General features: G+C 42.5%; 1 protein-coding gene across 1 annotated transcript; it reads right to left on the minus strand.

The window, feature by feature from the left end:
* Window positions 1–1,070: 1,070 nt before the first annotated feature.
* Window positions 1,071–60,386, minus strand: LOC143010992 (netrin receptor UNC5D-like). Its single transcript, XM_076163635.1, has 18 exons — window positions 60,335–60,386; window positions 59,481–59,687; window positions 44,210–44,353; window positions 43,869–43,972; window positions 35,416–35,590; window positions 32,842–33,009; window positions 31,459–31,623; window positions 31,148–31,180; window positions 29,337–29,519; window positions 24,650–24,799; window positions 23,751–23,969; window positions 22,832–22,916; window positions 17,835–18,006; window positions 14,985–15,215; window positions 10,903–11,052; window positions 8,898–9,062; window positions 8,407–8,585; window positions 1,071–6,166 (listed from the first exon to the last, which is right to left on the minus strand). The coding sequence occupies exons 1-18, from the start codon at window positions 60,384–60,386 to the stop codon at window positions 5,968–5,970; spliced, it is 2,781 nt and encodes a 926-aa protein (XP_076019750.1). The 3' UTR covers window positions 1,071–5,967.
* Window positions 60,387–144,179: the final 83,793 nt, after the last annotated feature.

A 144,179-nucleotide genomic window follows, 5' to 3' on the forward strand; every position in this document is an offset into this window, starting at 1 on the left:
GCATGTTGACATTGTTTTTAATGTCTAATACAGGTCGTGAACAGATAAATGCTTACCTTAAATGTTATTGATCCTTAGATTAGGGTTTATATGTTGGGTGTAAGCTGGAAAATGATCTTTGACATATAACATGATTGATATTGTGTATTAAGGCTGCTGCCATTATGCTCACATGAGTCGTGCTTGGAGTTGTCAACATGTGCTTGGCTGATGGAAATGTTAAAGTGCGGGTAAAAGGGACACTTGAAATGCCTCATTAGATCAAATGGCAGCTGGTGAACACTTTTGTTACAATAACCCAAGTGCATATTGGGCTCCGGTGGGAAAAATACCCCGCCGCCCCCACACACACACTTCAGTCCCAACTCCCGTCGACACACACACAGGCCCGACGGTTCTACTCGTTCCCTCTTTTTGTTCAGTTAATGTCTGCTTTTGTTATTTTTGCACTTTCAGACACCCTTGTGAATCCATTAGAATAACTTAATTATGATAAACAATTGTTGTGTTTTACTTTGTCTAGTTTTGCACTATAGATGGAGTCTAAAGCCCTGTGGACCTCCAGCTCATGAAAAATAGAAAACGCTGCTCTCTTTCTCCTCGTTTCTGTGTCCCTCCCTTGCGTTGATGAAGTTCCTCACACATTTAAAGGGGCCATATTACACACACTCATTTCACAGAAGTCTATTTTGAAATCTTTGCACTGATTTTGGTGCGTTCAGTACATTTACATGCATATGAACACTTTGAACCAGGTCTGATGGAGGCAATAAGTTGAGTATTTCAAAGGCAAATGTATTTGTCCTTACTGCGATCAAACCGTAGCGCATGCACAGAGTCAGTATGATTACTGTGTTCTCTGGGTATGTATGATGTGTTTCCGAATCAGAGAATGATATGAATTTGAAATGAGGGGATGCAAATGTAATAACTTACTTGAGAACAGAGCCTGGCTCCACTCATCATGCTGCAATGATTGGCTACTTATAACGGCCAAAACGACTCAGAAAACACAGGAAATTTGAAGCTTTCACTGTATATTTATTTCAACACAATATAGCATATAGAATTTCAAAAATTTGCAAATCATTTGAAATAAAGGAGAGACAATAATGGCTTAAGGAAACATGAACAGGAATGAGAAACGTGGCTGTCTCACTATGTCACCTGCTGAACAGAAACATTCATATAGCACTTAATTCAAAAGCAGAGTACAGAGAATGTGTTGAAATGCTGTGAAAACGTAGAAGAATCAGTCTAGAATTAAAGAATTAGTAGAATTGAACACTTTCACGACTCAAGCCATATGTGAGTTACAATTTTTAAAAGGCGAATTACCAAAAAGAAAAAGCACAACTGTAGAAAAAGAATAAATTAAAATATCACATGAACACATATGTCACATGTTTGCCAAACTGATACACTTTTGTTGTGGTTTTCTACTTTCGAAAAAGCAATGCATATCTTAAGATAACTGGCATTACGTCACACATGAGCTGACATAGTAGCACTAGGCTGGATTTTCAAAGGACACAGAAAACGGCTTTAAAAGTTGGACACAACCTCGCGCGCACACTTAACACACTCACACTCACTGAGTTATTGAGCTTTTGAAAAGGACACAGAGACGGACACAGTGAGCATCCTTAAGTTTACAGACGGTCAGATCTTTTTTTTTTTAAGTCCGTTTCATTAAGTAAGTTTTCCTGGCATCAGAGACAACAGGTTTAAATGCTTCAGTATTCTTAGGAAACACCTCTGTGAAGTATAGAGCAGGTTCTACACTGGGCACCGGGCAGGGGAATGAACCATCACAGCTTGCATATACAGTAGCTTACACTTTCTTATGTATGGAACTTTGTGCACTTAAAAAGTTACTTTAAGCATTCTGGTCAGGTTCTCAGGTGACACCAAAACTACTTGGAGAGGCACAATTTCTTCATGAATATAGCTAGAAAATTGTGTCTGTGTGTGTGTGTGTGAGAGAGAGAGAGAGAGAGAATGAGAAAGAGAGAGAGAGAGAGCCTGGGGGACATAATTCTCATCTTGGAAAATTGTAAGTACATATTTCTGAAATTCAACAAAAATGAGTTTTGATTAAAGGCGCAAAGCTTAATTTATTTCCATTCTTCGCGAGGTTATAAGTGGACACCTTGGAAAACAGAAAATATATTTGGGATTAGATTTGGCAGCATAAGCCCTCCCTGTCCAAATCATGCGCCAACAAAGTCGATTTCAAGTCAAGCCTCAGGGCCCCAGTGCCCCAAAAAAAACAGGTTTCCAAAAACAAAATCTTATCCAAAGTAACCTTCACTCCAACCTGTCCGCTAAACCTCCAAAATCTGGATTTTGTCGCTGTCCCATCAGATCTGCATAGCAAAATATGACTCCTTCCTCTGGTCCCTGCACCTTAAAATGAGCCGAATTTGACATTAAGGAATGCAGTGTGATGTCGATGGTATTTCCCTTTGCGGTGCAGATTCTTTAAGAGTAATATCTTCATCAATTATCTCCTCCTGTGGTGTGAAAAGTTGGCAAATGTCCTTAGCGTCACTGTGGAGTTCTTCACCTGCAAGCGATAATGAGGCCGTTAATCAAGCCACCAGCCTTCCATCCACTTAGCAGATTTGGATTCTTTGCTTCTATAAAAAGTCATTTCAGGTCATGTGCGGTCATACGCAGATAAACCTCCAGATTGGTTGAGAAAACATTCCATGTGCCGTCTTGTCCTCCTCATTGGATCCTCTTGGCTGTTCTCTCTGTTATTCCACGTGTTGTTTTCTAAAAGGTCTGCGAGGAATGGAGTGTTCTATCCCATCTCTTATGATCCAAACTCATCTGTCTGCTTCTATCCCCAAGGTGAGACGACTCTTGTTGATACAATACAAAAGTTCTCAAGAGATGTGTCACAACAGAGCTTTGCGAAGGATGCGGGTCACATCCTGAAGAGGGGGTTGGCCGTGTCGTGGAGTTCAGGTCAAGAGGTCGCCTTGAAACGCTCATACATGAAATGAAAATTTTTCTTTTGTACTTCTAGCCAGACGGTGGTAATAGCAGACGAAATGACACAATTCAGCTTTTAATGCCTAATATACAGCACATGGTCGTTGTCCATGGCCTGTCCTTTCACCGTCTTTCACAGTGAGGTATATTGGGGCATAAGATCTCTGACCCATGATCGTTATTGGGCACCGTGTTCCTCCCACTCCCTGTCCGGCCTGACGGAAAAATCCAGGATGTAATGAGGCGTGATTGTGCTTCGGAATTCCGTGTCTTTACTTTGAGAGAATCAGGATAAAACTTCCACGTTATTTTGTCGAATTATAGTTCAGGAAAGATCTTGTTCCTCTTCTTTGATAGCAGATGAGGGAATCTGATTCTAGCACGAAGGAACAGATTAGTCAGATTATTTGGTATGGGGTTGCCTATCGAGCATTTGAACCCTAAACTGTCACTTTTCATACTTAATTTGACCGTAGGAGTAGAATAAAGGGGTTCATCTTAGCGCTTCTCCTCCTGCAGTTGAGATAATAATCTCAGATGAGCTATCTTGAGGTTGTCTCTCCCTCAACATCGACTTGGTAACCAACGAGTGCTTGCATAGTCACAAAAATTGTATCTCTTAATCCTAAATGACTTATATTTAAGTATCCAATCCATGCCCGGTCCTCTGTAAGTGCATCTGACTCAGCCTCCTCTGGATTCTGGAGTTGTCTCTATGGGTTCCTCCACATCAATTGCATTCCCTTTACAGTCATCTCACAGCAGAGGTCAGGTGTTGTCCCTTTTGATCTACACAGAAAGATGAAGGCTTATTGACAGCTCAGAGCTCTCCATCATGTGACATTAACGGCAATGGGAATTTCAGCTCGACTCTCAACTCATGAATGAAATGGAACCATCACTTTTGGCTGGACATCTACACGAATTACATACCAAACTTGCATATGTGCCCCTTTAAAGGACTCTTGATCACTTAAATAGCAGAGGACAGCAGTGTGTTGTGGCGGCTCCGAGATGAGTAAACACTTTCACCACAAGTAAGCCCAAACAGAGACATTTCACTGTTCCAAAACGTCCCAGCACGGATTAGACAGACTGCACGGGATATCCAGAGATTTCCTTTTCGTGTGTGAACTTCTAAAATGTTAATTCCTTGACACTTAAGTCACAAAATCTCTATGACCACGATGGAGTAATTACACACTCATCTCTAGGTTCTGTTTTGGTGCCCTGCGACACAATTCAGCACCCACTGACCTGCTGGATGTGGATCTGACCTGCTGCCATGTCTGGGTCTCTGTTTCATCTCTTTGCTAAAATACAACGTATAGAAGATTCATTGAAGCCGAATTCTCCGTCACACACGCGCGAGACGTTTGGCACTTCCGATTTCAAATTAAGTAGATGAAATGAGAGAGCCAACACAGGGTTGAACACAGAGTCACTTTATTCAGTTTAGGAGCAACTTAATGCAGAGCTCTTGCTGATCACGACAAATCTGCAGGGGAGGTGGAATTGTGGTGGGGTGGGGGGGGGAGAAAGAATAGATAAAGACGGAGCGTATCAACGTATCCGCTCCGACTCCTCGTGATGCAAAATAGTCAGCTCCAATCAGGCTCCGGCTCCTCTGCAGGAAAAATAACACAACTATATTCAAAAATCCACTTAACTCCAGTCCCACAGGGTCCAGGAAATCCACACCACTAAGACCAGTGCCAACAATTTCACAATGTATGGAATGTTCCCCGCTGTCTGGCATGAAGCTGCTTATTGCACAGAAAACGACGACTGCAGTATGGATATGTTGAGAGCGCGCGCATGCTGCGAGACTGCAACTCTTACATCTCCCCAAAGAAGAAGACGAAGAAGAAGAAGAAGAAGAAGAAGTCAATCGATAAGAGTTTAGTGTTTGAGGCTCACCTCTGGCTGCATTTCCCTCATCCAGCACAGATAATTCCCCTAAATGATCATCCTCTGCAGCCGGTGCTCTCAATATAGGTTTCACCTTGTGAGGGGTAGGTGGGGGTGGAAATGTTGCTCGAGCCCAACCGGTGCCTTAGGGGTGCCACAAAGTGCATTTGTGAGTCTGCATACGTGTGTTATCACTTTTCCCGGGTAACCCTGTAAAAGCTTTGAGAGAGTTGTATCACTTAGACAATCTTTTCCTTTAATTAGCTCCCGAAGTTTCTTTTTTCTCTAAGCACTTCAGCGTCGGCAAATTAAATTTAGTGCTAATCAGTGTTGAGAATCGCTGTCAGTGTCTCTGATCTGATTAGTATGGACGCGCTGACTCTTACGACAAATAGGAATATTCCTCGTGTTTCTTTTCGTGTCTGACACAGCGCTAACTTTAAGAGACGGCAAAGGAAGAAAAAAAAGAAAGAAGAAGAAGCAGCATAGGGGGATAAATAGAAAATGAATGACAACATGGTGACATTACACGAAGCAATTTGACAGCCCGGAGGATTGTTGGGGGGAGGAGGAGAGGGAGGGCTAGTATCTGCCATACTCTATCCTGGGAAGGTCACAAGATTCACCTGTTTGCAGTTTGAATGAAACACATCGCATCCTTTCATATCCAAAACCCCTCAGCTGTCTTACAGGTTACGGACTTGCTCTTTTGGTAAAATGTCAAGAGTTGATATTTCTCAATCAAAGATGAGTTCCCAAGATGTTTTGGTGGTGCCACTCTGCTCAACGTGACCAAACAACAACATGAATAGAGGTTTGTAGTCCATCTCGTCTTTCCTCTCCTCTCTCTTCAACGTCTTTCCCTCGTTCCCTTCTGTCTGTATGTGCCGTTCGGTTTCTCTGAGGTGTCCCCTTTTTTTTAAGTAATAGTCCAAACACTGATCCTCCCTGCTGTCGTCTTTGAGTCGCCGCCTCCTTACCTGATCATTAGTGTTCATGCAATAAAGGTTCATTATGATTTGATTCCCGTGTTCGATCTTCCTCAGACGTACCCTACCCAAGTCTAGTGAATTCCGAGTCCTGTTCATCTTTGCTGCATCCGAGAGTGGCCGTTTTGGAGGACTGAACCTTGCCGATCTCCTCTAGGGCGCTAGCCAGAGAATCCAGGTCCCCCGAATCCTGGTGCTGGGCCTCCCACAGACTCAGGATCACCGATGATGGACTCTCCTGACCCGCGAAGTAGCACAGGTTCCTACAGGGGTAACGAAAACAGATGATACTTTTAGAGGAGAGTGAGATGGCAAGAGGTAAAATGAGCGCGCAAGAGACTCCTCATAGAGAGAACAGATTGCTTTGCACTAATTATATTAGCAAGGGAAAGATGGCATAGATCCACTCTGGGAAGTAATTATATCAAGTGGGTTGTAGTGGAATATATAATTACACCATAGAAAATGTGGCAGCTCTTCTAAAATTAAAGTGAGAATGTTTTGCAATACAAAAACAAATATTACTGCGAGCAATTTTTGTTGTTTCGATGTCAGAATGCTGGAATCTGTCCGTACAGCAGTGACCCGTTTCCTCCTCATCTGCTGCTACAGTCCCTGTCCAACAGAGTGCACTGTTTGATTAAGATGAAACCCTGCGGTTGCCGCTACATTTACCCCCCCATCTCTCCCTTCCCCTCTTTCCCAACTTGACGTGACGGCCTTCCCACACATCCAGAGTCATAATTGCGAAAATTCTCTTAACAAGGTAGAAACATTCTCATTACATGCCCCTTGGTGGGCTCGGGGGGGAGGCATAAGAAATCTCTGAAACACCCCTTACTTCCTCCCAGTATCAGAAATTCTATTTGCACCTTCTGGAAAATGACTCATTGATGTAGAATTCCTCCAACACACAATTTCTATCAGAATGTCTTGGATAACTCCTGCCTTCTCTTTGTTTTTCAGACTAACTTGCAAAAAAAAACAAAAAGGAGAAGAGATATTCACTTTCTCTCCCTTCGCTCTCCCTCAGGGGCTTCACAAAGCCAACAGCATAGATCTAAGAACCTTCGTGGCTCTAAGCACTTGATTATTGACTTGCTTTGCAGCACAAACAGAGATCACCCATCACCAAACAAGTAAAATCTCCCCGGCAGCCTGAGCAAATAATGACCGGTAGGACCTCTGAAGAGTTCTAGCAGGAGAGTTGGGGAATGAAGCTCATGTGGAGATGCTGTTAATGAGCGCTGCTAACATGAACCGCCTTCTGCATGCCAGAGGGTGGGCCGTCAGGGGTGTGAGACCTTCCTTCGTATTCCTGCAGAACGAGGACGCCTTTTTCTCCGGTTAGTCTGAATATGCTAAAGCTGGCTCGTGCCCCTCTCTCTCTCTCTCTCTCTCTCTCTCTCTCTCTCTCTCCCTCTCTCTGTTGGTCTGCGCGTGTGTTTGTAGATCTATAATGGAATCAGCACTGTGGTGTGTTACTGAGGGCTGGCTGCTGATGGAAGATAAGGCCTGACACAGTGCCTAAATCCCAGATTAAATATACTATTCAAAGAGGGAACAGCATTTACGTAGTGGCCAGACCAGGATATACGTTTCAAAAAAACAACATTTTCACTGCCTATGTGTTGTTCCATGAATCCTTTACTGAACAAAACACAACAGGGGAAACACAACACCTGCAGACTTACATAAGTAAAGCTGACATTCCTTAAATGTTATATTATCTGAATGGCAGATGACAACCTGCAAACTGCAAGTGCATTTTTATAATTTACCCTTGTGGGAGACGTATTTTAGACACCCAGCACTCCCCATCTGATTGCAAGTCTAACATTGGGTGCGCCCCATTTGGCTGTGTATACAAAGCGACAAGGGCATAGCAAAATGTATAAATAGGCTTCTTAAAGGAACACACTTTCATTGAATCTCAGTTTGATTTACTACCCTAAAATGCTGCACCATAAAAATCCTCCACTAGATAGGTTTGACAGATCTTGGCTTGTAAACAATCTTGACGCTTTTGCCAAGTCTGTAAAAAGCAAACAAGGCCTCAGCAAAGGTGAAGGGTTTTAAGGCAGTTTTTCAGTGTCTGCTTGCAGAGCTTAGGGCTGGGTCAGGAACTCATCATGTGTGGGCCTGTAAAGCCCTTCCAGACATTGTATGAGATACTGCGCTATTCTAATAGACTCCACTGGACTGGTATGTGAAGGAATCAATCACAACAACACACACGACAACCTGTCCAAAACATTTAGAGTGGAATATCCTTTAATTTGTCTTTTTCCCCTGGAACTACTTTCATCTTTTTCGGATAGTTTCAGCTCAGGAATCGAGAAGGTCACATATTTTCATTCGACTCACAAAAGAAATTCAATTTGAAGTGTGGCAGAAGTACGCAGTATTCAAAGTGATTTTCAGGGTTAACAGCAGCAGCGGCAGATGAAAGAATGACAGAACCATTGTCCGGCCGTTTGTGATGAAGCGCGTTAGCTCCTACCTGTCTATGTGGAGCTTTTGAGCCAAAAGCTGCCAGTCCTTCCCCTTGGCGTTCGCCGTGTCAAAGGTGGCGCTGATCCTCTGACGTATGGACAGGGGGATTTTAAAGGCCCTTGACCCTGTCTGAGAGGTGATGGTACAGTCTGATTGGGTGAAAAAGGGAACCACTCCCTTTTCATTCTGGCAGGGAGAGAGAGAGGGAGAGAGAGAGAGAGACATGGAGTTTGGTGTGATCATGAAACTCAAAAATCTTTTGTTACAGCACCTCAGTCTGAAAACAAGGTCACGATGACAAGTTTGTCTTTCAAGCGTCTTCACTTTGACTCATCAAGACACTTTGCCGTCTATATATTTGAAACTCCGTGAGAGGCTCATTAAGCAAGCCCTTAAATCAAATCAGGAGTTATTCGGTGTCATAAAAGAACCTATTAACAAGCTGGAGACGTGCCCGCCCACACACACACACACACACTCTCATAATTCTTCTCCCACCTCCACCACAGACGTGTAGACCTGGAGAATCTGCTCCTCGCCTTTGACCTGGCGTACGCTGATCTTGCAGGAGAGCTGAGACGTGGAGTGGCTGTACCGCTCCAGGGAGAAGGCACACTGCAGGGGATGCTGGTTACTGGCCCACACCTGAGAAAAGGCGAACTCCTGCGGCGCAACGGAGGGACAGAGCGGTCAGAGGGGAAGGATGAAAGGAAAAGAGGGGAGAGAGACAGACAAACTCATCACATCCTGGTTGGAGGCACCTTCCCTTTCCACCCACTTTGCTGTTTACGTGATAAATCAAAACTGAATGAGTAGCTTCTTTAGCCAATCAATGACGGCACCTAATTAAATAGTTTAGGCATCGGAAAGAAAACCAGCAGTGGGACTTGAATGCACCGTATTCCCTTTACTAGTTGAAAACACCGGAAGAAGTATTAAATTACACATTATAAGTTACCTCCTGATTTCGCAACCGACGACAATTATGCAAAGCTTCCTTGAGTTCAGTCGGGTCAATACATGCTGTGTTATAGACCTAAGCTCACATTACAATGAAAGGTAGGACTGTAACTAATGATTCTTCTCTTTTTATGAATAATGTATTCATACTTTGATTAATAGTGCAGTGTATAAAATGTCACCATGAATCAAAGTTCATAGATGTTCTTATATTACTCATTTGGCCTGAGATGTATTGAAAAAACAAAGATTTTCCATTTACAGAGGTAGGAAAGAAGGACAAACTACTCCAATTCTCCAGTTTGAAAGGCTGGAATGATCAAATTATGGACATTTTTGCGTAATAAATGACTACAGCATTGCTCATTAAAAAGCTGTTAATTTGTTTGTCAACTAATCAATCATTTGTCGCCAATATGGAAACTCAAAAGTTGAGATGAAGAAGTACAACTTTTAGGTGTCACAAGCCAATTAAATCCTTGTTGTGAGATCTCCGGTGTGAGAAACATAATGCATTTGAAACGCCGCATTCCTCCTAAGATTGCATATCGCATCACGTCTTACATGTTGAAATCAATCCAGGCAGTTCGGGACCTCTGGGTTTGAATTACTGTTCACAATTCTTCCAGCGTCAACCTCACATTTCTGGCACTTTAACAATGCTCCGACTCAAACTCCCTCTCTCTGTTAGATAACTGCAATTAGAACAACTGGAACGGCAACACCATCATTTACTCCTTTCAATCCAAAACTTTGAGCTTAAAAAAACAAACCAAACCCAACAGTAAAAGTGCTTTTGAGTGAATAGAATTTGAAAGGTCCCATTTTGAATTCCATGGCTAACTACTGTGTGACCCAGACAGTGGGAGTCATGGCAGTGAGAACAGGTATAACACACTGTTTTATGGATGAATCATGCACTCTTCAGATCCATCAGACAGGAGGGTGGCTACTTGTAAAAGCCTCCTTCAGACCAGAGTGGTGCCTGAATGAGCGCCCACAGTCATCTTCCCTGTAGAACCTCCAGATGGGGAATCTGTCCAAGAAAACCTTGGTATGCTGGCTGTAGGACGGGAGGCTAATTGTGCTAATAGGATGTCACTGGACAGGATAAACATCACAGGACAGAACAGAGCATGCACCATGTAGACCCCTGGGTAGATAACTACAATGTGTGTGTGTGTGTGTGTGTGTGTGTGTGTGTGTGTGTGTGTGTGTGTGTTTGGGTGTGCCTGGCGGTCATAATTAATTTTGAAAGGTCGTGTGTGTGTGTGGGTGTGGGTGTAAGAGATAGACAGCTTTGTTGAGCTCCCGCTGCGCCCTCGCTGCTGTCCTTCAGCTTTGATGTGACCATGTAAGAAAGGGGGAAACGGGCAGAGGAGAGCGCTTTAATGGAACAGAGGAAGCTGAGAAGATGAAGAAGCATGGCTTCTCTCTGATAACACACAGCCTGGTTCAAATCGGAACCGTGCAGCACATTTAAACCGGCTTTCTGCTTTACATTTCTTTATAGTAAGTGATACACAGACACACTGACGCTTACCTGGCAGGTGGTGAAAGGCTTGATGCTCCAGAGTAACTGAGGGACATCCTGGATGGACACCTGGAGGCTTAGAGAGTTCCCCCTGAACAGCATCATCTTCGGCTCCTCCAGAAGTTGACCCCTCCTGCTGCGCTCGCTCACTGCCACTTCCTGATAAGGGAAGGGACAGTGGGATAGGTTGGGTGTTGGGTAAAGTAGAAAGAAGCCGTAGATATCAGATACAGTCGGTAAAGTCTCTGCATGCTGAGCCAGTGCCAAAGTTTTTACGACAGTGTACAGGCTTTAATGTTGGCTGGAATGTCGCTGCTCATTGATAATCTACTGTAAATGTTTCCTCAATACTCAGCCAGAGAACACACACACAGAGGAGAATCAAAGGCGTGCTATGATACGATAAACAAGAACAGAACCAGCCTCACACCAACAAATATTCCCTCTGACCTGGAAAAAACTTTCATGGAATACTCCACAGATTTGTCTTAAACTTTGACTTCTGAATGAAAAATCTAAGCAAAAAATAAATAGGACCTAAAGCAGCTTTGTATAAGCAACTTTCCGGCAAAGTCGTGTCATTGTGCTGAGCGCAGTGAAACTTGAGGCTAAATCACAATCCAGCCCCTCCTCCTCCTCCTCCTCCTCCTCCGCCCTCGGCCCTGAGCCTGTTGCCTCCTTTTTGCACGTCTGCATCGAGGGTTCGCTTTGTTAATGCCAGACCAGCGAGGGAAGAGTGGAAGTGGACATCGAAGGCTCATTATGATAACAAGCCTCTAACTGGCAGCACAAATACAAAAAAAACCTTCTGCACTTCTTCTTAAATCCACTTTACTTTTACTTGTTACCAGTAAAGGCACATATGAATTACAATACATTACAATGCTTGTATAGTCTATGTCATATACTAATTAGGTTTGGAGTTTGAGATTGGAGATGGCTGCTTCCTTCATCATCAAATTAGCCTTCTTGATGCAACTTAATGTACTTGACGCTGCATAGTAAAGTGGTAGCGTATAGAGAATAAAAGCAGTGATGTCGTCACTGAATCAGTCAATAGCAGGCCTCCGAACGCAATGCACCACAGATGGATCACAGCATTCATCAGGGTTGATTAATGCCTCCGAAAGTGACTCATCCCTCCGCGGCTGTTTCTGCACAATACTGACTTGCGGTGTAAACATGCATGCGGTTTAAACGAATAAAATGACAATCATAGAGTGCAGCCTCTCAAAATCTGTGAGTTAAAGGGTATTTCCACTGAGTAAATGTTGCAGTAAGACATCCCTGAATAATAAATGTGGACAAAATTTCCTATATCAATGTTTAATTCCACTTATGGTAAAAGTCGTGTTTCCTTCAAGTGGGTATTTACTTCAAGGAGACCATCTTTGCTGACACTTTGCCAATAAACTTGATTTTATGGAGCTTTAACTCCAGTGTGCGGGTACATCTCTTTTTTTATATCATACTTTTCCCAAAAATGTGTTTTCTTAGTTGGAAAGTGGATTATCTCCGCCTCCGTCAGCACAACGCGGCCATCTGTCAACCAGGATATGACTCCGTAAAAGTCTCGTAAATAATTTAGGAGCTGAGACCAGGTCTTAACATTTAGGAATGCATATAAGTTTATATTTACGCCGTTTATTAGTTAGTAAAAGTGAGCAAAACCTAACGATTCTCAGAATGTTGATGCACTTTAGTTCAGATCTGAAATTAAGATGGATTTTTTCACATATTGGCTCTGTTAAGATGTCATTACAAACCCCTGAAAAACAAAATATATACACAAATAAACTCCAAAGTGACACCGTGGAGCAATTTTAACAAGCAATACTAAAAAGGTGATCACACTTTGAGAGAACTGATGTTTTGTACCTGCTATTATGTTTTAAGCACTGTGCCTGCCTCCACTGCCCCACCCGAAGCCTCCTTTCTATATCTGTGCTGTGAGGTCTTTAAACTCAAAACAGAAAAATCATCAAACTCACAGCTCCTTTTTTTTTGCTGCATGTTAATATGATTGCAAAGGGAAATGGAGGAAAATAGGTGCAAACAAGGAAAGTTAAGGTTGTTGGTGGTTTTATTTTGTTTTGCTTTGTTTGCTTCACCAAACAGAAAATATCCTGAGGGCTCATACCTCCACCAAGACCCCACAGTCTCATTTACCATCTTTACAGTGGTATTGTGGACTTCGTGTTCTTCTGGAGCTATATCCATAACTATCAGATATCAGATAATATCAAGAACAATATCTGGATCTGAGCTACATTGCACCTGTTGAAAGTCCATCATAGGATACACACACCTGATTTATATTACAATTTCTTTGGGGTGTTGGCAGACTGGTGCACTTTGCCCTCCAGACTCCAAATCACCTCCAATGTCTTGACCCTTAAAATGCTTAACAAGCAACTCTGGGGTCACTGCTGCTAACGAGGGCTGTCACAATGAACTGATTGGAATCGATTGGACAATATATCCAATCGATTGGGCGATTCAGCAATATGGCAAAAGGGTAAAAACACTATGGATGAACACCAGGGGCAGGATTTTGGATCAGAACCGAAAGAGGGTAGAATCTTATTGTTTTAACCGGCTCACAGAGACCCTAATCCTAAAAATGAGGCTGCAGATCAGCTCAACTGTTTGTCAAACTCACCGGCTCCACACAGACAAATCATAAACGGGGAGACATCCACACACATTACGGTCAATTTTGGAGGATCCGTGGAGAAGGACAATGTATTCGTGTGTGTATTAGATTAGTTGTATACATATGCGTGTTTGTTTGTGTGTGAGGCCTGTGTACACGGTGCTTTCCCTCTCAGTCACACAGCACACAGCGAGGGGAAATGCAAAGCATACAGGCTGTCTTGAAGCAGATCGATTCCTGGTTTGAGCTCACAGGGGAAATTAATTGTCGTATGAAGCACAAACAAAAGCCACCAAAAAAAGGACAAATGAACAAATAACCGCGTCTGACTGATGGAGAGGTGGACTGAATTGGCTTTTGGCACCAAATGCAATTTCTCTCCATTCACATGCAATTCTAGCCCCTTGAATGAAGCCTGTAGAGAAGTCAGTCCAGTGGGGACGGGGGGGGGGGGGGGGGGGGGGGGGCGCCACTACCAGCATGTCCTCATCAGAAGAGCTCTGCGTATCCTGGCTATTTTGTATTTTTGATTTACGATAGACAAAAAAATGCATTTTGAGCTGCAGAAGCCACAAAGCCACCGCCATAAGCAGAAGGTCAAACATACTGCAGGTCACTAAAAAAGCATCCCATTTCAGAAGGTCTCTCATTCGGATGTTTTCAAATAATCGCATGCAAAGCAAAGCCGGAGCATGTTTAATTAACAGAAAGCAAATTTAATTGACGAAAAAAGAGTAGGGACGCAACCTTGGAGCATCAGTGTCTTTGTAATTAAAAGTCCTGCTTTGTCTGCTCGTCATCAAACATCTCCCTGAGGCAATGCTACTGAACAGGCACATCTTGAGTGGAGCACAACAACGGGAACGTTTCCCAGCGAGCGACACAAACCGAAGAGCTGCAATCTAAATTTAGTCAATATTTATACATTATTTTAAAATTGAATTCAACTGATAATAAGCTCTTTGCTTAAAGAACACGTTGCACATTGACTGATCCCCGGCAATCGGAAGCATTTGGTTGCTGTTGTCGCTGCAAAAGGTGGCACAACTTGTTCACACAGGCGTAGTTGGTATGACATCATTAAAAAAACTTGTTGTCTTTGATCTCACACAGTTTACTAGGGGACACACACATACAAATTGAAGCAATCAGGATATTTTCACATCACTGCAGAAGGACAAAACAAGTAATTTGGAAAAACCTTTTTAAATGTCTGTTGTCAGATTTATGACCCAAACTAAACTGGCCAGTTGTTTTTTCAGACTTTTACAGAGATTTGTCACTTATCAGTAGCTATAAGATACGGTATTAAATAACACAAATGCAGTGTATGGTGGAGGTGAAGATTATGAGCTGCAGATGAAAACCTTGTAAGTTTCTTTATGCCATCAACCTGAATGAAAGAATCACCATCTTTCCTCCGCCTCCTACGTACCTGAAATGCGTGGGGTGTGTCGTCCACACAGTAGACCCTGAGGGTGAAGCCCAGAGAGTTGCTGGTGTCTGGACTCCCAAACACCGCCAGCCTCAGCCTCTTGGCAGCCTCTTGGCTCGCCGGCTCCCCCACCAGGGCGTAGCGGCCGGGATGCTCCAACAGAACGTGGCACCTCTGGGCCTCCAGCAGACAGTAGCAGGTTGTGCTCTCCTCGTCCACCGACATCACCTCCTTTAAATGGGGCAGAATGTTGGCAGAGGACAGATTTCGTTAGGGTGATTTTAGTGAATATTTTCTGTGTTTTGCATGTTGTTCGAGTGAATCACACAACCTTTTCAGCAAAGAGGCTTTTACTCGACGAGTGGTACTCACGCTTTGAGTCAAGTACCACCACAGAGAAAGCCAAACCAAAGCTCACAGACAACATGCATGTGCTTGTTTCCCAGAGGTTTCCATTGTTTCGAGTCTCTGCAGGTATTTCCTGAACAACCACCAGGGGGGGCTTCAAGTACAAATGGTGGTGCATGTGCCACAGCTTGAAAACCTCTGCACTATGTCAACAACTATCAGATGAAAAGCTGGCAATCCTGTGCTCCTACTGGATGCCGAGGGAACTGTCACTGTGATAATCATTATTTCAAACAGGATTGGGTATTTATGTTTCCATGTAGTTGCTCACCATGTTAAAATCCAGCATTTAAACTTTACAACTGTGACTGAGGTAGTAAAACACTTCACAGACTACGTGTATCGTTCTGCGATCGTTCTCTTAAACAAAGCTTCCGATACAATCTGGAAGAGCTTTAAGTTGAATGAGAGCCAGATTGCAATAACGTGACATCTCACCAAACAGATGGGAATACAGTAACAATGACAAAGGGATTGGTCGAGGGCAAGTTGTATCCAATTGCCCCTGATCTTGAGCTCACTTCTTCATAAATCACCCTTTGAAACATAACTGTGACCCCCACGGCCGTTTTTGCATACGGCCTAGGTAAGGCATAGAAAGCAATGTGGTAATTTAGTGGCCCACAGCTTCCTACAGCTGGCCCATTAGCACTGCAGCAGACATGAAGGATCTCTATTACATAGCTCATCCCCGCCAGGCAGCCGGGGAGAAATGATGGAGTCAAACTTCAGCGGGAGAAAAGTGCAGACTTTAATGGGAAGGGAGCAGAGAATGAGGTAGACAGAAAAAGGGAGAGAGACCCCCACTTTCTATTATATCACTAATTCCAGAGATTAGGATTTGAGTAAGCATTCTGTCTGAGATAAAGGACTCATTATTTCACACTGACAGAGACGGGTCATAGCGTTTTTTCCTCCAGGAAAGTCTCCCTCTCTCTCTCCCTCTCTCTCCCTCTTTGCTCCCTTCTGCGTCATTCATGTCTGTCCTCTCCTTCTCTGCCGAGCCTGTCTCCCATTCTCTCCTTTCAGATGGCATAAAGTCACATCAGTGATGGCTCGTTTGATAGCTTCCTTTTGTGCAACACGTCTGCTAGCAAATTACATCTGTGTAAATGTCACACAGAGTGAAAGGCCCGGGCAGGAAGAACCAGAGCGCCACAGGCTGCCCTGGTCACAAATACTCCATGGCTCTAAGGGTCACTCTGCCTCGATGGGTCCTCCAAAGCTTTTTGATGAGGTTACTTAAACAATAAGAGGGGACCTTAGATATGCCCACGCTGCTGGGAAGGCACAAGATAATGGATGGAGGGTGTTGGGATTGAAGTCAGATGTCTGAACAAATCTCCCAGAGAGTGTGAAGTCGCTCTAAAGGGCAGAGCTGTGCGACTTCTCAGATGCGTTATTTGATTGAAAGGACAAAATGTGACAAAGACTTTCAGCAGAAATCACAGCCAAAGCACTGTGCTGTATTTGCAGCAATAAAATCTTCAGCGTGTTTTAAAGATAAACCACTAATTCTGAACCAAGTTTGAAAAAAAATCTCTATCTTTTCTCACATTGACGTGTGACACTGCATTTGCCTAATTTATCTTCTTGTCTGTCCCTTCAGTGTTGTCTTGACATATTATGCAAAAAAGCGTCTGTCTGGGCTCCAGGACCACCAGGGGGTCCAGCGCTCCATTCAGTGCAGTTACAGAAATGTCGATGGTGTTCAAAAGAAAAATGAAATATTTACTTGAGACTCCTTAATATCTATTTCTGTATTTCTAATTCTGCTCCTCTGTATTTATTTATGAAAACTCAATTCACCAGTAGAATCTCTGACATTGGTATTAAAATACAGTGTTACAAAATCGGGTAGTATTAGTAATAGTCTCTTTTCAAACTTCAAACTTCCAAGTTGGGCCAACCCCTGCAACCCATCTACAGGCACATCACACAAAATGACCACAGAGGCTGAATCAAAACCTCTCTGACAACAAAAACCAAACATAATGGTCACAAACAAAATACATCTACTAAGCCTGTTGTGTTGGATTGTGTTAGATTGTATGGGCAGGCATATTAAGTGGTAACCAAATGTATATTTTATGAACAGCTGCAATGCAGACATATGATTGTAAAGCTTGTAAAGCACCCTTATCATTAAAGTGCAGTGACAAAATGACAGTTTCAGTGACTAATAGCTGTCATTTGCATTTGCGCTGACATTTCTTTTGGATGTATGACAGCATGAGGTAGAGCTGGAGCGCCAAAATTTTATGCAGAATGACAAATTAGATCTGGCAAGCCTGAAATCGACTACATGCTTGGCTACAGTGCAGGATGGAGAGTTTGATCAAAGTTACTTTGAGCTGTTTATTACATTGCATCAATATTCTCAGTGCTGTTGTGTTTGAACATTCAATCCTGGTTTTAAAGTAGAGAGTAGAAATTGCTCACCTCCCACTTGTTGTCCTGCAGCTGTCTCTTTAGTCGGATGGTCCAATTATCAGCGGCGACCTCGGCACAGTGGGCGATGGTCACGGCTATGGGGCAGGACAGGTCGAGGCCTGGTGGGCCATATGTGACGGCGGGGCTCAAAAAGATCTCTGGCCCATCATCTGCCACAGCGCTGCACGTACAGGGATGAAGTGCACATGAACACAAATGCAGGACAAGAAATGATTTAGTTCTGCACTGTGATGCAGCACAAATGACTGACTTGTATTACTGTATGAAAATGAAAAAGAAGAATATAATCATTATGTCTCCACAAACAAAACCTGATAGCAGAGTGTGAACCTTGCCTATGAATTAGTAAACTCAAATACTTGGACGCTAATATTTAATCAATCCCTGCCTGGCTGACACACAGACACAGATAGAGGAAGATTAAAGCACCAAGACAAATGGACAGTGGGGCTGGGGAGGACAGGCTTTAGCACACAGAGTGTAAGCTCGGTGGGTCGATGGAGCTTATGAAGCCTGCTTTGGCCAGCCTGGTGACAGATTAGCTGGGCCAAGCTGCTCTTGGCTAGAGGCCCAATCTTGGCTGGAAGCCCTGAGACTGGGAGCGATCGATGGGACCACCATCAGTCATGCAGCTGGCCTGGCTGGACACCTCACATACAGAGGACACGATATTTGTCCCGCTGTCACTGGACCAGCATGGATAATTCTCAGCATCATTAATACAACTGCAATGGAAACAAACCCTGACAAGTTGGCAGGGACGCATCAAGCGCACCCCCCCCCCCCCCCCCCCCCACACACACACACACACACACACAAATAAAGGAAACGTGCACAGTGTAGATGAGTAAGGCCTCAGATGAATGATTTATATATAATGAGTCACATTTCTCACAACGACACATCTGAAAATTGCACTAATCAGGCTCTCTTTGCAGCAATTGTAGAGTTTATGCTTCAGGTAATTGTCTTTACCTTTATTTGGAGGAAGGGTGCAGGAGTCAATAATATCTATTTTATTGTGACTGCAGATTAGACAGGCAGTGTGTTTAAGTGCACATTCAGAAGTATGATTTTGGTCTGTCCTCTATTTATATTGTAGGAAACACAAACACAGAATGTTTCCGTGGACCAGTGGAGCATTTACAGGTCTGTTACTTGGTGTTTCTTTGCTGTAATTAACACTCTGACTGATCCAGTTATCTCAGTTCAAGTCTCAGTGGGACCTCCAACACATCCTTTTGACACTTAGTCATATATTCTCTGCATATATAATGAGGATAAAGTTGAATTTACTGGCATTTTATGCAGTTTTATGGAGATTTGCCTCTGGTATTGTTTCCCCATCACATTTGATAAATATGATCATTACATGCTGACTGATACAGCGTTTGCGTGTACAGCACAGAGGTGGCAGTGGCATGTGTAGTTTACAGCAGCGAAAAAGGCACTGGAATAAAAATAAAGGATAGAAAAAAAACAAGAGGAATGCGATTGGAACAGATGATTAAATTGAATTTGCTCGGTTGAAACAACGCATTGCAGGTAAATTCAGGACTGGAACAACAAAGAATAAGTATTCACTTATTCCTGTCCTTTTTTCAACATCAGTTATTTTGCTTCCCCTTTCAAAAGATGTCTACCCAAGTTGTGTTTTGGCAATATGGAGTCGCTTACAATTCTGCTTTAACAACACCATCCAGAGGATATTTCATTTGGATTTGCATTAAGCCCCTTTTCCTCCATAAGGAAATCTGTGATAGAATGTTTCTATCAAGAGAAGACTACGACCGTTATTGAGACTTGCAGCAAAGATGAGTTGATGTTGTGTAATGGTATTAAAACGGCTTCAGCCAAGATGCCATGTCTCTTTTTATAGAGACATAAGTCATAGTTAAAGAAAGCAGTCTTCCAGGAGATACTTTCGCAGTTTTACTTGAACAACTTTCAGCGCAAGCAGGGAATATTGAGACCCTAAGCCAATCATCTGTATAAGGCATTAAAGCAGCAGTCTGTGAGATGGAGGAGGAGGCGGCTTTACAAAGAGAGTCAAATCAACTCCCTCCTCCCCCTCATCACCTGCTGCCACCCGGTCCTGCCTCCACAACTCCTGCTACCCGACAACACCAGATGTGATTGACGATTGAGGTAGCGAGTCCCCTTGTGGTAAACTGTGGTACTTCTAAGGGTTCAAAGGTTTCAGCTCATCGCCAACTCACTTAGAATTATAGCAAAACACCACTTTTGGCATCAAATGATAAACCCTTTCATGATTACTTTACGTGTGTGTGTGTGTGTGTGAGTGAGTGTTGATATGGAAGAATAAAAAGCAATAAGTATTCAACATTCTACTGTGTGCATTGCAATAATACCAGAAACATCATGCACTTGTGGTAAGGAAGATAAATGTATATACATTCATCGGTAATGCAAATATGAGTTAGAATTAAAAAGAAATGTGTGTGTGTCAGTCACCATCTGCTGTGATAGCAAGCCACAGGATGGAACAACCAAAAACCCTTTCAGACATATAGAAATGACCCGAAATAAGGGTGATGTTCATCCTCCATCACTGCAGACCGGCTTCATTATGTGAAGGGAAATGAGAGGCGGCTAGGGCAGGCGTGGGCCAAACTGTTGTTGGGTTTGGTTGACTCGGTGATGCCTTTAAGGGAATAATAGGGAGGTGAGAAGGTGAGCCGTCCCAATTTGTGTTTGCGTGTGCTCTGAATAAAACCAACTTCTGTTGTGTTATAGGTGAAACTGGGGTTTTCATGCTGTTAATAATCACCGAGAAATATATTAAAAGTTGTTCCATCTAAAAATTAAATCACACATTCAGACAGCACTGCCGGCCTAAAGCTGCACGTATGTGCTCAACCGCCCCTGGCTTCAGAGGAGAGCAAGGTTACCTGCTGCTGACTCTATGCTAATTAGCCGACACGCCTGTAAGCAAAATGTGAAAGTGATAATTTAGCATTTCTGATTGCGGTTTGGAGCGCTGCAACGGCAAGAATGCTGATATCATTAATTGCTGATGCCTCGAATGAATTTTAGAACACAAATGGCATTAAAACACAATCACACAGTCACACAGTCACAGGTTCAGAATAGCTTTTTCAATTAAATCAGTATTAAACTCACGCTCATGGGCTTACATCAGCAGGTGATTTTAGGTGCCAAATAAAGCCTCACATAAAGTACATCTAGCCTGAAGCCAAGATTTATTTGAAGTTAACGACAGGAAGAACTGTTTTTTGGTTTCCTTGTCAAGTGCAACCTCGAGATCTCGCCCCCTTTGTGTGCGTGCGCCCCGACTGACCAGTAGGAGTCACTGGTGCAACCAGAAGGCCTAGAACAATCAAAAAGAGGGACAGCTGACCCTCCTAGGTAGGTCTCAGTAGGTAAAATAGTTGAAAGCTGTGTGTTGGCAGTTAAAACACTTGCCCCGATACCACAATTCCACATGTTGAATATGAGGAATTTCCATCTTGCTTGACTGAAAATGATTCTCAAAGGAAGCAGGACAGCACTGTTTACTCAAACACAATCACTTCACTTATGCAGTCAAACATGGCTTGCGGTATCTTTGTGATGACAGGAAAAAACAATTCTGTCCTTGGCTTCCCTGCAGTTCCCTGCTGATCTGGAGACGATCACACAAAAACACAACATAGGAAAAAATGCAGACAACTGACGGAGGCTCATATGAGCGCCTTAGACGAAAACAGGCAAAGACCTGATCGATTCCCTTTCTTTGCTGATGGAAGCATCATCTTCAGTGAACGGCCAAAGTATGAATAGGAGGAAAGAATGTAATTTCTCCCCTGGTCTCTGCGGCTGTCAGACGATAGGCTTTGACTGACAGCTCAGTGGTGCGCGGCTCCTGCAGCCCCTCAAACGACAGCCAGAGAAGTAAACAGCGGCGGGCTTATCAGAGCAGAGCAGGAACCTGGCGGGCAGGAGCGGCGTAGAATTGGGGAGAATCTACACAGAGCAGCAGCGCAACAAGTGAACGAATTGAGCTCTGAGGTATGAACTGCCTGTGACCTTTGATCTCTATCTTCACCCAGACACCCCCCGGGTAATTAACGTGGGGGGGGGGGGGGGCGAGGAGACATTGACAGTTGAATTCCAGACAGCTTTAAATGTCGCTTTTTTCGCTCTGCCTCAGATGTCCAAATCAAATTGTGTCAAGTTGCGTTGATGGGTTAGCAACAGTGTGTTGTTAGGGGCCGATAAGTTGCTGGCAGCGTTTCAAACAGACAAGGTGAAACATTGATACTGTCTGTTGTAAGCCCAGTTCATGTCCAAAAACTGTCTTTGAGCGTTGCGATAGCTTTTGAGAAGAAGTCAAGGGTATTAGACTCCCTTCACATAGCTTTTATCTATCACGCCATTTACTTCGGAGTAATGGGTTTGTGAGGTTCTTGACAGCAGAGTTACAGAAACAGGCTCTCACTGGCAGCATAACACTGTAGTATATAATTTTCCACCTGAGTGAAAACCAAATCGATACTGCCTATCATCATGATTTCACAAAATTAACAATATTCACTAGCTAAACCAGTCATGATGGCAGGAGATACTGTCAAAGCAAACAGAATACAGGCTTCCAGAGCAGTGGAGCGTGTCTGTCTCAGCCAAGACAGTAGCTTAAGGCAACAATGCAATCTGCAGGGCTCTGTCTGTAGCTGCCAGTGTGTGTGTGTGTGTATGTGTGTGTGTGTGTGACACTTCATGTCCTCCAGTGTCTGCAAGATGAGCGAGGACCCCATGCTGGGTGTAATCTGTTTGCATGAGAGTGTGTGCACGTACGCGTAAGCATTGATGAGACGGTCGTAGCCTCTAAAACATCTGTACAGGGGGGGGGGGGAGGTGTGTGTGAGCATACAGTACATGGGTCTATGATTTTGCGTGTGTTAGGCAAACACAAGAGAGCGGCGTAAGAAGCAGACTGCGGCGTGTCACTGTGATTCCCTCACCTGCTGTCTTCCTGGTTGATGATCATATACATTTCCCAGCTTGTGTCCTCTGCGATCCCCCCGTGCGGCACCAACAGACTGATGCCTAGAGACGGAAAAATAAAGCACACAACTGATCAACACACACACACACACACACACACACACACACACATACCTGCTCTGCTGTCAGATGTCTTTACTGAAGGTGACAGCTAGAGAGGTGATAGGTGAGAGAAAGAGGTGACGTCCCAAAGGCTTTGTGAAGCAACAGTATCTTGTGTGTCACAAACACACACAAACTGTCTCGTATTTGGACTCACACATGCACACAACATGAAACTATTACTGCCAGTTCAGGCTATAGAATGTCATTTTGCCATCAGGTTGATATTACTCTCACACTGCAGTTTCTTTGAGTGTAAGGTCACACTTTCCATGGTTAATGTGACGTTCAGGCACATGTACATGGAAGCGATTCTGATACGGATCGCACAAAACGCGGCTCACAAAATCCGTCAATAGAAATGTGTAAAGGCACAGATCAATAGCCCAGCGCAGAAGGCCGGGGGAGGAGGACGTGGTAAAATGTTGGGGATGTATGGAAATAAATCCATAAATCTGATCATTATAGCACCAGCCAAAGCTTTAACAAGTGCCCCAAACTCTCTTCTCCAAGTTTACTATAAGTTTAGATATAAGTTCTAGCAGAAAAAGAAAGCAGTAGAACCTGTATTTCTTTATTTATCATTTGTATCCAGTGCAGCATTTTGTTCAAACTCTACTTATGTAAACACAGGTATCAGATATGAACACATAGGATGAGCAAAATGCAGAGAGCAATTTTGTTGTTCCTGTGATGAAAATAAAGTCAATCTTAATCTTAAATGAATGAACAAATTGAATTCTACATCAAGACCTCAGGCCACAGTGGACTCACCTGTGTTGGGCACCACCAGTTTGCCTCCTGCGTGACCGAACACGGCCGTGGCTTTGTGCGGCGGCCTGCTGGGGGTCAGAGAGACTTGAGGAGTGAAAAGATTCTTCCCTCTTCTGCCCAGGGTGGTGCCCACTGCAACCCCCCTGTAGTCTGGAGCCATGCCCCTGGGAAAGGTCTGAGTGTGGGACATGACGTGGTACTCTGCCCTCTCCGCCACCCCTAAAGATGACACAGGGGGGGAGAAGTTTGGTTCTTTACAAGTTCATTTCTTCAGTTGGCACACATGCAGAGAGAGACGCAGAGAGACACAGGCACACACACACACACACGCACGCACACACACACACACACACACACACACACACACACACAATTGTGGTACTTGAGGTGCAGCGTACTTCCAAAGCAATCTTCATCATATTCATTACATGTGCTAAACATGAAAACATGATCATTTTCCTTATTATTTTAGTGCTTTTACTTTGGTCATGATACCATTCCAAAAAGCAATAAAAAGAAGTAATAGTTTTCTGTGTGTGTGTGTCACAACACAGCAGCTTCAAATGAAAAGCATTTCTCATTTGGGTTGGTTAATAACAACGCTGGCTTTCACAAAATAAGCATTTCTGCGCTTTCAGCTCGCACCATGAATGTGAACTTGCGATGCAGTAACACTAAAGTGTGTTTTGACTTTATGAACCTTCTGAATTTATGTTATACTATATACTATTATATATACATATACTGCATTAAGTTGATTTTAAGGCAAGACATTCAAATTCAAAGCAGGGAGCAGTTAAGACTCTACATTGGGTGCTACAGAGCAAACTTCAGACCTGAGACTTCTTCTCTGAGCACCAAAATATCCCCATGAATGTGGACTTCTGTCATTTTCTGACCTTTGCCCTTGAGGTCAGGCAGCGGATCAAGGAGCGAGCGGTCAGCCATCAGCTCCTTGTCGATGGAGTCCTGGAAACACATGGGGCTGGTGTACGTGCGCGACACTGTCAGGTCAGGCTGCATGGACGAGTTGATGAGCAGGGGGTTTCCTGTAAACGCACACGGGGAACAAGCAGGTTACCACCAACAATCGCACATCTTCATCAGCAATTACATTTCTTCAAAGTGACACAAGCCTGTTAACTGCCCAGATGTATAAATATTAAACTAAAGGGTATGTCACAACAAATAAACACCAATGACTTGTTGTGATATTCTCACAATGGAAACAATAATGTCACACACCTCACAAACAGCAACAATTTAGATGCAATAACATTCATTTGATGTCACACTGGTTGAATGAAATTAGGGTTGACAATGACTCGAAACAATTCATTGAATTATTGTACGATTGGCTTTGTCATTAAGATTATCAGATTATGTACATAGTGTCATCATTTCTACATTATAATGAAACTGAATAAGACAAGTGAGCAGCATTTCCACACAACATGCACAGATTGAAGAAGTGTCCACGCACATCAACAATTCTATGACTATTAACCACAAATGGAAAAATGTTACACAAGTAGGACATGTGCACAGAATCCAAAAATTGAAGAAATCCAAATTGCGAGTTTTATACAGGTGAATCTCAATAAATTAGAATCTGGTCGTCTTCCTCATGATTGTGTCGCCGACTGAACCAGACTGAGAGACAATTAAAGGCTCAGGAAACCTCATCAGGTGATTTGAGTTAATGAGCTGGTTGGAGTGAGACACTGTGAGGCTACAATATTGAACTTTGTCACAATATTCAAAGTTTCTGAGAAACTGAGTTTGGGGTTTTCATGAGCTGTAAGCCAAAATTATCTATGTTAAAACAAATCAAGGCTTGAAATATTTCACTTTGTGTGTGAAGAACCTATAATATATGAGAGTTTCACTTCTTGAATTTGTGAAATAAATGTACTTTTCCACCATATTCTAATTTATTCGAGCTGCACCTGTATATGAAGTTATTTGGAATCAGAGCTGCTGTAAATGTGCAGATGTTTCTGTAATGCAAACGGCGAGAACCAGAGGAAAAAAAGGTTATTCATTACTTTAAAGAAACTCACGAAACAAGGAGGGAACACTGGTTTTAAAAGCTGCTCAGTCATGTATCCATCTGAATGCGTTATTGACAGCAGCGCCTTATGAGTCACTGAGGCAAAGCTGTACACAGTGAGACATGAATGAGAGTGAGGAGAACTCGTGGAACACATCCCCATAACAACAGCAGGGTTTCTCTTAATATGTAAATTACATTTTTGGAAATTAAGTGAGCAGCAGCGATTCGTGTCCGTCTTGGTAAAAAGTGCTGATACTATCACTAAGCAGCAGCCTCCTGTAGCACGCCACACACACACACAATCACAATCACACACACACACACACACACAGAGGAGGAGAGGACATGTGTGTTTTCACTCAGGTGTGCATGTTTAAGGGGAACAGATTAAAGCTTTCCCGCCTCCTGCTGCGTTACCAAAATTAAATTGATCATGTCGTGCTGGGAGCTGTTACTGTGGTGACCCATAATGCTGTTCTCATAACACCATTTGAAGGCGCAGGACCACAGAGGCTCGTTCCCCTTTTAAAAAATTCCAAACTCCAATAAATACACATTTCTTGTTTCCAGTCATGCATATTTTATAAAGGCTTTCGGTGTATGTGTTAAATCACACAATGTGCTTATTCCTCGTGTGTAACTACACTGTATATGTCAGTGAAAGTTTAATGCTTTTGTGTACACTGGCTGTTGTTATTACGTTGCACGTGTAATGTTTCTGCGACTGGAGTACACAGAAAACAAGAATTTCCACAAGGCCCCAGACAACAAACTGAAAAATTAAATGCAGTCAATAAGCCCCCTAAAGCATATTAATAATGCATAAAGTTGGAAACAGACATGAATAAATCATAGATGTATACACGTAAATACATATCCAATACAACACTGCATTGCTTTCTTACATGCTGTGTAAGGCTGATTCATGTACAATGTATATGACTTTATTACATCAATGCATTTACAGCATATAGATGGAAATTAATGCCCGACTCCATTCATCATCCTCTATACAGGTGGAGCAGTATTGGTATTGCGGCGTGTGTGTGTGTATGCGTGCACACCTGTATGTTTTATGTCCAGCTGCGGAGACAGGATGCAATATTAGACATGCGTCCGCTCTTGCTTCTACACTGCTGCGCAGCTCTCATGTTGAGACGGGAGAGACACTTCATTTATATTATAATGTCAACGCCGTCTCCCGGTGTACTGCAGCGACGCCGTTCGCTTTATTTGATTTTCTAGAGTCAAACCCAAATGGAAAAAGCAAGGAACTCGATATATTTCCAATTGCGTAACGCACGCAGCTCAGTTGCACATGGCGAGTTTCAAATGGGTTTGTACGTGCCAAGCAGCTGAGTATGTGTGTGTGTGTGTGTGTGTGTGTGTGTGTGTGTGTGTGTGTGTGTGTGTGTGTGTGTGTGAGAGAGAGAATAGAGAGAGATGGAAAGAGATAATTACGTTTCCATCACTTTTCAATGAAATTAAGAGAATGATGGATTTCTTATACTAGTGATACATACACAGGTGCAGAATACGCCAACTTAGATACATCATGAAATAAATAAACAGCATAAACAGTTCCAGAGAGGCTATATGAGGTCACATTCTCTTCCAGGTGCGTGACTGGCAGGATTGGCACTGCAGTCACTAAATATTTTTTGTGTGCGCGCCTGGTTATTTCATGGTTCCACACTAACCCGCTTGTGCCAAAGTGGGTGGGTTGGCGCAACCAAACTGTGATTATGCAGATCAGGCGGCACAGTGTGATTGTGATACTCATTTCAGACAACCTCTTTCCGCAAAGCCGAGGGCTAATTATAATTTTCTGTGTTTTTTCAAAGATTTTTTATCCAGTACTCATTAAGTCGTAGCCAAAACTTACTTAAGAGCGAGAGGGCGAAGGCACAATCTGTACATTAGAATGATGGGTGATTAACACTAATATATATAATTTGTTCTGTCACCCATTGGGGAACAGGTATGCACGAAGGTTACAAGTATAAATATAGAGTCTTTATAATTGCCTTCCTTTCATCTGGTTGGAATATAAATTTTCAATAAATTAGATGTTGTTCAATGAGTCCCATGAGTGCAAATTATGTCAAGTGAAAGAAAGCGTTCTACCAAGCAACAAGGTTGAACATGAAAAAAAGGACCAAAAAAATCACTGTTGGTCACAAATTGAAAAAAAGTTGATACCAAAGCAACAAAACGAACAGATATTGAATCCCTTCATAGTGGATCAACAGGTGGTTCATCCTGTTGCAGCTTTGATCCTTTTATCTTCAATGCTGGCTTGAGTTTGAACTAATAGAAGACTGAAACTGTGTGTGGATTCTGCTGGACTCCCAGTTTGCTCATCTCACCTTAGTTCACCTTTACGAACAATTACAGCTGAGGTAAATATACTTTGAGTCAAGGACAAAAAAGTATATCGACACTTGGAGTTGAGCTTTAATTTGAAGGAAAGGATCTGAAGGAGAGAAGACGTTGATGGACGGTGCACTTTTATTGCGTTTTCATTTATTTATCTGTTGCTGTCCTTTTATGTCATTCATATTTCCTTAAGTTGATGGAGCGCACGTGTTCTCTTCAGAGACGTGCAGGATCTCTACAAAGACGAAAATGGACAACCATGACACGACGGCAGGGGACCGAGCAGACCAAAGTATTGGACGTGTTGGGAGCGGGAATCTTCACGAGGCTTCACTCGCTCATCACTTCTGCAAATTGTCTTCCCCCCTTTGCACAACAGCCAAACACCTGGCTCTCCATGCACATCGCCTGCTGATCAGCCCTTAGTACTTGATTTCCCTGCCAAAGGCTTCGTCCAGGCAATCATCGGCAACTGACAGTTCCAGCAGCACGGCTTGTTTGGTGGATTGGGACCAGACAACAATATTCAAAAGTCTTAAAAAGCAGGAATTGATGTGCTGGGCAAACTTGAACTGCATCTCCCTCGTCTGCCGGCATCTGCCAGGCCCGTTGCAGAAGACAGAGCTCCCGCTGTTCTCTTCCAGCAGCTGTTGGCTGATTTTCTTGTGGATTTACACTGAAAGCTGAACAGCTGATGTGAAAGTGTTGTTGCACTTGCGCTGACTGCTTCTGATTTATCAAATGATTAATTTGGCTACTTGACCGTCAAACGCATCACCTAATAAATCACACAGCGGATCTTTAAGTTAAATATTTTTCTGTTGGTATTCCGTGGTGGTATAATCATATATAATCAGATATCACATCTCGTGCAATGATGGATGATTTCAGAAACGCCTTAATTTATCGTCACACATTTATCATAGTAACTGCAGTGTATTAAAGCCTTTTCCTTGAAATCTTAAAACCAGCATACGCAGTGATTTTAACCACTACAGCAATCACCGACCATCCACTTCCTCTGTTATTTACTCCTTTAAAACATGGTGAGAAAATGAGGTTCACACAGTGTGAGAGCGGCGAATGTTGTTGGCAGAAGTGTCTGACTGCCTGTGCGCCGTGTGTGATTTGTGTACGCGTCTCCGTCTCACCTTGGCGCGACTTGAAGCTGAAAGACTGGAAGCCTCCCGTGAGGGCGGAGGAGTCGATGACATCAACGCCGTATTCGCTCTGGCTCTTTCGGTACAGCGTGACGGCTACGATCAGCAGCACCACCGTCACCACCCCCGCCGCGAGGCCGGAATACAGCGCCACGTCACTGCTGCTCTCCACGCCTGCACAGGATCAGCCAGTCAGATTAAGACAAACTGACATCGAAACTGGTGCAAACTTGATTCTATGATTATAAATCCATTACTGTCTCACACTGGGCCTAAGCATTCTACACCACAGATTATGAATTCTATCCCAGTATGCGTCTGGCTCCGCATTACTTTAAACCAAAGGCACAAATGGTAGCGAGACACCGACTTTCTGAGCGACAGAAAAGAGATAAAGTTTGGGAATCCTTCTGTGTGAATTTTGTCTCCTGAGTTGATTGCCCTTAATTAAACACTGAGAAAGATTTTCCAACTGAGATGAAGTGGAGATGTGCTGTACGTTTCAGAAGAGTCGGCCGAGTTTAATTTATAAACAGTTTCTTCGGAAGCAAGTCTAGCAGCTTTTTTGTTGTCTATTCCTCGTCTGCCCTGCCTTCTGCTGCACTGTCTCATTGCTCCATCCTGAAGTGTTAAAGCCACTAATGAGGAACCTCCGAAGGAAGGCGATTATAATCATCTCAGCACCTGACTGTCATTTCAAACACTGCCTGGCTCTTTTATTGAAGGTATTGCGCGTTCCACCGGGATAATGTGACAAAACCAATTCATTAAATTAGCACATCGGCAATGATTATGCTCTATCTGGTCCCACCAGTACGGCAGAGTCCAACTCCACAAAGACAACGAGCGAGTGGGAAATGAAGGGCTGCTAGCTTGTTCTTGAAAGATAATGAGATCGTCGATGCAACGAGACTTGCTGAGAAAGCCTGCTAAGTCGCCTGAAGCTTAAAATTGAGGGAAATTGACAAAATATGCAAAGCAGCATTAAGAGCTACAGTAGCAGGTTAATTGAGGGCTTGGGAAGTTTGGGCTGCATGGTCATATCCTTTTTTTTCATGACAAACACAAATACACGTGTTAGAGGACAAATAAGAAGACCATGCACCAGTGGACGAATGGGGATCAGGTTTGCTTTTCCAAGCCGCATTTCTGATTAACAAGCATTTCTCAGGACACAGTCGGCTGTTTGGTATCTCAAGTGTGAATAAAAGTTTTGCTTTTTTGGCAGTAATGTAGAAATCACAGTATTTATTGATACAAAAGTGAATATGATATAATATGGGGATAACTGTGATCATTTGTGTTACAGCTACTGAACAAAGATAATATAATGACATGATAATGAGGTTTGTGTACGCTGAGATGATGCGGATTCAGCAGTTTTTTTGATATGTTTTCTATAGTTGCAGTTATAGATCCGGAGGAAGACAGTGAAAACAGTGCTGAAAAAAATTGCATGATGAAGGTTTGGATGTAATTTGGCCAAATCAGTGAAATAAGAGGACTGTGAGGCCTTGGTGGAGGTATGGTCTGTATGTAAACTTTGTGTTGACAGTGTTATAAATTAACGTTGCTTTACTAAACAGGGAAAGCAGCAGTGACTAATACTGGAATTTAGCTTGACATGAGCTGTGCAGTCATCAATATGGATAATAACTGACAGCCTTTGGCCAATCAGAATCAGAAATCAGAAAAGAGTATTGCCAGAGGAAAATGTCTAACAAGCAATTCTAACACAACTTTTGAGAAATCAGAAAGCAGCTTTATTTCCGGCTGAGATAAATTGATTTAGAGAAACTCACCCTGTGGTTTCGCATCATGGAGCAACTTTCTATCTGCAAAGACAAAAACACAGGAGAGGTTTTGAATATTTCTACTGTTTATTTTGTTGCATGCCTGAGTGCAGCATATGTGTGTATCTGTGCGCATGTGTGTGCGCACAGTGGATGAATAATGAAGATGGATGAGGATGACGGTAATGAGGATGTTTATAATGATGATCATGATTATGAAAAGTCAATCTATAATGACAGTGTCCCTGAATGCATCACGCAGACGCTAATGATGCTGTAGTGTGTGTTTTCTTTCAGAGAGAGGTGCTGATGTTGCTCACTCTGCGTGCACAGGCCGCCGGTGCAGTTCTCCGTGGCCAGCGCCGCCCCGTCACACAGCCGCCCGCCGTGTTTGGGCTCCGGGGCCGTACACTCTCTGCCGCGCTGCCTCTCACAATCTTCGCTACACACGGTCCATTCACTCCACTGGCCCCAGCTGCCATCCACTAAGATTAGATACAAACACAAAGGAACCATGGAAATAATGTGTGATTGGAGTACAGTGCTGCGACAAAGCTCCATTCACTTACAAGACACACACACACACACACACACACACACACACACACACACACACACACACACACACACACACACACACACACACACACACAAATCTTCATCTTTAAGCAGTCAAAAATGGAGAACTCTGCACTATTTCACTGACTTGGAGCACAAAGCTGCTGTGCCTGTGTCATGTTCTATCACCTCTAAAAGTTTCCCTCTTCCTAATCTCAAACCATAGGCTCTGTGTTTACGTTCAGTCTCAGATGAAGTGGAAAAGACGCTGTAGGCAAAAGGGAGATAATGTTTGTAGGAGTGCACTGCTTTCCCCTGATAACTTTTTTTCTTGAATCCATTTCCCTTTCAAAACATAAATTTGGACTTGTCTACAAAAACATGTGGACAGAACAGATTGCGTGACAATTTCGATAACTGCCACTGGTTGTTTTGCTCTTCCTCTCATACCCTCAGATTCTGCCGCTTGTTTCTTTCTCTGGTTCTTTTCATTTCCCCATACATTTCCTCAAGTTGCAGTGCATTAGATTTCAGATATAAACCACTGTCACTGTGAGCAGCAGGGTTGGGTATTGCATTTATGACAAACCAGTGGAGAAGAGAGTAACTTTAAATCCAATTTGTCTTCCAAATCTTCCAATAAGCTTAAAGATTAATTGCAGACCTTTCAGAGAGTCGATACTTTCTGTTCATTTCAAGAATTAAAATAAACATGCAGCGACTTTAAACTTAAACTTAAAATACAATTCCAAAAACCTCCCAAAATATTGTAAAACGGGTTAATTTCAATGCAGTAAACATCAGAATGCTGGTGTGGTTCCTTGAAGGAGGTATTGTGAAGACTTCCACATTATTATTTAAGGAAGTAATAAGTAAGTGACATTATTAAAAGTATTGCTTGCCAAACGTTTGGTCACTTGTACTGTGTGTGTGTGTGTATGTGTGTGTGTGTGTGTGTGTGTGTCTCACCAGCTGTGCAGGCAGGTTTACTAACATATGTTACATCATCATCATCGACATTATGACCTCCATATGTCCTGATCTGTGTGGGTCTGTTTTACTGGATGTACTTCTGTAGGCATCAACCTCATGGGAGGGAGAGTTCAAACAAAAGAACAGTATAAACAGTATAGTGTTGTTCTTACCTGGACACAGTGTGTTGCAGGTACTCTTCTGCACCGACATGCCCTCGCAGAACGCCCCTCCGTTGAGAGGAGCCGGGTTTGTGCACGTGCGCGAGCGTTTCTGCACACCCCGGCCGCAGAGGACGTTACAGGCGGACCAGTCTGTCCACGATGACCAGCCTCCATTCACTGTGTGTGGCGAAGACGAAGACAAAAGCAACAACAGAGGCTGAGCGTGAACAGTATCCAATATGATGTAGTTAACAATATATTTTCTGTCAGTGAAAAAGACACCGAGGTTCCATCAGAGCTGACAATAAAAACCTGACAAGAAAAAGCAGAGGTGTCTTTCTTTCATCTTCCCACCTTTCCTCTGCGTCTTTCTTAGAAGAAATAATGCTGAATGATTGACTAATCATCTTATTTGTGATGATAAGAAAGCAAGAAATACTATTATCACAATGTTCACATCCATCTGAGGCTATTGGGAGTATGGAGCCTGTCAGGAGACTTCATTAGCATTGTGGAAATGGATGATTGATGGGCCTCAACATTAGGATGTCAGAAAGAGTCTAATGAATTCCTACAGCAGCTAAACTCTGTCTCTGAAAAACAAATTAGGAATGAGAGGTCAATGAAAGTGAAAGTGAAAAGAGGCGGTGTTGGTATGCCTACGGTCCTTTCACTTCCCATGCTTGGTCTCTACAGGGCTGCAAAAAATGCTGCGAACACTATCCACTGGCCTGCAGCGATACAAATCGTTCCACAAAAGGTGCTTAGTGCAGGCGCACGGAAGCCGCCCGGTTGTGACAGGCCACGTCACCGCCTTTCCATCATTAATAATTGAGTTCTTGTAAATATTGTGCCTGTCTCTTCATGTTTTTACACAAGGGATCACTTGTCCATTACCTGCTTATTAGGCTCCAACGTGGAAGGAAAAAAACACACTGTGGTTCAACGGTGCTTTTTATATTAATGACTTAGGGGAATTTGGTTGGGGGATTGAGTTGATGCTGTACTTGTGTAGCGAAAATTAGAAACGGAGATTGAGATACAAGCAAAGTGGTCTTGTTGGACATTTTCATCTTTGCTTTTTTAAACCAAAATACCAAAGAAGGCTTAATTAACTGACCAGATATCATTTATAGACCAGAAATCATCTTTATCTGCACTTTATTATGAAGCAGAGGACTGGATGCAGAGTCTTTGCACCTTCTGTTTATTGGATTTCTAATTTTGAAACAAAAATTGTAAAATATTAAACAAAAAGACAGAATATCATGTTTTTAAATTAAAACTCAAATGCAACAATCCAGTATCCATCGGTGCAAAATAAACCCTATGTTTAAATGTCTTTTCAAAAAGAGAACTGGGGTGTGAGTGTGTGTGTCTGCACTACAGAGCACAAGTCTGAATGCAGGACGCACAGGACAAAGCTGGTCTACAAAGGCCTTTCTTTAACCCTACTGTGCAACGTTTAGGGTTAGCTTCAATTAGGGAAGTGGTGGCAAAAAAAGAAAATCTAGACACAGCTGGACAAAAAAGCGTTTGCTCGGAAGATAAGTGTCGGCAAAGTGTGTTTGCTAGCCTTTCTTTCCCTGCTTTGTTTCCCGATCACTCAAACAAAAGTGTGAAATGGAAAACTGCAAATAGAAATAAAGAAATTTTAGTCAGATTACAAACCACTTTGCTTTAATATTCTTTTTCTCTCTGAGCAGGCAGCAAAATTATGTTCAAGAACAGGTTGTGAAAATTATTTTCCAATCTTTGTTTCAGATTCAGAAATCCAAAAAAGAGAAATTACACGGCTCAGGGAGAAAATACGACACACTGCTGCTTTCACTTAGTTTGCAGCATTCAACTACAAGCTGTATCCAAAAAAATGTCCTGCAAGATGTAAATGTGTGCAGAAAACCACATAGCAACTAGCCAAAAAAAACATAGCAACCACAACAGCAACAACCGGGAACACCATAGCCAACTGGCAACCCTACTCAACTACCCATAGAAATAGAGCAACGGTCAAAAACACCAAAGCAACCTCGCAGAACATGGAGTGCAATCTCACCTGCTGGACCACATACGGATGTGCATTGTGATCGGAACTCAGTACCAATTTTCCAGGAAAATGTCAAATCTAAACAGCTTAGATGCAGCAACCTAACAAACCTACTTTGAGTCAGGAGCATGCGGACATTGACAGCCCCTGCAAAATGTATTAGTTCTGTCTGCTTAATGCATGTAGCTCATCTGTGCATTAAAGAGAACATAGGCTATAATTCCATAAGAACCTGCCTGCTGATATCCAATTACAATGCAGACTGCATCCAGATAATGAGAACGGGTCCCAACATTGGATGTCATTCATCCATCTGGATGCAGTGATCACATTTTAATGCAAGGTGTAAATGAGGCCTTTACTCTTGTTTTATGTCATGCCACATGCCATGACAATCAATAACTCTGTGCCACAGCAGAGGGTGGAAGGAAAAAGCGAAAAAATACGTCGCTTTTTTTTGCCAAGAAGAATCCAATCTTAGAGAATGGTGTCGTTTGAAAATATAAAAAAAGTACCTCTGAAATTTAATATCTTACCATAAACTACAACCGTAGCTGTGGCGCTGCGTCTCTTGGCAACAATGTTGCTGGCAACGCAAGTGTAATTTCCAGAGTCAGAGAGCCGGGCCTCTGATATGATGAGATTATGGTCAGCTCTGGTGTAAATGGCGCCATCAGAGCTCAGAGGCTCTTCATTCTTCAGCCACTCCACCTGAAAAAGAGAGGAGAACACGCATGATTACTCCAGCATCAGCAGACCCAATGCATACACGCCTCCTGCCTGCTGCAATAACGTATGTGTGCATTAAAGGTACAGGGGGATTCATGCCTGAAATGGATGCATCTGAAATTACCACATCATTTTCTCACTCTGTCCCATTTCCCTGTGATCTTGCTGCATTTAATGGAGGTAAGACATTTTGATTGCGTGGTTGTGAATTTGCAGGAAAAATAGAATTCACGTGACTGACATCAAGCCAGAGGTACTGAGGCGGTAGGTAGGTCACATCCTCCACTGTTACCCATTCAGTGCAGGCCATGTAGTGTACGAAAGTAATAAGGAATTACAAAGGAAAGGACGCTGTGTTGATGCTCCTCTGTTCGCATGGCTGGCCCTGTAAATTGCTATTAATGTGCCACTGGCTTGAGCTTTTCATTGAGAGAGACTAGCCGGGGCATCAGGGAGTGGAGTTTGATTTATGGCTGTGTATTTGAGGATTAAAAACTCCACCCCACTGGGAGCTTTATGCGTTTGTGCACAGGGTTGTACCCATGTGTGTGTGTGTGCGTGCGTGCGTGGAAAGTGTCCATTTGCCAAGGGAATATAACAACAGCCAACACATTCAGAGATTGCTTTGCTCTTTCGAAGCACCCTGGATGAAAAAATTGAGCTGGGAAATCAATAAATCAGGAGTCATGTTGTCACAAGCGGTTTTTCCCCCCCCTTTTGATGGTCAGAGAAGTCTTTCATCATGTGCCTTTAATTTAACTTCTTTCATCATTGGCACCATGGCTTTCAAGAGCAACCACACCGGTGGGCTGCATCGCTCTTTCTGTCAATCCTTTTTTGTTATTTTTTTGCCTTTCACTATTTCCCCACCTTCAACGTCAGATCAGCCTCTCCCACACTGAATTACAACTCTCCTCTGCTACAAACATCAATCCACTCAATTATAGGAACGGTGTGTCGATGCTCCGCACTGGAAAAATGGTGCAGAAATGTGCTTGAATTATATAACAAGCCCGGCCCGTATCTTTGGGTTTCATCTTATTTCCATTCAGATTTTTTTCTGTTTCATTTGAGAGGCTTATTTCCCCACGCTGCCACGGATCCCTCCCCCTTTTATTCGGCTCAAATTACCACCAACTCTCTCTTTCATTACCTCGCAGTGTCGTTTTTCTGCTGTGCCGCATTGTATTTTTCTGAAAGCGGCGTTTCCAGACACAATTGTTATGACTACAGAATGTTCACTTAACCTGAGCGACTATCTCGGGAAATAGAGATTTAACCCTGATAAGTCGGACGGTTTTGCCTTTTCACCTTCTTGGCAAATGCCGCGGCCTCAAGGAGACATGAGTTTTGTTCTAACCAGGAATACATTATACATGGTTTGTGCGCTGTCTGCAGTATTTTCAAAGATTCAACAACAAAGGCATCTTTAATACCACCTGGAGACTTGGGGCCGGATTCACTAAGGGCTTTTTGTGAGGCTTTACAGACCGTAACGAGACAAATAGCGTTTGTCCATATTTACTAACGTGATGCACTGGGGGGGGGGGGGGGGTTTGCGCTGGTAAAACGAGAGAAAAGCTGCAAGCGTGTATATGTAATACGCGCTGGGCTAATGCATTTGTATTTCAGGCCGTTCTAATGTTGGGCTGCAAACAAATGGGAGGAGAGAACAGCACGATCTATGCATGTGGCTCACTGCTGCTGATTTATCATGGCTGGCAAGCAGTGCGGCAAAGGTAATTGCGTCTATGATTTAATGTCTTTCAATCGATTGATCGATCTGCCGCTGCTTCTTATTTGTAATCTTATGAGTTTGGGATTTGATTGACGTGTTATTTAACCAACAATTACAATTCTAAGAAGGCTACATTTTTGCTTACGATCAATGATTTTATTTTTGTATCTTAATCTGGAATATAAATGAAAACCCGTCTCTCTAGGAGAAGTAAGAGACAGATGATTACTGCTGCTCGTCATGGAGGTGTCAGGGTCTCTCGTTCACGGGTCAGCATGATTTATCCGTCTTATACCAAGCCACAAATATTGTTTATGCTTACAATCTGATGTTTTCACTCTTCTTCTCTCTGTTTGTCAGTAGGGCATCTCAAAATGATTTTGATGATGGCGGGTGGGACTTGGGTTAAGGAGGACTTAATACAATCTTGTGCCAGATCTGAATCCAGATACAAGAACGTTTCCCCCACATTGTAAGATAAGGAGTCTGTCACCATTTTTGGTTTCTTGAAGACATCAATCCCAATGAAAACTTTCATGTGTATCATAAAGTATGATTTGATTACTATCAAAACGTGTCATTTATGATTGATTTTACAGATCTGACAGTTTAAAATAAAAGCTATATGGCGTCACTGGAATAACAACTCAGAGGACTGTTGGGCCTTGGTGGAGGTATATTCTCTGTGAGTGAGCTCTATTTATGTTGTGTGAAAGGATCGCACTTATTGAAAGGCGATGAAGACATTGGTCATCGGGTAAAAGAAGAAAAATTGATGTCCGAGCTCTTTGGTGTAAGATCAGTAAGCGGCAAAGTGTGTAGGAGCCACAGACTCTCTCATATCAATTCTCCTGTAAATTGTGTTATTTCACCTCAGTGCAATGAGTGATAGGATATCAATTTACCTGGGGATTCACTGCTGGTTATTTCCTATAAAAACATTTTCCTTCAGGAAGCGGACACAGTTAAACTGCAGTGTGATGGAGTAATATCAAGTGGAGAATTCACTCAGCTGAAAATTAACCCCCAGTTTCTGTTCACTCCTGGGAGGTATTCAGATGGGATAAGCGCGTATGGGGGGGTTGCTAGATTGAAGCTGACAGGCACCAGGATTCAACCATTATGTTGTGTAAATTTAATATATTTGAACATTTAGTGGATAATGTTTCACCGCAGAGGAAATCTGGTCAAAGTAAAATCCACAGTCTGAAGCAACAAATCAGTGACAGGCTACAATGAATTAAAACACTTTTTTCTCCCCAATGACAAACACGATTGCTATCACAGTGTAGTAAGTAAAGATAATGAACCAGATACGTGGACAAGTATTTTCAATTTTACGGCAATTTCCTATTCATTTACTAAAGCAATGTAACTCATCTGTAATACAGGACGAAGCTGGTGGTGTTAGAGTCGGACAGCTGCATTTCAGCTTAGGTATTGTAGATATAAGGACAAAGCAACAGGAACAGCATGTTTGATGACGCAACAACGCTATGAACTTTCTCTAAAGGGTCAACAAAATGGAAATACTATACAATATAAGACCTTGTTTGTAATATTGGTCTATAGAAATAGAGGTTGACTTGACTTGACTTTAGAAAGTATTCAATTAAATGAATGACTGTTGGTTTGTATAACGTTGAACAATGTTTTGTACAGGATTTGTCCACTTGTTATATACAGTATGTTGGAATTGTTTATGAAGGTTCTGAGTCATCCAGGTCTTCGTATATCAAGTTGTCGTATTTCTAGGCAAGTGGCAATTTGATTTATTTTTGGCCCTGACGGTTGTTGGGAGTGATTAAAGAGACTGGAGACTGAACAGCTGGTCTGCAACTTTTCTTATCACCTTTAAACCTGCATCTGAATGTGTCCCAACAAGTCGAGTGAGAAGGTGTAAGGGTGTAAATGACTGAAATGTCTCATCATCATTAACGGAAATTCAAAGTGGAAAAGTGAGTGCTGATCGGATCTGAATCTTCTCTATAAAGTCTACAAACTTGTAACTCCAACAGTTTAAGATCTGTGGCTTTTATTTTTATTTATAGTCCTGATTTCCATTTATTTCACTTGAGACCACACACACACACACACACACACTCCAGTACAGGTGGTTTTCATGCACATTCTGGGATTATATAAACACCGATAAGAACAAAATTGATTTTTTAAATTTTTTAAAACACCCTAGGCCGTGACATTGGCATGAAATGGATCAAATCTTCGGTCAGCAGCTTAGAGCTCTGTATTTTTTGCATTTGTTTCAATAAACCGAAACGTTAATCTATCTTTAAATAAATGTACGAAGCCAATATGAACTAGCTGCCTGAATATTATCTCCATTTGTTTTGCGGCGTATATCTACAGAATATTGGAACATCGGGGAAAGTAAAGGCACAAAATTTGATCACTTCACTGCTAAAAGAACAATTTGATGGAAACGAGCTGAAGGCCGCAAAATCCTCAAAAGCTTTATTTCATTTTCCGTTTTCATTTAGTCACATATGTAGATAATGCCGCCCTGATGTCACAATGTGGGTTATGCTCTGGAACCTCGTATGCCTGGAGTCGGTGCTGCAGATGGTTTTTTTGTGAGCGTGACTGCGGCTGTCATCTCCACACTGATCAGAAGTTCCCTGGCTCCACTTTTCCCTTTTTGATGATGTAACCGACACACAGATTTTTGATGCTAGTCGTCATTCAGTACACGTGTTAAAGCTCGACTTTAAAGACTATCAAAGGAGTCTCCTTACTTTACCTGTACAGTTTGGCCCGACGTTTAATTACAGTCTGTTTTTATCTTCCTGCAAAGTGAATACTTGAGATAATTCTCAAATTCTTCTCTTTTCTCTCCTTTTTCTCCCATGTCATGTTTTGCCTTTGATTAATCGCCCCCGCTCTGCCGCTCCTTTACTCTTTCGCCGTGTTCGCTGAGGGAGGTGTATCAAGCCCAGAGTGTGATCTGCATGCTGTGTCAGTCCTGGCGTCCCCCCCTTCAGGGTAAAGCGATAGAGAGAGATGCACATGCTGATGAGAAGGCAGGGACAGGACGGACTCAAATGAGCCTGATAAGCCAGCGCCTGGGGAGGTCGGGGAACGGATTTGCTTAATTGGCAAATTTGTTCCACTTAGATAGCAACAACCAGCGTTGAACTACACACCTAAACCTGCCAACCGGACCTAAAGGCGGCCTGCTGGCGACAGGGATTTGCGGCGCGTAAAGTCTAGGTCACCGCCTTAACATTAAACGACGACAATGTTCGTTATAAGACCCGCAGTGACCAAAAAATGCCAACCGTGAAAGTTTGTCTTCTTTAATAGTGGTGCATTTCCAGCCACAGGACCATGAAGTGAACTTATGATACAGTAGAAGCAGCAGCCAATGGTCAGCAGGATGTACATAAACTGTTCCGCAGAGTTTCATTTTGCTGATGGCTTCATGCTGTTCGAAGATGGTGCGATGAGCGAAGCCAACAAGCCCGGAGCAGCGCGGCCGTATTTTCAGAAAAATAGCTGAACCAAACCAATTCCCTGCGTCTGAACTGCTTCCATCTCAGGCTAATGCTCCGGCCTTTACGCTCATTGAAAAGGGGGAAGTGAAAGCGACGCGGTGACCGACTGACAGAATCAATGCTGCAATCTGCTCACATCTGATTCCACTGCCCTTCACTTCGTCCCATCTCTAGCGTCCTGCTTGGCCTCTGTCATGTTTGGCCATATTCTCAATGGAATGCTGGCTTTCGTGACATCACATTACACAAAACGAGGCGTCCCGATCGGCGACATATTCTAGAAGCAAGAGGGTGGCGGAATCCTTGCCTGGTCCTTGCTTCATCTCCACTCGCAGTCTCTGGAAACGTTATGTTTATCACTGAATAATTACATTTTAAGTACTTCAAATGACTTTGGAGGAGAGACTTCATGAGTAATTGTACTTGGTGAAGAATATTTGGTCCGTTAATGTGGGACTAATTACAGTAGAGCAGTTAAATCTAAAGTTCTTTCTCCCTTCCACCTAAAGTTTTAGTTTCATAAGGCCAAGCAGACACTTTTTGCCTCTCTCATCGGTATCTGGGGAAGCTCTTTAGGCATTTACTCGGGACAGATGTCATTTTAACAATGCACTACAATACATGACTGACAGCTACTCTTACACTCACACATTACCACAAACCGTTCCTGCTCCTAATGGGATGAGCAGACTGCTTGCTTGACTGTCGTCGGCCTTCTGATTTTTCCAAAACTGGAAAAATAGATGGCAGCTGTTCTGGAGCAAACTATCCGCAAACTATCCACTAAAATCATCTTCTCAATTAGTCTGAGGTGGAAAGTGGGTCATGTGGGTGCAGGATCACGGCTCACTATGTCCCACTTGGCTTAATAAATTGTTGTTTACATCATTATCTATACCTACCACGAGTTTTCAGATGAATCTCAGTGGAGGAGCGGCTAAAGCTCCTGACAAACTACGGATTCATCCCCAACAATTACTGAACAGAACTTCTGATTTCAGAGTGAATCTAACTTTTTTTACGATTACTTACTTTCAATATGCACTGTTCATATTTCTATTCAACTAATGCTGAATTTTCACCACCTGGCTGCATCTTGTTTTGCAGTCATTTGTACCGATTGTCAAGTTGTATGGTAAAAACGATACATGTTCTTAAGCGATCTCATGGAAAATGGAGCCAAATGGATAGATTTTCTAACCATCCTGACTCTTTCCTAACAAACCGACCTCGCAGACTTGAAGTACAGACTTGCCTGGTTCTAAATTTGCACAGATGTTGTCAACACATTTTCTCTATATAATAACAAAAAGTTGAAAAACTGAAATGAAAGTTTGCAGACTTTCAATGAAAAGAAGCTGCAACAAAGCGAGAAGGCAACATTAAGGCTATGAAGAGAGCTTGAGGGAGAAAGCTGAAACTCCGACGCAGTTTCATTCCTCGCCACAGCAACTGTCTCATGACGCACGTGTGCCCGAGTCAGAAAGTTACACACCGAGTCGACACAAACCCTCTAACAGGCTTTTTTTCCCCGATTGAAAGCATACTGCGGCCTTGATACGTTTACAGAGACACACACACAGACTTTCAGACAGATTATTGCGTCTTACTCACTGGTGAGCTCTGATTGCCATTAACATCCTACACAGCTGCCCGGAGTAAACTCTAGGGTGGCTTACTTAGCGAGAGCAAGAAGAGGATAACGGTTCCCAATGTTCCCGTCGCCTCTGCGAGCAAAAAACAGAGCGGAGACGTGAAGGGATTTCAGGCCGTGAAGCCGACAGCACAACGCTTGCGGGAGTTAAGTCGGCTCTCATTTTATTTCCATCTGGACTTTAGAGAATTTGCGGTGGAGACGAAAGAATGATCGTGTTTCTTCAGACGCAGTGTGTACTCATATGCAGCAATCACGTCCAGATTGGTATGAAAGTATGAAACCAGATTTGAATAAATGGCATTACCAAAATAAATATGCTTCAGAATACAAACCCCCTTAAATAGATCACAAGTGCATCATGACCCCAATTCTTTAATCTGTGAGCCGTCGCTGCTTTGCGGAGAGGCTCAGACCTCTCAGCCACGCCGCAAGTCAGAAAAAGAAGTAGTACAGCCACATTCCCACCTCCGGATTGGGAGTTTGGTCCCCCGGAGTGGAGTCGCACTAGAGGGAGCGGGATTCGTCCCTGCATAATTAACTATAACCATCCTCTTTGTTTGCTGGAGTCGCATTAATGAATGCATGAGGAGTTGCCTAGTTGATGACCACAATGCATGGAGAGAGACTTGTGGTACAGCAATCCTCCATTTGTGTGAGCTAAATCATTTATCACACGCATGCATGCACACACACACACACACACACACACACACACACACACACACACACACACACACGTGCCTCATGTGTGCAGACGGTCAACTGTTCTAATCTTAAGTAAAGGCAATGCTTCAAGATGCTTGGAAACAAAGACTTTGACATTGGGGTATCAGCCTGCAGAGCTTCCACATAGACACAACACACACAGACACACAAACACACCACTCAACAGCACTGTCTGCAAGAGTCTCATTTTGTATTTATGGTTAAAATTGAAATGACAATGACAGGCTCTCTCTTTCAGACGCACACACGCAAACACACACACACACGCATGGATGATAGTGAGACGGAAATGAATACATCTAAATAAATCATAGCTACGCATCCTTTTGGCAGGGAACATAGCCCTGCACGTAGATAGATATTGCTCCCAGTATATCATCGTTCCCAGTCCAATTTTAACACAGTGAGGCTGCAAAAGAATGTTGTGTGTTGCCGCTCATCAATAGCAGCTCGACTGCAGCTACACAGAAATGCAGATGAGTTTCTGGAGTACCGTAGCTGGAGAGTAACCAAACTTTACATCATGAAAAAAACATGTTTTTAGAAGTAAAACAGTGAGATGACTGCTGCTCTCCAGGCACTGCATGAGAAAATGTGTTTGTTTGAAGTGGAAGAGGCCCTCACCTCAGCCACAGGCACTCCTTCTGGGGGACGACAGTGCAGCACAATCATGCCATTCAGAGACACCTCGGTGCCCTGGGGGTCCTGCTCGAAGTTCTTCCTCAGGTCTGGAGGAAGAGAATACACCGCCTGGATCAAACACACCCACTGTGCACAAAAAAACATCGGCAGGAAAAAGGCACCCAAAGATGAACGTAAACATTGATTTGTATGCGTTTCATGTGCGGCGTTCCCTCCCTCGCAAACACAGGAAATGCCGCTTCCATGCACGGCGGAAGAATAACAGACAAAGTAAGTAAGTATCACTTTGAGAGACTGTTTTAGAGTGACGTGGAGTTGCTTACAGGCAATACGGACAGTTGCCTTCCGGCTCTTGGAGGTGCCCAGATGACTCCAGGCCACACACAGACACCAGTAATCCTCCGGGCCGTGAAAGTCCTCCACCTGCTGACGTGACACATTGATCATCACCTCGCGGATCTTCAACCCTGCGGACAAACACAGCGGGAGAGACGACGGCTTAGATAAGCTGTCCTGATATCACAGAGATCATCAAGTGACGAGAGGGAGATTTGTGCGGGCGGAGCGATGAGGCGGTTATCAGCAGTAAGCAGATCCACTCTCGCCAGGGGGACATGACGAAGAGGACGGTAGTCAATCTAGGTTAATTTGGGGGAATTTGCCTGGAAAGCACTTCATTCCATCATCAACACCTGGGTTGATTACTGTTGTTTTGATAAAGCGTTGTTAATTTTCTCCTGGCGTGAAGGCAAACACAAGGGCAGGAACTCAAAATGTTGTTCGTATTAGATTGTAATTGTCAGTAATCGTGCACATCCTCGTGCAGTAACTGAGGAGCATAATCCATTTTCAACAAAATCTATTGAATTGACACTAATTGCCTTCCAATGGGGGCATTAACTGAGTGGAGGGAAACATCAGCCTTTTATTGTGTTCAGGGAAACCACCAGTATCTGAAGAAACTAAAATCTGAGCCGAGGTAGAAAAGGAAAGTAAAATAACACCATTAAAAAATGTATATAAGCGGTAATCATCAGGTATTTCTCCAGCAGAACGTCAACTTAATGTCTTGCAGATGATTTGCTAATATGTGTACACTGTCTATGAGTCAACCAATAATGAGCAAGGAGTTAGATGTGTTGTTTTTAAGAGACAAGTGATGGGAATTTAAAAGCCTTATATTTATTTCACGCTGAGCAAAAGATGACAGTCTCGGACCATTAATGTATAATAGGAAAGCTCCGCTTGCTTTCTTGGAAATTGCAGCTTACGAAGCTTTTCAACTAAGCTTCAGTGACGACGCGTCTGCTGTCGGCCCGCGTGAAAACCTGAGCTTGCTTTTTTTTACAGTCAAACCCGGGTGCTTGGAAAGAATAAGGTGATATAATAAAGCTGTTGTGCTTGGAAAGATAGTTGTTAATTCTGAAAGAAAAAAGTCAAATTTCACAACCGGGTGTTGAAAGTTGTTTTTGACTTGGCTTCAACATCTGGAAAAACACATTTTGCTGCACATTATGTAGAGAAGAAGCGCTGCCTTCATGTGAAACAGCCTTTGAAATTAAATACTCTGTTATAATTAGTCACAATATATTTTTAGATCTAACATTTTTAGTGGTTTTTAATGGATTTGTAAGTAACATTCACAGACTCTCCAGCACATTAGTGTCTGCTTCTGTTCTGTTTTGTTGGTTCTGTTGCTGCCGTCTTATTAAAGGAATAAACCGCCAGAGAGGTCGTACTTTCCAGTGATTTTGGAAGAGCCAACACGTCATGCCTAACAAACTATGTGACAGCAGCTGCTCTGGAATCACTGTGAAGCTCTGCCTCTTGAGGCTTACTGCTTAATTACGCACGTAGGGGAATCTTCCCTTCACAGACTTTGGTTATCGTGCCCTGCACTGCAGACAGCCGCTTGGGCACAGACTGGGATTAAATGAAAACAATAATCTGAAACGAATGGTTATTAAAAAGACCCTAATGAGGTAATGTCAAACACTCTAATCCTCTGTGATGAATGACTGATATTATGTACAGTACACCCACAACCATCAATCCCTGCATGCCAACACCACAAACCAGAGACTTACCTGATGAAGGGAAGCAGACATATGTAAAGAAACATGAAATTACAAAGACATAAGACTTAAAAGTGCTGCCATGTCTGTCATCACATCGGAAATGGTGTCAGTGTGTCTTGAATGAAACCTGATTCAGTTCAGTTGATTCCTGGCTGCTGATGGATGACTTGGATGACGTTGTTTGGAACATTATTGAGGTTGATTTCATGAAACATAATACAATCCAGTGTCCTCAGCAGAAATAAGGGTAATTGATTAAGTCATACTATATAATGGACTGAACAACAGAAATATGCAACGCAGGACTCAGATTCATCCATTCAAAACATTATGAATGGATTTGTGGAAGATCTTGCAGCAATGTTTGTCATAAGGGAAAAACTAAATCACTTTTTGGTTAAATGCCAGAATGTGTGTCTGGCTTATTTTGCTGTGCTGGCAGAGGTCTGCTTTGTCTAAATTGCTTTTATTGTATATACTGTATATCACTTTATTAGCTGCAATTTGAAACGTGATTGTATCCTTTTTGAAACACAGCCTGTAAACATTTGCATATTGAACCAGAATACAAGTGCACTTCCTAGTCCCTCACAGAAAACCACAGAGATTTGTGTTTAAGTATGAGAAATAGACACAAAGGCTAACAAATGGCCTTTCTTCAACTATTCCTGGATTTTAGCCTCAGCTAGCAACAACATTTGAATCTGAATCCATCTGTTTTGCTTTTTCAGACAAACTCAAACCCTACAGACAAACAGAAAAACACATATCCTCCTCTCTGGGGTTTTCAGAAGCATTTTGTGTCTTAGAGCAGTGCTGCTCTGCAAGCTCCACATGTAACCTATTAAAACTTAAATAACATATCATAACTAAGATGGGGGTAATCTAAGAAACAAATACTTTCTGACAAACAATGTCCCCTCTGGATGCTAAAGACTAAATGCATTAAGACTTTGCCTATGTTTTTCACCTAAATCACAATGGCTTTTATTTGTATTTTTACATAATCAGAAGTCCTCATCTTTATTAATAACGCAGAAAAACAAGTACAAACTAATGAATAAACAGCAGCTTCCTGCTCCTGCTGCAAAGGCTTTTATGGTGAAAGCAGGCAAACTACTGCGGTCCAAGGCTGCAGCGCACTGAGCCTCTGCTGACACACTCCAAAGCTCTTTATCTGGCACATAATGAGAAATTTTCTGACCACTACACAAAAACAAAAGACAAAAAGTTATGCTTTCACGGGCCCGCTGTGGGAGAGGGAAACACAATGTGAAATTTAAAGAATGGGAAATCAATAATTCTACTGGAAAACCAAACAAATTACCAAGAGCGTGTGTGTGTGTGAGTGTGTGTTTATATGTGGGTGTATTGATGCCTAAGTATGCTTGAACGTGCATTTGTCTGTAAGTATACCTATTTCTGTTTCTATGCCAGTGTGGAAAAATACAGCGAACACAAAAACCATTACCCACAATAAATAATACTCCCACGCGGATGTGCGGCCATTATCTTCTTTGTGTGAGCTATGGTGTTTCAGCGTGAGGCAAGACAGACAAAGAGGAGTAATCAGAACGAAACACTCCCTCCCAGATTCCCTCACATCAGGCGGTGATCAAAGAGCTTGGACAATTTTTCAAGCGGGAGGAAATGACACTCAATGGAGAAATTGCCCCAATAACTGTTCCGTTATGATGATGAAATGTGGTCATGTCCGTGGAAATCAGGGAAACAATCATCCATCCGGCTTCTACTCTGCCTGGCTGCCTGTTTCTTTCTTTGTGGTCGTCTTTCTGCCGCTCTCCCCGTCTTGCCTTCAGGCACGTGGTAGTGTCCATTGAAGAAGTGCCTGGAGCTCAGCCCTCCTAAGATCTCTCTCATGTTGGCTTTATGAAGGGGGAGTTGTAAACGTTGCAACAGTTCATTTTCCCCATTTCCTTCTCTTAATTTTTCCTCATCTGTCTCTCTTACCTTGTTTCCATCAGCACAGGGTTGGTGAATGATGAAGATGATGAAAGAGTGCCCCAGACCCCCAAAATGGTGACTGAAAGACTGCCTGCTCTTTTATTCTGGACAACTAAGAAGACTTCATTGAACCAGTTTCCCAGAATGATGTTTTCCCACCCGAGTGTTTCCAATCTTTCATCACTATGGGCGACGATTTTGACAGTTCAACGTGTCTTAATTAGTTGAGATTTGGAGATTTTGTTGCACCTGCAACAGCAACCCACATCTTTCCTCCTGCTCTGTTCCTGGTTTGTTCCAGATCAGCATAGTTTTGAAAAAAAAAAGCCTTGCGAGATCTGTGTTTCACCGAGCATCTGTTTTGGCGATGGAAGCGCTGTGAACTGTTTCCATCGTGGCTCCAGCACAAGCATCAGCCTCTTTGGGGAAGCTCTCTCTCGCTCTCTCTCGTTCTCTCTCTCTCTGTTAGTCTGCCTGGAATGGTTCCTGTGGTTTGATTTCTCCGGGCTCTTGCTCATTGTATTGCCGTGCCTGTATATAGGCCCGAAAGGAGTCAACCTAAGCCAGCTACACATGGCACCGGATCCAAGCGTTTTGGCAGGACTTGGCTCAGTTCAACCAAGTCCAGGACGGCTCTGTCACACTTAAGGCCGCAGCCCGGGGGATTTTCTTATTTTAATTGTTGGAGGAACCCTCAGAGACAGCTGTGTGCATATTGGGTGGCAGTGCGTAGGCTGCGGGTTGAGCCGGATGGATATAGCTTCGGGACAGCGTCTGTCTGATGTGAACTCAGCTTTGGGGAAATGTTTGTGTGATGTGACAGTGCGGCGTGCAGCACACCATGTGGGGGCTGTGAGGGTTGGCTAAGGGCCAGACACTGACGAACCCTGCTAGACAAGCAGAACATGCTCCCAGCAACATCTTCAGTCTGGTCCCAGCTGTGTGTGTCATACTTAATCCTGGCACCAAAGAGGCGCATTCCTCTGTGTATACACAAAATCAAGTTAAAACGCTGCAAGTCTTTATTTCTCTCTGTTCATTTCTGTCTAGCCACCTTGTTTATGCTGTTCCAAAGAGGACGTGTCAGCTTATTAGGAACTAGTTCTGCATACACAAGTATTTTTTACTCAATGGGCCACTTCATTTGTTTGGACACAAGTGCTTAAGCTAAAACTCTGTGACATGGAGAGACTCTGAGGCATCTAATTGTCCCTCACAGGTCCTCCGCTTTTTCTTTATCTCAAATCTGCTTAAAGCAGCAGTCTGTATCATCCTGGAGCAGGTGGATTTGCAAAGGAAAATATGAACGACTCCCTCCTGCTCCTCCTTTCTACCTGCTGAATACATGATTTGCCTCCACAACTCAACCCGCCTGAAAACACCAAACATGAGGTAGCGACTCCCTCTGTGGCAAACGGTGGTATTTTTTGGGCACAATGGTATTTCTCCTAGATCAGATCCTGTCAGTAGGAGGCGCTACAGAGGCATGATGTTTCTCACTCATATTTTATAGATTCCCATCAGGATGTTATGACGATTGCAGAAAATGTAGAAAAAAAATGTTACATATTGTAGCTTTAATGGACGTCATTGTTGGCATATCTTGGTCTAATTATAGGATTTTCCATAATGAGATCCCACCAGTAGGGGGTGCCAGAGAGACAAGTGGAAACTCAATAGATAGATTCCTGTAAGGATTTAATAAAAATGTCAAATTCATTCAAATGTGTTCAATATTGAGAGCCACTGTTTGAGGTGTGGATTAAAAGGTTTTAGAAAAGATAAAAAGAAGATTTCATTAATGCTTAATCAAAACTAAAAGGTTACTCACTTGCTTAAAGAATATATGACCTTTTGCACTTTAAAACAAAAAGAACTCTTGGACTCCAAGAGCAAGAGACATTTTGTTCAGAAAGATATTTCTGATTAGATATTATACAAGCACATTGCTGTTCCAACATTATTTGTTTGTGATATTCAGACACAGATCTATTACTTTGGCGTTTGTATATTACTCATGTACGCACCCATAGGTATCAACACCACAATCTATACAATGCTTTTCTATTTCCTCTCCCATATTGCGTCCGTGCAGTCGCTTTAATATGAGACTCACTCTGCTGACTGCAGTGCGACTTAAAATTCTCTGCAGAAATCAAACAGAGCGATAACTTTATTTTTGTGAGACACTATTTTATAGAGGCGCAACACAACAGACAGGATTTGGGTAAAGTGTCAAATCAAAGCAAATATGTAGAGCCATTTCCCCTCAGTGGAAAAAATCTCCATCTTTTCAAGTCATTTGTCAGTAATAGATAAAAATGGCAAGATGGAGTTTCAAAGTGCTTCTCTGGCGTGACTGCATGGCCAAAATGAATCACAGAAATGTTCCATTGTGGCACAAACGTGTTCTTATAGAGGGAGTTTGCCAGTTAGTCTCTCTGCCCCTTTTAGGTCACAGGAAGAACTATTTCTGTATCCACCTGTCAAGGTAATTATGCTTCATTGTGTAAGTTTGAGATGTACATCCATTACTGCATTAATTTCCTTCACTGTTCCCTTCCCTTTACATGCTTCAAAGCACAACTAGATTTCATTTTTCTGCGTTTTCAACAGTGGCAATACGGTGTCAAGTGAAGAAACCTTTAAAGGCTGTTTTAAAAAGTTTTAAAAGGATTTCTAAAGCGTAACAAACCAACCAGACAGACCATTTTGGAACTGTAACACCAAAGCGCCGACATCACCCCAGCCAGGAGTTGGAGATTATGGTTTGCATGACAGAGGAGAGATGAAACACACGTTTTATGTGTTTGAAGAGAAATACTTTCATTTCCTCCTTTATTTTCCCTTAATTCCTTCATTGCATCCTTCAACTCAATGTAAAAATAACCCAAAGGAGGCTTTCATCTTACAGAACGTTTGCCTCACTATGAGCACATTTATATGCCTTAAATATCAATAATTCTTCTGAAGTCAAGACTTACTTTACTTGTAAAGGTTGATGTTTCCACTCTAATGCAAAATGTTTTGTATCTAGAGCTGCATGAAAAATACACTTACTGGCTTTTAGGTTCATATCACCTCAACCTTTTCACCGTTTATCAATGCGGTACAGCAGCAGATAAACATTTGAGCATTTCTCTGCCTTCTTCAGAGCTCTGCTGCATACACAAACGTCAGCACACGGAAAATGTCTGCAAATAGAAAACGTCAGCATATGGACAAAAGTCAAACGCTGCATACTGTCGTTATTATATCATCCTGCTTCTTAAGCTAAGTTAATTTCCTTGCCGTTCAGAAATACTGTGCTTCAATCTGCCTGGGATCATTAAACACAGCACTGGGGTGTGTTCTGAAAGACTGTCAACAGGAATGGATATCTTCCTCTATCCCTCCATTCATATACATTCACTCAACCGCTATCTCTTCATCGCAGAATCTGCAGGAGCTGCTATCCTCTCCTTCACCAGACAGCCCACACGGTGTCCTCTTTCAGGCTCTCGTTCCCTCTCCCATTCCCGTCTCTATTTCCACTGTCCCCTCACTCCTTTCTCCCCTCTTCCTCTTATCTTTCCATCAGAGTATCACCCTTTCAGCCGGAGGCCGTAGGTACAGATATCTCCTCTTATCCACCTTCCTCTCTCCTCCTCTTCTTTCACTCTGTCCTTCAATCTTTTCTATTCTATCAATCCATGCCATCTGTCTCTCACCCTACAGGATTTCCATATAGACAATAACTGTCAATACTTGCATTAAAACATAAACCCATCTCCTGCAGTAGGGTCAGAGTTCAGGTTAGAAACTACAACAGGCTGGAATTTGATCCGAGTTTTACTAGGTTTGCCTTGTTCACAGTTATTTACCATAAATTCAAAGCCACCCTCTCTTATTTAGACTTTGGAAATACTAGGAGGCTCTTATCTAGTGTCAGTAAATCCTTGGTGCAGCTCCTTAAAACCTTTGAGGAGTTCATCAGTGATCCGTTCTCCCCATCGGAGGTTAAAATCTAGTTAGTGATGATGGGAAATGCAGCTTAGCCTTGTCTGATTGATCAAGAAACAGCGATTGCGAAGGGATTACAAAACACACAGTTACATTATGCACTAATCCTGTGGTCCAAAACATTTGTCAGTGCACCCGCGGACACTCGATACGTTCCGGCGCTCTGATTTATTTGTTACTCGCTCCTCACGTTTCCCTACACCAAGACATTGATCTGGTCCGCCATCTTTGAGGATGTTCAGATCCTCTCCTGTCTACTTTGCGGATGGAGGGAAGTACCTGGAAGAGACGGGATGATCCTACAACTCGCCCTCAGCTGCTCTAAGCACAGCAGGGCTGCACTGACAAGACAAGTTTGATCCGACCTGTGAACATTACCCAGAGTTTACTTTATCAGATCCATCATCAGGTTGAAATCACGGGATGTGTGTTCAGTGTAGATCTGAAAGATAGAACAAGGAGCTACAAACTACTTGCTGCAACTTGCAGTTCCAACAAAATGGATCTTTAAAAAAATGAATGGCTGCACCTGATGATAAACTACAGTTCCATTTTTTAAAGCATGTGCCAGAGTTTGATGCTTGTGTGGAGCCTTGTTCATATTAAGGGACTAAGAGGTGAGCAAACGAGCGGAAAGAGTCAAAACAATTAAGAGCTTTCAGAACGCACCGGCCGCCTGAATATCATACGGCAAACATGTGAAATATTTAGAATCGCAGGAACAATTCAGCTAAGTGAGATGGGCTTTTTTATTATCACCTCTGGCGTAGTTGGGCGTTAGTCTCAGGATGCTGTTTCAGATAATGTGTTCCAGTGGGCTACATGGCTTTTACAACCCTTTACAGCCACAGGATTTTACAACAGTGTTTAAGTATAGATGTGGATATGTTCTCTACAGACAGCTCCCTCCATTTGTGTTCCAGTGAGGTGTCCATTACTGTCAGCCTTGATCATTCCCCTGTTTCATGGTTCAACTCAGGTTATCTGCAGTGCTAATGCAAAGCCACACAGGTTACACTTTAATGGCAGATCTTGTCCTCATAAGCCCAGGAAAAAATGTTTTACTCAACATCATTACATCCACAGGGAGCGAGGGAGGCACTTATGAACACCATGTTACTGCGACATAGCACTTATAGTCAAAGGGATTTATGCTGCATGTACCCATCGGGAAGCTTCGGGAATACCGCTATGTGTTCCAAGAATCGTAACTAATATGTGAGGGAGATGATGTAACCAGCGTTGAATCTGGGATGATAAGATGCTGTAAATCCATTGGATCTTTACTAGAATATTCCCACTGTCTAAAAACATGCAGACCTCCTATAATGAAACCTTCCTCGGCATTCCCTTTGCTCTCCCTTTTCATCCGTGCTTCTGTTTCCAATGAACTCCAAGGACACGATGGAAGAAAACCTCGGTTGAAAAAAAGGTATGAATAGGAATAATATAGCTTCTGTGTGCAAAATGTACCTCATTAAGAATCCTTTCCAGCGTTACCCGGCAACCCTGACCGCCGTCACCAACAAAAACCTCGGAACATTTCCACGACACAACCATAACAAAAAGACCAATTAAAACCTGTTAATCGTTAACTTAACACTTTCCACATGGTGCAGAAATGGAGATATTACCGGTAGAGATCAACGTTTGAATTAAGAGTTATTGAAGTTCATTATATATACAAGTAATTACTGCCTACACCTTGAAGAATGTGACTGCAGTGTTCAGACGTGGAGAGCTGGACTTAATCACACAGGCTTTAAACGTGTTACCTTGACAGACAAAAGCTTTGAGTGGAAATTATTGTTAAAGCAATTATACTTCTACGGGTGTACTCCAGGTTGACAGCGCACCATTTACCAGTTAATGATTTGAATAGCAAAACAATACTAATTACTTATTACTTAATACTATTAATCTTAATAATCACGTAATGATTATAAATGAGCATTTATTCAATATTCTACAAACTGCAGTAGGCCTGGCAATGATACATGACAACAATGTCTGGGTTGAATATTTAAAGAAAATTAGATAGTTTAGTCTTTGAATTTGAGCCGACAGAAGGCTTAGAGATTAGATTACTATGAACTATGGCTGTTTATGCCAACTGTGTGAAAATGTGCGCAGTGAAAAGATGACAGCAACATAGTGTTTTCCTTGTATCTCAAGAAGAATGATGTCTTGTGTTGGCAGAAAGTCTCTAACCCCAATGGTGAGAATACATAGACAAGATATCAGGAAAAGCACTTCTGACACTATTTGTTGCCGTCTGAGGGAAACGGCTTAGAGTTTTGTGATTCATGCACAGCGGTCATCAACTACTGTAAGAACATCTCCCACTCTATAGCGCAGTAAAACATTTCAACACATTTTTAGCTGAGGTTTTCCAGTCCTAGACAAAAGTGAGTGTGTGTCAATTTCCTATCCTCCAGTTCTTGTACCTTTCTGCACCTTGTCTGTGCTACATTGTGGCACGTTGTCAGAACCTATTCAATGATTACTGGCAACTTTGGGGTGTCTGAAGTCATATAGAGTCAGCTTGGCATTCCAAATTATGACTTTCACATACTGTGTATCACATATACAGTATGTGGGGTGTATCAAAGGACGACAGACATGTCAGAGAAAAAGGAATCTAATGCACACAGAAGACCAGATACAAACGGCTTTGTATAACTGCAGACTCTGCACTACAACACAGAAGAGTTGTCATGCGTTTACACAACTTCCAATGGATACAATGAGTCTCTTTTTATTGATTTGCATTGTCATTTCTTTCCTGGATTGATGTCTCCCTTAGTCATGTGCCCAGGATGTACGGTGTGGAAAGGACAATGACCTGGAAATTTGGCTCTAATTTTATGAAGAAATACTTGACTTACAGGCTCAGAACACCTAAATGGAACTTGTTTGCATTTAAAAATCTTTTTATCCCTCGGAAAGTCTGAATTTACAAAACTAAACACAAGGGTTTCTGTGATGAATTATTATTTTTTGTAACTTTGACATGCTCACTGAACTGTTACCTCAAAGGAATGAGCTCAATATAACAAAATATATGCAGGCTGGAGTCCAAAGAGTTACGATGACAGAAGTGAAAACAGAGAGAGAAAGTGATTAGCATATTTCCAGATTTGGAAGGAATTCTCATTTTCTTCTGCATCACTCAAATCTGCTCAATTTTCTGAAATGCGTTGACAACACACAGTCAACAGACAAATACAATTCACACTTTGCTCATCTATCATGAATAGTTGAGCAGTCAAGGTCTGCTCACTGAAGATCTGTTGCAGGTATGAAATATTTAACCATTACATGGTGTTAAAATACGTTTTTCGCTCTGCTTCACATCTTAGACATCGAGAAAAACAACCTGATTCGTCGCTTGGAATTGAAAGGATATCGTGCAAGCTTTTTTAATGCTTATGGCAACAACAGCTAAAGCCATTCACAGAAGCTTTAATGGGTATTTTCTTCTATTTTCTTCTCTATTTTCCTCCACTGGGGTCTACATTTCTTTCCTTGACGGTCTTCCTATCTCCTTGAAGGCACAACTGAGCTGAGACTAGATCTGAGAAAAAACAACAACACAGAGTGAAAATATTTCTCCCCGCCTCTGGACAGACACGGTCTCTGTCCTCCGCCTCGAACCCTCTGGTCAAACAATGTGAAGGCGTCTGTTGTTGAGTCTGTCTGCATTTAATTCAGAGCTTACTGCTTTAATGGCTACAGCTCCCCTACACTCCCCCTGATCCTAGGGCCTTCCCACCACCGGAGTCAGGATGCAGAGGCGTCGCAGCTGATCACTTGGTTCCTTGGAGTCCCTATGGCTTCTACTTCTAAAGAATTTAGAGAATTCTGAGGTAAATTGATGCGCCTACATATGGCATAATGATAAAAGAAGGATATGCAGGGGTAAAGACGCCACACTGTTACCCTTGACTGATTTAAACGACATTTCTGCCTGTAACCCTTGCATATGAGTATCACTACCCGATACACACACCTACAACCCTTCCCATCTAACTGCAGCCACACAGTCTATACTACTTCTATAAATTTGTCACAACATTGATGCGCCAATGACCAGGCAAAGACTCTTCCACCTTCACCCCTCAAACCAATCTAGCGCCGGAGAGATCCCTTTCCCACTGAAGTCAATCTACTTGGACTCCACTCGTTCACCTGTTTTCACCGAGCTTTGGCGTTTATAGAGAGGACTGCATTCCCAAACCAAGCCAAAATCCTCTATCAGAAGGACTCAGGCCCTTGAGCATCACCAGGGAAGCAGTCTTACATCCACTACATACTGTGCTGTGTTTTCATGACCTCTGCAACTCCTCCACACTGGTCACAGCTGCTCTACTGCCTCCCACAAAAGAGGCCAGAAGTGTCTCAGCTGGAGTGAGACGTCCATTTTCTCAGCATGTGTCATGTTAGCCCACCTCTGTCTGTGTATATAGAGCCTAAGTAATAACATAGACAGTTAGTTCACCTCCTCTTGAAAATCCCTTGTCAGGTCCAGTGAAATCCTTCTATCCCACATCTGTGAATGTCAAATCATGCCCATGCAGCAAAGCCACACATCATCATGCAGGTCATCCTTCTATGGGTTTTAAACTAGACTGGCAAACTGCAGGACATAGTGTTAAAATACAAGGAGATGCTTGTGGACTCAGATTTATGATTTAATTATTTTGGCTTATGTGAAGGTGTAAAGTGGAAAGAAAGCGGGAAAGCATGTAAAATACATCGAGGGCAAAGGGAATGAAAATGAATTGGTATGTGACGGAGTGAAAAGGAAAGGAGAGCGACTGAGGGAAAGTGAAGTTTGCAAGCTATTGAGACAAAGCACTTATAATGTGGCAGGCAGTAGCTCAGTGGGTAGAGCTTCCGCTTGGGAAGCGGAGGGTTGCCGGTTCGGGTCCCTGCCGAGGTGCCCCTGAGCAAGGCACCGAACCCGCAATTGCTCCCCCCTCTGCGAAGGGTGGTAATGTAATGTAAGTCGCTTTGGATAAAAGCGTCTGCCAAATGATCGTAATGTAATGTAATGTAATAATGCGTATAATCTTAAAAGAGCTTTCGTTTTGAACAGTGACGGTGATGTTGTTGCTTAGAGTTTTGGATGTTTCATTTGGAATGACATATGAGAGTAAGTACATTATTCAAAGTTCAATGTTATGTCAAACCATAAACCAATAGTGCACAAACTACAATGATTCACTTCTATTCTTCTTCTTCTTCTACAACGAATAAAAACTATTTTAGTATACTGTCTACTCTAAGACATCACCCGCCCAAAATGGTTGCTCTTTCTTGATTGGCTGTCTGTGTCAGTCCTGAGGTGGCAGCACCCACAGCCTACAAAACACAGATGCCTGTCAAACATTGTGCTTGATTGGATACGTCGAATAAGAAGTAACTGACTGACTAAAAACAAATCTACAATACTTCATTTTAACCTCAAGTTTGGCCACTTTGAAACAAAAGGGAGCTGTGCACAGGCGACGTATAATTAAGTGATGACAGATACAATATTTTCATAAACTTCCCTCTGCTGCTTTCTGAGGGAGGCTGTTGGCGTGTGCAGTCAAAGTGTGGGCTGTCAGAAATGACAAGGTCTGGAGTCCTTAACCATCAAAAGATACTGGCACTCGTAGGGAGACATTTTGTTCTCTGCTTCTTGTAATTTAATTAGACCTGATCTCTGACAGTTTCTCTCGGAGATATTTTACATGACGCCACAGGGTCTTTGCTCTCTGGCAATTCAGTAGTTTATCTTCCTGTGTACTCAAGTGTTCCAATCATCCCTGTGTGGTGTCTTTATAACATGTTTATCTGATGTAGTAGGTTTATTAAGGTAAGTAGGCTTCTAACACTTCATGTCACGGCTCGGCCACGTTTCCAGCTGTTTTCCTTGGGTTCCACTGTCCCCTGTGTTTCCTGTTTCTCCCCTGTGTGTGTGTGTGTGTGTGTGTGTGTGAGAGTGTGTGTGTGTGGGTGTGGGTGTTATGGGCGTGGCTTCCTCCCTGATCACTCTCCGGCTCCCTCCTGATTATCCCCCTCATTTATCTCACCTGTTCATCCTGCACACCTGCCTCCCATCAACCTTTCAACTCTATAGCACATCTACTCCTGTCTCCCTTCCACTCACTGTCAGACAGCTGGTGTATGTTCCTTGCTCCCCGGTTCACTCTGGTAATCTTCCCAGTCTTGAGTTTCTGACCTAGTTCTGCCTTTTTGACTTTGAGTTTTGGCTTAGCCCTTCTCTACCTGTGTGCCTTTCTCGCTGACTTCCCGGGTTTTTGATCCCTGCCAGCTTTGATTTTTATTTCTGTACCTGCATGCTCTTGTTTTGTATGACTCCTCTGTCTACTACTGGGATTAAAAGCTCTTTTCTCTACAACTGCCCTTTTCCAAATCTGGACTCGCTGACCACACTACAGTGGCTGAATTCTGAACACAACAACAACAACAGATAATAGACAAGTGCTAGTTTGAAGCAATAGGTAGTATAACAGAGTAGTACACTATGTGAACCACAGACGCCTGAGGTCAGGAGTCCGGCTGAGAACGGCCCCAGATGACCTTTACCCCAGACTAAATGTAGCCCGATGAAGGTCAAACTAGTGTATGCATGTACGCGATCATATCCAAGTCTGGCTAACGATCTTAGTCAGACTTTATGTGATGATATGCGATTCTGGGCCACTATGCCTTTTTTTTAAACTTTAAATTGCAGGTGAGGGGCACAATAATGACTAATAAAATACTCTGATTCTACATTCTTTTGACATCTTCCAGCTGCTTTTCCTTAAGCGCGCAGATCGTGACATAGCTCTGCCTATTAGGCCAGCCAAGGACACAAGCTTCTATTTAATGAGATACCGGTACAGGTGGATTTTTAAATTGCTCTCCCTTCTGAATTTCTTTTCCATTCCTCAATCCGCTTCCCGACTCTCGCTCTCCTTCCTCTCGCTCTCCTTCCTCTCGCTCTCCTTCCTCTCTTGTGTCCCGACGGAAAGAGATATGAATGGTGTTAAAGAGACAGATGGGAGCAAATCTGTGAATCCTCACTGGATGCACAAAAAATTACAAGTGTTAGATGTTTGGGGAGGATACTGATTGGTGCGGTGTGTCAAGTGAAGCATCCACACTGTAACACTAACAAATTAGAGCAAAGACAGCCAGCCTATGAATACTGAGCATTCATTTTGACTTTCTGAGTTAGATGTTTGGATTTTAAAGTCTGTAAGTCCAAAAGTCAGTCCAAGTAGCTTCCATTCATGATCTAACCATTGAGTTAAGTGTATAAATGCGGGGTCGGGCAAAGCTGGAGGTACAATCATAACTAATACTTTGTGATGGGAATGAATAGAAGCCTTTGAATGAACTTTACTTTTGAATGCCATCTTCCACTCAAACTGAAGAGGCTACACAGGAAAGTCATTTACTGTATGTGTGTGTGTGTGTGTGTGTGTGTGTGTGTGTGTGTGTGTGTGTGTGTGTGTGTGTGTGCGTGCGTGCTTAGGCTTTGTTGTACCTGTCCCCAGGTCAGTGAGCTCCTGGGACATGTGCTGGCTCTGATGGACCCATTCACCGTTGCACTTGAAGAAGATTTGAAGAGCGGGTCGCGCTCGACAGCGGAGCTTGATGGGGTTACTTTTGACAATATAGGCATCAACCGGCTCTTCCAGGAAGCGGGGCAGCGTGCCGGACTGACCATGTTGTTGGGCTTCACCCCGGGGGCCTGGAGCAGAAAGAAAGAGTACACGATTAAAAAGGGATTCTTTAGAACGACACAAACACAAACAAACACAGCACAATAAGAAATGGAGTAGAATTGCATTATAGCACGCATCAAATTACTGATGCACACTATCTTTCAAATGAAGATGGATGAAGATGAATTTAAGTGTGTGAGTGAGGAGAAAATTATACAAAACAATTATACTGTACATCCTCCACAAATCCCCCTCTGACAAAACATTGGAAAGCATGACTGCAGTACACAGATGTACACAATGTCCTCTGAGATCAGAATGTTTTCAGCAGACAGGAATGTACAGGGGAACACTGCACTGTCTGGTACTTTGGAGAAAATACCAAGGAAGGCTACATAATATGTGGTTTGGTTTGGTTCCAATGCCAAAATAACATGTAAACCATGTGACCAAAAACATTCCCCTGCTTGAATACCATAACCCTGTCTACCCAGACCCAATTACTTGAATAGAAGATGGTCTCAGAACATTCCCATCTCCTCTGCTTGACTGCTCCTTCACGCCTGACACCTGATATTTGACATGTGCCTCCACTGGCCGTAGATTCGAGGGATTCAACTCCTCTTCATCACAGACCCCCCTCCTTTCTCACTGACCTTCTCCTCCATCTCACCCCTTGCTTTCCCGATCCTGTGGGACGAAGCCTGTGACAGCAGCTTCTCCATCTCCACAGCGTCCCTCTGGAACACTCCTCAAACATATCTGACATTCTTTCTCTCTTTCCATGTTCAAGAAGTCCATCTAAGCATACCTGTGCTTCCACCATTGTTGTGGCTTCTTTGATACTTTCATGCTGTTATCTTATGTGTTTTAGTTCTAGCTATTGTTGGTCACATATTGTTGGTTTTGCTTTTTTGCTATAAATAACAGACTTCCGTTAACATTAATTACTGAAATAAACTGGATGTCGACATCACTGACACAAGTCTTGCACATTAACACCCCATCATCACCTTCACGTGATGTCACATGTGCAGCACCAACAGCAACAAGTTAAGGTAGAACATCTGGAGATCTAAAACATTAAGGTACAGATTTACAAAGTATGACGCAAATTCCCACCCCAGACGTAAATTTCTGCGGCACTGCATGTTTACATTCTAGCGGCATATGTACTACGAATACTTATGTAAAAGAGCACAATGTGTCTCTCTCGAACAAGCAATCAGTACATCAGTGCACCTCACAACGCCATCTCTAATTCTGTCTTTAGGTATATATCATTGAATAAGTTAAGTAAAGTCCTCATTTCAAGTTGCCTTTTTTGATTTTATTTGATTCCACAGGTGCTGCCATAATGACAGATGCCAAAGAAACTTGAACTCGCTTCGAGTGTAGTTCCCAGACGTGGAAAAAGATTACAAATAAGAAGAAGCAGCCAGGTGGATCGATACTCTATTCAGAAACGCTCTCAACACCTGAGAACAGTTCTGCCTACAATCTGAGGGGTCGCAAAAGTTGACATCTGCTTTTCAAAGACGGTAAATTGTAGATGCAATTACCTGTTGCGGCAACAGTGATGAGCCTGGATCATAAAATCGTAAAAATCATCCATATGCATACATTTCCATCTACATCAGCAGGCCCTGAAACGCATTTGCATTCAACCAAACACTTTTTTCTGTGCCTTTTTTTCGTTCCCGTTTGCAGAAGCCCAGCAAAGCACTTAATAAATCTGGCCCTGCCACTTAAAGCCAAAGTAAGAAACTACAACAAAGCCCAACACTCCTCCAGTTAAGGCTCCCTCCCTGTCACTCAATGACAAATGCAACCTACTTACTAGACCGTGTTTACCCCCCCTTCCACCCCCTCTGACAAACCAACGAGGCGTTTCAAATGTTATTGACAAAATGTAACCGTTGTCGTTGTGTCACCACCATTAGATCGACTGATGTTTCATGGTTTGAAACGAGCTCAGATGTAAATAATGCACTATTACATGCTCAATTGGAGTTCCACAAGGCTCCTTATTAGGCCCCACATGTTTAGCTTATACATATTTGGTTTGGGGAATAAAATCAAACTTAATTTCTTTGAAGCATAATCTGATTGTTTATGTTATAAAAAAAAAGATTGAACAAAGAAAAACAATCAAACAAATCCAAATTTAAACATATTTATATAAAGCCTTTGCCCTCCAAATCCCCCCAGGCCAGTCAGAGTAATGATATCTCGCCGGAAGTGGTTCTTCAACAACAATGTGTGCACCATTACACATATAGAATGCTTGAATATAATTTCCTCTGATCAAAATACGCTAATACAATAGATAGTTAATGTTTCCCAGCTTCTTCTTATGTCATTAAATGCGTTTAACACTGTGACACTGACCTGGCAGGGCCTGATCATTTGTTAACCATCATAGTAATTTCCTTCCTAGCTCATATCTACTCTTCACGCTTTTCTATTTCAGACGCCCCGAGCTGCTCTCTGACGCCTCCATCGCCACGATAAAAGAGCAAACTGATCTATGAAAATCAAGTTCTATGACTTCTGTGCTAAGGTTTACTGTCTGGGTGAAAATGTAAAAGTGGTCATTATGGCGCCATTATCAGCTGACAGGTACAGAAAGGTAATCGGCCCTGAATCATATTCAACCTTCCTACCAAGACAAACCAACACAGGTCGGCAGAGGTAATAATGTCCAATCTCTGCTATTTTATAGTTCATAGAGCTGGATTGCCACCAAGGAAATATGAAAATATGTCTCAAACTTCTTTTGGCAGAGACCTGTGTTGACCTCGTTAGTAAAACAGGTATAGGTAGATTAGTTAGGAGATTAAGATGGCTCAGGCGGTTGCTGCAGACGATGAGAATGGACAGGTTACAGCGAATGGCACTAAAAATGGACACCGACAGGGGAATAAGACAGGTAGACAGGAGATGACATGGTGACACACAATAATGCCAACAAACAAATGATGCAAACCTCGCGCAGGGTGATGCACAGTAGCTGGGTGACATGGCAACATACTGCCAAAGGATTAGCAAGTATATCACTGAGACCGAACGAGTGACGCCTCCTTTTACTCTCCTATTATAAATTAGTCCTAACTAGACCCACAAACCCCCTTTGATCCCTCAGATGACAATTTATTTGGTTATAGAATTCCCTGGCAAGACGTGCATGTGTACTGTATATTGCTCCCCTCTCTCTCCTTGCCTGTCTGAGCTGCGTTCCGTGTGTTCCAATCAACACACGTTTTGCCACGTCTGAGGCTCGGCAGGTGTAATTACACTCCGGCTAATCTTCCGGACTGCCGGAACGTCTTTCATGCACGCGACGAGGGTTTACTGAGGCAAACTGTCCTCCACCCGCCCACCCCTCCCTGAGCTCCACTCCTCACTGCTTGTTGCGCTACAGTGATGGGTGTAGCTCTGAAAACCCCATCAGGATTACAGAACCCACTCTCACTCACTCTCTCTCTCCCTCCCTCCCTTACTAATCCAATCCTCCTACCTTTCCTGCTGGATGCCTGATTGAGGGGAACAGATAAAAGAGTCTGCGTGTGAGACTCCGGCTGTGAAAATCACAGCTCCTACTCAGTGTTCCCTCCTCTCCGCCATGTGCCACATTCACATTCTCGCCGTCATTCCTGGAACGGAGGCTGAACAAAGAGACATGCTTTTAATTTCAAAATGATTAGCCCCAGGCAAGCTTTTCTTGTACAGAGTGCTCCAATTTGTTTTGTGCCGCGGAGCATTGACACGGCGTGTTTGTGTTTGGATAGGTGCAAAACACAGACGTGACAGAGCATCCAGATGATGATAGACGGAAACATGAATACACAAAGCTGTCAAACAAAGACGTGTCGCTCGGAATAATAACTCATTTATTAATAGTATTAGTGGAGCGGTATGTTTCATGGCTCCTTGACTAATATCTCAAATACCCCAGCGACACCACTACAGATCAGTAAGGCCCTATATGCTTTCTTAAGGAGTGGGAGGTCCTTTCACTTTTGCTATTTTCATTTTTTATTTAGACAGAGTAAAAACATTGAGGCAGACACGGTCGTCAGGATGCAGGAATAAAACCTCTCCTGGGCTTTAGCCTCGGCCTGCTGGTGGGACTTGCGACTCCGCAGAGGAACGTAACTATTTAACGGTCTTGTTTATTGTTGAAAAGGCTGCATATAGGCGAATATACTGCACATCACTGAGTAATGAATACAGGATGCCTCTGCAACATGTAGGGGAAAGTCTATAAATGACTGAATAAGATAACACACACACTCACTCGGCCCAGTGGATGGATAATGTGTCAGAGTTGTTTAACGCTGGTAAATTACTTAAATCTGGAGGTCATGCCTGTTCTTGATTTTGGTGGGTGTGCATTGTTGCAGCACAGCGTGAGGATCATTCAGTCGGCTCCTGCCCTGTCCAAAGAGACCACAGGGCACAGTGGCACAGACAGATATAACCCAGTCTGAGGGGAAAACAAGACATCACTGCCAAAAGGCTGAGTGATTTCTCTGTCAGACACACTATCTGTCTCTCTCTCTCTCTCTCACACACACACACACACCAATGCTGCATCAGCTGTGATGCATCCCGTAAGCAAACTTTTCATTCTCTCAAGCACTGCAAATATTCTCTCTCTTCACATACAATATTAAAAGCATGAGGTTATGTTGTTGTGTATCAGCCTAAAGTATTCATAGCTTGTCATGAAAACCTAAAAGAAATGAGGGGAAAGGAGCTGACGGAGTTGATTCGGTTGAGCGTTCGCTACACACAGAGAAATATGAGTGCTGTTCCGGCGCACTTGCAGGTATTGGAGAGGCCAAAGACATCAGCCAGGCTGCTGTTCCCAAACCTCTCACATTCAACACACCATAACCTCACATTCTGGCAGTCAAACTGCTATCTGCTTCCCCTCTCGACCACAAGCTGATCCTATGATCAGACTTCTTCACACACGCGGCCCAGAGAGTCTTGGTCACTGACAGGTATTCTAACCCGCTCTGCACAAACAGTCAGCCCCCACAGTAGTGTGTCCCATGCCCGCAGCTTTTTGTTCTGTGTACAAGGACCGCAGGAGGCTGTGCACCAACTGGCAGACTGTCAAATGTGCAGGATGACACACACCTCGTTTCCTGTTTACAGCTCAGCCTCAAGATCACGGCCTCGCGACGACTGCGTTCACCTCAACCCTGAATCTTAATGTCAACCCGGGGAAACGCTGGTGGATTCCACAAAACAACAACCGATAAAAGAGCATCACATACATTCATGTGGAGGCAGTGAAAATAGAGCTGCATCACAGATATATGGCTTCTGTCTCTGATAATAAGTTCAAATTTGAAGCGAATACTGAGGCTGTTATCGCCAAGTGGCAATCGAGACAAACTCCTCTGGGAAGGATTAGCCTCGCAACAATCTCTGACTTCTTCACTGAGTCACAGCTGAGAGCACCTACACACAGATCCTGAAGTGGAGTGTTGCCATCCAAACATCAACCTTCAAAACTCCTCCTGCTGCTGCCCTTTGGAGGAGGTGTAAAGAAATACACGGCAGAGATTTAAGAGACACATATGTAAAATCAACTGCATGGCCAGAAGAAAGAGCAATGGAAAAACAGACAGAGAGCAGGAGTGAACATATGGGGAGAGGGAGAAAGAGCGAGATTGAGAGAATATATAGCTTTAATAAAATGGAACATTGCCTTAATGTGTTATCCAATAATCAGTGGCTTGGAGCCTCATCAAAACATTTTTCAGTACATCTCAATTTCAGAATGGTTTTATCCAACCGGTCATCCTTTAAATATCCAATCAATGCTGTCTGAGGACTTAAAATGAATGACCGACTTTCATTTACAGATATTTTCCACGGGCAGCTGTGTTTCAGAAAACAAAGCGGCGGGGACTAAACACAGACACGGAGCAGGACGCTTTTTCCAAATGCTTCAGCCGATTAGACAAACGGGATTAATGCATTCAGCGCTAATAAGCAGGAAGCAGCTGCTTAGTTATGAATTAACAAATAAATGTACTAATTAATTCGTTTGCTAATTAAGAAGCAGCGGCATAATTATTTGTTGATTACTTCACCATGTTGACATTCCAGTAACAGGTTGGGAGAAATAAGGCGCATAGTTAGCTGTTGAATGGGGATGAATGGTGCAGAATTAATCTGCTGTTGCGCACCTTTATCTTTGTGTAAACACTGACTTAGAGGCTATCTGTCTGTGTAAATACATAAATACAGCTTGGCCATGGTCAACACTGCATCAATTATATATGCCTGCTGTGAGGTGACTATACAGGCAGTGTGGGTGCTGATCCGTGCAGCAGATGGATAGTCTAGCTTGGGGGATCAGAGGTGAAGCTAGCAGAGGAGATGGGGGTGGAGAGAGATTGGTGAAGCAGATGATAGGTGGGTGTTGAAGATAGTGAGAAGCAGCGGGGGAGCATCTGTTCAGATTGACCGGGTGCAAGGCATGAAGACGGGAAATATTCTGCTTTTACAGGAAATACACCGGCTCTTTTTTTGGTGGGGGGGCGTGTTGGGCGTCCTCGACCAACTTCCCAAGAAATGATCGGCACCTTTGCCAAACGCATCCCAAACCCACCTTCTGAACTGAATGACAGCTACGCCTTCACAACTCAAGACAGGCAGGCAACGAGTGAAATCCTGCATCTTACATTACAGAACGCGGAGTTATAGAGGCAGTAACACATATCGTCCTCAAGACGCAACGCTGGATCAAAACGCATCAATCTACAGATTGATATGGAACCTGACGCGTGACAAGCTGACAGGTAATACACAGCTGGGTGCATTTGGATTTTTTTTTTTCTCCCGGTTAAAATTTCACTCCATCGTCTGGAAGATTTCCGATGAGTCTGACTTGGATGCTGCAATGAGATTCCAACATGAAATCCCAAAAGGTAATGAGAGATGGATGAATTTGGCTAAAATAAATGCAGCAATCTTAAGCCCCCTCGTCGTCTTCGCCTCCATATCCCTCAGTGACGCTTATTGTGACTTCAGACTGTCTGCAATGCCTGAAGCTCTACATCCCAAACTTGTAATTTCTTTGGAAATGAAGTCCCACAAGCATTACATTACAACTTTCCCACTCAGATTCTTAAAAAACAGCAGCATAGCACAAAAGGGTTTGCTGGTGCTTTGTTGAAATATTGATGCAAACTTCTCAGCTCTCCTAGAAAAGACCTGTGTGCCTGGACACACACACACACACACACACACACACATACACACAACTGAAGTAGAGGAGAGAAAGTCTGGCTGAAGCATTTTTTCTTACACACTTGCTGGATCAATATTGCTCCAAAGAACCTTTTTTTTAATAATCCACTTTTGTTTTTGTTTCAGTATAAGTCTTTTATATGTGTTTTATTCTCATATAATATGTGATGAACATTGTCAAAGTGTCAAAAGTTGAGACAGCATCGATGTCCATTACTATCCGTCACTATTTCAGTAGGAATTTGGCCAAAAACCGATACATGCTACTGCTGTGCCTCAGGTCTGTGCAGCTGGCCAATCACAACAGAGCTTTTTCCAGGCGAGGCCCTTAAATTCCCCTCAGTGTAAGTTTTGCTCATTTAAACAAAGCAAGGGTTAATAAAATATGGAAACACGTGTTATATGTTATCAATTTCATCTTTCAGCATCGACGCTTTTGTTCATCGTCCTGCTTTGCACTCACACAATCGCATGTAATCCCAGCCTGAAATTACTCAGCGCGATAGTCAAATAAGGCGGACAGTTTCCCTCACTGGAGCAGCTGGTAGTTAAGAACCTTGCTTCAGGGCACATCAACGGTGCAACACATCTTCACTGCCATCCAGGTTTATCCTGCAGGTTCAAGGATCCAAACTCATCGTGCTTCTGTAGTTTTTGCACTGGTGGGAGCACTGACAGTACAAATGAGAGAATCCACTGTGATGTTGTTTTGTGCAGCTAGATGGCCCCTGGATGACTTCTGAGGTTGAACACCAACTTAGAAATGTACATAAGTACAAAGGAATATTGTGTAGTAATTAATATTTATATTATAGTTTGTAATTTGTAAGTAGTTTTTGCCTGAGTGATGGTAAAAGTCAAACAAGGGCCAAACTATTGAATGTCTGATGTGAATGTAAGTGTAAATCTAAAGGGTTGGTGCAATGGTGATGTATCAAGAATAGAGTATAGTTTGATCTCTGATAAACTCATTCAGCTTTGTATGAAGTCTGTGTGTGCGTGACAATCAAACGTGTTGTTTTCCTCAGTGTGTACGCGCTGGATTGTGTCACCCACAAACACCCGGGTGGTATATATGTGTCTTCATTGGTGTTCTGACAACTTGCCAGCCCGGTGTTGGCAGGCGGCAGATAGAGCTCGCTTCCCTCAGCTCCACTGATAATCAAAGAGTAAACACGCCGAAGCAAAAGTGGGTTACCTGGATGTCAACTTGACAAAAAAAAAAAGAAGCCCCCCCATCTCTCGTCACCACACACTGTTTTCCCTCATACACTCACACTAGCATTAACAATCACAGAAAAAACTAAATCATTCACCTAAATGGCGCACAGACATTTGCATACAGCGTCAGCACGTCTAGAGAATCCTCAGCTGTAACTTAAGAACTTAGAGGCATGAGATACAAACTAGCATGTCGGGTCTTCGGAACCACAGGAACTCAACCCAAACAAGGAACCATATCAGATCAGGTGCACTTATATTTAATAACAATAATCAATCCATCCCTCTTCTCCTTGCATCTGTTGTTTTTCTGGCAATACATATTTTTGTTCTGACCTTTCTCTCCTCCAAATATCTAGCAAAACATCTGTATATCAAAGATACCGCATACAGAACCAAGACCTCACTTACTCTAACTTACATAATCTTCATGGTACTTTGTGATTGTGTGAAAGGAACCACCAAACTCATCTAGCTCCTATTCTATAGTTCTGTCTTACTTTAGGGCAGAAAGACTCTTCAGAATTGTATCTTGAAATTCCATGACTGCCTAATGAGAGACAACATAAACTTATTGATGACCAGCGACCAAGATTCACTTTGATATTTTAAATTTTTGGCTGCGCTCCCCTTCTTACTGTATAGTTAATCAGTATGTTGTGGAACTCTCCTCACACTGTGCTGTGCCTCACAACAAAACAAGCCTCCATGTTCCACATATTCCTCTCCTGCGTATTCTGAATTCTCTTTAACCAAGCTCATGTCCTGCAGTGATTTTGTGCAGATAGACGAGCAGAATATGTATTTGCTCTGAGCCCTCACATGTTGTCACTTCGCCGCGAGCTGTCATCTTTACTCAGCCAAAAAAAAGAGAAGAAGCTTGCTAACGTTTCAATTAGAATTAAGACTTCTTAGACGAGACGTTCATTAATACATCTCACCTCTTTCGGAACTAGGTAGGCCTTCCTTAAGAGAAGGTCTAGTCAGTTTATTTTTGTGCGCCGATCTATTATTTAGAATGTTGTACTATTTCTGTATGTGTGTATCTGTAGGTATGTGTGTGTTGGGGTGAATTGGCTGAGTTCACTATCCCTTGAGATGCCAGAACAGAGACGGAGAAGTGGGAAGCTGTACATCAGCAAGTGAAGGTTGCAGCGGAGAGAGCGTTGTTTCGGCTTGGATATTTTTAAGTACTTTGTCATACGGACTTCCTGTTTAGATCCGTTATTCTAGTATTTGTAGTGGGTTTTACAACAGTAGCAGATTTTGTCGGTAGTTAGAAAGTAGCTTTTTACCTTTTTTACCTTGAAACACTTGGCTGAAGTTAACTTCTTGATTCTTTCAAACTAGGTGGCTTCATCTCCATTCTGTTCTCTTTGTCGCCATTGTTAGAATAACTGTCGACAAAGGAGTCAAGTGCTGCATGCATTCACAGAAGAATTGCAAGCCAATGATTGTTGCTCTCGCACCCAATAGACCTAATGACAGACTTATAACACCACCACATTTATTCTGACCTTTAACTGTTCCACATGCCACCACTTCAAACAGTACTTCAATCAGCTGCCCCACATTTGGAGAGGCATTACGGGGAACAGTCTGGGACCGACTGCACAATATGACTGATTTTATTCATGTAGTGCGGCTCTTCAACACACAACCAAACGCATTGCTTCTCCATACCGACAGACGCGGGTATTAACATTGCATAGCTCGCACCGCTATTGAGCAACCAATTGACGTTGTTTTTCTGCAGTTGCATTAAAAGCGCGCCAGTGACTGACGGCGATAGCAGACAAAAGAAGATAATCGCTTACTCACTATTTTTCATATAGCCTATGATCCATTGTGTCTTTTCTGACAGCGAATAGACAGCGGCATAATTAAAGGCGTTGTGGAGCGAATACAATCTGAGTTGCGATCACACTGGCAAGCTGACAGCTCACTCTAGTGCTAGTTTACTTTGCACAGGGGCTCCATAAATAAGTAAAACCCGAGAAAACAACCCTCTCTGTCTTTTTCTCACATTTTCTTGTCTATTCCTCCCCGAGAAAGCTTTACCACAGAACACAAAACACAGAGGGAGTGTATTCCTGACTGAATGTATGAATAAATGACTGTTGTGAAGAAGGGCTGAGAATACTGAAGTTTATTTTAAAGGACGCTGTTGTGTCATTTTATTAAGGGTTTGTCAGGGGAAGAAATGAGATTCGATAAAAAAGTTAATATCCTGCAAATGACTAATCACATCCCTGTGAGCAAATATATTAATATCATTAATCTTCTATCAGTAGATACAAAGTTGCTTATGGATGATTTTGCTCTTGCATTTTCTCTTACCTGTGTCATCTCTTTTATTATGCGGAGTTCAGAGACAGATAATAACGTCATAATTTAGAGTGAATTGAGCGATAAAGGATCGTATCAATGTATAACCTGTGACACCTTTTGATTAAAGACATTTTGCTGTTCAGACTTTCTGCTCTGTGATGGAGATTATGAGCCGGCTGAGGTTTTAAGATCAGCTTTAAGGGTTTAATAAGAGCCTCAATGCTTTTCAAAGTATTTCACTTGAAAACACACACATTCGGCCGGACAGGAAAGTGTTAACTGATATCAGTCTGTCTGACCCTTAAACTGCTTTATTCTCCTTTCCCCTATGGAGATTAAAGTAACGAAGAACGAAGACAGGAGAAGTACGCAGCAGTGACTTACTGATGATATTACTACTGAATATATGGCGCAATCTAATATCTCATTAGTACTATAATTGGAGAGCCAGTGTGTGTGTGTGTGTGTGTGTGTGTGTGTGTGTGTGTGTGTCAATACAGCGAGCACCATAAACATTGTTCAGGGGTCCAGCATTTGCATGGGGTGCCTTTGATTTGATTTGTATGTATGATTATAGTAGTGAGCACTGAGGGTCAGGGTTTGCTGGGGTGAGGGGTGAAAGGTGTGCTGGGGTGAAGGGGGTGAAATATCAGGGTCAGGATATACTGGGAGGGTCGACAAGAAGAGGTAGAAACCGGGCCGGGGAAGGTTAAGAGGAGCAAAAAACGACATCCATCAAAAGCAATGTGACAACATAACACTCGTTGGTCTGGAAGGTCAAAATGCCGGAAAAACCTAAGTAAGAATAAATTGGCATACATCCCTTGTTGTTGTCTTCAAAACGCTGAATTCCAATGCACAACGTCACCAAGTCATCATCAGCATATTGTTTCACATTATGTGGAGAAGATGTGATGTACCATTGAGATGGTTGAGCAGGACTTCAACATGTTGGTCTAAAGATGTGTTAAATGTGTTAAATGTGGTAAACTGGGTATGTTTTACTTAAGCAGTGTCCATCTGATTAGCTTTGGGGAACTAAAGGGGTTCTAGCTCAATCAATAGACCAAATTCGTCCAGTAGTCGATTCGGAACTAGTTTCGATTCTTTCAAGTTGACCATGACAACTACCTCAAAAGCCTCTCAATGAGGTTGTTGAGGTCTACTGTGTTCAGACCCAAATGAATCAGAGCAAAGGCAGAAACAAACCCAACCGGACTTAACCAAGTAGGTGTGAAAATGCCTTAAAAATTCATGACAGCCACACACCTGGGCAGTGCTTTTCCATGTCTCTGAGCATGGCTGCACTATATCAAAAGGGAAAGATCTCCAAATGAAAAATGCAAGAAAGTAAGTAACTCAATCCTGTACCTCTATTCTCTCCCACACTTTTCTCTTGGCAAGCGTCTAGTTTTCGTCTGTGCACGCAGTTTGGTCCAAAGCTTGTCACTGGAGCCCGTTGTGCCCAGAACTTTGCCTCCCAGAGGAGGTTTGCAAATGTTACTTAACTGCTTTAGAAACACAACCTAAGTGGATGGTGAGTATTTGATCCAAGTAAAAGACTAAATGGCATGTGATCTAAATTGCATGAATAATAAACTCGGGTACAAGGTAGAGGAGGGGCTGTGCTGCAGTGGGATGTCTGTGGTCTGCTGAGCATGTTAAACACTGATTTCTTTAACGGGACAGGAAATATTTAGCCCCAAAAATGATCTAACATGCACCGAAGGAAAGTGCATGAAAGTGACTGAAGGATATTTTGCCAAGCAAGCAGATCAAAGTCCTCACATCACCATGCAATACATTACTAATGAATAATTCCCCAGTTTAATTTTTCATAAAGAGGACTTTCTGTGTAGCCTGCCAGGGATTCCTAATGAATCTTTTAAGACAAGAGCAAAAAGTAACAAAACAAAAAACTGCCATCGTTTCAGGCTGAATGCATTCATTTGTGAAGCATAGATGCGTACAACCGAAGTACGGCAAAACAATCCTCTTCACTCTTATGGCACAAATGATGCATCACTTCAAATAAGCAAGTAAATGAGCGTGTAAGTAAAGGTGTGGGGCGCACTCAGCACCTTGCGCCTCCTCCGCTGCACGCACTGTCCCAGATTACCCCTTACGTAACCTGATTATTTGCACACACCACACAATACCCATGACAAACAAAAATAAAATGGCATATTCATCGCTCAGTGTCTCAAGTGTTGCAGGCTACTCAGCGGTGCAGGACCTCTGCGTTGTACAGGTTTGCTTGTCTCAGCATAACAATGTGTGAAGTGAAGGAAAAGAATGCTGAGTACAGCTTGTGGAGAGACTAGAGCTGCATCATCAGCTGTCCATTTAGGTATTATGTGAAAAATGGCTAGAGCACAGCGCCAGATACAAGCAACTCTCTCTCCTCATTAGGAATCCTATTGGACTTTAATTAAGAGCTCAGAACACTATAAACCCACAGACAGACCCCACCTTCACATGCAATAATGCCTCAATTACAAGGCCATGATTGACTGCAGCTTGGATGCCTCAGTCACAATCTCTCTCTCTCTCTCTCTCTCTCCCCCTCTCTCATAAAAAAAGGTTTTTATGCTTGATAGTGCTTGGAGCTAGATTTCCATCTAGTTAACTTTTCAGGGAAATTTCCTTCAAAAGGAAGGTTGTAACTATTTCTCAGTTTCGTTCCCTTTCATTCAGTTGCCTAGTTCAAAGCAGGTTGGACACCACTGATGCATTTCATCCCACTCTGTTTCCCAAGGGGGAGAGAGAGTGGGATGAAACGCACACGAGAGGAGACAAATTAATTCACTAATTGATGAAAACGACATGATGTAAGTAGCATTTTTTTTAAAGTATGAAATGTTATTGTTACGCCTGCAGTCTCAGGAAGTTAAAGGACACATTCCATTTTGTTGACACTACACTTTTGCAAGAAGAGGAAGCAGACAGCATCTGTGTGTGTGTGTGTGTGTGTGTGTTCAGGTGACTTTACCAGGATACATAAACGCTAAAAAGAACGTTTAGATTACGTAAAATACATATAAATCATACATGTGACCATAGCTGATCACAGAATGGTAATATGTGATTTATTTGAAATGGAATGAGAACCAACGCACTTGATGCAGGTGGCGCTGTAGTTTTATGAAGCGATATCTTACGACTATTGAGTTAGAAGAAATGGAAGTTTGCATAACGGATGTGGTGAGAGACGGTGTCAGGAGGTGAGCAGATCTATAAATGATCATTATTAAATGTGGCGGTGGCTATCCGCAGGAAATTCTAACTCTCTCAGAGCCATAACACGGCAAAGGATTTGACATTGCTTTGATTGTCCCAGTTGATCTATCAAATAAGAATTCACGGTGCAAAAGTGGCATACAAATAACAGAGAGGTGAAGGAGGTCAAGGTAAGGCCAACATGTAATTGTAAAAACATGAGGTGGGGGAGGGGGGAGGGGGGGTTCATGGTGTCGTATTCTAGCCTGTGTGTCCCTGTTTATGCAGCCTGACGTGTGTTTGCACATGTGCATGCTGTGTGGGCACACAGGGGAGTTAGACTGTAGCTATAACCTGATTTAGTCATTTTAGCGTGTGTGGAGTGGGTAACCGTAAGGGTGTCTATGCAAGAGTGTGCATGTGTGTGTGCGTGTGTGCAAGTATCGGAGAGTATGTAAGTCAGCAAAAGTGTGTAGCTGTCGGTTCATGTTTCTCCATTAATGAATGTATTCACCAAATACCCCGGATTAAGTCTAATCCTGAACATCGAGCGATCCCACACTGCAACGTGAGAGGGCTGAATGTCAAACAAATTAAATCGGAGAAGTTACGTTTTCATTACGGATCATATGATGACATTGCTGTGGAATTAAAAGGAAATATGAGCGAGGGAATGACATGTAACAAAGAAAACCAGCATGGCCTCAGGATCGATAATCCCACTGCTCTACATACACATCAGACCGCAGCTTAATCCTCCTGCTTTATCTGAATCTATCAACCCTGCTCAAAAACTAATTTGTCACCAAGGAAGCCTCCCGTTCTATATGACAGCAATTAGAATATTCATTAGATAAAATACCCTAATCGATGGTCTTTGAGCCGAAGGGATCTCGGTGGATATCTGAGTCAAAATCCTTTGGATACAAAGGATCGTATTGCACAAGCTTCACCACTTCTCCAACCCCAGCATGAATCGATTAACTGGCCTCTCCAGTGGATTTTTGCTGCTTGTTAGCAGGCCTGAAACAGCTGTCTTGCCTTGTGTCTTGTGATGTTCTACCCTTTCTATTTGGCCGGCTGTTTCAGCCCATTTTTAGGTTCATTGTGGGCTTATCAGTGCTGTGTGCTCAGGTGAGTGAACACAGGCCCTGCAGCCACTTAGGCTTTTCAATCCCACTGTGACACGGTCAAATCAGGAGAGTGCACAAGATTAAATCGATGGCTGGCCAGTTGACTGCTTGACGCAGCATTCTCTTCCAGACCATTTCCTTGTCCGGACCATCTATCACTCACAGCCCTCTTTTGTTTCCTTTCTCCTCTCCTCCTTTCTGTCATAATGTGCTCACATCATCCACTACATTGACTCGTCTCTGGGGATGTGACACATTCGGTATCATAGACTTCATAAGATCTGTATACCCAGCCATTCCTTTGCTAACGGGGGTGAAGGCAGAGGGGAGAGATGACAAACAGAGGTGACACAGCCAACACACACAGCTACAAGGCGGGGAAAAAAAAAATCTAATATACCGTTTGCCCCCAGAGGTCAGACCAGCCGACCAGGTCCAAACATATATCAGCTAAATCAGCTATAGGTCACATTCCACTCACCAATTCCACCTTCTGCCTGCTGCAATGTCAGATAATGACTAAATTGTGCGATAGTAGAAATAGACAGGCTACACTGTACAACCTCTTGATGTTCAAGCCTTTTAAATATTGGATGATGTACTGGCGTGTATCCATGGATCTGTGCATGTGACAGACCTGAGGGGATTTTAACCATACATAAATACAGTGGGAGTTAAAATGAGATGTTTGTATGCTTGATTGCTTTTTAGCTGACCTACATGCAGACTATTCACAGCTCCCTACGCTCTCACAACTGTTTCTATTGTTACATACAGGCCAAACGATTCAGTGGTAAGATTGCTGCACTGTGAATAATCCTGTTTGTCCTTGTAGTTCGCAAGCTAAACAGCACCGAATGCCGATATTCACTCGGCCGGATATCAGTCTGACATCAGTGACACATCGGGGTCTCCGCGATTGCGTCCTTGAACTGTTTAAAGGCAATCACCATTCACAATAGTAAGTAAGTTGTGTCGAAATGAGAGTTAAGCCTCCAGGTACGAGCAAACCTACAGAACCTTCCCCTAAACACACAATCTTACACGTCCTGATAGAGACACCAAAACGACGTTACTTCATCTTTAAGTTCACCTTGAAAAATACACAGGATGACTGTGAAGGCTGCACACTCATTGGGGAAACAGAGTAATGGTCAAACCTGTGGGCAAATGGTCAAGGAAATTGATACTGTTGTGCTCTTGGCCATTCTTTTCTAATGGGAATACATTTTGCTGCCGTTAATGCTTTCTGAAATCCTTATATCAGCAAAAGGAGAACACTGACTCTTTAATGGAGATCAAGCCTGAGGATTAGTAATCATTTTAATAAAATCATTGACCTTTGGCAAGTCTTTAAAAAATACAATCTAAGCATATTTTTCAAAACAAAGTGGGAAGTTCCTCATCCAAACTGCACACACACTCTGTTTTTTTTTCTACTTCACACTTTAATGAAGATCCTACAACTATCATTTTTCTCTAAACATAACAAACAATATTGGAGCCCAAACCTCCAGGCTACCAAAACCACCAGTATCCACTAAAAAAATCATTTCATCATCAAATGTGAAAAGTTTCTCGCTTCATTTTCATTTCCACAGCGATGGAATCATGTTGATTAGAATGAATTCAAATTGTCTTGTTACAAAAGAAAAAGTCAACATATCCAGAGAAACAACTCTATCTATAGGCCAGCATAGAGAGCAGCAGCCAACACATCCAGCAGAAACAGAGCAACATGAACAGACCACTTCAATGCTCTGAATCCTCCAACAAAACAGGTTTAGTCCATCAAAGTTAGTTAAATTTCCTGCGATGATGATTCACAGATGATCCATCACAGGGAGTCATACACAGACATATGCAAACACAGAATACACAGATGCACGCACACACACATGCCCAACACCGTTGCGGCCCTTTCACGGATGCAACCACGCGAGACCATCACATGTCTATGTTGCAAAGCTTTTCTAAAACAAGGCAATTAGGAGCATTGAGCAGAGTGTCACTTCAGCTGCCTCATTGACCTTTCCACGGCGTCGCTCGACCGCCTGCTCATACTGCACAGTGATGGCTTCATTAGCACAACCTGGTCACAGAAGGAAAACTGTGTCTGAGTGGGTCTGCACTGCCGCACAGCTGACATCCTCTGTTGCATGTGGTGACAGTTTGGGGCGTAAAGAAAGAAGTCTCTACTCCATTCAGCGGGGCTTTTGTTTACATGGTGCAGTATGTCTTTCCTGGTGGCTGTTAGTTGTGTTTGACATAAGGACCTAAATCAGCTTTCAACTCCTCATTCCTGCGAGCCAGTCCCGCTTGTTCAGCCATACTTCCAGCCCACACAGATCATCATTTACACTAAAGCTTCCTGGCGACAGTGTTCCACTTTTTCAGACATCTTTCCCTCGTTATGCCTGGCAAAAGATACAATAATCCTGGCCAATGCTTCACTCACATCACATAACCACAGAATAAAACTCAACACTCGTGTATTTCATATATTTCAAATATGCTTTGCTATAATAAAGAGTGAGACCTTTTTTCTATATGTATGTTAATAATCTTTATATAATACAATTGAACTTTATTACTCACCTTAGTGGAAATTAGTTTTAGGTGCCACAATGACAGAGAAGCAACAATATAGATGCAAATAACACGGTTAACACCAAAGCAGATAAATGGATAGAATTGTAGATAAAAAATAAATAAAAAGCTAGGAAAAGACGTCATGCATGTTATTTATATTTTTTCATATCCTACATCTTATCCAATTATATCCCGGTCCTGTTTGTGACACGGTGAAGGGGATCTATTAAAGTATTATCAAATGAAGAAATCCTCAATGGAGAAACCAACTCCAACTCTAATTCTGGTGGGATTTCACAATAAAAGCCTGGCTGAGGGAGGGGAGAGGAAACGGAGGGAAACCAGTAAATGTGCAGTGTATAACGGCGAGTGGAAGTGTTGGTAAATAAACACAACAAAAGCCAAGAGAGACGTTTCTGTAGCTGTGTGTGTGTGTACAGCTGTGTGTCAGACCTCTTTTTGTGGGCCCTGACTCTATGCTGTGACAGAAGGCAGAATAAGAGAGTGTTTTATGGCATCTCATTGAGACACCCTTGACGCCAACACCTCCTCTATCCTATTCCTGTCGCCAGCTCCTTAGCTCGCTCCCTTTCGCTGCTTTTTTCCAGCTCCATCGCTCGCCCCTGCCATCTGTAAATCACCCCTCTTTTTTTCCTCTTCCCTTCTCTCATCTTTTCCTATCCATCTTTCTCAATCATCTTCTTCCATATTGCTCCCTTTCGACACAAATCTCCCTCTGTACCCATCCGAGCATTCCTCTGTCCCCCCATCTCTCCCACTTTGTTTTCCTCTCTCCCCGTTCTCCCTTTCCCTCTGAGCGCGAGGTAATGGCGCACTCTGCTACCATGTTCATTTCTGCCTCATCCCCAGAGAGGATGAATATTAGAAAGCATTTTTTTTGGGGGGGGAAAAAAGCTGTACACAAATATTCACTTTCACAAAAGAATATGCTTGTGTTCATCTGTTCATCATCATCAGTAGAGAATATTCCAAAAGCACTAAGTAAGCACAACACACCTCTACAGCAAGACAGTTTCAAATGAGCGCGTGGCTTCTTTGCTTTAGAGGTGGCAAAAACAAAGATCGCAGTTTATTAAACTAATGAACAGAATAGAGAAGTCTCTGCATAGCAACGAAGGCGTCAACCCTTTATTTTCTCAAATTTCTCCTTTTCCCATCCTCCTTTATTTTCGTATCGTATTCCTTACACGCAACAATGGCTTTTGGAGGCTGTCCACTTATTGATCAGCATGGCGACTACAGGGTGCGGGGGGCTTGTCTGTACGGCTTGTCTGACTATAGTGTAATTAAAGCTGAAGCAAAGGAAGTATAACACTGACAATGGCTAAGCAAAAGAAAAAAAAAAAAAGAGAAAACCCCAGAAGTGCTACAGCTCAGTGTAATCAGGTCGGGGCACTGAGCTGTGCAAGAAGGAAGGAAGGAAGGCGAACACAACAGCATTTGGTTTCAATACCACATTTAAAGCCTCATGTAGGGAAATGTTTTCTTAAAGCGTAATCAATATTCATGAAGCAATTTAAGTGTGCAATGAAAAAAGTTTTAAATAATAACAGAATTGGATTCGGTGCCCTCTGAGCATCGCTTCTGCATTCTAGATTTTGTGTTAAAGTTTACAAGACCATCTGTTTCAGGGGAGAGAGGGAGGCAAGGGAGGGGAGGGGAGAGGGGAGGAGAGGGGGGGGAGGGGAGGGTTAATCAACAGCCCACAGAAGCCAGTAGAAGCCACTGGAGTGTGATTTCTATTACAAGCTTCGATTCTCTTTTCAGCCCCAAAAACCATCGCAGAACGCAGAGTAAAATACCACTTAGGGATCGTGATTATCCACGAGCAGCATGTGGAGGATTTTAGAAATCACCGACTGAAAATGCTGACGTCAGCACAGGAGGACCGCAGCTGCCATCAGGAGCGCAGGTGAACGCTGAAAGTATAACGTGAAAATGTGGAAAAACGAGTCTACCCACAACTTTCATTTACAATAGAGCCAGGAACCGGCGGCCATTAGGGAAGAGAAATTATACAAAGATAAAACTACTCATTACAGAAATGATACAACAATCAGGGTAAGACTTGAATTCATTCAAAGGTAAAATGGAAGAAGTGCTTACATCTGACAAGTGTTATTGCAACCGATTAAAATTGACGATTAAACACAAGCTAATGACAAAAATAGATTACACTACAGATAAGACTCATCATTCATTCCTTGTTGTTTTGTGGAAAGGGGAACAAAATATAGATTAGACATACATACATGTTTAGATTTCAGAGGTGGAGAGTTATTTCTTCTTCACTTGTCCTTGAAATTTGGGGAAATTGGGAATTGGGAAAAGGGCAGAAGTCCCCATGATACAGATATGGAATTATTATCTGGTTATAGAAATGACATTTTTCTGAAGATAGCAACAAAGGAAAGCAGGCGAAGCGTTGAGGAGCTTTGTTTGTTTGTGCAGGGGTGAGAGTGGGCGGATGTGGAATGAAGATAGAAGCGCTGTGGATGAGGGTTGAGAAGGATATTTTGCAGAATCAAGACATAATTGAGTCCTGCCTTTACTGATCAATAGAACGTAAGCAAAACCCCATTTCCGAATGAAAATACAAGAGGAAAACAAGTGGAGCAGGCCAAACCCCCTGCTGTTACACTTAATTATCACCGACTCCATCCGAGGCTGAATCACTCGCAATCTCTACCATCGAGCTCAATACGACATCCGATGTTAGAGATAGAGCAGAACAAACAGCAGGCACTCACACACATACTTGCACCCACACACACACACACACACACACACACACGCATACGTAGGCTTTTTTCTCAGGCCATTTCATTTCACTTGATCTTGTGACACAGTGATGATCTCCATTTTGTCATTTTAAATTGTAATTGCCCCCGACTAGCCTTCAACGCTGTCGCAGAGGAGGGGGGGAGGGAGGGAATGAGGGCAGACGGAGTCGAGTGGACAGAGGGAATTGTGGGAAAGTGGGAAAATAAGCAACTGGAAGAGGGAAGAGAAGAGGGAGATATTAGAGCAGCTCAGAAACAGAGGCAGGAACACTAATAGAGGGGTAAAAAGAAAAAGGTAACGTTCCTCTTCTCTCCTATCATCCTTGAGAGGTGGATGACATTTCTGATTTTCATTTCCACCACCGACCCCTCCATCACTCGTTGCTGGAGCTCCTACAATTATCCCCCAGCTCTCTGTGCTGTGATCATAAGCTCAAAGAACAAAAACACTTCAAGTCCATCAGCTTTCCCCTTCATCATAATTGTCCCATGAAACCTGATGTTCCCCTCTGGGAGGCTTTCGTCATCCTCCAGGTCACACGTGACACCGGCTCTTTCTCCATCGACAATGTCAGAGCTGTCCACGAGGGCTTTTCATATAGATACATAGACGTTCCCTCTGTTTCAGCTTGCTGGTTTCTTTAATTAAGTCAGTGAGCGTCTGGAAAGTGTCCCTGGCGGGTGTTCAGGGAGGAGCACTTAACCTTACAGGTCAGTCACGCTGTCCTTATGGCAGAAGATTCAATGACTACTGAAGATGCTGGGTGCTGCAGGCAAGCTTGTACTGAAGTTAATGGCTATCAGACACAGTACACGGGATCATGTAGCACACTTGCTGCGATTACAGGTTAATGATGAGATAGACGCAGACATAGGGCTCCATTATTGCCACTATTTATATCATTAAGATTGCCCCTTGGATGCATGATTTCATTTGGCAAACAGTTACAGCTGTTTGGAACACATTCACACCTGGCTAGTTGTGCCTGTGATCACAATGCAATTACCTCTGCATTAACATATACAGTAAATACGAAATTAATGGATATCAACACTGTTTTTAACAGGGAAGGATGTTAGAGAGGGAGCTCAACTTTATCTTGTGAAAATTCTTCCTCTTTCCCCACGTTGATTTAGTTTAAAATGGATTTCTTTGAACATTTTTCTTATTTGACTACACATACTATTTGTTTCTTCATCTCCAGGTTGTGGGCATCCCTATAGGCTTTTGTTTAGTTTGTGATGAATACAAATCAGCCCAAACCTTTGGCTGGAGAAGTAGAAAGAGAGCATAGACTTAAGTGCCTCCCCAATGATCAATTATGTTGGATCCAAATCAATACAACAGCAAGAAAAATATATACTGTATTTCGCTTTTGAGAGAGGTGTTTAAAAGAGAGTAAAGAATGGGTGAAGGTTAAATATTGAACATAAATGTGCTATGGTCTGTTAATCTGAAAAACAGAAGCATCTCCTTGTAGCAAGGGAGCTGCCATCCAAGAGCAGTACTTTATAAAGAATTTAAAGCAATATTGACATTCATAACAAACTGATATGTGAATAACACTATCAGTAAATATGCGTATTAGTGTTTGACCACATGAAAGTGAATTAGGGCTCCTGATTAACATTCTTACTGCGGCAATTTGTTCCGATTGCAATCAGTAGTGGAATATGGGACATCATCCACTGGAGGGGAAGTATGAAACAAAAGGACTTTAAAGAAAACATTTATGCAAATATATGCACAATTTCTAATTTCGACAACAAAGCGAGTACTTGATGGTGCTATATATGTCACTATGGTTCGTCAAGATGATGAGGAAGAGTTTGATTGCTCGCAAATGTCAAAGAAATTACCTTGAGTAGGAACGTCTCATTTTCTAAGGTATGTCTGCAGATTCCAAACGGCACTTTCAATTACTTTCAGCATGATTGCATAATTAGTGTAACAACATCAATGTGACGGCGATCGCAGCGAGGAAGATTCGGATCCTTTACTTAAAATGAAGTATAAATCATTTGTAGTATTAACAAGCACAAACATCTTTACCTTAAAGTGTAGTAGTTGTTAGAAACCAGCCATGTGGTTCATATGACACACTGCAGTTCACATGACTACCAGAACAGCAGAAATGAAGGGGAAACACATTGATTATGTGCCAAAAAAAAAATCTAATTAACACCTTCAGGAATTCATAGTGTGACAATTAATGTATCTGTCTTATGTGACTAATGAGCCGGAAGACACTCAACAAGGCAAGATGTTTCTAGTATTTCCTTAGATTACTTGCAGAGAATTAAACCGATGGTAATTTTGGGAAGAAGTTGAACAGCACCCTGTTAAGAATAAGCAATCACACAGCACAGCTAAAGCAAGTGCGCAGAGTGTCGGTCACGCTGTGGTGATTATTATTCAGGGCTTTGACTTTGCTTTGCTCCCACCAGGATCCCAGAGTGTATTTGAGAAATGTACAGCCCAATATGCCGCAGCAGCTTTCCCTGAAATATAAACAATAACGATACAAAGGCGTAGGAAAACATTTCAATATCACCGGTGTAATTTTGTAACTCATCGTGCATTAAGCCAGAGCATCAAACATGATTCTGGTAAATATATCAATCTGCTCTGTGCTGTTTTGAAAACATCTCAGCCTGTTTTCTTCCAATTTGTTGAAACACTGAACTGTGTGAAATGTCCTTGTAGCCAAAATAATACTACTTTAGAACGATCCATTTCCAGAGCACAGACACTTTCCAATTTGTACAAGTATGAAAGTGAGAGTAAGCATGTGAAGCACGTAATTAAACCAGCCTTCATTCTGAAATGTAATTACCTGAGGATTGGCTGTTACATCAGTAGGTAAATATGTGAGGCTGGTGGGTTCATCTGTTCATTTTTCTGGAATTGTCTATCAGGCAGAGTATCATTGATTCCATCACAATGAATCCCATTGTTAGCCCCTGGCATTAAGTAAGAGGTAAGACATAAGGATAGAAATGTTTGCTTAGATTTGATTTGATGGAACTCCTGGGGTGTGTCAGATTAGTCAGATTAGAGTAAACTCTGTTTGAGAACCTAAAGGGGGACATATTGTACAGATTTTCATTTACTGAAATAGTATGTAATATTCATAGGTCTATTTTTTAAGTAATGTTTAAATGTGAATCTCCACCTACTCCACCTCTGTGCACGCTGATGACTACATGCTGTTTGAGTGTGAAGCCTCTGTGCTGTCCAGATACTCACTCAATAGACTCAATAGAATTGCTATGGATATAACTTGAGACACTTTACTGTATAAACACTGAGTCTCCTGCCATGCATCTTACCCACATACACTCGTGTAGTTCTGAAAACACACCTGTATACAAGTGATTTCCTGAGCAGATGTTGAGCAAATATAACAACTAATTTGAATTCCTCCTTTTTAACCTCCACTTCCCCTGATCCCATGTCTCCATTCTGGCTTCTTTCCGCATTCACTTTAAAAGAGACATCACTGTTGTGTCCTCATCTACACCTAAGCTACCAGGCAGTGTGAAATATGATCCATGTTTGAAAATGTATTTGGCTCACATGAATAAATGCTTAAATAAAGGACGTGCAAGTCATTCAGTTGATTAGTCACTTGATTTAAATGAAAGGTTTAGATCTCACACAAATCCTAGTGGAGCTGCTCCTCATAAAGCATCCGCCTCTCTACATGTCACTGACATTAAATTTCACCATTCAAAGGTGCATTCAGCTCAAATCTAATGTGGGGTACAGTAGCAGTATTGAATGTGAATACGCATCATTACCCAGACCAAAAGGAAGCTGTCACAGGTTGCAGTTGCTTCAGGGGACTTTAGCTGTGAGGATGAGTCTGCACTGTCACCCTCCTTCTCAAGTTTGATATAAATACTTCGACCTTAATTACACTTCTTTCAAAACATCTGTCATTCTCTGAGTAGCACACAGACAATCTGGTCTTCAAAGCTGTGGTTCTTGGCATGTAGGTGTTTGAACACCTACAGTGTTGGAAACTTATGCTCGTCAGAGGCTGATTGGTTTTGACACTGGACACATCTGTACTCTTCTCGCCAAATCATTGACACATGGTCACAACACCGATGTTTAGTGTTTACGAGTTATGTACATTACATTATATTTAGTTTGCTGCAAATCCTTCCTTTGGCCATAAAGTTATTTACAACCAGTATGGCAGCTATTTATGTGGTGAAAAATCGGCTGTAAAACAAATCCCAGTAGCTACCCAGAGCAAAACTAATAAGCAACACGATAATTGAAGCTTATTCATAAAACTTCTCTGACATTAATTAGCATAAGTGTACCAGATGAAAGCTGGCATGGTAACGAGCTACTGCATAGTTAAGAGTTATACTGCTTCCTCTGGTGTAAAAGCAAAACGGTGTCATGGAAATCTGATTCGTGGGTGGGTGAGACAAGTGTTGTGAAATAGAGCCACACTGGTTATTCTTCAGCTGGATTTACTTTTGCAAAATAGGAGGAACACAGCAAATAAATTTCTAAGCAGCATACATACTCTTCCCCAGTGACAACACAGTGTGAGGCGGCCTTACACCTCTGAAAGCTGTGTCACTGTTGAATGACTAATCGAGTGGTGAAGGCTTTATGTTTTTGCCCGTTTCCACTTGTTAGTGTTTATATTAGTTCAAATGTACCATCTATATGTTCGGCTTATCCGGCTCCAAGTTAGAATTCGACAAGCTTAACATGAGAGCAGCCTGCACTCTTCTCAGGACAGTGGGATGTGAGATAGAACTGGTCACGAGTATTACAGAGACTTTCTATCACAGTGGACACAACAAATCAGCAAAGGAAACTGCTGTACAACTCAGTGCTTTTAGAGAGGAGAGGAGGTGTGTGTCTCTGTCTGAGTGTTAACACGTGCAGGGGGAAAAGAGTGCACTGTGAGGTGTGTGCGAGTATGTGTGTGTGTGTGAGAGAGAGACAGGCTAACAACGAAGAAGCTCCAGTAGAAGGCTTAAGAGATACAACTTTACATTTAAATGAAGTGAATAATCAACTGAGTGGACTTTGCTATCTGAAGTATTGATCACTCACACATTTGAGCCAAATACAGGGCCATTTTTGTAATTTATTTTTTGAATCGCTTCCCCGGCATGTTAAAGAAAAAGCACGTTGCTATGGTAACTCCTCTTTCTAAAGGCCAGCAACAGGCTTTTGATGGCTATTTGTAATTATTATTTACTTAGGAACAACAACAGGGTTATTTTCTGTTGAATTTACTAACAAACTAAAATTGTGAGCATTATGTCAAGCAGTATAAGTTAAAGGCAACTAAACTTGCTGCTTAGTTCTTTAGAAACTCACTTCTCCAGAACTTCACCAAAGACCAACGACCTGAATGTGACAGACGTCTCGGTATCGTGCTCACACAATTCTCGAGGTGGAAAATTAGATCCTGGAGATATGAATATGAAGGCATGATTAATACGGACCCCTTTGGTACAACCCAGCATCATTCGTGATATGTGTTATTTCTTAAAGTCTATATATGTAAGGCAATTTCACATCTCTTCTCCACCTCGCTTACTTCCCACACAACCTGAGAGAAAAAAGTTCAAATAAAGCACAACAACTATACAGCAAGACAAGCAGCGCGCTCAGCTCTGCTGTCTGTGACTCTGTCTCTAACCCAGAGAGGCAGAGAAACCAGACGAGTAGCCTGACCACGGCCAGACTGCCGAGGCCAGTGTAACGCGCCAGGCCAAGAGGCAAAGCTCACGAGTGACAGGGGTGACATCTGTAAAGTGTCATAATGAGATCTTTTAGTGTGCCAATGAGGTCCCTGTGATCCACGGTGAGTGAGGCCCACAGCTGGTCATTATCTCCTCCAGTCAGATGAGCTAAATCATAAACAGCTTTTCTGGTAAAGGGGTGTCGAATTTTACTCAGGTCGTCGCTCTGCTATGTCCAGGTGAAGGGATGATAAAACTCCAATTTAACCACCTTAAGCTATCAGCTGTTTCAAGGTCCATGATCTGTGGGCTTTGGTGGAAGGTACATTTGCTTTATTTACAAGGACATTTATGATGTCGTTGATAATGCTACTGCTGATCCGGCCTGTGGCCTGACACGGCTACAGAGTCACAGCCTTGAAGAGCAAATAAAAAGCATGTGGCGCATCTGTATCATTACAAATCGCAGCTTATCTGTGCATTGACCAATGGTCATCAGTCATCAGGAGTGACTTTATCTATCATGTGCCAAAGATAACAACAACAGGAACACCACTGGGTGATGACCCACAGGGTGACAGTGGGAGGGCCGAAGAAGAGAGGGAGAAAGACAAACAAAATGGGGAAAAGGGGACGTGAGAGAGAAGGAAAGAGGGAGAATGACAGAGTGAGGGAGGAAACACCATTAAAGATAATGAATGTCAATCTGTCTTTGCTGTTGTATGATCCAGGTGCCTTTGCCAATTATCCTGACAGCCAGAGGTCTGTTCCTTCTCTCCTACCCGCTGGGGACGAGTTCAGTCCCAACGCCAAACATCTCCTTGTTATAGGATTCACCAGCTAGACCCTCAGGGACAAAGGACCCAAACAAAGATCTAAACCTTTTTTGTTTATTTAGATCCAGAGCTGCAACGTCTGCATGGACATCAAGGAAACTGTGGAAGTGAACAGTAAATGTGATGGTCGCTGCATTGTAGAGCGCTGAAGAGGGACAACCTGAGCAGCTATCTTGCACAAATAATGGGATACGTGTTTCCATAATAATGGAATAATTAAGGTGTCTATTCAAAATCACTTTTCACCAGATTGTTAGGATTAATAAACAATCAAACAAGAACTTAAACAAGATCCATCCCCTGTAATATACCATCAATGCACCACAGAGTGCTAATTGCATACAAAATATTAATAAACGTCTGGCCTCTAAACAATTACAACAGCGGCAAATTAATACACCTATACATCAAAACACTAATGAATATTCTAAGCCTCAGGCATGGGGAATGAATAAATGATTAAGGCTTCACAACACTTGACAAAATTAATCTTGAGGGGTTTTTTTCACCTGAAATAAGCAATAAATTGGCCTCCTAATGAGCAATAGAAGAGATGAATAGCATATGGAAATGAACGTTTAATCATGACACAGAAAATCAGAACACGCCACTCAAAGCCTCCCCCCCACTAACAAAACAAAACAATTTCAGGCACTTCAGGGAAAAGTGATTGTAATAATTAAACCTTTTATTGCAGTAGTCCTGATATTTTAGTGCCACGCCAAAAATTACACCCTGGAAGGATAGAATTTGAAGAAAGATGATGAAATAGAATAAACTTAAGTACCACACGGCTATGAAACCATTAAAACCTCGACTCGGTCTTGTGATCTTGATCGGCTGATGAGCACCAGGGGCTCACAAACTGCAGGATCTTTAACCAGGAGGGTTCCCTGGAGGAGAACTACCTCCGATCACGTCTTGGCACAGTTAACGAACACCGAGCGTCTCATACACGTCTCTTAGCACCAACACCAACTCGGATCTCATTTGGGGCTTTTGTGAAAGTTGTCAGGGAAGGAAGTGAAGGTTCGCAGGAAACGTGGCAAAGACTAGATGCAGCAACGACTGTGATACTTGTCAACAAACATATGGTTTGTTGTGATTCAGCCCAAAGTATCTTTATTCCATTTAGGTGAGACGAGATCAACCAAGCACACGTTCTTGTACTCGCAGGACTTTAAAGGACAGGAGACTGGATTGGTCATCACCAACTACGCCACAACCTTGACAGATCACCCCTAGACTGTGACTTATGATTGCAAACAGCATCATTTTCCGTCTAATCTGTTCAGATGTATCCGTTCCTTTCATTCTACGGTAGCGAATAACAAAATGTGGAAGTGATTTTAAGTGACACAACAATTATTGAAGATCGAAACAACAAATAAAAACAGCGAAATTCTGGCAGCAGGAATGCTCATTTAAAGAGGAACGCAATAGGGAACATTTACACCATAAACCCATTAACTTGGTGGGCAGGCCATTAAAGGACGCCGCTGCGAGATATCCACTGCTGTGATTTACCATTTTCCTAAAATCCATAGCAATTAATATCACACCATTTGTATATACTGCGCTCACAAGCTTAATGTTAGCAGGCTGGGACAGATATTCGTTTTCCTGCAGATTATGCCAACATTTTAAAGTTAATTTTAACATTGCAAAGAAATATTGGAGTGATATTTCCCATTTATTTCAGCGGGGTTCATATCATAGTTACAGTCCAGTACAAAGCTATAGAGGAGAAATATTTGTTCAGTCAATCAGCCAGTGAGAGTGTGGCGAGACTGTTGGGTTTCATGACTGCTTTCGGCTTAGTTTGCAGATAAAGTCCTGCTTTGATCTTCAAACAGTCTGAAATTGGATCCCTTGGGTATTATCACAGCACAAGAGCTGAAAGTTTAATGTATTTTCTACTTTTCTAATACATTAGATTTTTGAATTTTTCAGTTCCTCTGTTTCTCCAAACCGTAAGAGTTAAATAATTCACAACACAAACCTCATCGGGGGCAAAAACATCACGCCGGACGTATTTTGTAATATTAATACATCTTAAAAAATGCAAACTAACTCGATAACATTGACTTCTAGACGGATGAGAATATGATGGTGCTCATTATTACGCAGAACTTTAGATGATCTATGTGACGGACTAAAAACATGACCTGTGTCCTCTGCTCAGGGTGAGTCTGTTCTGATCTCGGGATGTTCATTACTGGGACATACACATGTCACATAACACACACAAGGGTACGGCTAATTAGCATTCAAATAATTTCCTCGCTAATGGATAAATCAGAAATCCTCCTGGTGCGACTCTGTGATGTGCTGCCATTATGAGAAGGGCTTGAATGGAAGGGACACTGGTGTGTCAGCCAGGCCAGCTGTGGATCCCCACTGTGTCCATCTGTGTGTCCGTCCTCCAGGGGTCCACATGAGGCCCACTGATAGCAGAAATAGGACAACTGCATGTGGCCAAAACACGAGGGCAGTGCAGGGAAAGAGGCGAGCGAAGCCTCGGCGCAGAAGTGCTGCACACAGCAGACGGGGGAATAAATCTTTTACACATATCAGATTTCAGTTTTTAATCTGGTTTTGAAAAAAGAAAAAGAAATCATGAATGGAAAACATAGACATTTCCACTGTGATACAAATATTCAAGCAGACACGGGAAGTAAAATCTATCCTGAGGGCATTCCATTCTTTGAATATCAATGTGTTCAGAATATACATGAAGTTCTTCCTATGATCTGTTTAAGATACCAGTTACCTCAAAGAAAGTCCAAGATCATTTGTCTTAAAGTTACACATTCATACCAGTTGCTTGTTATCACCTGACTTAATGATGCAAAGTCTTAAATGTGACACCTGTCTACGGACAGATCAGAATCTACCAGATCCACATACGTATCTGGACATCAGCTACATAATACTTGTTGATCATCCATCATAGGATACACACACACACACACGCGATTTTTAAAACTGAAGTCAGGTGTCTTATTTTTGTAGAAATAGGCAAAAATGTCAGCAGATCCCCGGTGTTAGTGATAAATAAAGTGAAAATTGTCTACTTAACTATTATAAGTAGACTAAGTATGAACAGAATTTCATTGAAACCATAAGGTTTTTGAGATGCTCTGGACAAATCACACAGCCTCCTTGGTGCAGGTTGTCGTCCTACATTCAATAGAGGAAGCAAAATCGAAATCTAAAGCACTCCAAACATGACTACGACTTCATATCTCGCCTCAAAACTCCTTATCTCTGACAAAACACTTGCGGTTATACTCCATTTTGTGCAAAATGGCTCTGTGTTGGATCTGCACTCATCCAGGGCATTTACAAAACGCTGTGTGTGAGGAGGGCTCACAACAACATCAGCAGATACACCCAGGGACTCTTTGCGCACTGCTTATCTAACAAAAGGTTCAAAGCATTCAGTTCAGACTCCGACTCAGGCACAGGTTGAGTTTTTGCCAAAAGGATGCTGAGCTTGGCTGTATATCCTGCATACAGACATCAGGAGATCAGGAGATATCGTCCTCTGAGGTGTTACTTAGCAATAATTACAAACCATTGCATCCCTGGGGGGCAACATATTTCCCATCATATGATCCACTTACTGTAAGGCCGAGGTTGATCCTTCATGTTAACTACATATATGCTTTTGCCCACAGTTGCTTTAGAGGCAATATTGCTGACATACCAGGATAAAATACGATATCCAGCAGTGAGAAATGTGAGGGCCAAACATACGGTAGATTATCCTTGGAATGCAGCGAAACTTTACAAAACTACGTCTATATTAAACAATATAACAGTGTAAACAAATATGATATCCCTTCTCTTGGGAAGATTGGCATTTTACTTGCGTTACAAAAGAAAAAGAAAGTCACAAAGGCGATGGTATGTGAGGCCATTAAAACACATCTACAATGATCAAATCTTTCCTTGATTCCTTGCCATCGCGCCGATTCATTCATTCTTGAAGATGTGCACAGCAAACGCTTCAAACTAAAACGTACACGATGAACTGAAAACAATCATGCAGTCGTCTGTGTTAGAGAGCAAAGGCTTCTCCTACCAACTGTGCATCAGAGCAGCACAAATAAGAATCACTAAACAACAATTTTAATAATACCTGTCTGCGAGTGCTTGGTAATAGAATAAAAGCTGTGTCTTCTGCAGCATAGGTGTGTAAGATCAAACAAGACACACACAGCCCTGACATTTTCATAGGGATCTGAGAGAAAATCGTGAAAGGATCTAAAAGCAGAGGCATATTAAGTCATAAATCTCACCAGTAGAGGGAGGGTACCATTAAAAACAACACATCAGCTGCAATATACGGAGGAAAAGTCAATAAAAATATAATTACAGTTGTATATTTGATTACCCCCTGTTCCCATTTCCCCTTTTTTTGTAATTATTTTCCCCCCACACTGGGCTCATGCCAGCACTGGCCATTGTGTTCTGATTGCAGGCCAGGTGCATGAGGCTTAATACAGGGGAGAAGTGGAGCTGTTTTAGGAGCTGGGTGGCCCAGTGTGAGTGCTGTGGTGCAGGTATGAGTTGTGTACACTGGCAGGCGCACGGCTCTGCCAAGTCCTTCTGGACTCGGCCCCCCCCGCTGGCCACAGTAATTATTTCTCCGGGGAGTTGATTCTAATCCTTGCCGCCTTGCTTGCCATACAAAGTGCAGCATGCTCAGATATATGTGCAGAACTGGCATCATGTGGGGAAGAAATGGATTTGGATGTCAGCTAGTGTGCGTGCGTGCGTGCGTGCGTGCGTGCGTGCGTGCGTGCGTGCGTGCGTGCGTGCGTGCATGTGTGTGTTAGGTGGTTACGGTTAGTGAACAAAGCTGTTCAACTGCTTGGCCTGCTGTGCAGTACTTAATCTCAATTTATAGAGGCAATTAGGGTGTTTTCGTTTCTTCTCTTTTATGTAACCACCATAGTTGAAAATGAGGGAAAATGATGCCCAGAAAAATTAATAGCACAAATATTCAATCGACTATGATCAAGTGTCTTATTAGGCTGAACTAAATTACTTATGTTCGACTTTTCCCCCCTCATGCTTGGCTCATTTATAATGAGCAATTTGCTATTCCATATTTTGAATGTCATACAATAACAATTATCATAAAAAAGATGCTTGTCTCATTTGGCTGATCAGTCTAGAGATTACACAGCATCACAGAGTACAAGTAACCTCATTTATTATCTATCAGAGGAAAGGAATATTCACACACACCTCCTCCACTGTCACCATCTTGTCATTGGCATCGTCCTCAACTCGTTATCAGATGTCACAGTCCATAAAGGAATCTTTGGGTGAATGGAGCCTAACTGTGTTAAGTGAGATGCATGGAAATAGGACAGCAGTGCGAGTTAAAAATGCAAATAGCAGTATGCCAGTGACCCAAGTGGGAGCGCATTGTGAGCATACTGTCAGTCATTCCTGACCCTTCCGCCCCATCCTGTCCACCCCTGAGGCCGTTTCCTATCAGGAAAGGAAACAGGGAGTTCCTCCTTGCAAATGACTGACGCAAGGAGAGGGGCCAGATCACTTCCAGGGGTTGTCTCATTACCTCGCACATCAGAAAAGAGGGGGGATTAATGAATGGGAAGAAAAAAAAAAGATCATGCCTCCTGTGCTGATTTTGCCAGACTTCACAGTCTACTGTCTTGGTAATGTTAGATACTGTATCTCTGTATGTATGTGTGTGTGTGTGTGTCTTTCCCCTCACCCTCTGAACTGTGGCCAGGGTTCTCTGGGGCCTGCTCTATTGTGCCGGAAGAAAATTGCCAATCTGGGCTACTCTGATTGAACAGTGAAAGCAGGAGTTTTATAAAGGAGCTGATTTGCTATTCATCACCTCTCACTCACTCCCTCTCTTTTTCGCCCACGCTCTTCCGTTTCCACTGCTTCAACGTGCCACACTCCAAGTTCCTTTCTTGGTCTTTTGTCCAACTCGCTTTTCACCGCGTCCCCCTTTTCCTTCCCTGCCGATTTCCCCCCTCGGAGACTCCCATGGTTAGGATCTTTTGTGGCTTTTTCAGGGCTGATTGGGAAATAACTGTTGGTTTGTACACAGCAAGTAGCCTAATTACATCCTGGTTTACCCAAGGATCAGCACACACCTGCTAAGATAATCACGTGCATGATGTGAAGGTGTGGTACTGCTAAATCGTCACAATTGTTTTGCAGATTTCATACAAATGAATGAAGCACATGTGTAAATAAAGAACCTTTTCTCTTCCCTAAATCAAAGAGATAAAGAATTGTGTTTTTGTTCAGGCATAAAAAGAAATGTTTAAGTTACTGTTAAATTAGAGGAATATACTGTATGTTTCAAACAGAACCATGAACATGCACCTCCTCCTTCTTGTTTCTTCTTCCGAGACAATGGCCTCTAATTTCAAGCAGGCACAAAGCCAGCAGTAACACTAAACACAGTCTAGTGCCAGTTTTTTGGCAGGAACAGGGTCCGTTGCTTGGTTGCTTTCCTGGTCCGTCTCCAAATGAGCTGCTAGTCCTGAGCAGGCTGGAGCAGTGAAGCTGAGATGGTATTTATGCAGATTGGGAGGAATTTTAGCCCTCCTTTTGGAATTAGATTGTGTTTGCATTTCCACTTATCATCAATGCAAGCTTGTGTTTGTGGACTTAGTTGATGAAGTTGCACACAAATACTTTTCCAAAATCAAAACTATTTTCTTTTATGTTGATTGCTGCCTCTTTGCAGTGTGAGCTTTAAACACACCTATGCCTCGTGTTAAATGTGTAAGATAAGAGCGTTATCTAAGTGGAGATCTGTCTGTACATTGAGTTTGATGCATGTCAGATTGTGTGGTGAATTTTAGGGGCTATGAAATGTAGGGCAAAAAAAAAAAAAAAATGCAGGCAGAAATGTGCCATGAACTCAATCTCAGGCAGTTTATAAACTAAACTAAAATAGTCACAGCGGTAGTTAAAGTGTGAGATAGTAAGGAATTGGCCAGACTCTGATCTAGGACCCCTGCTTTGGACCGATGACCGAAAATTTCATCACGATTCTCTCACGGTTGCGGAAGTTCTACTGCACATCAGCCAAAAGTCACACAGCCTATCGGAGCCTTTTTAACACGAAGGTTTTCCTAATGTTGTCCACAGTTGCATGTCAACTAAGGTCCTTCTCTCTCTCTCTCAGATAATGACATAACATTACATAGCCATGATTCAGCAGCCGGGATGACAGCCGCACCCCATCTGCAGTTTCCAATTTGAGGAATGTGCAGTGTGTAATTTATGCACAGATCAAACAGTGTAGGTAGCTTCATTAATTATTTAGATATCCTGATACACCACTGGGATCTGACAAAACAGGTACACAACCTTCTGTGCTTTCCTACACAACAGATTGATGAACTATTCCACGCTGAATTTATACAATGAAATAAAAATAAAAATTGGAAATAGATGTCCAGATGACAAAGAAAGAGACCGACTTACAGACAGACAGACAGGCAGATGTTATGTGTTTTCCGTTCTCTGGCAATATTTTGGATTGCCATGGATACACCCACCAGAGGAAGCAGTGTAATATTGCTAATATATAATGAAATATTGCTCAGTTCTCTGCATGTCCACCTAACATAAAAATCACTTTAATGTGCAAGAGTGAGTGTAAGGCTGCGATCGAACACGATTTATCGGGCAGTAAAAAGTGTTTTTACATGTCACATATCAGACAGTTATGTGGCATTAACTACAGTTTTCGGCAGGAGAGGAAGGAGCAAAGTTCCACATTTGTTTGATGGGTAGCTGCAGACACTGCTGCTTGCATCTCAAGTCCTCTGGCACGTCTCAAGTCCAAATACAGAGCTGTGCAATTAATATTAACTACATTTTTAACAAATTTCAGCACTAATTTGGTATTTAGCAGTAACCTTAACAGACACAACTGTATGCAGCAAACACACATGTATACTCTGTTCGCAGCATATTAATGTATACAAGAAATGGCATTTGTGCATTCTGATGTTTGCAGTACAGTCAAGAAAGTGTGTTTCACTGTTGAGGATCCCTGAACAGGATGTAGTGACACATCGCTGTTGACAGGAAGTCGTACTGTGTTGACGCAGAAAGCTCAAGAAGGCAATGTTCCTCTTGCTTGCCCTTACTCCAACTCTACAACGATACTTTTTTTCTATTTTATCTTCCCTGTCCACATATATGCCACCGGAACTTCATTCAGACTGATGGATCGCCTTTCAACTCGCCACCTTAGGTTTGTCATCCCTCTTCAGGAAAACCCTCAGGGCCCCCCCAAGTCCCTTTGAGCCCCGTCCAGAGCTCTGAGAGCCTCTGTACCGTGTGTGCATATGGAGGAGCCGCTAAACGGATGGAGGCAGTCAGAGTCAAGATAAATGTCTCCGTCTATTTATCCCCACTTTCAGCTGAAATAGGGAGCTTGTCTGGGGTTTCTCAGCGGGAAGAAATTGTGCTTTTATGGTCGAGGTGATGAGAAACTGCAGTCACCTGACTAAGCTTGGTTACCTAAAGCCAACAGTACACTTCAGCAGTTCAGCAACAAACACCAAGCAGCATTTAAGTGAAGGAAACAGTCCACTGCCTGTAGCCGAGGATCAACCAGTAATCATGGAAGCAAAAAAAAGCATATTAATGGTGGCATTGTTTCCTTTATGTGTGCCAGAGAGCAAGCATGCAATGGAGTGCAGCCATTATGTTTGTTGGTGCAATACACCTGTGCTTTTCCTGCATCGACAACTCCAAATGTCTGCCACAAGAGAAGTCTACTGCAGGAGTCTTTCAAATATTATTACTAGTGAAAGTGAGTGGAAATAGTATTAAATTAGGAGAGAGATGGCAACCGCATGAGGAAGTGGAATCATTTCCAGGTGGTTGGAGAAATACTTCAGAGCACATTGAGGGAAATAAGCAGAGGAGTCATTGAGGCGCCTTCAAACCTGCTTTACAGTAAAGTCGCCGGATTTAGTTAAAACCCACAAACAGGACAAAAATGTAATAATCAATGAAAAGATGATTACAGAACAGGAGGTTTACTTTTCAGACCCTTTCGCAACTCCTTAGGCAACTTTAACACTACAAGATTTGATGTCTGTTTCTATTAGTTTGCTTAGATCCACCTTCTGCCGGTGTTGTTTAAATAGAGCTGAAACAAGCCACATGGTACACAAACAACACTTTCATTTCTGTGTTATGGGTAAACAAAAGGCGGCCGAGGACATTAGAGTAAGAGGTAAGACATATTGTTCCAGTGTCTGCTCAGATATTATACCTCTGCGGTTCATTTAGGTGATATCATTCTCAAAATTTGAGCCCACACACACACACAGCAGCAGCAGCCGGCACACCAACCGGACGAAGAAATGGCCCTTTTTCAACTCCACTAGTAAGTAACGTAACCATGCCTATAAAGTTAGTTCTTATAACTCAAATGTTGCTGACCTTTATCTAAGGACTATTGTCTAGGATTTGAGTTTGCTACAATAATATAAACAAATACATTAAAATGCTGGAGGGGCTTTAACTGTCTGCAAAATGTGTTTCTACTGTGGTGAAGAAGGACTGAGGGGACTGAACTTTCCTCTAAATTGGCTGCAATATATTCCGGTAATTGAGCCAGTATGAGTCCTCACAGCTTTAACAGGCACTTCCCTGTTGGTCCGCTGACCTGACTGTCTCATCCATGTCTATTGTTGGATAGTGGTCTTCACGTAGATTATTCACATCATTGATATGCAGACCGAGTACAAGAGTGTTAGCTATTTTAAACCAAATTGAACCTTTCCTCCATGGCCTGGATAACTGATAGCATCTGTTCCTTAGATAGAGCTTGTCAACAGACTGAACACCAATGAAAAATCATAAAGCTGTGGACCTAAATGCATCGGAAGACTTAGAGGGAGATCTAATTGTCGACTTTAAGGCTGTGAGAGTTCAGTTTTTCTATATGTATTACTTGAAAGAAGCTGTCGGAAGCCCGCAGTACTGTTTGACATAACTGACAAAACCACCAAACCACAGTCCCTGCCCCTGCTGTCAGCACATTACCTTTCCAGTGTGGAAGATGTTTCCTGAAGAACGTATCTGGCCTCAGGGCTCAGATTGCTCATCCACGACTGTAACATACCCTGTAAATACTTGATTGTTAAGTACCTTCTCCTTCGCCCACAGAAATGTCATTGCAAGGGTGAAATCTTCCACCTCCTCCAATCTTCTCCTGCAAGTGTTTTATGTATTTCAAAGATCTTATCCGTGTTCACTTTCCTGATTTTTTTCTTGAGATTTCACTCCATTTAATGAACCAGGCTGATGAAAGAAGATAACTGTGTCTTCTATGCAGAACGAGTCCATTAACACTCCTCATTTCTACCTTATTTATCTGACAGATTCATTTCATTAGATAGCATGTGAAACCTTATTGTTATGGTTGATTATAAAAACATTACCTCAGTTATTCCACTCAGTAATCAAAGCGCCTAGTCATAATTAATATAGCTTGTTACCATTTCATTTCTCGTCAATTTCTTCACTCAGCAATGTGGTGGAACAAATATAACAATATAACAATGTAATAAACATGTAATAATAATAATGATGTGAAATCTAATCAAATCATTAAATTAAATCATTTTCCGCATCTACGCTGCAGTTCGAACCAGCGCGTTCGACAGTCTAACAAAGGCACTTATGCAAAACACAAAAATCATGCGGGTCAGATACAGTAATTGCCTCTATCTGTGGAAGAGGAGCGTGCAGAGGGATAACACAGTTATGCAAGTGTGCAAACAACGCGTAATGAAGTCTAATGATCAAACATGTCGAGCTCTGTGGCCTGCAGTGAAGTGGTGAGTGGTGGAAGAATGCACACAGTAGTCAAAATTCATTTCCACATGAGATTCAAAGGAATGAAATGAGAGGGAAAAACAACACAGCAGATGGAAAAACCTGGTGTGTCGGTGCCAATCTGTGTGCGCTTACACGTAAACACATGAATGTCACAAAAATACCAGAGATAAAATTGATATCATCTGAAATCTCTGGGATAAGCAGGAAAAGCAAATTACGATGGCTTGAAGGCTTTCTGCCCTCATCCCCCTGCATCACACGCATCACAGACCCATTGAATTAAAATTCAATAAGATCTAGCCTGTTTCCCAAACCGTTTTGCACCACTGAGCTGTGATATCACTCCTATTCTCCAATCAAATCCTGCTATCATTCTCTCACCGCTATTTCAACTAAACAAAATGGATAAAAAATTAATTTGATGTTTCGCAACTTCTCATGACTGATTAATGACACAAACTCGGTAGAACACAAATTTCTGTTAGAAATTAATTACATTTTATCGTCTAACTGCCAGAACGGCACACTTTCAGTCTTTACTGTTCGACTCAAACATTCCGTAATAAATGTGAGGATGTGACTATGTGGATGGTAAATCTCTTTGAATTTCTATATTTTCTGCTTCATCTCCTCGTCTTTAGCTGACACCCCACACTCACACAATTTCAAATAGGATGCGCTGAATGACTTTATACCCGGCACTTACTCAGGCAGCAGATATGCACTCTTTGTCCAAACTGTTACATTAATTAATGGGCGAACATATTTCCCCCTTCCAACCATGCTCGCAATCAGCTTTCGAGGTCCATTCTCTGCTCAGTGAACTGATTCCCTCTATCATGACAGGCTTTTACTCCTTTTTTCAAAACAACACCCGCAGCTAATTCTGATTGACTTGATAGATTTCTACAATTCAAATGCTGGCAGCTTAATGAGACTGGGCCGTAATCAAAAGGGGAAGGAAAAAAGGCAACTTTTCAAAGGCTTCCTCTCCTCCTAACCATTTCACCCGAGGAACCGCACACTCCCAGATATCACCAAGTGAGCAATTACAGAGAACGTACAGCGAACCATGCATCATCCGTCCCCGCGTGCTGACGGTCACTGAAAAACAGGAGTGTTTACTGAGTGGGGGTGCCATTTACCATGGCAAATATGTGTATCTCAGGCCAGTGAAGGGTTGATGGTTTTGCAGCACGGTGACATCTGATATACGGCTGTATGCAGGGAGAGGGCCGATCAAGGCCACCTCTATCACTCAACCAGATAATCTCTCCACCCAGGAAAAACAAATGATGCTCTCTAGCCACCCTCAATAGTCTGTCTCACATCTTCATCTTCTTCATTTACTGCGGCGACACCGTCTCTCACTTGTTTCAAAGCAGACACAGGCAGTTCCACAATTCAACCCTTTTATTCATCATTTTTACAGCATGTTACAAATATTTTACCTATCATGGGTTTGAACTACTTCCACACCTATATCTCGATCTATATCTCTACATTACATTATATTACATTACGGTCATTTAGCAGACGCTTTTATCCAAAGCGACTTCCAATAAGTGCGTTCAACAAAGGTAGATAAAAGAACTTCAGGTCACAAGAAATCTCTATTATCCATTATTATTATGTGCAGGCTACCGCAGCTGTTTTGTACTTATTCCTTGACGGATGTTTAAATTGTGCCAAGGAGACATACAATAGGTGACAACACAGGGGAGATTTAGGAGAAGACGTCTTAAAAAGCTGAAAACACGGGGAGGTCAACAATGGTTCCCTTGGGCAATTTATAGACCACTGTTATGGTTGAGGAATGAGAGTGGAGGAGTAAATTGCGAGGGGAGAGAGAGCCCGAGGATAAGAACGGCTCCACACTCTGATTATACATAGATGAAAGCACACAACCCCAAAAACCCGCTCCTGTGATCGAGAAAACAGAAAGTGTGGCGGCCCGGCAGATTGAGATGGATCGGCCAAAGCTGATCACTGACCGGGGGGCAGCTGAATGCCATCCTTTCTCAAAAACTGAGTATTTTTGGTAGCTTTGATATTCACAAGGTGGTTTAGAGAAAAGCTCGGGAGTGAGATGGAATCACCGATATGTGACAGAGATGTGTGTAAGGTCAGCACACGGCCTGGTGTGAGGAGTGAGGGGGAGACAAAGGGGGTACGCGCCGTCGTCCGTGCTGTTGTGTTGTGACCGAGACACAAATACATGCACATGTTATGACTGACACCGTTTCCTAACATGCCCCCGATGGGACGAGCCTGAGCGACGGAGAAGAGAAAAATACACTTGTGGCGCCGTCCTGAGTGGTTGCGCTCCAACTGTGAAGCACTCTGTCTCTATTATTAACACTATTATCATTAATTTGCTCAACAAAATATGGGATACAAGGACAATGGAAGAAGAGGCAACCATCTCTAAACTAGCTGAAGTCTTTGATACACGTACACTACATTATTTTCAGATAAAATCAGTGCAAATAGCTAACGTTGGCAAGATAGCTGGTGTACCTGCTAGCTAGTTTTAGTGCTAATTGAATGAATGCAGCGGTGAGGACAATGGGTTGTAGAGGCTCCGTCCTGGTTTCTTTGCCGTCCTGACACCAACTGTGAATGTGATTGGTTCGAGCTCTGCATGTCACGCCATAAAAGCGCCGCCAGAGAGGATTCATTCATTCACGATGCAATTTCGCTGTCAATTCACTCGCTGGCGGCAGCATGTTAGGAACACAGGGTCACACATTACAAATAGCTATTGTGGAATACGTTTGCATGGTCCGAGTGATCTGAGCCTGTGATTTCTGTACTGTACGGCAAAACCTGGGTGCTCACAATGACCAGCACCTCCTGATGATGGTGAAGATAATTCCAATCAAATTTAATTCCAGTGAAAATATTCATGCCGCAGCCCCAACATGTTGACGCAGAGTATGAAAAATGCAGCACTACTTTGTGTTCGTTCTCAATCATAGAGCATTTGAGTGACTTAATCACATAATTAATCAAAAACATTTCTGCCCTCCTCTCACATCTCAAGTGAAATGATGTAAAATTCTTTGAATAAGTCAGAAACTGCCTCGCTTAATGGCCGCCCTGCTGAAGTGCACGCTAGAAAACTAAGACTTCCCATAACAAGCTGTCGTGTCCTTGATAGATCCGACGCAGAAGGAATTTGTGTTTGCAGGGGCTATGTTTATAGGATGCCATGCATCAGAAAAACTGAGACACGCAGACAAACAGAAATTGAGAAAAAGGGAACAGAGCGAGTAGGAGAACGACACTCCAGAGATCTCCCCCGCCCGCCTAGCCCCGCCTTCCCTCCCTTTGGCAATTTGTGCAATGTAATCTGACCAACTATGGGGCCCAGAAAGAAACTTTGATCAGAAATATTTCCTCCGGTCCATTTGGAGCTCAGTGTGAGTGTATTTTTCCTGTAATGTACTGTGGAGGACAGAAGCAGGTCACACACACACACACACACGCCTCATTCCACTTGCAGCGGACCCAGAGGATTAATTTAACGAGCTGTCGGACGCTTGTCCTACGCAGCCCTCGTTAAGACCATCATGCAGAATCTCCGTTTGACTGCCGCCTGCCGTGACTAATTCGCATATTTTGCAGGCCTAAGCAGTACTGAAAGCACTCATATTTCATATTTATCTCTTTTTGGAGCAACATCAGAAAAAAAATCTCATTGGGAGCAGAGCGATGCATCATTCTTTGAATACCGGAGTGCCAAAGGGACGGATGCTTCACTCCCTCCTTCCTCTACCCACATAGAAAATAAGCCACATGTTCAATTTAGTGCTCATTTTGTTGCTTTCGCTTGAGTCCGAATGTAGATCCGATCACGCAGCGGTCATATCTTTTTATCTTCTAAATGCATTGTGTTTTATCAACATTACGCAGGTCTACTATCTCCAGCTCAGGAACAGTAATGACTGCATCAATCAGGTTTTAGCTTGTACGAGGACTAATACACAAACAAATTGACTTGTTTATTTCTCACTATCATCTCCTTACCAATATCCGCCTCCTCAGTCCCTCCTCATACAATTCTGGCAGAGTTTATACATTCAGACTATGGGTGTCAAGCCACACACAGCTCCCAAAGGTATACAGTCTGGCTCTTAAGAGCTATCTTATTGACCTAAGTGCAGTTTCATTTGTCTGCGGCACTGGAGAAGCCCGATATTAACAAAGGAGTGAAGAGTTGCACTCTCACATCTAACTTCGTTTGGACATGAAACTTTAGCAACTTGTCTTTGTTAACCGAGGGAAAGAGTCATTCAGCCCCGACACCCACTCCAACTCACACAACAAACCCCATGCGCACACATACACACTTTCCACCACACAAACACAAAATGCTCTAGGCTGCGGTACTCCACACTGCTCTGTTTTCGACAGGGATGGGCCAATACATTTGTGTTAGCTGGTGGCGAACAGCAAGAATGGATCTAAGGCTGTCTTTTATTAGATCAGTATTGTGTCCGAGAACATAAAATCTGACAAGTGGGATAACATGGCTCATGTCCTGTGAAAAAATCAATGATGAAGACTAAAGGATGTAGCGACTACTGTTGTGCCATGTTTCTGCCGGGTGGATTATCACCATACATTTCTTATTGCTTTAATAGAGCCATGATGGAAGATGTATAAATTGCACCACACACACACGCACAGAAACACACATTCAAACCCCAAGAGCCATTTACTCACCTTGTCTTTCCTCTCTCCAGGAGCACATCCTGTATAGAGCATATACTGAATATTACAGAGGGCTGTACTGATGGACTGACCTGCTAATTGGATGGAGGCCATGCTGTGCTCCCTGCAGTATGGACGGAGTTGGTCCACGTGCAGGCCAACCAAGTAGAACAGCGTGAGTAGAGGTAAAAAAGTGCTGGATATACACCCACTCACTCAGTCAGCGTGTGGAGAGGAAGAAGACAAAGTCGTGGGTAGGGTTAAAGAAGCATGGCTCCAGAATGGGAACAACAGGAAGATAGATAGGGTCAGTGACACCTATTGATAATAGTGGAATGAAGCAAGTAGAGTGTTCTGTCCATCAGTTAGGCTCAGGTAGTCATGAACAACTACACTGATTTGTTGCTGTGACCAAAGGTTCATTATAGAGTTTTGCTTTCATTTAGGGCAAAAAAAGCCAAAAATGTTTTTACACACATTAAGTATTGATGGCATTTTGTGATGTTAGCGCCGACATTACATGTTTTGCAGATGTTACATCCCAAGGACCTCTGACGGTCACGTTGGATCGAGACCATCGATAAGATGTGCTGAAATGTTTTTTTTACTCAAATAAAGCATATTTGAATACATTTCCTGTTAGGTTTCTAGCAGTGGGTCTTTACACAGATGAGATAGGAGCCGAGCTGTTTTCAGTTCAAGTCTCCTGGCCCCTGCTATATACAGTATTTGACTTCCTTTTCTTTCTTTCTGTTTTTTTTTGCATCAAGAAAAGTGTTTTAGATTCTAAAAATAACATCAGATGTGAAGATAAATGTAGCACAAATTACTTGGTCGCAAGAGATGTATATGGACATTTGATTTCCATTTATGGAAATATTGCAGATGCTGCATCGATGATGTTATTGTCGTTATTTGGACACATTTTTTCAACTCTCTACTCAATTTCAACCGACTTCTTTTGCAATATAGTGCAACCCTATGTGCCACAAATGTTTCTGTTTACAGTTGTGGTCCCATTTCATTCTTGTAACCAGATATGACCTGAAAGGCAATGACAGACATAGATGTCCTCCTTGAGCCATGGCAATATTGCTACATCCCACCCTACCCGCCCAAATTACTTGAGTTTGACCCCTATTTTACATTGTGAACTGCTAAATTGACCTCCTGGTAGCTATAATAATAAATAGCGGTGGTGTGTTTCCCCTGGAGTAGATGGATAACAACAGACTGAATACACGACTTTACCCGTTTGTCAATGTCTGAAGCTGTGAGCTGTTGCTTCTTTTTTTTATGGTGAACCCAAGCGATAAATAAGCTTTGTTTTATATGTAGAAAGATTCTCTAGGCGGAACACTGTGCAACCATGCATAAAAACAGGCAACAAGAAACATCCTGACATCCTCGCACAAATTGCAACCCACTCAGGTGTTTTCACTTCAGATAAGCGCGTGTGCCCACACACACACACAAACCCACGCGTCTTTTATCATATTTACAAAATGAATGAGATGAATGTGAGATAAAGTCTATGTGTACCCACACAGGTGTTATTCTGCTGATTGCATCTCTCTTCAGGTTGGAGTCGGAGATGAGAGGTCAACAAACAACAAGAATCAGAAACGTTTCCGTCCAAGAAAACAGAAGAGTGAGAGAAATGTCAACAAAGTACTTTGTATTTGTGGTTATAGCAAAGGTGAGCAGGGTCCTTAAAGTCTCTTCTGTTACCAAAGGGGGGGAATAATTCTGCCTGTCGATTGGTTTGAATGTCTGTCTGTTTATCACCAGGATCACTCAAAGAGATTAGAAACGGTTTTGACGAAACTTGAACCGATTTAATTCACAACCTGATGGCAGAAGTCCCTTTTGTCTTTTGCCCGTCCATTTTCTCCTCCAATTTTGGCCAACTGTCACAAAATGTTACATATTCTTAGGTTTACTATGATGAAAGGTCAGGCTTTAATGCTGTAACATAGCTTAGGCCTACTTTATATTAGAACTGCTTGTAATATACAACCCTAAGAGTGGAAGATGTATCATTAAATCAGGTTGTAACATTTGTACTAATTAGTGGCTTTGTTTTCATGTAGCCTATGGTTTGGCCTCGCCTGTGCACCATGGGAAACAAACGTGCGGGCGCCCCTTGTGCAGACATATAGTGTATAGGAAAGGCAACCTCATACAAAAGGTATTTTCCAGTCTCAAATCAGATCAAACAAAGTGGATAAAAGAGTGGTGAGAGTAAATTCCATGATAATCCTACTTTCCTGCACCTGTAATCCGTAGTGCTAGTCAGTCTAATACGAAGCTTGCTGTGATGTAAAATAAATCCAGCCTTCATCCATTCGTTTCATTCCTCTCAGCCCACTTTCATCCGTCATTCGGGCTTATATGTTCAGTTTAGTGGGTGGATTTTCTGTGCGGTTAAAGGGCGAGCCGCAAGATCTGTTTGGACGGCTAATCCCAAGGAAACAAATCTCCGTCACATAGGCCAAGTTGTTGTCTATATATGGCCTATGTGACGACCTATCAAGACCTATCAAGACGACCTGTGTTAAAAATTTAAATTGTGCTTAAAATTGAATGGGAAGTCACTTTTTTTCTGTTCCCTTGCCAGTGTGCTTGGTGCTTTGGCGTTTTGCTGGATGAACCACTCAAGAGGACCCATTTTTGTTTTTATTCTCTATAGCTGAACTAGTGGGTGTGCTACGAAGGAAGCTTAACAGACCTCATCTTTGTTTGCATAAGGCTTGACGGAACCTAAATATGGCAATTGGGGCGTAATCAGTGTTCTTGCTCAAGTCTCCTGCATCCCCATCAGAATGCATATACGTGCCAGATCAAAAGAAGCCGGCGAAAATCCACGGGGGAAATCGAGCAGAGGATATTCTCGCCCTAAAGGAGGGACTGCCTAATGCTACGTGCACCTGGTTCAACCAGATCCTAGCACAAACAGTGAATGCCATTTCCAAATGAGGTGACTGGTCAACAGGGAGTGTTTTAGATTTCAGCCTTATTTACCATGGCGACACAGTGCCATCAGATGTGAGGCAGCTTTTGTGACAGATGTACGCCTGAAAGTAGGTGAGCTAACCCCTTAATCTCGCTTGGTACTACCCCTCTCTGGTCAGATGTTCCTGTCATTATCTTCACATCCAGGCAGGTCTAGGCAGGATATCAAAGCTCTCCAATATACTGCAATGATCACAGCTTGGGTTAGGGCTTAGACTCATTTCACTTTGTGTCCTTGTCATGATATCACAGTGGCTCAGTTGTATAGAGCTCCTTTGCACGTTCTCCCTTTCATCTAAGTGTTTTTCTCCATTTGTTGGTGAGTGAAGCTGACAACCAAATGCCAGTTGCTTTGTGTCTCTCTCTCTTTCCCTCTCTCAGACCTCCTTTCCTCTCGCCTGCTGCTTCTTTTAAGCCCATGGAGTGTGACCGGTAGCTCCTGTGATTGCAGTGTGTGTCCCTTTGGACTTGGGCAGACGTTGCCTTTCCTCCAGAATGGAAGAAGCTCATTTAGGCTCACCACTCATGAGGAAACAGTAGTCTTTCCCATTTGTGCGGGTGTGTGTGTGTGTGTGTGTGTGTGTGTGTGTGTGTGTGTGTGAGAGAGAGAGACACAGTTTTGTGCATATGATGGATGAGATGCGTGTGCCGTTAGAGTGCAGAGAAACGTGACTGCAGACAGATTATATGCAGGTGGAAAGCCTATCATTTTCATTAATGTTGACATCCTACATGAGAGGATGTGTCAGTTTAAGCAGTTTGCGTCTCACTGAAGAGAAAGCCTACAAAGACGGAGGCGCGCGAGAGAGAGAGAGAGAGAGAGAGAGAGACTAGCACGATCTGGTAAAGGATTGCATTCCCCAGCATGTTGACAGTGAGCCTGACACTTCATTAATCCAACTAAATCCCTGCAAAATTGCTCAAGTGTGGATTCTATTTTCAAATTTCCTATCAGTTCCTCTTTGTGGATTAAGCACTGTGGTTCACAAGTGAGCGCCTCGCCTCAGTCCTGGACCGGCACATTTAATTGGCTGGTAATGGATTTGGGCTTGTCTTTGCATCGGTGATACGGATACATCAGAGTCTATTACCTCATTCAGCATATGTTAAGGCTTCTGATTTTTATAATTCCTTTCCCTGCAGCACATTGTCATTTTTATTCCCGCCTGTAGATGAAGCATCCATTGCTCGAGGAGTGTGGCAGGAGAATGTGACACGGCTGGTGATGAAACATGTCAGGTGTCAGGCAGCCCTGGAGCCCCCTGTCACCAGAGCCTCGTCAAGACCCCTGATTCACATTCTTAAACATTCTCCTATCCTTCTGCTTCTCTGTTACTCTTTTCCCTGTTTATTTTATCCAAGTTCTTCATACTCTGATGCCATTTATTCAACAAAAGGTCTCTACAAACCAACATGTGACATTACAGCGGAGTATTACAACCTGCGCTTTGAATCCAATTACACTTCTAGTCAGATCTGAATGTTAATATCCAGAGATGGGTTACACCCCGTGTTAAGATTTAGACACAAAATCATAACACAGGATATTTGCATATAGGGGAGTAGGAGACATGGGACTTAGTGTTGCCATCTTGGGTTCAATCCCCCCCCGCCCGCTTGTAGCCTTGACAGAGGAGTCGAACTGACCCATGTCTCACCCTGCCCTACATCCATCACATGTTAGTAGTATTGACGTCACAATCCTGGATCCTGATATATCTGTGTTTCGGGATAGAGGAAGCATGACAGCGACTCAGCCCGGCTTTAAAATGAAAACACATTGACTGAATGAGGAAATATTGATATGTTGGCATGTCAGAGTTTCAAGAATGATCTACTGATAGCAAAGAGGGGAGGGGGGCTGGGGGGGAGGGGGGAGATATCTCACATATGAGTTTGACACTCACTCTGGGCACTAATGTAGCTAATGTGTGATGATTTGTTGCTGGGAATAATTCATAATTTCAGGAGTGCATTTAGTCCCTGTGTTCATACGGGAAAGCTGTTCCTCTTTGTCTGGTAGCTGCAGCAAGTTGGCAGCTATGAAGAAATGGGACGGGTAGAGGGATGAGTCATCACTCACTCCGCCAAAACAATATTTTTATTTCATCTTTTAATATAATGCTTGGGGGGAAAAAATCAACCCGCTGACATTTTAACACTTGCTGGGGGAAGAAGAATGCTAAACAATACAAGGCAGTACGTCAGAGTTTTGATCAGATAAGAGCTATTGTAATCACGGAAAACATCATACGCATAAATCAAAACACAAAAAAAACATGTATGGACGTGCATTTGCTTGGTGAACACGTCAGTAAATATTGTTTTTGTCTGATTTTACTGATAGAATTCCGGTATAATAGAAAACCAAATATGCTGCTCGTAAAAAGCCCATTTGATATGTAGTGGAAGCGGGACATAAAATGCTACTTCCACTGTGTATTGTCATATTAGCACAAGAGCCTACATGGTGTGACGGAATTGAAACACTACTTCCCTCTTTATTGCTGTATATGCATGTGCCTGCGTACCAGTGGAGCCTAATGGAGGTGCATTTCAGACTAACAAGGTTGGACTTTGTCACCTCGCAGCCTGACGGCCCCAAGCCAATTAGCACGCCATTATGCATGTTTAGGATGCTTGCTTACATGCAATTGCAATGCACAGCTACAACTCCAGTTTGCCTTTTGTATCTGTGTGTGTGTGTGTGTGTGTGTGTGTGTGTGTGTGTGTTCAAGCTCGATGTATGATCTTTAATGCCTGCCAGCATAGCGATGGCTGCAATCGCTACTAATTCAGCTGTAATCAACTGGAAAAACAATACTGCCGAGTGAAATGTGTTTGTTTATATTCAATTATTTTACAGTTCAACAGAACGTCTACTGTACACATCCTACTCCACAGACTACTGAATTTGTTGCCGGTACTACAATTAACAGCTGCCAGGGTATGAGTTGATCATTTGCAGGGTTTTAATTGACCTGCATTTTGGATAATTTGAAGTTGGAAATTGAAACATGGCTTATGGGAATGGAATATAAACATATTCTATCATACTAAACTATATCATACAGGTCAGAAAAGGATGAAATATTGAGACAATGGCCAATCGTTTCCTCACTCAGCTCTGCTATCAATGCTTTTTCACTCCCCAACTGTTACTAGATCATGGCAAGCCTGCTCGACGTTGACCCCTTAGTCTCAATATTGTTGGTTGAGATAAGCAATTACTAAATGGAAACACAGGCATTATGCATTAAAACATATTCGTCTTTTTCTAAATTGCCTTAATTTTGAGCAAACCTGGCAATGGAAACGCGGCAGTGAGCGTGGCAGGACAAAGACACCTGCCTACACAGTGCCTCACTTCATGTTTGGAGCTGCAGTACATTAAATGGATGAATCACTGCAAAGCTTGGACACACGTATGAAGCTGCTACCCCACACAACGTTACACAACGGCACACAAGGCTTGTTAAAAGCTCTGGCAACGGTGGCGGTGTGGTTATTTATTGTGCGCGTATGTATACGAGCGATGCATTGAAAGCACAAAGAGGCTGTCAGGCTTAATGAATTTTGATTTAATTATAGACTGTCTATCCATGCCAAACCCTTAGACAAAGAACCCACTGATGTATAGTTTTACACTGTTAGATATAATCACTCTGTGATGTTTAATGCTTTCAACAAATTATTGCATTTTGAGATAAAGGCTTAATTTACTTTTTTGTCGTTCTTCCACTTTCTTCAGCCCCTCTTATCTACCAACTACTATATTTATATTATCTATATTTCTGTCGCAGTATGCTTCACCTACCAAACAGAATGTGGATTTGTACGTGTGTATGACGAGAGAGAAAGGTTGGACAATAAGTGGACACTCATTTCTATTCATTTACCCTTTGGAGAATAAGCCTGATGTATATGAAGTTTTGTTGCATGTTACCCTTGTATACATAAATGAGTCAAAAATGTCATAATGCACCGCTTGCTATAGCTTGAGCCGGTAGTAGAGATGGGTTTCCATTCTTGTTTATCTCAAATCACCTGCCATCTTTGCAATGGAAATGATTTATTGAGCTTGGAATGCTACACATACCTCGGCAGTTTGCAGTAAGTTTTTTTTCTTCTTTTTCCCCCAGTCTGTATCTTTGATGAGATTGAGATCTCTGCAAGGTGGGCACAACAAAATATGGATAAACACATTCCAACCTTGAAAGTCATGTCAATAAAAATGTCTCCAACTGTGGTTCAAAGTGAGGAATACATGCCGAATTTGTATTTTGTTCCAGAAGTCCTTGGATTGTAGAAGAGAGTGAAGTAAGACAGCAGCTGTCCAAAACAAAATTAATAATTGACAGCATATTATCTTTATGTGCACATATGATTTCTTTCCCTCCCTTCATATCGGCTCTCACCTGCTTCCAACGATCCTCCGACTGCTCATATCAACAGTGGCCCTCAAGTACTAGTCTTGAACCTCAAAGGCCTACAGGCAGCACCCGTGGCCCTTTGCGCTCTAAGGGCCCTCCTCTATTGTTTTCACAGAAACATAATTGAATGTGCTGGACTGTTGCTGAGAAAGGAACGTACAATACCAACAATGCTCAGAGCAGCACTGAAGCTCCATTGGTTGTTCCCATTTTCTTGGAAAGCTCAAAGAATTGGCAGCAACTATTGCTTTTCGATGATTGTAGCTGCAAAACAATCCCAGGTTTACAGCTACAATCGGTGCTGGCAACTTGGCTGGGTTGCTACACAACTGCTGCAAAGTGAAGTATATCTTTATGAATTCAATCCTATGAATGTACTCTTAATGTTGTGAATTTTACTCCATGGTGACTGGTTTCTGTCAATGCATTTATATTTAATGTGATGCAGAATATATATATATATATATATATATATATATCAGAATTCAAAATGTTACTTTACAATATATGACTTAAACTTGCCAAAAAATGATGGGGATGAAATCTGAACTAAAATCAAAGAGAGATGAAGGAGATAAATAAACTTACTAACTAAAATGTGAAGAAATTCGAAAGGAATTGCTGAACAAAACGGCAACAGAATTTGACCAAAACCTGACTTAAACCGAAACAAAATGAATCAATCTGAGAGTGACTAAGGTGCCAAAGGATCCATCATTTAAAATGACCTGACATTAACACAAAAGGACAGAGACAACAAATCAAAGTGAATTTGTGTTATTCACTCAGAAAAAACAAATAACCAATAACTGGATCATTTGCTGACACACCTGTTCAAGCAAACAACATCGATTCGGATCTTTGTGAGGAAACTACAGACAGAGGCAGGAAATAATAAATGCTTCTTATCTGCCTTAAAAAATAATTAAGTTGTTTGGGAGTTTCAGAAAGCAAAAGATGGTGTAATTACTTCTGTATTGTTTGCACAGATATCAGATATGAGCCACTTGAAAGAGAAGATGTAGGATGTATAAGATTGGTCAATGTAAATATAACGCCATTTTGCTAAATATTCTCTAGTTTAAAGCTTTAAATGTAAAAAGAAGAGGTGAATATCTCGAGATATAAGTGGAAATAAAGGTCATATTTTTGACGAGTGGTTCTAGCACCTCTTCTCTAGGAGTGTACCAAATTTGAAATTGATGGATCAAACTTATCGGCTTTTATTGATCATATGGCTGAACGTTGTTGTCCTTCAAGGGTCCATATCTATTTGTTGTTTTAGCCTCACCAGTAGACCTCACCATCACTCTGTCATTTCCTATGGTGTGTGTTTATGTGTGTGCGCATGTGTGTGACTCATGCCAACCCAGGGATTACTTTGGCCGTGTTTTTCTCCTGGCTGCCTCCTCTTTCCATTCTCTTATTGACCCCGTCACAGTGATGCTGGGCTGCCTGGCCTTCACTCCCTGACACTACACAGATAATGGCTTTTCTGGAAACTCTGATCATTAAGCATTTCCACTGAACAGTAATTATACAGTACCACTAATGTGCCAGTTTCCAACACATCCATCTACGGTTAATTTACAACAACAAAAAAGAAGCTGCATTGTGCTGCTGCCAGAGAGGAGAAGTTACTGAGGATGTTTGTAGAGGCCATGTTTCTGGATTCTGCAGGGCTTTCTAACTCCTCGCCTTGCCAGTCTCTGTGTCACCCTGACGACGGGATTAGAACACACCACAGTGGTCCCCGTCCTTGATATTTAAATCTTTAAAACAGTAAGGATGTGTGTGTGTGCGTGTGCATATTCATTACTCCTTCCATCAGTGGTTTTAATGCTCACACCTCCAGAACAAATACGTTGCAATTTGCCAATAACAATACTTTCCGTTTCCCTGTATTGATACAGAGAAGGTCTGTAATAACGCTGTGGCTCTGCCCGTCTCTGAACCCCTAATCACTGCACGCACACTCTGTGATTTTGGATGACATCAATTTAGATTCCATTAAGTCCTGCAGTTATCCGGTCCCAGTGGTGGCGCTAATGCAGTCCTTCCAACCTGTGCTTTTGTAAATGAGGAGCGAGCATTATGATGAACGATCTGTTTCTTAGCAGCTACATTAAACCTACATTAGCCAACACTGTCCACACCCCACAAACACAAACACACACACACACACACACACACACACACACACACACACACACCATAACAACCGATTTAATTGATCACTTAGTCATGCTGGTATTCGCTGGTTACATTTGGACTTCTATACATTATTAATCAGAAGCGTGGGATTGTCACGTCTCGCTCCGCGGCTGTTTGCCTTTCCCATTTTTCCTCTAACACTGTGCTTTATCACTCTCCACCTCCATATTTTCCCTTTTTCCTGTTACTTCTTATTCTATTTTTCATTTGTGTCCATTTTCTGCTTTTTTAGCTTTTATTGCTTCCTTTCTCTAGCGTTCTCTCACTGAAGAGGAAAGTGCACTTAAATGAATAAATGAATGGAACACTTCCTCAGTGCAGCTTTTTTTTCTTTTCTTTTTGCAGTGGTTATTACCATACGATTATTAGTGATGGACAATTGGCCTCGAAGATGTTTCATAATGAAACAGCTCGCTGGGGCTCGCAGTCTTGGGGCTGCAGCTCAAGCCTCCTTAGCTCAGGAATTACATTTCAATCACCGGGGCTCGACTTAACAAGGCAACATTAAAGGAATGTGAAGGTGCAACAACCAAAAGAAACCTGCAAATTAGGATTCTCTGCATGTGGCAGGAACCATGTTGGCTCCAAATCAACTGTAGCGGCCGTACAGTAAACAGTCTTTCCTAGTTTACCTGCATGATGATTCTTTGGGGAGGTTTACAACCTTCCATGTAGTGGGCATTTGTTTTTCTTTTTTCCTGACAGGAGCATCCATCAAAAATGTAATTTCATTTCTTCTCAGCTGTTGATAAAGTTGCTGACTTGTTCCAGTCCTCCCGGTAGGATCAATAGCTGTTTATACAAATAATGTTGGCGCGCACACAATGCCCCCAACGCATAGCTGGAGGTGATTCTCCAAGGGCAGCTGCAGCAATTTCCAGAGATGGCCTTGTGCTGGGTGCGTTTCACTCTGCTGTGAATACGCTTATATTAAGCACATAAAACATGCAGCGCCGTGAACTCTACATGCATAAAATAGAAGTGTTGTCTGATGGACTGACTCCTCCATTATGTTGCACATAACATGCACCCTACAGCGAAATGAGATAAGAACCGAGACACTGTATCTATTATTTGTATTAAATATTATTTCAACCCGCCGATAAAAATGAAGGGGGATATTTGTTCATGTGTTGGCCTGTCAACATTTACTTCCTCAGAGCAAAACTGCAGAATAAACACTCCCAGACTTCCACTATCCAAGCACAATACAACTTCTACAAGCAGGACTTGAAGACGTTTGTTTTCTCACCCAATATTAAGAGGAAAGTCACCTTTCTACTACAGATAAGCCTTACGCCCAACAGGTTTGAAGAGATAAACAGAATTGCGTGCGACATGAGGGAGCGGAACAATGGCAGAGGAGAGGAGAGAGGCGATGTAAAGAACGCGTCGAGGTGAAAGTGACAGAACGAGGCGAACAAAACAGAACAGAACAGAACGATAACCTGAGTGGAGAAACCGTTGCTAAGCAGCTGTTTAGCGATGATAGACTGCACCTTATATCAGAGTCGCCTCGAGACGAATGCGAGGAGCGCAAAAAGACAAGACGCAAGTGACAAGTGACAACGGGCCGCTGAGGCGAGACCGCAGCCCTTGCATGTGTGCAGAGAAAATAAGCGAGCGAGTGATGCATTCCATGAGGAGAAACCTTCCCGTGTCAGTGGCTGTTACAGTTCGACGGCTTTCCTTTACATCTGCGGACATGTGATTGTTAAAGACGTCTCAGGGTGAAGTGATTGATGACAAAGAACTGTATAAGAATTCACAGGAAACATAGAGAAGATACGGCTCCTATATGCACGTCATCTCTGTGAAAAGGTTATGAAACCCTTTGCCGCCAATCAATGACTTAAATGCAACACCTAATGGGAAAATAATTATCTGTTCTTCGTCTACAGTGCTTTAAAAATGATTCATACTGCGGTCTGGAGAAATCGTCGATTGAGACGAGCTTGAGGCGACGTACGCAGCATGTACACGGCATGTGTGTGTAGGCTGTTTCTCATATCTGACGTCGTTTGCTCTGGTCTGAATGAGAGCAGTTGAAGATAACGTAACCGAGCTACAAAAGTTTACCCCTAACCCCAGCTGACAGCTTCACCTGCAGCTCTCTTACTGAATCACCAGGTCCCTTCATGCAGCCCCGTAGCATCTTAACCATCATCTGACCTCACGACTGTTTGTCATATTCATTTGGCCTCCTGTCTTCCAGCTGAGCCTGGAGACGGCCGTGTCCTTGTGTGTAGTCTAAGCAGCCTATACATCAATAAAGCTTTGCGGAAGAAGCACATTCCTCCACATCCTATGATCCCAGTACAATTTCTAAAAACCACATCTTGTAACACATCATGCAACGAAAAAGCCGTTAGCACATAAAAACAATTCCTATTTAACTCCATCATTCTTATCTGAAGATGCTGCAGTTCAACTTATCAATACAATCTGACGTTTCAATCAATCAATAGATGCCCTTTCAGTTTCTTTCTTCTTGGACCATGATCCCCAACCCCACCAACCAATCTACAGTTTGTTGATGACCAGAACCGCTTCATCAAAACAAGGTCTTGGTGTGATTGATGTCTTCAGACCCAAATGGTGCCAAAGGGGAAAAAAAGAACCCGAGTCCATTTCAGCCAGACTAAACATCAGAGTGTGAAATAACACCTGGAGGGCGACAACTGTGAGAACTGCATGTAATATCATTTATATTTCTAAATGTAACTGACTGGCGTCCCTGCAGACACGCTGACATAAAGGATTGATTTAATGTAAAATAATAATGTATGATTTCAGGCGTGCAAAATAATGAAAATCAGTCACCCGAGCCCGACACTGAACGCTTTTATGAATCGGTGACATCTACCATACTTAATGTACAGCTGATTTAAACGTCTCTCAACTTCTTTGTGCAGTTATTACTGCATCAATGAAGGTACTAAACTTTTAGTGCCTCAGTAAAAGTTGGGTTGGCGTGTGGGCGGTGGTTTATGTTTACTGTACCCACACTGATTGTAATTAAACATTAAGTTTTCATCAGTGATGCACGTTTCAGCACACCGAAGCCATTCCGCTGATGCATTGCTCGGCTTTACCATTCAGCGCAGCGCTTTGGCATTCCGCTGTAACCTCCCACATAATCTGTGTGAAATGTTTTCCGGTTCAGCAGCTAGAAAACAATTCCACCTGCACGAGAACTCCCTGCCCCCTCTCCCGACGTCAACACAACACAACACAACACACAACCTCCTCCTCTTCCCTTGATTTTACAGTTCAAACCCATCAGCGGGCAGCGGAGACACAACCCTGAGCTTCACCGTTCGCCACTCGATATTTCCTCATCACAAAGTGCAGCAGCAGGCAGGCGGGCAGACATTAATGACTGGCTTCGCTCGCACCCGGTCTCCATCTCTCAACTCCCGCTGCTCTCCACAGGAGCAGCGTGTGTTTGGCTGCAACCTGTCAGCTGAACCTCTGCCGGAGCATCTCAGTAGGAAATGTGATTAATTGATGGAATTGATCGACGAGTGATCACCTTTCCAAGGTCATGATGCACAGGTGATAGATAGGAATCGACAAGCGACGCGCTCCTGACAAATATGGGCGACCCAAGGCTGACTCAATAGACTGTTAGCGGGTGGCAGTGTGTGGAAACGTGGCGTGCATGTGCGAGTAGCGATGGAAATGGAACATAGAAGTTTAAAGAACAGCGTCTGATGAGAGAGCATCCTCAAATAAGGGGTTTTCGTTTCTGAGACGGAATTAAACAAACAAAAGTAACAATGCAATCTTCATCTTCATCTAAAAGGCTTAATCATATCTACGGTTTTTTTTTCTACAGGCGTCTCGAGAGCTGAAGAGGCTACGCTTTGCCTGCTCACCAGATTGGGGGGGGGGGGGCAGTGTTAGAGCTCACACCTCCACTGAGAGCCCTGAACTAGTTTGGAAGAAATTAAAGGAATGTTGAGGAATAATTCAACGACTTCTGGAAAAACATCTGGATTGGAATCAGCACCAGAATCGAGGCCGCGTCCCACCAAGTTCTGCCCGTGTTGGTTGTAACAGTGAGTGTAAGATGACACGTTACGAAAACACGGATCATTGAGAAATAAAGAAATAGGAGTTATCTGCACATTCACACAGATAAGAGATTGTGTATTATTTGTGTCGTTATAACCACAAATCATCAAATCCTTTCCAGAGAACGAAATATGTCACCCGTGTGCGTATTTCAACGTATCTCCCTTCGAGACAGCCAGTGGGTTTGTGCTATGATGAAAACGGGTCCGCCATTTATAAAACATGAAGGCGGCTTTTATTTATTTAATTATTTAACACGCTCTCTTTCACAAGAAAGGGATCCAAAGCCTCGAGGAGTGTGGGAAGCTGTTTGGGCTTTGTTGATGACAATAAAAAAAAAAAGGCAAGGGAACACAACAGATGGAAGACAGAAGATACCGAAAAAAAATCTAATGACACGTCCACTTTATTCTCTCTCCTCTGCCGTCAAAAATGACTTCACTTCGTCCAAACCAGAGCTGGCTAGTGATGAAAACAGCACACTGGCTTTGCTACAGCGCACACACACACACACCCACGCTCACGGCCGCACGCACACACACACACACACACACACTGGTACAGCATCTCATTTATTTTACTTCTCCGTGAATGACTTTCTTCACTGCGTTTTAAACACGAAGGCTCTCATTAAGTGTAGTTTCCAAGTCGCAAAACCTTTGATACCATAACTGACCGAACGCGGTGCTTCTGCCGATTGCATAGGCTGCTCTCTGTGTGTGTGTGTGTGTGTGTGTATGTGTGTGTGCTCCGCCCAATCGGGGAGATGGTGACCCACTTTTAGTAACTGATGAGAGTAGGAAAATAGAAAGCTTGATTACCCTTGACAGCGCTCCAGCAGCGTCCCTGCCAATGAAGGTTATTGGGCCTCGACACTCAGGTGGTCAAATATAGAAGGACACAATTATGATCTATTTTTGAAGTCTCTGTCTCATCTATAAAGCCACGGAAGGCTGTGATTGATATTTGATACACGAACAGGTATTCGTGTTCCAATGAGCCCCAGTGACCGTCATCATCAACCGCAGCAGCTGCAATAAAAGCCACATCATCATTAGCATCAGGGTCATTGACAGTTTTAATTATTATCATTACTGCGCATCATTAATGTTGTCACCACGCATTGGCAACTTCGTCATCATCCTCATTGCCATCCCAAGACATTCGATGATCATTTCAATTTGAAATCCATTATCCTGCGCCGGAGTTGCGGGGCTTCACGGGTTTCAACTGGTTCCCAGGGAGCGCCCTCCGAGATCTGACCCTGTGAGTGGATCGTGTGTGTGTGTGTCTAGCAGCTGCAGATAGATGGCGATGTGGGGCCGGAGGCAGCAAATTGTATGATTGTGTTTGTTCACCTAACGAGCCAGTTTGGAATTGAAATTGAAAGCAAGATTAAAAAGTCTTTGTGCACGAGTTGACGAAAAGGAATTTGGGAACATTGGCTGGGATTATCCTGCGCGTGTGTGTGCGATGATCAGTCTGGGTTGAAGGTCTATTGTTGCAGCATGTATGATCAGAGATGCTTTCATTCTGCACGGCTTAATCTTTGACGTGGCGTATCGTTATCGCATCATCCAATCACAAAGCTGTGGTTTCGAGTCAAGTCTCCTCTTTTGAAAAGGAACGCCACGTCTTCCACTGAACTCTCTCCGATCGGGACCGAAACGTCGGACTTGTGTCGACCTCGCGACATCAAAGCAACAGAGGAAAAACTCAAGGCCGCAGCTGTAATTAGAGCATACTCCTTTTCGCTTTAGTTTTCAAACGGGAGGTCCAAACATGTAGCGAAGGCCGTAGTGACCCTGAACAAAACACTGAGCACTCCCACAGGACACGCTACTGATAGTTTTCCTACTGTGTAATGAATGAAAAGCAGAGTGTGTGCCGCAGCTGTCCCCCAGGCCGACCAAACCCCCGTAACAATCCCCACCTCCTTCCCTTCTCCCCGCTGCCGCGTCTCAAAGTGAGACAGACGTGGCATCTAACACATCCGTTTTATAACTAGCAACACCTGTCCATGCCCGCAACCATGACAATGCATCAACCAAATGAAATCCACTATAATTGGAAACATTGCCTTTGTTCTCTGAAGCGCAAAAGGCTGCCAGTAAAGACAAATCAACCTACAATATGCAAACACAAACGTATAGCCCCCCTGGCTTTCAGGAAAGGCATGTACACACTTCAGTACACACACACACACACACACACACACACACACACACACACACACACACACACACACACACACACACACACACACACACACACACACGCACAGACAGATGAACATGCAAAGAGAAAGAAGCCTTACACCTCAGTATTTTTAAGTAATGAGGAATTGGTTGGACTGTATTTTTGGTCCGCCTGCTCTTTGATACCAAAATGTAATTACCATTTGAAGCTTTGCTAGCCTCCTTTGACAAGGGGAATGTGAGAGAAACAGTCTGATGGTGTGTTTCATGTGCATTCTTTCAGCACTGACACTCCAATTACTGACAAACTTTGCATAAAACCTCAAACACCTGAGCTCTGATTCCATTCCCGCTGCGGTGACTTATCCTTTTTCACCGCTTCGCCTCCAAAACACTTTCATATCTAACATCCCCCTCCCGTTCAAAGTTAAGATGCAGCTCAAGCTCCATTAATGTGATAACTCTTCTGTCCACTTTAGCTTCGCCGAAGTGTCAGACATCTTTTCTCTCCAGGTAATGGCGATACAAAGACACAGGATCACCTTTTCCCTCCGTTCCCTGCTCGACACCTGATTCTTCTCAGATGAAATACTACAGCGTCGTCTCATCGACACCGGGTGGAGGAGGTGACGGATCATCTCAGCGCTTCAAGTTTGATCCAAAAGTATCGGTAAACAAACAGGGACAGCGTATTTATAAAAGCAATTTCTTTAGAATTTGTTAAGACGGGTTTGTCTCTGGATTCTTTGGTTCAACAAAGAGTCCAATCTCTGCAACAGCATGATTCAAATTGCTCAAACGAGATGATCTGCAAGCTGACCTTCCTCCTCATCTGCACATCTGTATGGTGGCCATTGAACATTTAAAGGCATCATCAGAGAATTTCCGGAGGTTTCATATCCCGCATTTGATTTTCACACTCTCAGAAATTAAGGAACGAAGAAAGAATTAATACAAACATGTGATTCTTACGACCAAATAAACTTCTATAAGTGTCAATACGATCATCAGAATGCGACAGATATGTGATCCATCAGCTGGCTGTATTATCGGTGATGACTCTTTGTGGTATAATCGTTCCAACACCGCTCATTAATCTAATTAGATAAAACAGCACCGCCGGTTCAGGATGCAGATCAAACCGCCTGGTTGTGACTCTTTATTCTGCACTTTTTCTTTCATTAAAAATGATCCTAATTGTTGAAGACAGGAGGACGCGCTTCTAAAATTCACAAATTAATAACCAAAATCCAAAATCGTATCAAAAATAAAGCTTCAACGTTCAAGAACTCCCCCAGGACAGCAATGATCTCTCTCTGGATGTCTTCTTCTTCCTCCAACAACAACAACGTGTGCACCATTACACATACAGAACACTTGGACATCGTTTCCTTTGAGTTGTTGATTGTGAGACAAGGTAGATACTTAATGTTTTGCTCTTCTTCTTTCCTCTTTTAAACAAGTTTAACTTTGTCACACTGACCCTGTGGGACCTCAGGTATTTCTCCCAAAGCCGACTTATAGCCTTCTCGCTTTGCTATTTTGTTTGAAGTAAGACGCTTTTGTACTTCACGCCAAAGTGAGAGACACTCCGGGCCGCTCTGTATCCATCTGTATTCCATCCCTGCAATGAAAGAGCCTGCTGGTTGCACGATCTGCCCTTTAGGAGGATGGAAGCAGATATTTGATTGGAAGTTTCTGCTCCTGCCCCCCTGACACACCCGCTGATGTCATATGATAATGGACTCAACCGGAACACACCAATTTTCTTACTACGCCACCGCGCTCCCCGTCACATAAACAACAAAAAGTGCTTTGCCACACCCCTGGCCAAGCGCACACTGCCGCTCTTCACTGTGCTTTTGAGGCAGCACACTAATTGACAAAAAGTGAGCCCAGAGTCAGAGGTTGAAAAGAAATGATAAGAGCATTTGTGGAGGAGCTCCACAGTCAGCCGAGGAGTCAATGATCCAATCAACCATATCTTTGTCCGTCTGCAGCGCTGTTCGCTTCTGTGCTCACAAAGAGGATTTCATGGTGCGGAGGGACATCAGCCCCGACCTCTCCAGGTGTTAATTGGCTCTACGGACAAAGGTAGATGTGTGGATTGTATGACAAACGCAGAATTACTCTCCCAACGGTTTTCAAGACACGGTGACATCAGTCATCAACGTCACAACGACGCCTCAGTCTCTCTACAGGTAAAGCTCAGTTTTCAGCCCTTAGAAAGAAACTGGGGAAAACTTCTTCAAAGTATCTGGTGCAAACTTCACGCTCCCTGCAGCCGTCTGTGCCTGGACCCATTCCTTTAGTGATAGTTATAATCCAATATTTGTTCCAGTCTTTCGCTTCCTCGCGGGATAACTGCAGCAACACAACCACATCTGCTCAGACGGCGACATAAAACCCGACTAATATGCTCGAAAAAAGAAACAAACGGGGCACAGAGGCAGAGCTATCATCAGGCGAAGGTACAGGCATGTGTTGACTGTAGAAATACAGCCAGGTTTCATTACTCATCATGTTTTCTTGTGTGTAATTAGCACAGGACAGCAGAGATAAGAGCCGGCTTTCCACAGCCGCGTGAAGACATTAGCTTGTTGACTGATCATCGCACCTTATTAATTAGACTCTGATTGAAGTGCTAGTTGGATAGAAGTCAAAGGAATTCTCAGGATTTCATTGATCAAGTCTGATGTCTGTTGTAACGCGTCAATGTTACACACATTACATCTCTCTCTCTCTCTCTTTGTGCAGCATCTGAATACATATATAAAGTTTCTGTCAACAAATGCTGTCCATTCCAGCTTTACATTAATAATAAAGAAGCATCTGTCCCCCGGTTATGTTGTGCAGTTACAGCAACTTCAATTTGCCAGGAGTACAGATTCTGCATTCATTGACTCCTGCTGTGGCGCTACAAACCTTTCCACCTCCTTACTGCATTACTAAGCTTTAAGGGAGAAGTAAGAAAGAAGTTACCGAGTAAAAAACTAAACTTTTGCTTTTCCAATTCGAGTCTTGACCGCTCCGTTAAGAAGCCATTTATGCTGCCTTGCGTTTCCTTGTGGTCTTTCCAATGACTTTGGCAGAGATAATGTTTACTCTTGTTTAACTGCTCTAATTAGCTTCCTCTCTTTATTTGTGTCTTTTGCAAGACTTTGCAAAGATCTGTTAGTACTTTGTGAAATTGGTGCCTTTGTTTACCTAAACGACTTCTCAAGTTTTGCATTTAATTGCAACATTACCAGGGTTAGAATACAGACTGCATACATGAACAGTTGCTTCATATTAGCAGTAGATTTAGTTTGTGCCTCACTTTGCGCCTCACTAATGCTCACACTGGAGGGAAACGGGGTGGGCTGTGAAACGGCTTATTCGCTTGGAAGACGGTTTCGCATCTTGACAAAACATCAACGCTCAAATTTATGCAGTTCTGACTGATTTTGCATTCTTAAAGGTCAAACCGTTTTTAAGAAAATATCCAACAATTGTTACATTAATGTGGCTGTATATTGCAAAGTGTGCACTTTATTCAACTCCGAATCGCAAGCAAACTGAATAAATGAATTTAATAAAAAAACTGTGCAGTAATTTGTGTTGGAATACAGACGGCTCGGGCTCAGAGGTGTGACCAGTGTGGGAGACTGACTTTACGCAAAATTGGTTTTATTTAGATAAATATCACAAGTGTTCTCATAGCAGTTAGAGTGGGAGGCTGTGATGATTGAAGACCATGTTGCTTCCACAGGCATGGGTATAGTAGGGAAAGCATTAAGAAGTGGGCACGTAAAGTATTCAAAATCCACTTCTATACAAGAATAAAATGTCTGTTTTTCGTCTAGGCATATGCTTTATCATTATGGGTAGAAGGGTGAACATCTAATCTAAGTTTATACTGGTAAAAGCATTCTAATTCATGTTACGGAGCTGATTCGGCACGTTCGCTACGTTGACAGTTTGGCGCAAACCGTCCCCCTTCATCAGCTGAATCTCTGTCCTCTACGGCACAATTTTCCCATTTTCCGTACTTGCGCCTGATTGGCTGAGTCAGGCTCGGGAATATTGAGCCAATAAAGAGCTGAGGGGCACTAACTCTTGATCAAGTGGACACGTTTGATTTAGCTGATCAGGCGCCGCCGGTGAGACAGAGACAAAAATGGAAAACGTGCCGTGATGTGGGAGCCCCGGGATCCTTAGATCATGTGTCATGAAGAGCTGGGAGGCTGCAGGTTATCGGTCAGATCGCATTCCTTCCCCAGCTGAATTCACTGATTAGCTTCACCTCTCTGATTGAAGGTTTGCCGGCATGGAAATCAAGCTCCTGTGTTGTTTTTTTGTTGCACTGACAAAACCTGCATCAGCTTCTTCCATTGCATCTTGGAGCTTGGTTTGTTTTGGTTCTAACCCCAACCCTGAATCCATAAAGTCAAGATGGAGACTCATTTAAATTCAGGTTAGTCTGTGAGAATGATAGTGGGCGGCGTTCCACAGCTTCCTCCACCTGCCTGTGTAACCTGCAAGGTCAAGATTCAGCGAAGAGCACAGAAGCCCACAAACATACCCGGTGCGACAAATCCTAGACGGTAATATGAGCTCAGGTGAGTCTATTAAAACAAACCAGCTATTACAAGCATCGCAGAGTGAAAAGGGGGCTTGACATGAGAACGGTTAAACCCTGATGGAACAAACTCAACAGGTTGAATAATGGTATGACTGGAGGAGGCTGTCAGCAGAAATCTCTGGTGTGGATTTTATTGGGAACACTGCAGGCTAATATAGACGAGATCACTGAAAGATTAAATGAAGGCTGTTTTTTTTCCTCCTCATAAAGTGCGACTGCTCTGATCAGCATTCCATCAGGCTTAGAGCATGAAAGCACCTCTGGAATACATAGATCTTGATTTCCGTGCATCACCCACAGTCTATTCTAAAGGACAATAGAGATTTTGACAGATTTCTCACTGAGAATTTGTTGGAAAAAATGCAAAATCCTTCCTGCAACCCATTGTTTTTGGAGGCTTAACACTTCATTTCATTAACTTAAACAATGTGGACAATATAACACTATGATCATGCCTTATTAAGTATGTATGTATCTTATTCCACACGATTTTCAGAGCTTAAGTGTTCTTTCTGTCCCTTTAATTTTTTCCACCATGAAGAGCTGATGTGTTTCTGTCTTATCTGCTGCCTCAGGGACAAATGACAAACGTAAGCAAAATGTCTTCCTGGGCCTTTCTTTAAAAGGCTGCCTGGGTCCCTCGTTGGTCACATGAATACGAGTGTTACCATGGTGACTCTCAATGTAACAAATGTCCCTCCAATTTCTTCCTCACATATTACAGGGACAACTTTTTTTCTGCTTCTCCCGTGCCGGAAAAAGTGAAAATGGAACAATGATGCTAAAAACAACTAATGAAATGCAGGCGTCATAAATCAGATCTAACTGCAGGGGACGTTGTCATGGCGTTAATTACTATCCAGGCAGGAGAATCCGAAAAATATTAGCAGGGTTTAAAACAAGTATCATAGTGGGATTTGATGGTGTAACATGCGAAAGCTGCATAGCTCAGAACAAAACCTGTCAAATTTGTTTAAATTCGAGAATGCCCTCCTACTGAAGCTGGACCAACTCGAGCTGTCTTTCAAGATGTGGACACTCTGACTGTGCTACCTGACAGCTGCTTGGCAGGCAGTGCTAATACTTATAATCATTGCACCGCTAGCATACGGTAAACGGCAGAGTAATGGCTCAGGTTCTGCTGCATGCCCCTGGGTGTGATCCTCCAGGGTCTGAGCGTCAGCATATGATGTGAACTGTGTGTGGACTTGTGTGCCATTCAGACAGCCTGGCCTTGTAACTGTTTTTTTTGGCTGATGCATACGTTTCCTTTCCCTTCCCTGTGCTCCTCAATCATTCATTAATTATTTTCGTTCTCCTCTTTTGGAATAACGTGGTAAGCAACACATTTGCACCCGGCAGAGACGGACAGAGAAAAAAGGAATCCTGCATGCAGATCATTAACAGCTCTGTGGGTGTAAGGCACGTGTTGTGCAGCATAGTCTTGTCCTTCCTTTCCTTTAGCAGAAAAAGGACTTCTAAGTGGCTGCTTTGCTGTGGTTTATTGTTATTCTCTCTCAGGGTCCATGCTTAGCTTGTTTTGCTGGTGCTGAGAGGCTGGGTCATCCCATGCTCCTCACTCCTCTGACATGCTGAGAGCTCACTTATCCTCCATGCTGCCCTGAAGATAAAGTAGATGGACTGTGATTGCTGACATACTGTGCACATGCTTCCTCTGTGCATATTGTTCGACTCCAGAAGAAGTGCTGCTTTTGATTGTTGACTACTGCTTCCCCTCAGATTACAGCGTTTACATGCTTGAGGAAAAATGATTTACAATGCATAGTCTACAGTAAGTCTGCAGAGTAAATAGGCTGGATTTTAATATAATTCTTATGAACATACCCACAACGAGAGGGCATTCAAAACACATATACCTCTGCCAAGGCCAAATATTAGGACTCTCAATGATCACCTCAAACGTTATTGACAAAATGTTACTGCTGTTATAGCGCCACCATCAGGTCAACTGAGTAGACATGTACAACGGGTTTGGTTACATAAGATAAATCTATTCATGAGGTAAATGAAAATATAGCCACGCCCACTCACCTTTGGCAGCCACATATAATAAGAAAGGTAAGCAATATCAAAAAATAAAGAAATACATTTTGTGCAGCTTGGTACAGACACTATTGGTCCAAGAGTGTAGGGGGCGATAACATTTAGATTCTATGACTTACACTCCAAAAGTAAGAGGCCAAAATGTAAAATTTCGTGGTGAACCTGTCCATCAAATCTAATTGAAACCGACGTTTTTGCCTGGCAAGCATGGCCTCCTTGGTGGAGGTACTGACAAACCATAGAAAGGCATCAACAGCCACCAATATGGGGATTAGAGTGGATATAAACTCTGACCAGTTTAGTGTGAATAATCTGGCCGATGGGACTGTAGACACATTCACTGCTTGGCACGCAATCAGATTCAGATAATTAGTTTTGGTTGAGGAATTCAATGCCTCCAGTGAGCTTGATTTAAGGACAATTGCGCCAAAAAGCACAAAGCCTTTGTGGTTGCTATCTAATCATCCTTCCATTCCTGCTCAATCCCCGTTATTGGTTGCAGGCACCATTTTCTCTGTTTGACAGTCATTCATATTTAATGATTTTTTCTTTTTTCTGAACAAAAACTGTGACTCAGCTAATTAGAGATGGCGGGCGGAAAGGAGAGGCTGTCGCTGGGTAGATGGTGGCACGGACAAATGGAGATCAGCGCGAACATTTCTGTTACATTAGTGCAGGCTGAGTATCAAAGGGCAAACTGGTGCTGCTGGCTTCACCACAGCGACAAGGCAGTGAGTGATGATGGTGCTCAAACCGGAGATCTGGTCCAATTTATACAGTAAATTCACAAGGAACGCCATGTATCATTCGCTGCCAGTGCAAAAAAGTGGGGTACGTTACTTTCTTGTATACTAACAGCCGAAATACAGCAGTGCATCATTTGTATGTATTAGAGTATGCCTGTGTTGGAGCAATGGAAGAGAAGGTTGTGGCTGCTTCGTGCTGGGTTTAGAACTGCAACTGGATTTAAGAAATACCTGCTCAGCATTAAGCTCTCACACATACTGTATCAGGAGAAAAGAGATCCTCAGAACGCTACAAATCTGTACAAATTCCACATTACATCATGAAAGAGGTTGATATGATTTAGGTAACTGTGTTTTTTAAACCGTCAGGGTTTTATCTGGTGCTCTCTGTCGACTTATTAATACTATTTTACATATTTTAGCCAGTTATGGTAAATCATACAAGTTCTGTAAAGTTCGAAAATCGAGATGTGAAAATGTTGACCTGAATCTGCCCTTGAATACATTTTCTAGTTATTAGCATAAATTATTCAATTAGGACGGTGAAAAGGTATCAGATGGCACAGTTTTGTAGATAGAAATTTCAAGAAAAAAAAGCCCACATGTGCGTGTGTGAGTGTTGTGTCTCTTCACTGTGCACCTCTGTGCGACCCCATTGGGAATAGATAATTTATGATCTATTAAAAGCCTGTGGTAAAGTTGCTCCCTTTAAGTATTGCTAGAGTTCAACGAGTAAGGTTTACAGGCCGTATCCTATACTTTATGATGAGAAACATAATTAAACTCTCACTCAGCATGTTTAAATGCCACGAGACTACGACTACAGCCAGTATATTAATGAACATAAATAAAAGTGAGAATCTGCTATTCTAGTCGAGTGGCCAGAATTCCCCAGTTTTCCATTTTTTACTGGGCTGCTGACGGGGAGCTTTGAAACGTTAGCGAGCCACACATCATCCTCTCTTTCCCCGGCAAACCTCTTTAACAACTGTAACCAATAAACAAGACTTCAGAGCGCGAGTATTAGCTGCTCGGCGGCGTAGGTGTGCTGCAGAGAAACAGTCAAAGCTGCTCTCTGCGGCTCCTCAAACAGCAGGATGAAAACAGCGGCGCTCAAATTAAGACAAAGCGCCAAACTCCGTTGAGAGGAGAGACGAGAACTTTGACACTGGGATTTTTTAAAAAAGGAACAGCTCTGGAAGAGGAGACGGCGGGTGGGGAGGGGAGTGGGAGAGAAGCAAGAGGGCTGAGGATGAAATGCCTGCAGGACAGAGCCTTTATTCACACTTGCAACAGAAAACGAGCCGGAAAAGCCAAATGAAAGATGAGGAAGAAAGGGCACATCCTGGCCTCCCACACCCATCAGCTAGCAGTGAGAAGCAGGGTTGCGTGTGGTTGGTCCGCGGGGACTCTCAAGCACACGGTCAGATCGATGTATGCCCTTAACGCAGATCAGAGCTTGACAACTCCCCTCGGCGTTGGCATTTCTGAGTGAACAGCAATTTACCACCTCCACACAAGTAAATAACATCAAAAAGATGGGATGCTCAAATAAGTACTCCAAGGCCAAATGCAAAGGAGGATCTGAGGAGATTAGTTTAGTAGACCAATCAAAAGCAAGGAGGCTCTTGCGTCGCACACTAACTGGTGAGATACGACTGGGACAACAAAACAAGGTTTAAAAAATAGTTTGCGTCATATGGGAGGGAGAATGTTTGCACTATAAAAACACATCCATTAAGTAGTCCTGTCTGATTACTTTGATTATTAATTGCGTAGTTGTTATTTGTGTGTAGAGTACGATCTGCCATTTAAGACATAGACCCTTATTCACTTTAAGATGCGATGTTGAGTTGCGGCCCAAGTAATGATGTGTTACATTTTCATTTTGTTGTTATCCATCGTAAAACAGATAAAAACTAAAGCAACGGGGAGAATAACATTGCCCGAACAGTAGAGGAGTTGTTGTGTTGCCTCGAGTGCGCAATACAACTTTGGTGTTTCTGCCCGGTTGTGTTACGACACCATTAAGCAGAATGCAGAAGTTAGTTTAGCTTGGTGGATCTCAGTATTCTTCTTATACGTTAAGGGTGTTTACAGGACTTTCTCCTCGTCTTCCCAGAGAGCTATGGGCTCGGTCTGCTGAGGTAATGTGTGTGATGCTGAGCTATACAATTGCACTGGGTTTGGCTTGAATTGATCAATATGTTCTTTGGCACATTAAATACCTTAAAGTTTAAGATATTTTTACGTGCCAAAGAAAAAGGAACAGCGGGGATGTACATTTTTACGTGTTTGCTTGAGGCTTAAAGATAAATATGTACATCCCCTCTAAGTCGCCTTCAAAATCAGTTATCAGATTTTTTCCATCTTAATATCTGTTCAGAATATGCAGGCTCACACACTCACATAGTGATTAACACACGGTAACACACTGTCATTACAGGGTACAACAGTGAGCTGTGATCTACAATGTGTTGATTGAGAGACTTAAACGTGCAACAAAGCTTTTTATTTGTGACTACTGTCTGCTCAGCAGCACATTAATCCAGAGGGACCTGCAGTTTGTACACAGTTAAAAAGAAACACGCAGGGCAAACTGAGAACCTCCTTTACGATCTTTACTGTCAAGGCCACATCTGTTCTCAGCATTAGAGACGGCTATGACTCACTGTATTGATGATCTCACTCGAGTGACAAAATGAAACAATCGTCCTAAATAAATATACAAACGTCGCACTAATGCCATGACATTAAGGTAAATGTTTTGAAATCAATGTCTGCAGTCACTCGAAAGAACCCAACGTCGCCTGTCAGAAACAGTCAATCTCCCAAGAAAGCACCGAGCGTGGAATTTCTCTGTAAATCTTTTGATTCGAGACTGAACTCCGATCACGTTGGGTCATTCTGCAGGCCGTATATTCATTTTATCTCAAACAAAACATGACGCGAAAGAAAACAAACATCTACTAGACTCGTATTTGAGCCTTTGTAGCGGAGATTTTTATCGGCACCCTGAAGACAACACAAAAGGAATTATTGTTATGTGGATCAACGGAACATAATTGCCATTCTATATGTAACAAGATACAATAGGATGTCTGTAAAGGTTGACACAAAGAGGTACGTGTTGGGAGATGAAAACATGCCAGTTGGTATTTTAGGCCCAATTACCCATATGTTTCGGACAAGTGACCTTTCCACGCCGGTGCACTGTCTGAGCGTCCAGGTAGGCAATAGCTACCAGCCATCAAAAGCTGTTTATTGAAGTGTTTATTCTTAGCCTTTCCTCAAAGGTTAGACCGAGCTCTCGCGCTCGAACACTCCTCAGCCCTCTAATGTGTGTCAGACGGTAACAAACAAGTGAAAGGGACAGCAGATGGCAGATGGGCTACATTCATAATTTCGTCATTCTCTTTTTAGCCCAGATAAGGTATTAGTTGGCTGTCATCTATGCATGACATAGTTATGATCCCAATTTCCTCAGTTTAATTCCAAATGAGATTTTATAGCCGCGTTTAATTCTGTGGTGGTTCATCACGGTTTCAGAGGCAATTACCCAGCAATGAGGCTCTCATCCTAAATCTGAACCACGCTACTTTTCATTAAATAGCATATGCTCTCGTGTGGCCAGTAAAATACATTGATATGAAACTACTGAGACACTCCATACTGCAGTGGTTTTTACTTTACTTACTGAAAGGAACAGTATTTGGTGGCACACAGCTGCTGGGTTCCTTAAAAAAGAGACTCCGGATTCTCAAGCAGCATTTCAATGGAGGAGGATTACAACAGAGGCGGCGCAGGAGTCAGCGGTCAGATGTAGATCATTAACCACAGAGGCCTTAAAACAACAACAAGACAAGAAGGTCTAACTGATCTATCCGCTGGTCAGCCACTAAACATAGCTAAAAGGACTTCTTTTAAAAATAAAAAATAAAACGTATCAGTCAGTTCCACTTGAATGAAACAGCGGACATTAAGATTAAGAGCCCTGCTGAGCTATTAGACACAGTTAGACAGGTGATTCATTTATTAACTTGTTTGTTAATGTACTGTACTTAATTTTTGCCGCAGGCGTTAATAAACTCTAGAAAGCCTTTACGTGACTTTTATGTGTAGAGCTAGTTTAAGACAACAAAAAAGATTAAACCTTTTACAAAACTGAACTTTCAGCACCAATGTCAAATATTGTGGGCTGAAACTCATCAAGGGACACTTTTAATCATCAATTCATTTAAAATCAATTATGAGGCTTTAACACACACAACACACACTCGCGCTTATACCCTTTATTTCCCTCCACTTCCTCAATCAAAACCAAATGCAATGGAGAAACATTTACTTTTCTCAATAATCTGTTTGCTCATTGTTTCCATTGCATTGTTGATGCCATCCATTAAATGCAGGCCTTCCTTCTGCCACGCTGACTTTAAATCCAGTGGATCAACACTGAAAACCCTTGTTTAGAATTCTCTGCTCGCTCAAGCCTACAGCCTGCTTTGACTTTCTCTCGCGTGCTCATAAAGCCTTTGTGCACTCATGTGTTCACCATCATGAGCTACTGGACCATCGAGATCAAAGCCATCCCTTCTTTACTGAGCCCCGGTGTTTTTTGTTGCGCGAACAAGAACGGTTCACAAGGGCAAAAAGCTGAGATGTTGGGAGAGTGAGGATGGAGTGTAAGGGTACCAGACTCCCACAGCCCCAGCCCTCATTTTAGAGGCAGCGGCTAAAGGTTAATGCTGCGCTACCTGTGGAGGAGAGGACGGGAGGGGAAAATAGTGCACGGGGCATCAAAGCTTTTAGGCTTGCATTTCCGTGAGTTTAAAATTCATATACAGCAAGTCTGAAAAAAAACGAGATCTGATCTAATACGACTAGACCTGGGCAAAAAAATAAATCACTGAATAAAATCACCGATGTGCTCTGGCCGATAATCACCTCTGAAATCACTTTAGCTGTAATCCTTCCACGCCTTCTATCCAGACGAACAATAAACATTCCTCACTCAGTTAATAACAAAGCAAATTAGTGGAATTAGCCAAGCTTAATGATAATGGAAAACTCCACAGAGAATGAGCAGGAAAAGATTCGGAAAGTAGATTTCCTGATATAAACCACTAAAGCAGTGTACATTAATTTAAGCGTAAAATTCCTACAAACAATGAATCGTTCTTTCATCAACAAAGCAGCTCTAGGATATAATACAGCAGCGAGACAACCCAGTCTGCTGGCCCTCTGGTTCTACATTTGGGAAATAGATGATCATCTTCACAAACGCTCTTTTGTGCCCTGCTTAGAAATAATTAGTAAATTCTTAAAATGAGGAGAATTTCCCCAAGCTACTCCCCTCTATGAAATGTGTTTTTAATATAGTGGCAAAAACACAATAAATTATTTCACAAATATGTTCATTTTCATATGGAGCACAATTAGGTTTAATACCCTCTTGATCCACCAGCAGTGGGAAATCTTCTTCGGCGATAAAGACCCAAGAAATCTGCCTAATAAGCTTGAACTTCCACGTGAAGAGCTCTTCAAAAACAAAATGTCTGCTCGTCCTGCAGGAGGTCAAACTGCTTTTGTCCAACTGTCCCCTGCAGACATGATTTGAGAAGACGGGGGATATATTTGACCCTTTGAGGACAGATTTTGACCTCACAGGGCCTGTTAAGCTAAATATACCTGATCAAATAAAGGCTTTAGATACGAGTTTCCACCTTGTTCTACTTCAGTGGTTGAAGATCTGTTTTTCCCCTGTAACCATCTTTTTCACCTTGCCGAGCACCTTTAGGTTTCCTGGATTTCCCTGCTGAGAGCTCTCTTTTTTTTCCGTTTGTTTCAAATCCCTATTATTTTCTGGTCCTTAAACTGGAGAGTTGAGCTATAATGGTTCTCTGTCCTCTCCATGGTGCACTGCACAAAGACCTCAACAAAACTTTGAACAAGCTTTTGACTTTTTGACTTTGAAATTGCCAGTCCCCTGTTCGTAATTATACATAACTAGCACAGCATAGATTTTGATACAATATGTAGTATTTCATTCCTCACTCCCTACACCATATGGTAGAGGACAAGCTAAATTGTATAGAATTACAACAGTTGGTTGATATACATTTGCTGATGTCGACAGACAAGGAAACAAAAACTAAATGCTGGTGTCTGACTTTCATGTATGGCTTCTGATTACGTGTCAAATCACTCTTTGGCAGTAACAATGCCTTTCGTTCTCACACAACATTCAAGTCTATGCCTTCAACAAAAGAAAATTTGACAAAGCTTTGAAATTCAGTCTGGAATTAAGTTCTGTACTGTGTATCCAAAGTGGGTACGGGGGCGGCTGTGTTTGCCTCGGCAGCTGTTCGCACAAGTGTTGCGGACCGTGAGAAGAGCTGCAAGGCCAAACAACAAATTGCAGCCAAGAGGGATGTCTGAAAACGCTGATGAAGGGATACAATTTTCTAAAATGATGGCAGATCGTGACAGGAAAATCTTTTGAGGACACTCGTTAAGAAAAAAACGGGTGCGGTGACCCAACCCTCATGGCGGAGGAGGTAGCAAAATGAAGTGAAAACTAACAAACTAAATAAATAAAATGAGGGTAGGATCGTCTTCGCAGCACATGAAGTTTTCTAGTTTCCTAAAATAATAGAATTCCTGATCATACATTCCCGTGTTTTCAAGTCATGACCTGTTCCGCTGCATGATGTCTCCCTATGAGAAACGAGTTTGTCCAATCGCAAAGTTAGATTTTATTGACACAGAATGTGAACTTGAGCAGGAACACCTCCTGCCCGTGTTTTTGCTCTCATTGGTGTTTGTGCCCATTGTCAGTCAATACATGACTCGCACAACATGGACACACAGGTCCGGTTATGGCAGCCTGATGTGCCTCTGACCCCGGGGGCTGTTGCCAGGGAGCAGAAATCGAGGTCAAATTTGTGTTGTGCAAATGAGGTACGAGGGAAATTGAGGTCTTCTGCTCTTTAGATGACTTGGTTGTCAATGCCTGAGTCAAGAGACAAGGCCGTGTTCCACTTCGCTTAACTGTTGCAACATCTTAAGGCGTTGGGATAAGAGGTCACATATAAAGCAGCTCTGGGCCTGTCAGGCAGCCGTCAGCTATACACAAAAGCCGCAGACGGTGTTATTCACTTCCCTCTGCCCGTGCTTAGTTCTTAAGTTTTAGCAGGGCGCTGTCACGATCCCCCATTTTGGCTGACACTGCAAAGGCTGGCTCCTGAACGGGACAGACTCATTTGCACATGTAGGGCTCCGTGATGCATCCAAACAAGGTGTGCGAGTTTTCCAAAGCACAGAGGCACAACTCAACAATTCATGCTCCTAGCGTGTCGTGTTGGGGGGGGGCGGGGTTGCTTCAAAAAAATTGCTTCAGCTCCATTTGGCTATTCTATTGGTTTTCTAAAAAGCTGGCTAAGAAGACTGCCATATTCTAGACTTTGTGTGTCAGCCCCTGTGTAACGATTTCCACAACAGTGTTTTGAAAGAGCTGGGGCCAGTGGAGGTTTTTCTGACTGATAACACAGCAGTCAATGTGGGAAAACATGAAAAGGCCTGTACGACTCTGTGTTAATCTACAGATGTATTGAAAAATTGACCAACCGTGTCCCCCACAAGACCCCAAGAGAAGCACTGTTCTCAAACGAGGATGTGAAATGAGGAGAGGCAGAGTCTGGTTGGCATCAGCTGCCGTTCCGAACTGAAGATGATGACCGAGAAATGAGCTTTGCGGTGAGACTTGCCAGCAGCAGCTTGCATTGGAGGATGACAACGGGTTTGAAGTTGCACATCCATTACTGCCACCTGTCCATGACAACATCTGCATATGCCTTGGCGAGAACAAGGCAAGGCATATGCGGAAGAAACAAGCTTGGTTTCAGCAGCCCGCGCGCCCGCTTCAATCTCGTTCAGGTGGCATCTTGATGAGGTTGGAACGGAGGAGCAAAAGGCAAACGTCGCCAACACGCGCCAGCCAGCTCCACTCTCAGCAACACCACCTGTTGTAAGATGGGTTTGTGATTTGAATGGTTCTTCTTGGGGGATTACACAGAAAACCCCAGCGTAGGCACTGATGAGTGGACCCCTGGAGTCCACTCTTCATCACTTAGCCAGCTGTAGCCAATGACCGATGTAACTGGGTGCAATGACAACAGTCCATGCATGGCCATCAGCTTCATTCGGAGCCAAGTCTCCAAGGTCCAGTCATGTTGTCGAGTGGCGTTATTCTCCACCTCATTTTGTGACTCTGCACCGTTAAACAATGCTGTCTGCTTCTGAGCATTTCTAGGTGTGCTGTCTAATTTAGCTGGAACAAAAACTCAGGGCAGAATAGAATGTCTATACTGCATTTTGTAACTGAGACTGCAGAAGCATAAACTATTGACCTGATCTGCCAAACGTTTGACTTGACAAATACTTTCGAATATCTCATATTTGGCTTTTAAAATGCTTATTTGAATAATTCATAATTTATGAATACATCCGGAGCGGTGCAGAGCTCAGATGCAGAGGAACAAATATTTTGAGGTGAACGCATCATATGAATATAAAGTCTTAGATAAACCATCTGTGGTTGCAATTGTATTTTCATTTCTCATCTTCCTGGATTCCTGAATGCAATTTTGTTTTTTCGCTGAAAATAAATAAAAGTGTTTTGCTTTATAATTCATGAGACCATAGTTCATGATGCACTTATTAATTCAATAAGTACACACAGAGGACCTTAACTGGTTTAAAGTATAATCATTCTGGGATAAATGTGATAATCAATTTTCTATGGTTAGTTTTCCTATTGTGTTGTGTTTGTAAGTGCGCAAGTAAATCTCTTGTGAACTTTCATAAAGATAAATAAAGTAATATTATCTGATTTGGTGATGTATGATCCATTTTTGTACTGTGATTTCCGACAGGATATGTATTAATACCATTTTATTTTTATTAGTGTGGCACTAAAAAAATGCTTTACAGGGAACATAAAGGGGAAACTATTTATACAAAGGCAAAGGCGAAAGCAATTCAACTTACAATAAAAGCAGGAGAGCACACATAGAGCAAAAAATAGATTAAAGCAGCAAAGTGAAGACACAGGAAGAGAAGAGTACAAGAGCAACAGCAGACACGTCAAACCCTCAAAAGCTTTCTTTGTGCTTTCAGAAGGGATTTGAAAGAAGTTAAAGACTTGGTGTGACACGTTGAACGCACCAATGTCTTGTTTTTTCTGTTTTGTTTACAACAAGCATTATGAGCAACTGCAGTGGTATCTTGAGAACATTAATACCCACTCAAGTGGCACAAAAATTGGCACAGGAGCCGCGACACGGTGCAATGATGATGTCGGACCATTTTCTACTGCTAATGTTGACAAAGGCGACATTAACGTTCAAGGCCTTATTGCTCAATTTGTAGCCAGATCTCATCTTTTTATGTTGATGATTCATGTTTAGATAGATATGCCAGACCACAGACACATTATAAAGAGAATTACGTCAGATTGTAGAAACCTTCATGCGCTTGACTTCAAACCCTTGTCGGAAGCTGTCCAACCTTTATGAAAGTGGCTTGGAATTGGATTGGAGGCGGTCTTGTCACGGTGACACCTGCTCCTCCTCTACGCCATCTACTTTTCTGATTGTTGCTCTGTGTCTATGTTTACGTCTTTATTTCAGACCCGTCATACCACAGCTGCTCACTAAAGGCCCGTGTAGTTTCCCTCTGATGTGAGATCCCCTAACTTGTCTCGTGACTGTCCACCTGCTTTGCATTGGCTCATTAGTCCAATATAGATCTTTTACTCTGTGTCAGGTTATGTACACAGAATTTTGACCAGTATAATTGCTATTTTTTAAGTACAAATTTCTCAAAGCAGGTACGCAAAAGGTAGGAATAACATTAATAATGGCTCAGTTTTATTTTGGTGTAATTCTGAAGCCACAGGAGCTCAAAATAGCATATTGTAAAAGGGTAATAGATTCTGCAGATGTTTCAAAATCTGAGCTAATTGGAAAAACAGCATGCAGCCACAGTACCACACACACACACCCTGTCAGAATTCCATGAGGAATAGTTTGCTGAACTCAATAAATTAAATTAGATTTGAATCACTAATTCACAGCAGTGAAGATTGACTGAGCAGAACCTGCACAAAATCCAGATTTTATGGTCGTGTTCAAGTGCTGCAATGTGAACCTTGAAGAAAATCACGTTAGCTGAAAGTTGAATGAGGCTTCAAGTGACAGACCGGCATAAGCACATTTGTGTAATAAGAGGGATTTGACTTAAACCACCGTTTGCTATGTGTGTTATGTACATGCACATGTTACATTGTCCAGCTGCATTGGTGAAATGCACAGACTTTAAGATCAAATGGAATTCTATGATATCATACTGTATCCAATCCTGTTCTCTAAGCCCTAACACGGACTGATTTTTTTGGCTTTTGTGTTGAGTGCATGTGAGTGTGTGTGTATATACGATATGTTTAAGTGTGTAGGTAACCGAGCGTACTTGCGTGTTTCCTCTAAATCCTTTACTATCAAGTCCCTTTGTGAAAATACGCGTGCAAGATTGTGTTTGTTAGTGCAAAATATGTAGAAAACCCTCAACTTGCACTTGTGTGCTACTCTCTCCCTTTCACTGACTATCTACAGTCAGCAGTAACTCCAAACGCAGGTGTTTCCTCCCCTGTGCGTTAGCCTCAGCGGCCCACAGTCATCTCCCCAGAGGGTACATCCCATATGAAATTGGACAGCGAGTTAGTTTAAGCCATAACACTACAAAGACTGAAGCCAATAAGCTCTGTTGGATAACCAGTAATGTATTTGTTCTGCACTTTAAATAACAAAAAAGAGAGAACAAAGTTTCTTACCTTTTTTGAAAACACAAGCACGTCGAATGACAATGAAACGGGGAATGCCCACCGGTCCAAAATCGCATAATAAAGAATAAAAAAATCGCCCTATTAGACTGAAGGCATCCTGAAAACAAAAGGTCCGCAGCTCCGAAGACCCTTTGATCCTTTGATACAATATTATTATTATTAATGTAATGAGTTAACAAGAAGAGTGGAAACAAGGAACAGTCCAGTATTGGTAACACACATTCAACCTCCTTCTACTTAACAACAAGACGCCCTGTGTCACTGTGTCACAAGTGTTAATTTAAGTGTTAGTTCTTGGTGCACATAGTCACTGGCACAGATGCAAGTTCTCATTGGCAGCTTGGATGTTCTAAAGCCAAGAAGTGAAACAACGTGATGGCAAAAGTGGTGAATAAGTAAATGAATTAATTCAACACGGAGCTGACAGAAATATTAAGCATTGTGACTGATAACACACATCACACAATTGATCGTGAAATCTGCCTGGAGACAATAGGAACATCTGCACGCTCTTTTTATAAAACCTCCCTGATTTAGATAAACAGTAAATATGAACACAGAGGCCCTAATGTACAAAGGGTTTTGATCAATTTGTTCGATCATGATGAACACTGATATGTTGCAAATAATGTGTGTAAGCGAACCAAATGAGGCAAGAAAAAATAAGAAGATATAGGGGCAATTAATAGCGCATGAAGTGATGAATGAGGTCAAGACAAACACATTAAGGTGAATAGCCGATGACAAAAGATGGAAAGAAAATAATGACGAGAGGCAGACAGATCAATAGCACCTACAACTGCAATTAGACCACATGAGATGTGCTGGCCTCCACAGAGTGTACTTTAGAGCTTCACTAAATCCCACTGACACACACATACACACACACACAGAAGTGTAAATAAACCTGAAAAGCATTGGTGCAATCAACAGGTGGTGTGGGGAGTTTGCCCATTTCCACAAATCCTGTTTGTCCTGTCCTGTTTAGATTGTCATTCCATTATTTGTTTGAAATAAAGAATAAAACTGTGCATTTTATATTTTTTTCAATCTCAATTTGCCTAAAAAGTGAGTAAAAAGCAGCCCTATGCCAAGTCCACTCTCCTATCTTTGGATCTTCTATCTTACACTTGTTCGGATTCTGACAAAAGGAGCGAGTTGTCATTGTGTCAGTTATAAAAACAGCAGAGTAACACAGACTATATTTCTCAGAAGGGGCTAATGGGCTGTTATAATAAAGTGACACAACAGCTAGAACAACAGATTTGATAATCTTTGGTGCCCTACTAGTCGTCATAGTAACAGAGAGACAGGTGGACGTAATAGCTAAAGCTGTGCAATGAAACCTTTTCTCTTAGTGATCGCAGTGGTGGCGAAGAACAAAAAAGTTATCAGAATAAAAGACATCACAAGCCGGGGATGACAACATGGTGGATGGGTTGACGGCACTAAAAACAAAGAACATTTCAGAGGAGTTATCATTCGGTTGAACTTTTACTGTTGGTGAAACGTATCAAGAAAAATAAAGTGCTTTAAAAAAAAAAGAGGTTAGAGCATTTGTTTCTCTGCTGTGTCTACAATGTTTCAAGGGCTGCACTAGACTCAGCTCTCTCACCATGCGCTGCATATTTAACATGGTGGATGTGTGATTGAAACTTACACATTAACCAAGGCTAATTTAAACAATACTTATGACTTCTAAGTTCACTGCAGGTCAAACTACTTTATCCCTGATACTCCAAATAGTAATTTTGTGCTCCATTAGCAATCTAATCAACGAGTACTGAAATGCTAAAAACAGTCGGTTCTGACCTGACAGAGAAAGAGCGTTAAGAAAGGACCTCCCATGCGGTATGCCCTGGTGGTGCTCAGCTCCAATCCCTCAAGTGAGAAGAAGTGTGTCATGGCCGACATCACCACTCCCAAGATTAATAGCGAAGAAAGAAAGCCAGGGGAATTTGATTTTTTTAGGGAGTTATATATTAAAATTAATAATGTATTGCAGCTCCACCAAAAAACAAATCAAGTGTCAATCAGTTCAGGAGTGATAAATTCTCAGTGCTGTCTTCTGACTTTAGTGGTGGAAGCGACTCTTGCTTGCCAACTAATCTCTCTGCGGTGCTATGGAACAGAGTAGCTCCTAGCCTGATGTAGAATTTAAGAGATTGTGTCAAGTCTGTTTGCTTTAAGGCCCTGTCATGTATCAGTCCTTGTTCTGAGAACTACTCATACATCAACAGCACTTAGGATCAATACAGAATTTCTGCCGTTAGTCAGAAGTGCATGTATTACCCAGCAGAATATTCAATATTTCAAACCCATGCATTACAACACAGTCCCGCAGCTATCCAGAGAGCTGTCCAATGTACATATGTGTTTTTAAACCATCTGGTCAATGCTGAAAATAACAGCACTCAGCGATTTCATAAGGGATCCCATGACCCCGTTCAATCTAGGGGTAGTTGAACCGTAGCGGTGAACAGAGTCCCTTTGAAATGGGTCATGATATCAAAGCATTATCTGCCGTCTGGAGAGTATTCACCATTAGCCCTGAAAAACAAGCCTGTAAGGTTATACACACTGGGATGCAAGGGTCAGCAGAGATGGGGGGGGTGGCTAATGTCAAATGACGCCATAGGTTGCCCTCGGTAATGCGGTCGTTATAATAAACACTGAGCCAGGACATAAAAGAGATGCGAGACCCAGCAGAAGAAAAATGTATGCTCGAGAACGTACACACTCGCGGAGAAGCTGTTCTATGCAGAAAGAGATTGAGAATCCTCCAACCTTTTCTTAAGGTTAAGAGCCTGCTGTGCTTGGCTTTAAAACTTTTGCTTCTACACTCTAAAGCGCTGAGGTAGATTAATTACATCGGTGAAATGTCAACAACGTGTAACTGTCATTCAAAAAACAAGCTATTTTCGAACGCACAAGAATATTTCCTGCCTTTGTTCCTTTGTGTTTGCGAGTGTTGATTGTTGACATTCATTGGCTTAGACTAGGGAGGCCTGTGTTATCGATCGATTATGGATCGGCTCCACTCTAGCCAGCGTGCTATTAGGAGACCCGGCAACTCGGGCTCCTGCCCTGCCGTCCCTTAATTGGTCCCCCCAGCAGTTTGGCGCACACAAACTTCGCAATCACCCTGAAAGATTACACTGAATAGGAGAGAGAATCCCTGTGCGCGAGCTGCTTGGCATCAATTAGCTCACTTGAGCTTCTTCTTCAAATTTTTTTTCCCCCTCTCCTCTCATTCCTTTTCACCTACAGATTACAATCAGCTGGGGTGGTCTTTGAGTAAACCATACAAGTCGAGATAAAGGAGAGTTGACAGAGGCAAAAATGGCTGGAACAAATGGGAGATGACTCAGGACTGCCTACTGGGTAATTGGGTTTTATCCTTTCATTTTATCGGGCCCTGTTGGGGATTACAGCTATACAAAACACACACACAAAGGAAAGGAGAAGTATACTTGGATATTAGCAGATTTCCAGGCAGCTGATTAGAAGAGGAGTAGTAATAGCATTGTTGCTGTCTCACCATTATACTACACAAAAGAGAAGATCTTTTAGGAAAACATGGTAATTTCTACTATAGCTGCTATTGAACACAGCCCGCACAAACAGGAGAGCGCCTATGTGAGAGGCTAAGGAACCACAGCCTTGTCTTTTCTATTTCTACATTCCGATTCAAAGCATGTTCATTTCAACCTGACATTTCAATTTCAGATGCTTTTACAATTCAGTGCTTTGAATATGGGTCTTGTCAATACACGTGTACGCGCCATTCAGGGACCACTATAAACACTTTCAAGAACCATGGCGCAGATCCCAAACCCTCCAGTAAACAGCGTTTCACAACAATATGACTGCAAAGAAAGGCTAGTTTCAATGTAATTCTACGGCAAACCACAGATACTTTCCTTAACAAGACACCACAGAGAGGGACAGAGAGGTATCATCCTTCACTAAGGGCTTGTAGTTGGATGATTTTGCTATTTTCATGCGGCTGGAACGCAAGTATTTTCCTATTACTTTGAAATCAGATGTGTAAAGAATGAAAATAATTCAATGTTCAGCAATGTGGGGAGATAGTTACATAGCAGTACAAAACCATTTCCCCATTATTGTGCAACCTTGAGTTAATTTCCCCCTGCAATAGCGTATCTCAATTTCGCTCATTTACCTGCATATTCAATCTATTAGACAACACAGAGTCAGGTGAAGCCAATAAATATTGTTTTGTAAACATTTGTTAACACCATCATTTGATTAAAACTAGCAGAAATCTGTATATGCTTGTTCTGAGTAAAAAAACATGACTGCGATTGTAAATTAATCAGGCCTGTAAATAAGATAACTGCAGTATGCTATCGCCGCGAGCGTTACCTCACCTTGCAGACACTCCTCATACTCGTCTAGTATGATAACAGAGGAATCTCATGTCTGACACTCATTCTGCCTTGATTATAGAATGTGAACAGATTAACTGTGATCATGGACAGGTCCCATGTATGTTGTTTAAGTGGGGTCTAGTGCAGGGCTACATAACAAAGCAGCCAAGCAATCTGAACTATTTCCGACCCTTTCAACCATTGCGTCAGGCTATTTCCAAAAAGTCCGAAGTTTCTAAGGCAACTAGAACAGCAATTTGTTCTTGATCACCTGTCACGCGTCAACTCCATGACATGGGGGGCTGCAAACCTTCGGAAAATTTTTGTCCTTCGTCAAGCCCAGTCAGATACTGACAGTGACAACAATCTAACATGGCAGCAGCATTCTGTTACCTGGTCTGAGTTGATGGTCAGACTTTGAGAAGATCGGAGGTCAGGAGAGAGGTGGATTTGCAAGAAATTGGTTTCGAAAATGTGAAGAGACCGTACAGACTGAGGGAGGAAGAGGAAGATCATTCTACCACTCAGGGAACAAGCAGAGAGAAAGGTTACATCATGTTCTCTCCCATCATGCTGCCATCCCAGCAAGCAGAACGATGGACTTAGGAAGGAATGGACAGCAGAACAGAGTTACACAAGGAAAAGGAGCTGTAGGCATCACAAGCTGCAAGGAATCGATGGGGAGAGTCCGGCAAAGAGAAAGTGTCAAATGTGGACTTGTGATTATTGACTATTTCAAAAGAGAAAGTAGACAATACAAAGAGAAATAGTAGGCGTAGTGAGTCAAAATGTTACAAAGTTCAGCTGCACTTTCTTGGTGCATGGAGTTCATTCTCTTTGCTCAGCAGGGTGCAAGATGTTCTACCCACAACCACTAAATGTTCTCAAGGGGAAAAACGTGCAGGTGCATTGGCTACAGTGTCATGTTCAGTTGCCCTTAATTTCACGGTAAAGCACATGTGTGTTCCAAAGAATACAAAACACAGAATAAACAAACAGAATAATATACTATACATGAAAAATCACATTAAATTCCCTCTGTATTGTAGATGTTGAACATGCTTACTGAGGGCTACACGGTTTTGTTTCCCTGTCTGAGGTAATGTGAGGTAAGGGTTTTCACCTGTATTTTCACTCCTGTGTTATTTTGGTACGTCGATGAAAAGATAATACATATTTTCATATCAGGCACACGATGTAGTCAGTAAAAGATTGGCAGTCTATTGATATCTAGCTGCTAAACCTCTTGAAGCACCGCAGATGGTTTACACATAATTTTCACCTGATTCACCGCGTCAGGTGACTCTCCACGGAAGGCAGATCTGTGTTTAAGTCTTTAGTTTGTCACAGCGCGTTTCCTTATTTTATTCCTTCATTTATTCAGTGTGGCTGTGGTTTTCGTGCGATATGCGATCATGCTGACTTCTGGTGTTGCCATTAACAAAAAAAAAAACCCACACCAATTAATTTTATTTTGTCACTATAACAAGCCTTAGCAGCATGATCTGATGAAGTCATATGGTTTGAGATTTGTCTCACATACTCTTGTATCATACTTGGACATTTTACAGACGTAGATCTGAACTATTACCTACATTTACTTTGTTTTATCAGGTAGTCAAACAGAAGAAATATGAGTTAAAATGCACATCTGAGCTATTTTGGCATTTTTGGTACAGATCTGAAGAGGAGGTTTTGGAGCACAAATCTATGCACTTTAAATAGTTCTATTAGTCATGTGGAAGAGTATAAATTTAAATCAATAACAAATCTTTGTTTGCTTATTGAAAAATGTGGGGTTTCTTTGGTATTTTAATTTAGAAACATAGAGTATATCTTGTGATTCAGGATGTCAAATCTAATGATACAAGTGTCTCCTTAAGTTGTGAGCGTTGTTGCATGGGGAGGACTGAAATACCCAGTAGTTTGAAAAAGACATTTCCAGATCATGAGCAATTTTGAGGAAACAGTTTATGAAAGGACTGAATGAAAAATGAATGAGAGCGGTCAGTGCCCCGCCAGGTTTTAACCCATCGGCAAACATGCACGTCAAAATGTGAGGTGTACGTCCTTTAATCCGATTTGAAACAAGCAAACCAAACACAAAAGATGCAATATAAGAAAAGGGCGAGCTCTAGTGCAGACTCACCAGCCTCAGACAGCTAAAAGTAGTATTTTACAAAGAGATATCACCTCACACTAGTCTACCAATGTGGTATTAATAAGACTAATAAGTACAATAAAGCAGTGTATAGTGGAATAGTTGTGTTACTCCATGTCACGCTGAGATTTGTCCATGGTCAAGCTGTGACAATAAGTCTTCTACCTACGTGCCTTTCACACTACAGGAGCTTTTTCAGGAACGGATTTTACAGACTCGTTTTATAGACTCTGCATTAAACAAATTTCATGTGCCTGAAATCCACTAAAGTACAGTATAGTACTGGATAAAAAGCAGCGGGTTTCTCTCTGCACCTCTCGATGCAGTTGCTTTTAACACACTTGTCCTTCTTTGTCAGCAGGATTACAGATTTCTGATCCTTCTGAAACACACAGGAGACCTTTGAAAATCTACTTCGTATTTTATTTGCTTTGCTGGATTTACAACATACGAAACTGACCGCCGAGGCGCATTATATAGGCTTCATATGCCAAGAGGGGCTCTTAAATCCTCTACTGACCACTGACACAAATGCACCAAATGGCTTTTGAGGACAGACAGGACAACGTGAAATATGGACGTGAAAAGTCCTTTTTCTATGGAACAGACTTATTTATTTATTTTACACAGCAGTATACACAACAGAGAACCGAGGGCAACAACTTCTGAAATGTTTGAAGTAGGAGGTGGGATTATTTTTTTTCCCATTTATCGATGATCGATCAAGAAGGCAACTCGGTGATCACTTGCACCTGCTTCGCTTTTTCAAACATTTCAAAGTGGTGCTTGGTGCTTGTTTTCACCTGAACATCACCAATCAGATCCTGTCTGTGGTACAGTGTTGTTCACTTGATGACAAATTGCAGCCTTGCCTTTTTTCGCAAAAACACAACAAATTCCCAAGATGTGACCAAAGAAAGCAATGGACCAACTGAATGAAAG

The sequence above is a fragment of the Genypterus blacodes genome, unplaced genomic scaffold, assembly GCF_046128005.1.
Source record: "Genypterus blacodes isolate CSIRO-AG114 ecotype Tasmania unplaced genomic scaffold, CSIRO-AGI_Gbla_v1 ptg000133l_1, whole genome shotgun sequence".
In the NCBI taxonomy this organism is placed as follows: domain Eukaryota; kingdom Metazoa; phylum Chordata; class Actinopteri; order Ophidiiformes; family Ophidiidae; genus Genypterus; species Genypterus blacodes.

Coding starts and splice junctions, on each gene's coding strand:
- LOC143010992 (XM_076163635.1), bottom strand. CDS start 60,386: ATGGAGAAGCTGCTGTCACAGGCTTCGTCCCACAGGATCGGGAAAGCA. Junction 31,624..32,841: donor CTGCAACACACTGTGTCCAG/GTAAGAACAACA, acceptor ATCTAATCTTAG/TGGATGGCAGCTGGGGCCAG. Junction 23,970..24,649: donor GCCTGACCTCAAGGGCAAAG/GTCAGAAAATGA, acceptor TGTCATCTTTAG/GGGTGGCGGAGAGGGCAGAG.